Source organism: Leucoraja erinacea, chromosome 13 (genome assembly GCF_028641065.1).
Source record: "Leucoraja erinacea ecotype New England chromosome 13, Leri_hhj_1, whole genome shotgun sequence".
Taxonomy (NCBI): Eukaryota; Metazoa; Chordata; class Chondrichthyes; order Rajiformes; family Rajidae; genus Leucoraja; species Leucoraja erinaceus.
This window is the reverse complement of record NC_073389.1, coordinates 42,899,009-43,004,318: the sequence shown is the minus strand read 5'-3', so window position 1 is coordinate 43,004,318 and position 105,310 is coordinate 42,899,009. Positions and strand designations below refer to the sequence as shown.

At 41.4% G+C, this 105,310-nt stretch overlaps 2 protein-coding genes across 2 annotated transcripts; one reads left to right on the top strand and one right to left on the bottom strand.

The window, feature by feature from the left end:
- Positions 1-1,332: 1,332 nt before the first annotated feature.
- On the bottom strand, positions 1,333-68,973 carry eva1c (eva-1 homolog C (C. elegans)). The gene is made up of 8 exons (XM_055645063.1): positions 67,023-68,973; positions 25,684-25,889; positions 24,153-24,276; positions 21,031-21,180; positions 8,264-8,407; positions 5,105-5,179; positions 4,517-4,609; positions 1,333-2,170 (listed from the first exon to the last, which is right to left on the bottom strand). The coding sequence occupies exons 1-8, from the start codon at positions 67,132-67,134 to the stop codon at positions 1,746-1,748; spliced, it is 1,329 nt and encodes a 442-aa protein (XP_055501038.1). The 5' UTR covers positions 67,135-68,973; the 3' UTR covers positions 1,333-1,745.
- Positions 68,974-77,323: 8,350 nt separating this feature from the next.
- cpox (coproporphyrinogen oxidase) lies at positions 77,324-90,791 on the top strand. Its single transcript, XM_055645062.1, has 7 exons — positions 77,324-77,994; positions 80,689-80,832; positions 82,048-82,158; positions 83,081-83,222; positions 86,234-86,452; positions 89,028-89,132; positions 89,829-90,791. Exons 1-7 carry the CDS (start codon positions 77,487-77,489, stop codon positions 89,914-89,916), a joined length of 1,317 nt encoding a protein of 438 aa, XP_055501037.1. The 5' UTR covers positions 77,324-77,486; the 3' UTR covers positions 89,917-90,791.
- Positions 90,792-105,310: the final 14,519 nt, after the last annotated feature.

The following is a 105,310-nucleotide window of genomic DNA, read 5'->3' as shown; positions in this document are numbered from 1 at the left end:
TCTTCCTGGATCAACATAATGCCACTAACCATATTGATCACATGAAACCACTCCACAGGTAACCCTTTCTTCCATCAAATATTGTTGCATGATGTTGAAAATTCAATGCTTATTGATCTTCCCAAGCTAGGTCTGTGTAATGTAGGTAAACTGCTAACATGCCTTGTCAGCAGCTTCAAATAAACTAAATCAAAATACTAAAGATGTTAAAATTATAAATTAAAAGCAGAAAATACTGGAAATGGACAGCAGCTCAGAAACAAAATGGTGAGAAACACAAGAGACTGTAGATGCTATAATCAGGATGAAAAAGCAAACTGTTTGAGGAACTCAACAGGTCAGGCAGCATCTGTGGAAGCAGGAGGATGGTCGCTGTTTGAGGTCGAGACCCTGCAATAGGGCTGAGAGTGTAGAGGGAAGATAGCCAGTATATAGAGGTGAGAGGGAGAGATAAGGGGTGGCATGTGAAAGGTGGAACCTGGTGGGTAGAGAGATGATGGAGCTCAGTGGGGGGGGGAGAGCAAGAAGTGGTGTTACGACACAGCGACTGGTGGGTGACGGGCAAGAGGTCATAGAGAACAGTGGCCTGGTCTAAAAAGTCATCGATTCTTGGGTACCAGTGTGCTGCTGCAACACTACTAGCAGATGGTAAAGCAGGACTGATGGAAGGGTGAAAATAGAGTTTTGCCCTCTGTCATAGCGGATACTGATTTCAATGATAACATTCGGGGACATCTAAGTTATTAAAGTTAAAAAGGATTAAATGTGGGGAAACAATTAAAAATATATATTTTAAAAATTACAATGAATCCAAATAATTGAAACATATCTTACTTCTAACACTGTTCAAACTGGTACATGATCTGAGTGTCAATTTCCCAGTGTAATCCAGAGATGCTGCCTGCCCCGCTGAGTTACTCCAGCATTTTTTGTCTATATTAGGTTTAAACCAACATCTGCAGTTCCTTCCTTGATGTGAAATTATGGGGCAGGCTTGAAATGCCTGATGGCCTACCCCGTTCTTATTTTCTTGTGTTCATCGAGGTCCAACTTTTCAATGTCCACTGTTGGTAAAAACCTTTTTTAAAACCACTTTTAGCATCATTGCTGCAAAGAAACAGTATAGTAATGATGCAAAACATAGTAATTTAAATCACTAAGTGAAAAGTGATACCTTTCTACAGGGGTAGACTGGTGGATTAAATACTTACATTATTGTCTTCATATGTAATAGATATATTCAAAATGCTCAATAGTAATTTTTTAATGACAACAATATTTTTACCTGAAAGATCAAATTTATGGACATTGAAAAAATTCATTTTCCCTTCAACTTAATGTTCATTTTATTCAGACTTAGTGAAATGTATAAACACAAGCCGAAGGAATCTAACATGGTCACCATGGAATACATTTCAGTTTCAGAATATTTCTGATCAATGGTCTGATCCAGTGATCTGGAAATTTTTAATTTACCATAAAATAGATGAGTTCATAAAACCGTTCACAGTTCCCTGAAGCTGAGGTCTGGCCAAAAGATTTCACCCTGCTAAAAATATCAATTTTTGAATTCACAATGCATTTTAGATCAATCGGTTTCCTTCATAGAAGGAACGTAGCTAAAATGGATCTATAGAAATAAAATAAAAATAACTTTGTCATTATAATAATGGCTTTGTTGAAATAAGTCCACGAATTGCAAATAGCCAATACATTCATTCTGATGATTTTGAGCTCCGTAGATATCAGTAATACAGATTAAGGTTCCTCACAACAGGTACTTCTAAGCCTCCATTCATCCAGATTTCCTGTATTATCCTGTCTCGCCGTTCTATCCTCTCAGCTATTTCTGCTGCTTCTGCACTGCTGGATCCTGTGGTCCCATATAATTTTGTTAATCCTTCAAAAGTAAAGTCTGAGGAACTCACTTCTTCATCATCATCTTCATCGGTACTTTCATACTCATCACTGTTGCTGTTGCCTTCAACATCACTATTGTCCTGACAACAGTCCATTTTCCTGTGGTAAGTTTCCGGTGAGTCAATTTTCTTGTGGTAAATTTTACGCAGGTCTATTCTGCAGAATACTTGAATTATGATTGCACACAGTGTGAATATTAATCCAATGCAGACACTGGATACAAACAACAAACCAACTATTTCTGGGTTATCTGCAACAACACAAAAAAAAATGCTATTATTTGACACAAATTATTGATAAATGATGGAGAGGAGAGGAAGAGTACAATACTACTTGTGTAGAAAGCATGGTGGAGCACTTTAAATTAAGCAGCAAATTGCATCACTGAGCTATGGGAAGAAGGCAGAAGAATGGGGTTAGATGGGAGAGATAGATGTCAGCCATGATTGAATGGCATAGAAAACTTGATGGGCCAAATGGCCTAATTCTGCTCCTGTCACTTATAACCTTTGCAACATGGTATCTTGAATTCTTTGAACTTGTTGAGCTCCTTTCAGGTTTGCACACAGCTATTTTTCAGCAATATTGCCACAGAGGCTGTGGAGGCCAAGTCAGTGGATATTTTTAAGGCAGGGAAATAGATTCTTGATTAGGATGGGTTTCAGGAGTTATGGGAAGAAGGCAGTAGAATGGGGTTAGTAGAGAGAGATGGATCAGCCATGATTGAATGGCGGAGTAGATTTGATGTGCTGAATGTTCTAATTCTACTCCTATTCCTTATGACCTTATATATTATTGTTTGGACAATATATGCACCACCCATGTGTGTGCAATTCAATAAAACTTACATTTGCACGTTATTAGATTACTATATAGTTTATAATCTGGATAACGTGCAGGTATTCTTTCATTTTTATGCTTTCACAAGCAATATTTTGTATATGGGAAAAGTAATATTATAACACTTCCTTAAGAATATGGCATTGCATTTTTTGCTCAGCCAATATATAATATTCATACTTTTTTCTATTAAATGTTGATAATGAATGAAATATAATAAATGGTGAAGACTACTATTATTTTCAGCCAACTATTTAAAAGTGTAACAGTGAGAGTTCAAGGTATGCATGTTCCTGTTAGAGTGAAGGGCAAAGGAGTAAGAAACCCTGGATGATGAGAGAAATTGACACTCTCGGCAGGAATAAGAAGACAACATGGGTCACGTATATGTAGCTGGGATGGACAAGTTCCTTAATGAGCTTCTGTTGTTACCGCAGAAAAGACATGAAGACTAGGGAACTTGGAAAGGTTAATGGAGATATCTTGAGGTTAATCCATGTAGCAGTCAGTGGTGCTGGACATTCTAAGATATGAGCATTTAAAAGCCAAATCTACAGGGAGAGCGTATACTTTATTCCTTGGAACATAGGGAATTATATAGATGTATAAAATCATGAGGAAAATAGAGAGGGTGAGAGGGTCAATACTTTATTCAAGGTAAGTAAAGCAAGAAGTAGAGAGTATAGGTTTAAGGTGAGAAATGACAGATTCAAAAGGAACCCGAGGTAACTTTTTCAGAGAGGAACGAGCTGCCAGGAGAAATAGTTGAGGTAGATAAAAGAACTATATTTAATTGACAAAATATAGTTATTGTATCTGCCTCAACCACTTCCCTGGGCAGCTCGATCCATATACCATGGACAGGTGCACGGTTAAGAAAGGCTTAGAGCAGGGGTCGGCAACCTTGTTTCTGCATAGGGGCCGGGACGCATGTCTGTGAGCGGATGGCGGGCCACATCTATCACGTGTACACATGGATCCCGCCCCCATCCCGCCCCAGATGGCAGGCATGAAATCACGTGTTCACAGAAGGTACACAAAAATGCTGGAGAAACTCAGAGGGTGAGGCAGCTTCATGCAATCCTTGCATGTCTCACCCGCTGAGTTTCTCCAGCATTTTTGTCTACCTTCGATTTTTCCAGCATCTGCAGTTCTTTCTTAAACGTGTTCACAGAAGGTGCGCAGCCGTGCCGGCGGCTTTGCGCAGGATGGGGTACAGCCAGAGCTCGGCCGCGCACTTGGGGCGGGTGCTCGGGGGGCCAGATGATTACGGGGAAAAACAAATCAACCTGTGGGCCGGATGATTTCGGGTTACGGGCCGCATTTGGCCCAGGGGCCATAGGTTGCCGACCACTGGCTTAGAGAGATATGAACCAAACGCGGGCAAATGTGACTAGCTTAGATGGGACATCTTGGTCGGCATGGGTGAGTTGGGCTGAAGGACCTGATCTGTGCTGTATAGCTCTATGACTTTAAATATTTGATTTGTCTTTCAGAAGGATATTTGAATTTGGTATTCAAACTACCAACTTCCATGGTTATTTTATATATTTTGAGCTCTAAGCTTTTTTAAACCATCGTGTACAATTTTGCACACAATCAAATGCTAATTTTTATATAATAAAACTAAAAAATATTGGAGATGTTCATCATCTTCTGTAACTTTGCTCAATTTAAGTATTTCTTCAAAGAGCACCAACTTGGGATTACTACAGTTCTATATCAATTAAAATATACTAGAAAAATGAACACTTACTTTTAATATAAGCAAATATAAGCAGGGTGCCGATTACAATTTTTCCTTCTTTTGTTGAAAGTCTGGATTCTTGAGGGCTCAAAGACTTGTTGGCTATGGATGTACAAAGGTAAAGAAAATTAATTGTAATGAGAAAAGGAAGAGCTTGTACCTCAAAGTGATGTACATGCTATGAAATAATTTTAAAGTTTACTCAGTATTTCAACAAACTTTTTTCAAAGAGAGATCTAACTAACGGCACTGAGGTGAATTGCCCTTTGACTGATTTTTACTTCAGTGGTGTTACTTGGCTGGATGTCGGCAAACCCTCTGACAAATATCACAGAATGTTTGATGTTTATTGATACTGCAAAGGACACGTTCATTATATGGCTTCAGAAAATGAAGCTGGACTTCCAGTATTTTCCACATAGTGTGTAAAGAGTATGATGTAAAATCCTTGCCTCCGGTGACTTTTGGAATGTACCACTCAAATTCAAACATTTCCCATTGAATAGTTACATTAAAATGATTCTGTACGAATGCCAGTAAATATTCCAAGATATCATGTTATCAGTAATTGAACTTTTACAGCAGTTATAAACCCACCATTCTCATTGTAAATCCACGAAGGTGCAAGAGCAGAGAAACCAGGATCAGCTTCCTGTAGCAACAATTTGGAAACTGAAAAAGACGGAAAAAATAAATCAAATAAATTTCAAAATAGCAGTTGCATTCATTTATCTTAATGTAGTTAAAAATTCTTATTCCCATTCTCATACTGACCTTTCCGTCATGGGCCTCTTCCATTGCCAGAGTGAGGCCACATGCAAACTGGAGGAACAGGACCTCGTATTCTGCCTGGGCAGCTTACAACCAAATGGTATGAACATTGAATTCTCCAATTTATGTAACCCCTACAACTGCCCCCCCCTACACCCTTTCTCCCCCACACCCCCCTCTCTTACCCACCCCCAAGCCCTCCTGTACCCCAACTGGTCTTTTTCACACCAATTTCTCCTCTCCCCCTCCACCCACAATCCTTCCACTGGCTTCACAATTCGCAACTCTTCAATCCATTTGTTTCACACCTTTTGGCTTTAATCTTTGGTCTTTGTTCCAACCATCTGCCTATCAAAAATTCCCTTGACTGTGTCTACCTATTACCTGCCACGTTTTGTTCTGCCTCTCCTCTCTCTCAGCTTTGTGATAATGTGTGATAAATGAATATATATACACTGAAATGGGTGAAAAAAGTGAGTGATGTTTAATTAATTTTTGTTTTATTGATAATGGGTGGAGGAATGATTTTAGCGCACTAACGGGCTCTTCAGGCCACTACATCACTGCCAATAATCATGCCTTTCAATACTAATCCCACTTGCCAACATTATTTACATATTCCTATATGCTCATCCAAGTACCTATCCAGATGCCTCTAAAATATTGTTACTGTTCCTGCTTCCACCACGTCCTTTGAAAAATATATCCCTCAGTCCCTCTTTAAATTCCCTGTCTCTCTCCTCAAACCCAAGCCCTCTATTGTAAGACACCCATACATACCATGGGAACCAAACTCAGCCGATCCAATCTCTCATTTTGACAAGGCCACAAATCCAGTCAAAGTCCTTGTGAATCTTTTCTTCACCCTCTCTAGCTTAATCATGTCTGATGAAGAACTTGGAGGTGAGGCGGGACCCAAGGATATGTGTGTGCGTGTATATATAAGATAATATTATATATATAATATATTTAATCTACATATTATATACACATGTGTAATATGACATATTCATTCATTCATTCATAATATATATAAGGCATAATATATAATTATATATATATTATAATAGGGATATGCAAACGTAGTACTCTGTAAACAATATAATAAACAAAAAGTTCAGTATATATAAGGAGGGAGAAAGAAAATGGGGAATTATAGACCAGTTAGCCTTGGGGAAGCCTCTGTAGTGGGGAAGATGCTTGAGTCGATTGTTAAAGATGTTATAGCAGCGCATTTGGAAAGCAGTGACAGGGTCGGCAAGTCAGCATGGATTTATGACGGGGAAATCATGCTTGACTAATCTTTCAGAATTTTTTGAGGATGTAACAAGTAGAACGGATAAGGCAGAGCCAGTGGATGTGGTGTATCTGAACTTTCAAAAAGCCTTTGACAAGGTCCCACACAATAGATTAGTGTGCAAAATTAGAGATAGAGTACTGCTTGGTAGACTGGAAGCAAAGAGTAGGAATTAATGGGTCTTTTTCAGAATGGCAGGCAGTGACAAGTGGGGTGCATCAAGGCTCGGTGTTGGGACCCCAGTTATTTACATATATATTAACGATTTAGACGAGGGAATTAAATGTGACATCTCCAAGTTTGCGGATGACCCAAAGCTGGGTGGCAGTGTGAGCTGCGATGAGGATGCTATGAGGCTGCAGGGTGACTTGGATAGGTTGGGTGAGTGGGCAGATGCATCGCAGATGCAGTATAATGTGGATAAATGTAAGGTTATCCACTTTGGTGGCAAGAACAGGAAGGTAGATTATTATCTGAATTGTGTCAGATTAGGAAAAGGGGAGGTGCAACGAGACCTGGTGTGCATCAGTCACTGAAAGTAAGCATGCAGCTACAGCAGGCAGTGAAGAAAGCATGTTGGCCTTCATTGCGAGAGGATTTGAGTTTAGGAGCAAGGATGTCCTACTGCAGTTGTACAGGGCCCTAGTAAGACCGCACCCGGAGTACTGTGTGCAATTTTGGTATCCTAATTTGAGGAAGGACATTATTTTTATGGAGGGAGCGCAGCATAGGTTCACCAGGTTAATTCCCGTGATGGTGGGACTGACATGATGAAAGAATGGATTGACTGGGCTTGTATTCACTGGAATTTAGAAGGATGAGAGGAGATCTTATAGAAACATAAAATTCTTGAAGGATTGGACAGACTAGATGCAGGAAAAATGTTCCCAATGTTGGGGGAGTCCAGAACCAGGGGTCACAGTTTAAGAATAAGGGGTTGGCTATTTAGGACTGAGATGAGCAAACATTTTCTCATCCAAAGAGTTGTGAATCTGTGGAATTCTCTGCCACAGAAGGCAGTGGGGGCCATTTCACTGGATGTTTTCAAGAGAGAGTTAGATTTAACTCTTAGGGCTAAAGGGATATGGGGAAAAAGTAGAAAAACGGGGTACTGATTTTAGATGATCAGCCATGATCATATTGAACGGCGGTGATGGCTCAAACGGCAACATGGCCTACTCCTGTACCTATTTTCTATGTTTCTATGTTACCTGCAATGTGGCAAGCAAACTACACTCAGTACTCTAATCATAGTACTCCATGTGGCCTACCTAATATTTTGTACAACTGTAACATGACATCCCTACTCTTGTACTCAGTGCCTCAGCTCATGAAGGCAAATGTGCCATATGCCTTCTTCACCATCCCATCCATGCGCTATCATTTTAAGAGAACTATATACTCTCATCTCCTGGTGTCTCTATTCAACAATACTCCCCAGGGTGCTGCCATTCACTGCGTTTGCCCTGTCCTGATTTAACTTCCTAAACTACATCACTTTGCACTTTTCTTGAGTTAAATTTAAATCGATTTATATGCACGCAGACCTAATTACATTGAATTTTCAGTTCTGGTCATTCTTATTAGAGTCCTACCATGCCACAAAAGAAATAATGAAAGCTCTTGTGAATTCTGAATCACTTCTCCCTGAAAATAAATATTTTAATGCTGAAACTATTTATTCTTACCACATATATAGACGACACTGAGATACTTCTGCATTCCAGGTAAACAAGGGTCTCCAAAATAGTGGCTACTGACAATAATTTTGCAGTTTTGTTTACCATAACAGCTTGTTGTTACAACTTGCAAGGCAGTGTGCGACAAACATTCTGTAACACAGGAAAACAAGATATAAATTAACAAATGCATTAATCAACAACACAGAGTGGTGTAAGTTCACTCTTATTGTGCCTCCACATTTGTCACTGGAGATGGCAGTGTCAGCGGTCCTGTTAATGTAATGACCGGTGGCAACAGGTTGCTTCGGTGGGAAGGAGGGCTTGAGCGGATGCAAATCCAAACCAGTCATTTTTCTGGCTACATCTTTAGAGTGTCAAAAAACTACTTTTCATCTTTAAAATTGTCGATCAATTCACTTGATTAGTTACAGCCCGTACCAAACAAATCTGTAAGAGCAGGGATTAATTCACTTTTAAAACATTTGATTGAGATTACATGTTTTGTTGAACCTCTGCCACACAACAACCATTGCCATGGATTATAACAAACAAAAAATCTAATTTATGATAATCCTCACTCTCTCTCTCAAAATTCATAACATATAAAGTCCAAGATTTGTTCTCCTTTCGAAACAAAAATTACCTCTCCTTTTGTGAACCATGTGTTATGTGCCATCTAATATTGGAACCTTTGCATTGCACCCATCGAATAGCTCACCAAATCCCAAATGTAATTGGACCACTCCCTCGGTAGATTTTATTACACTGATAACAGTCATAGAAACATAGAAACATAGAAGATAGGTGCAGGAGTAGGCCATTCGGCCCTTCGAGCCTGCACCGCCATTCAATATGATCATGGCTGATCATCCAACTCAGTATCCTGTACCTGCCTTCTCTCCATACACCCTGATCCCTTTAGCCACAAGGGCCACATCTAACTCCCTCTTAAATATAGCCAATGAACTGGCCTCAACTACCTTCTGCGGGAGAGAATTCCAGAGATTCACCACTCTCTGTGTGAAAAAAGTTTTCCTCATCTCGGTCCTAAAAGATTTCCCCCTTATCCTTAAACTGTGACCCCTTGTTCTGGACATATTGCAGACTTCATCAAATTCAAGTGGCTTTTTTCATATTGACATCTACTGCAAAGTATAACCAGAGTAGTACCTGACATTTTAGCTCAGCATGGCAAGATGAGTACTTCAAGACTGTCTCCAAATGGTATTCAGCAGATCATAACTGTTAAAGAATTCTGGACCTGAAACACTAACTGTTTCACTTTCCATAGATGCTGCCTTACTTACTGGGTATTTCCAGCATGTTTCAAATTTCCAGCATCTGCAGTTTGTTTTTACTTTCAGTCTCACAACACTTTGGCTTCAAATCAGTCAAACAATTCCTTACAAGTAGGGTTGGATTCTACAGTAGAATAAAAGGCTTTTCCTGTCTTTGTAGAAATGTTTTAGGTTTCGGGTTATGATAACGAAAACATGTTTTCGGCAATTTAAAAAAAAAAATTATCTCCCTGCTGTATTTGTTAACAAGGCTGGGACTATCCCAACATTTAAGAAACAGTTATGCAGGTACATAGACAGGATCTCAACCCGAAACGTCACCCATTCCTTCTCTTCAGAGGTGCTGCCTGTCCCGCTGAGTTACTCCAGCATTTTGTGGCTACACGGACAGGACAAGTTTGGAGAGATACGGGCCAAACGCAGGTAGGTGAGACTAGTGTAGCTGGGACATGTTAGCCGGCGTGGGCAAGATGAGCCAAAGGGCCTGTTTCCGCTGTATCATTCTATAACTCTAGGTAGATAAAATTGCATTAACGGCTTTAGGGATTTTTACAATATAAAATCAGCACGGCATCCAATCTAAATGCTACTTTGATTATAATGCATCTGAGAATGGGAAAGAGAGCAAAGGAGAGCACGCGAAAGAACAAGAGTGAGTTGTGGTATCTCTCTTGGCATCTATATAATTACGATAGTCTCACACCTCTGAATGCTAGACTGAATATATACTCCAGATTCAATGATTCTGAAACACATGATCCAGAAACAGAAGCAAACAAATTAGAGATCTTATTTCCCATCAGGACATATCAGATTGTCCATTACTTTGTTCATTACATGCTCCCATTTCCTCATGAATTCATGAAAAATCTATCAGATTTGGCTCTGAATCAAACTCTGTTCTAAGGTTAGCACATTATCATTTTGACTTTCGTTGTGATGCTTCAGCAAAATTACATACAAAAAATGCCAAGCTGTTGCATCAACCTTAAATTCCTCTCCTGGAGTTATTACACCCACATCCTGATTATGATTTTGACCAATACTACAATTGAAATAAATCACTTTTATTCTTGAATTGTTTAGGAGAATTTGCCAACCATATTGACCTATCTGTCTGGGAAAGTAATGGAATCCTGAATGAGATGTGTGCCTGTCTAGCTGTTTACACTATCCAGTTGTGTGAATACTTAAGCTCAAAACCTGAAACAATTAGCAAATTGCTTGCCACTGATGACTGAATGAAGATTTTACGAATATGGTGAGGTTTTTTTCTGTGGCAACGTGATTGTGAGGAATATAGATCCCGTGTGGTGTGAATATTATCTGCTGGAGGAATTTAACAGTTCAAGCTGCAGCTTTGGAAGCAAAGGGATGGTTGACTTTTCGGGTCATGATGCTACATCCCTCTGACTCCACAGATACTGCGAGACACCGAGTTCCTCCAGCAGTTCCAGAATCCGCAGTCTCTTCTCCCTCCCTCTTAGTGTAGCCTTGCAAGTAGACTGCTGAGACACAATGGGATTGTGTGAAGAATCCTGGGCTGTAGGCATGGTAACACCTCACCATTAGCTGAAGCCACAACCTGCAGCTCAAAATTCAGCCAAAGTCCTGAAAAACTTCTGAGATATAAAACTTGATCAAGACAACTAGAGCAATTTAAAAGCTAAAATAATTAAAATCATAAAAAATAAAAAATATTAAATAAAATATTGCAAATACTCTCAAACAATTTAAGACTATTCAAATGAACTCAATAGATTATATCAGTCTCTACTGTGTTTATAGTATTCAACATAATTTTTAAAGTTGCAAAACAGATGTTTTATTACAATTAAAAATAAAACTGACTTAAATCAGAGAGGAATCACTTAAAACTGTCACCATATGGCAAACACGTTTCACAACTGCAAATTGCAGAAAGTATGCGAATTACAATGATTACCATTCATTCTCATTCTTGATCTGGTTGGATGCCTTAGGGTGACTTACAATGTTATTTTTGATCTGGGGAGATGTCCAACAGTGACTTACTATGATCCACCTTAAATACTTCCCTAATTGTACTTGCAGAAATACCTCATGGTTGAGTACCTGTAATCCTTTTAGTGCACTCACATCCAAGCATAGATGTGAATGTACTAGAACATATATAATATTGGCTAGGACTCAAGTTACATCAAGCGCAGCCTTATGCAGGATTTTCCTGGATGTCCAGTTGGACATGGAGTAACCTTCTATTCCAAACAACTTCACAGATACAAGTAGCATGTGATTAGGGATTCAAACATTGCTGGGAACCATCATCTTGTCAGACATATGAGCAAGCTAAGAAAAAACGATGTGACTATAAAAGCCAGTCCAGGTTCTTATTGGAGAAATATGTCTTTTAAATCAAACCTGATATCCTGGCAAAAAAAAAAGGCAATGGCCTAAAAGGTGGGTGGCACAGTGGTGCAGTGTTAGAGTTGTTGCCTTACAACGGCAGAGACCCGGGTTTGATCCTAACTAAGGGTGCTGCCTGTACGAAGTTTGCACGCTCTCCATCACCATCGTGTGGGTTTTCTCTGGGTGCTCCGGATTCCCCCCACATTCCAAAGACGTGTAGGTTAATTGGCTTCTGTAAATTGTCCCTAATATGTGGGATAGTGCTAGTGTAGGGGTGATAGCTGGATAGTGTGGACTCGATGGGTTGAAGGGCCTGTATCTACAAAATTAAAAACTAAATCATATTTCCTTTTGAAAGAGAACTCCACTACAAATCGAAATCCACCAAGATATGCAGACTTTCAATTCTCCAAAAACGCTCCAGTGGCATGGGTTGTTTATGGAGAGACATAGAACAGGAGACCTTCAACTTTGGGTGCTTCGGTAGCAGAAACGACCAACCTAATTTGGAATTAGGAATGTCTCATCTGAGATTACATGCTGATGGTATGCGAGTAGTGTATTGGTAGCCTGGGTATGACAGAGCAAAAAAGGATCCTGTCATGGGAGATGGGAAATTTAACTTCAGTTAATTAAATAATATATAAATTAATTCTTAAAATGACCTTAGTTATGATAGAAACATAGAAACATAGAAATTAGGTGCAGGAGTAGGCCATTCGGCCCTTCGAGCCTGCACCGCCATTCAATATGATCATGGCTGATCATCAACTCAGTATCCCGTACCTGCCTTCTCTCCATACCCCCTGATCCCCTTGGCCACAAGGGCCACATCTAACTCCCTCTTAAATATAGCCAATGAACTGGCCTCAACTACCCTCTGTGGCAGAGAGTTCCAGAGATTCACCACTCTCTGTGTGAAAAAAGTTCTCCTCATCTCGGTTTTAAAGGATTTCCCCCTTATCCTTAAGGGATGACCATGAACCACTCAAATTATTATAAAAGGTAATCTGGTCCACTAATATATTTTATTGAAGGAAATATGTAACTGAAGTCCCCATAATAATAAGTATGGTTCATAACCGTTCCTGTAATGGTCCAGCAACCCATTTAGCATGGGGTGTAGTGTGATCTATCTATAATTGTTCTTTGTTTTCTTCTGTCCATGTGTGGAGGGAAGGAAATGTTCAAGGAGAAATATATCAAGAACTTCAATTAAAAACCAGCAACACCAAACACCTTCAGTATGGGAACTGAAAGTCAAAGATTACTTTGTCGCAGTCAGGCGTGCAAAGATTTGTATTTAAAAAGATCCAGAAATTGTGAAAAAATATCTGAAAGAGAAAAAGCACGTAGCTAGATTGATGCTGAGATGGTCATAAAAATTATTAATAATAATGTGCTGGAAATACTCAGATGGCCAAGCATTAGTACAAGACTCCAATTATTATTTTCCATGCACTGCTTGATTGGTATATGCAGCTAGTTAATACACAAAAGGACACAAAATACTGGAGCAACTCAGAAGGTCAGGCTCTGGAGAACATGGATAGAAAATGATTGGTGGCGAGGTCCTTCAGACTTCTGAAGATGGGTCTTGGCCCAAAATGTCACCTATCCATGTTCTCCATGAATGCTGCCTGACTTTCTGAGTTCCCTGAAATGGATAGTCATAACAGTTTGAAGAAGGGTCTCGACCCAAAACGTCACCTATTCCTCTCCATAGATGCTGACTCACCCGTTGAGTTTCTCCAGCATTTTCGTCTACCTTCTGAGTTACTCCAGCACTTTGTGTCCTACTGCTTAATTAGTCCATTAATACTATGGATTTTACAATATGCATTAATCATAGACATTAACTAATTCATCAATCAGCTAAGATAATGCATGTATTGTTAGGGTGATCAACAAAACTAGCAGTGCCCTGATTTCATGCTTGACTGAACACCCTTAAGCTAATCTAATTGCACGTTTGGAGCGCGTGTATGACTGTGGATGTACTGGCAATCCCCACATTATGGTGGGCGAGGTGAGAGTCTGTGTTCCTGGAGAAGTTCGTCATCATGATTTTCCTTAGTGTGAAGCCACATCATCTGCGCATGTGTCAAGAAATCTGGATTTATTTTTTTAAAAACATTTATTTACTGTCTCATATGAATTAAGTATGGCTGAATTTTATTTTGCAAATCAATATTTTAGTATGGTCTCAAGCAGCTTTCCGAGGGCAGGACTTGCATAGTAAATGGCAAGGGCCCTTGAGGATGTTGTGGAATGGAGAGCTAGAATGGTATGCACGTAGTTCCCTGAAAGTGACAACATATATGGTAGTGAAAAAGGCATTTAACACACTTGCCTTCATGAATCATGGCATAGAATGCAAGTGGCCATACATTTAAGGTGAGAAGGGAAATATTTAAAGAGAGAAGTTTAAATAAGGGAATTGAAAGACTACCTCACAAGAGGGTGGTGTGCATGTGGAACAATTTGCCAGTGGAAGTGCAAAAGTCTGTAGAATTGCAATGCTTAAAGAACATTTCGTACATGGACAAGAATGGGTTAGAGGGATAAGAGCCAAATGCATGGAAATGAGACTAGCTCAGGTAGGCAACATGGTTGGTATGAATGAATTGGGCCGAAGGGTCTGTTTGCTTGCTGTATAGTCAATCAAAAACCCTCTCACCTGTAACCACCTATCCATTGGCTGGCTTTGTCCTGCCCCCATCTCCCCATGGGAGGAAATTGGACACCTTGGGGAAACCCACACGTTTACAGGAAGAATGTAACAATTCTAGATTCCAACATGTTCCTTACTACTAAAGTTAGGCTAACAGGTTAGTAGTTCCCAGTTTTCTTTCCTGTTTCTGAAAATACTTGTCCACCTTACTGAACAATTGCAGTTTATTTCCAAACAACATATTCAAAAAATAAATTTATGCTCTTCAATTCCTTAAAATATTTATAATGACTTCAGAAGTTCATTTTATCGCTGCTGTTGATTTAATGGATACTGGAATATTACACAACTTGCAAGTAATCTAATGATAACAAGGACAATTAAATTCTTCACGTAACCAAAGTTCTGTACTCAGTATTTTTCATAAATAAATAAATACTGGAAAATTACTGTGGACAAGATTAGATGACAAAGTTTACCTTATTCCTTATCCAGTTTTTAAACCAATAGATTGACCAATCTAAAATCCTGTAATGCATGGAAATTATGTTTAATAAATTGGCATGTTCACATTTTTAAAAACTTGTATTTAAGAGAAGCACATTTTCTAATGTGCCTATTTTAAAATAATTATGTGCAACATTTCTTAGGGTTTGAAATAGTGCCAGTGACATTTAGAGTAAACTAATGATTTCCTGTCAGTTACAAAGACATTGGTTTCATGCTTACCAGCAAGCAATTCCAAGAACTGACTTTCCAGAGAAAAATCTGTGCTATATAGGGGGGCGAGTGACAGTCAATTGTACATGGAGAGCAAAGACAGCAGGATATAGTTTCAACTTCCTTCCTTTTACAAAGAAACAGCAGGATCTTTTCAAGACGTCAGAGAAAGATTTTATAAAATGTTTTCTTTGTATTTTTGGATAGAAAAGGACAACATAAACTCAGCAACAAAGAGCTTTCTTTTAAAGAAGGTTTTAACTATTTTAAACTCAAGTAATCCCTTGGTGGTTTTTCAGTTAGTTTGGTGCACAGTCAGGAAGGGAATCACACAGGGACAGCGGTTGATTCAATTGCTGGCCAATCCTGAGTAAGCTTTGTCAATGCAAGCAGTGGTCTCACTGGTCCCGGGTTAAGAATAAATAATCAATAAGAGCTCCTTTGCATGAAATACTGTTGGCACCCATTATCTCATTTTGCAGTTCGAGGAGGAACTGTAGATGCTGGAGAATCGAAGGTAGACAGAATTGCTGGATAAACTCAGCGGGTGCGGCAGCATCTATGGAGCGAAGGAAATAGGCAACGTTTCAGGCCAAAACCTTTCTTCAGACCCATCTCATTTTGCAGTTTTGAAGATGATTAGTGCGGAGTGCTGCCCCTCAAATACTTGCCCCCTCCCTTCCTGTGCATAAAATTGATTGTGGTGGAACATTGATCTGCTACAAATGGACATTCATTATTCCCGTTGACCTTGTGCTAAGGAATTGATTTTGTGAATTTGGTGGAAGTCTTGCTAATCCACGGTGGCACAATTCAAATGATGAAAATACATCGGGCAACTAGTTTTATTATTGCAATATAATTTCAATATGCTTACCTAAGTGGTCTGTAATAGCAATGAACACTGATGAAATATTTCCCCATCTAAAGTTTGAAAGATCTCTCTTTCTATGTTCCTTTATTTATTTTTATTTATTTGATTTGATTACCCCATTTCCCTCCTCACCATTCTTGTTTAGTTTTATAATCCATAAGGAGGTCAACATTGTCAGACATGAGGGTTTGAGGTCCCCCATGGACCGAAAAATGCCTCGCAAGTTTCTTGACGACCGCCGCAGCAGAAGCAGTGGAGAGCAGATCGATCTCAAACTACTTGTTGACCCCTGTAAAACCTGTCAACAAATCCCCTATGAAACCTGTGCTGGTTGAGTCGTCGCCTGTTAAGAAACTCCCAATGGAGGCCGTGCCTGTGGCGACATCTCCTGTGAGGGGCACGGCTGAAGGCCTGCACTGTACGCATGCAGGACTGGTCAACAAGCTGGTGTCTAGATACGGGGAATATGTCTATATGCAGATCTTGGATTCTAATTAACTATAACCGATGTTACTTATATTACTTGTAGTATATCCTCCATTCCTTTACTGTAAATGATGGTTAATTTTTTACAGCGTTATATACATATTACTTCTGCATGCTTTATGTTTGCCCTTTGGGCAAAAGCCCAAGACGGGGGATGTAGATCAAACAGTGTTGCTGATTTAATCCGTGACTGGTTTTGCTGCTGATGACCTGATCCATAATACATGTCAGGTTTCCCACACCACCGCCACCTTGTGCATGCGGGCAGCCATGTTGTGTTTTAGTTTTAACTTATGATACGGAGCCTACAATACTCATCTCGATAACTCTGTATCAAAAGTACTTTGCACACACTGCTGGCAAAGTCCGGTCTGCCCCGATATTGATTTACACATACAGAAACCTACAGAGCAAAATGTTTTGAGCTGACAGGAAGAGGAAAATGTCTGCAAGGCACACCAAGCGATCACTCAACTCCAATGAATACATTTTTTTTAAATAATTCTGTATTTTGGAGATTGCCCACAACTAACAAATAACCATTATCCTTTCTGACACACCTAGTATGTGGGAATGCAACTCAATCATGGACATACCATTTGTATACATGAGTACACTGTCGTTCCATTTCTGATGTTGCAATCCTGGATGCCATATGTCAATTAAAGGCAGCTGAGTCAGCTCCATTTGCTTTTGAGAAAGTGATTGCGCAGATTCTGGGAACACAGTTAAATATCTGTGGCTTCGATAATTGTGTTTATTTTATTTGTTTTCTCTTTACACCTCTTCTGGTCATACTTGTCATTCACAAAACGTCACCGCCAGGTCCCAACACGACTTTAGTCAATTCCTTCTGACCTCCACCCAGCCGCTAAAGCTCTTTCCTGGTCTCATCACATTTTTCCTCATTCTCAGCGACTTAAAATTAGTTTTCTCTCTTTCCCAGTTCCAAAAGGGCACTGACCTGAAATATTAATGCTCCCCACAAATGTTGCCTGACTTGCTGAGGAATTCCCAGTATTTTCAATTTTGTTTAAATTGCATATAGGTTCACTATATCAGTATCCTGATGTTGTACATAAACACACACATACTGTTGACAACGTTTCTCTATTTCCTTACTTCATTAATTATTCAATTAAGCCAACTGTCCATCAAGTTTCTGTTGACACATAGAATAATTCCAATACATTTCTCACTAATTTTCACTAGGAAAATTCTCTCTACATTTCTCATTTCTATGAACTCCTCTACCTTCCATCTACCCCTTCACCCCTCTCCCTGCCATGATTCTACCACTCACCTACACGTTTGGGCAAAATTCGGAGTGGTCATTTAATCTACCAGCTATTTCTCTCATGATCTTATACACTTTTCATCATTGGAGACAGCATATGACGATGGAAAGGAACATCCAGTGCTCTAAGATATGGACTGCACCTCCTCAAGACGATGGACTGCACCTCCTCATGGCTATTTGACAGTTTGCAGCACAGGAACAGGTGGATGAAGGGTGCTGTCTTCCAAAGAGAGGGAGCACAATCATGCCCACAGGAGCCATTGCCAATTCCACAAGGCTGTGCCTCAGCGATCCTAGTAAACTGTAATAACAAGGAACTGCAGATGCTGATTTAGCAAAGAAAGACACAAAAATCCAGAGTAAATCAGCGGGTCAGGAGTATCTCTGGGGAACACAATTCACAACTCTTTATCCTTTTGCTCACTCCTGTTTTTTCATCTCCTTGGCCTTTGTCCAACAATCTGCTTATCAAAAACCACCCTCTTCCGAGTTCACATATTACCGGCTATGCTTTGTCTGTACTCTCCTCTCTTCCAGCTTTCTTTCCTGCCCTCCCCACAATCAATCTGAAGAAGGGTCCTGACCCAAAACGGACCCTAGTCAACTTTTGGATGTTAGCTTGTTAGACTGCTGTGAGAAATCTGGAAAAACCTTCTACACTGTAATCAACAGCCATGATGTCAGCAACTAAGAATGCAAGGCAGAAAGGAAAGCTACACACCCCACAGTGATTCATAGAAACATTATCAAATATAATCCAGTTCCTGCCTCTGATTGTGTGCCACTTTTCCTGTAAGGGAGTGCCATAAAATTCCCTTCTGAAATGGTTAAATAACTAGCTGCAAGATCTCAGTGCGAGGCTTGCAGCAGAGCTAAGTGTGTGTGCAAGCAATTGAATTTTAGGTATGTATCCTAGTTAATAGAGTGGGTGAATCGTGGTGGGTGGTGAATCAAGGAGTGTCAGATTCACTCTTTGAACATCTGCCAGCACTTGCTCCAAACAAAAATAGACCATCCTATAAAAGATGCAGTCTAGCATTAAGTAGTGTAGGAAGGAATATGCAGATGCTGGTGTATACCAGAGAGACACAAAATGTTGGAGTAAAGGGCCTGTCCCACCAGCATGCGATTGCATGCGTCTAGCGTGACCAAACGTGGTGGCTTGAGCCGTACGGCCTCACGGGGCCGGTCCCACTTCCAACCGCGGAACCGCCTGGAGTTGTGCGGGGCTGGTCCCGACATCATACTGACCAATCAGCTGGGCAGGAGGCGGGCGGACCGAATTTGGACGTCGCACGGCGTTGGGCGGTTACGTCATCACGCAACGGCACACCGGGTGGTGACGTCATTGCGCAACGCCACGCGCTAGGCGTACGTCGTCAAGTGTTGAGACGCTGCGTACGGCGTCGAGACGCTGCGTACGGCGTCGAGACGGTGCGTATGGCGTTGAGACGCTGCGTACGCCTGTCGAGGCTGTGCGTACGGCCTCAATGCGGCTGCAGGCCGCGCGGAATGTTTGGACAGTGTCAGTTTCTCGGAGCCCCGCGCGATGTCGGGACCAGCCCCGCACAACTCCATACAGCTCCGGCGATCGAAGTGGGACCAGCCCCGCGAGGCCGTACGACTCAAGCGACCACGTTAGGTCGCGCTCGATGCATGCAGTCACATGCTGGTGGTACAGGCCCTTAACACAGTGGGGTCGTGCTGCCCGACCTGCTGAATTACTCCAGCAATTTGTGTCTATCCTCTGGCATTAAGTAGTGTCAGCTTGACAAACTGCTGTGGGCCATTCATGATATTGATATCCTCCCAGGGCAATCAGTACAAATGGGGTGCCAGCTGTGTTGAAATTATTATAAGGCACACACAGCATAGCAATGTAATGTATACTGCAATCTGTCACTGTTAAACCATTTTCCAGCTTGATGTGCAGTCAAAAGGGCTTCAGGTACGGTATATACTTCTGACCCATAGTTTCTACTCTGTTCCTCAATTCAGCTGAAGGCAGTATATCACCCGAAGAAAATTTAGGTTTTGATGGCTATCTGTACAGATGGTTGTTTAAGATGCTGGAAAATCGAAGGTAGACAAAAATGCTGGAGAAACTCAGCGGGTGAGGCAGCATCTATGGAGAGAAGGAACTAGGCAACGTTTCGGGCCGACGAATGGCCCACAGCAGTTTGTCAAGCCAACACTCGCCAAATAAACGGCGACTGGATCCCCCTTTGACATAAAATTTGAAATAGAATCATTACTTTAACAACACAAAGTCAGCACCGGCGACAACCTGCGTCACTTAACGACAACCTACATTAACCTGTCGGCAACCTATATTAATCTGTCGACAACCTCCGCTAACCTGCCGACAACTACGACAGCACCTACGTCAGGAGAAGTCAAGCTACGCTCATTGGCGTCAAACCAACTGTCGCCGATTGTCTCCGAAAAATGTTCAACATGTTGAAAATCCAGTGGTGACCAGAAAAACGCTACGACTATTTGGGTGACTGAGGAGACCACTCACGACCATACAGGCGACACCCGGGCAACCATGTCGCGACAGACTAGTTGCCTAAAAAATAGCCTAAGTGGGACAAGCCCTTTAGTGTCTTCTTGGTATTGAGCAAGAAAATGAAAGATGATTAATGCGACCTCAGCTACTGTCACCAAATGATATCTCAATTTTGCATTTGCCTTTCTTTTAATTTTCCTGAGGAAGTTGTAAAGTAGAAACACCAATTTCGACTGGATCAATTGCCAGAATTTCTTAAAAATATCGTTCACTTTAAATAAACCAAGATCTTCCATCAATTTCTCTATGAAGGCAATCTATTCAGTTTATACTTGGGATATTAATTGAAATACATGATTAATTTTGATTTAGTTCATCGCCTTAAAATAAAATAAGAATTTCAAGACTATATACTTTAAACGCCATCCTTTAAATTGGCCAATGTTTCACAGTTTAGAACCAAGCGGTTATTTCTCTTTAATAAACATATGTTGTCAAAGCTGCATCTCCGTATAACTTACCAATTCTAGGCAGCTTGAGATTTGAAGGGCAAGCTTTATTTCCATTTGACATTCTGCCATATGTTGCTGAATAGATGTTAATCAATGCAGAATTTTTACAACGTATTTTAAGTTCTTTGCCCTCACAGGCTAGTTTGCGTTTGTACTCTTCTGCAAGAAAAGGCAATATATTAAATCACTGCTGCACTTTTGCGATGACTACAACATACACAATTTAAAACGTTAAACTCTATGCTCCATTTACACACAGATCACATCAGAAGTTTGTCACTTGTTTCATCTGTGTGTGGAACACTTGTGAATCATTCTAAATAATTTAAAAAAATTAATTATTAATGGTCATTTTTTCTACTTTTAGATTGTCATATGGGAGATATTATTTCTTTAAAATAAGTAAGGTGATTAGTCAGGCATAATCATCCTTTTTGCAGTTGTTGCTGATACTGTTTAACATATGAACAACATATAAATATTTCTTGTTTTCTCCTAACTAGGTTTTAAATTTAGAGGTTCTGAAATGTAATACTGCTTGTTTCTCATCATCAAGAGAAAACTAATAAATGTTCCATAGAATTGCATAAATATCTCAAAACTGTGATGGAAGGGAAATTCCATTTACTTTCCACCAGTTACAGCCGGAAACCAAGACAAATTACAAACAGTTCCAGTCCATAGTTTATTTTTGTCAGGTCATAAGACCACAGAAAATACTAATGTATTTAATTATTCATTAATTGCATCATTAGATCCTCAGAGACAACTGATACCCAAACAGAAAAGTTAGGTTGTTTTCTCTTACTGGTCTTAGGGAGAAATTTTATTTGAGTTGCTAAGCAATTGCAGGTGAAACAATTGCTTAGCACTTACAGGGCTAGTCGCAGAGTTTGTTTTTTTAAAACAGTTAAAGGTAATAATTAGCTTGATATTAGTGTCATTGAGCAATTACTCACCCATTTTCATGCAATGTGTTTTGATTACTTCCTTATAACGGCTAAGAATTGGCAAGTGTCAAGAGGTATAGGGTGACCAAAACTGAACACAATACTCTAAATGTGGCCTGACCAATGTCTTGTATAACTGTAACAAAACTTCCCAACTTCTATACTCAAATGTCCTACTGATGAAGGCCAATGGGCTGAAAGATGTTCTGACAATCCTATGATGTGTGACACCACTTTCAAGGAACAATTTACCTGCATTCCTAGATCGCTCTGCTCCACAGCACTCCCCAGAGCTCTACCATTTACTGTGTAGGTCCTGCCCTAGTTAGACTTCCCAAAATGCAACACCTCACACTTCTCGGTATTAAATCGGGGCACTATCTAGGGGGATTCCTATCTAGAACAGATCATAGAATACATTTCCAGTCAGAACACTGTCAGGCATGAGGCTATTAAACTGAAGTGCCAAGTTTCTACCCTTTGCTTTTTCTTGGATAGATATCCCATAAGATAATGAATCAATAAATTAACCCTATTGTTCTCAATGTGGTAAAATATATGATTAAGTTTAGTTATAGAAACAGCACAGAAAGGGGCCCTCTGCCCACCAAGTCACACTAGTTCCACATTATTATACTTTCTCATCTGCTCCTTACACACTAGGGGCAATTTACAGATGCTAAATCCACATATCTTTGGAATGAGGGAGGAAACTAGAGACCCCGGAGAAAACCCACACGGTCACAAGGAAAATACATGCAAACTCCCATGCGCCGAAATCCCGGGGGGGGGGGGGGGGGGGGGACACATGTTTTGAGAGGTGGGGGACAACCCCCCCCCCGTTTTGTAATCCGGATTTTGATTTTCAGTGAAAAAAATTCTATTAAAATCTCTACTCTCCGCGAGTCAGTGGAGGTGTCAACTGTTAAGCGCTTGTTAAATGTCTCTATTAACATCATATTAACATGATGTGTCACCAATTGTGTTTTGACCTTCAAGTATTACTGAAGGTATTCACAGAGAATTTCTTAAATCTATTTGATGTGGGTACAGTTACCATTTGATCTAATTGGATGTATTGGTGGATGGGAAAGATTTAAACAGGTATCGGATTTAAACGGGTCATGTCATTAAGGACTCTGGTCGAACGGGTTTCCTGGCTGGCTTGCAGGTAAGTCCCACATTCACGGTCACTCACGCTAATTTTTAGTATGTTTTTTCCCATCTGTCTCTCTCTCTCCCCCCTCCAAGGTTGGTTCTTCTGTTTGCCTTTATTTGCTTCAGTTTTATTTGTTGAAGTGTCATTGTAGCTTTTGAAAGATTTAAGCGGGAATCAGATGCTTTCTAAGGGCTGAATCGACCCGTTTGCTGGGTCTTTTATCGCCCAGCGTGGCTTAAAATCAAACTGCTTCGTCGAGGCGATCGAGGCTCCCGAAGTTGAAGCCCCCGCTGGCTGATTTTAAGCTATGCCGGGTAATGAAAACCCGCAAACGGGCGATTCAAACCCCACGATTCGGGGCGGAGGAAGCTGCTGCTGCTGGAGTTCAGAGTCGGTCACCAACCAGGTCAGCTCAAGATGTTACCGTCCATAGGGCCCACGGCTGAAGCCTCGCGTGTGTGTGTGCGCGCGCGTGCGGCCACCAAGAAATTATGCCCCCCAAAATGTGTCCCCCCCCCCAGGGTTTGATAGTGATTTCCACCCCTGGAAACTCCACACAGACAACACCTGAGGTCAAGATCAAACCTGGATCTCTGGTGCTGTGAAGCAACAGCTCAACCAGCTGCACCACTATGCCACATTTAAAAAAAAAACACAATTTAAAAGAACAAATTAAAATAGAAACATAGTTCCGTTAAACATTTGATGCTCATACTAAAGTGGGTGGTATTGTAGATAGCAAAAATGGTTGTCAAAAAATGCAGCAGGAGCTTGATAGGTACTAATTATTTTTTAATTTGAATTAGGGGATTGTTCAAAGGACAAAGTCAAAATAAACAGATTACCACAAATTAGCTATAAATAATACAAGCTTTTCAATTAATTACTATCACATGTTAAACAGTTTCTCTTGGATACTTTCACTTGGGTACTCACCATAATACACAGTTCACACTCTTAAACATGAATTGAAAGGTCTAATGAGAGAATGGGTGCTCATTAACTGTGAAAGTATTACTTACTGGGCTTGCATTTGTAGGAGACAAGGAGGTATTTGCTGGTGCCTGGACACGGGTCAAGTCCAAAAACCTTTCTATTGACTAGGAGTTGGCAAGATTGTTGGTCCTGGCATTCATCCAGTATTTTCTGACAACAATGAAAGCAAGAAGACATGTTTCAGGAATAAAAGGTATCATCTGCAAGTACAGACCCTTGCATTACTTTTAGATTGAACATGTGATCTAACGTGTTTTCACAATAAAAGAGCATTAAGTACTATGTTAAAATTTATAATGAACAAGAAGAAAGTCTCTAAATCATAGCATAATCAAGAAAGAGTTATGCAATATACTCGTGGTTCTATTTTGGCAACAATGATCAAGATGATTAAACATCACTTTGACTATGAGCAGCCTTTTGATAATTAGATCTAGAATTAGACTTGCTGTGCAGCTGGCAATCCACTTCATTCAGCAAGATCAGATACATAAATGACCCTGTAATCCCATCATTGGTCCATGATAATCTCATGATGCTTCAGGCCATTTAGATTCCTAAAGGTTTACATATATCATCCATTTTTTTTCTAAGTAGCTTTATTTTTAATCTCAATTTTAAAGTTATTGTGGTACAGGGCAAGGATTTAAAATACATTGGGACAGGTACATTGATAGGAAATATTTGGAGGGATAACAGCCAAACGCAGGCAGATAGGACTAAAGTAGATGGGGCATCTTGGTCTGCGTGGGCTTTGGGCCGAAGGGCCTCTTTCAGTGCTGTATGACTCTGTGGTTCGATCTTGATCTGCTAGCCTCTCTTTCTCCTCGTACTATATCTCAATTTTTCCTCCATGAATGTGAATAGTCCAAATCCAAAGAGTGTCCATATTTGTCCATATCGTTACAAAGAATCCCAATTGGTTTACACATTTACAGTTTATCCAGGTTTTCTGGACTAGTGCAAACTTTCACTTGGGTACTCACCTACAATACCATTATAGTACAACAGGTAATAGAGTCACATGGCGCTAGCACTCATTATCCACTTGAGGGCAAATCTGATTCCAAACCAGCTCCTCTAGTTGAAGAAACATTAAAACCACCAAAGGAGATTATCAATAAAAACGTTAGCTTGTCGTGAGAGTCTGGCCCTCATATGCATCTTATATGCGATCACACAAATAACACCTGGGTTCATGATTCTAACATAAATCATACATGGCACACCATCTGTGCTGGAATATTATTCTACTGAGGTTATGACCAAGGTCTTGCAGAGCCCTCCAATGTTGATTCATGATGTGCTTTTACATGGCGAGTTTCTAACCTTGAATCTTGGATTGGGTAGTTCATGGCCAAACAGTATAAACCACTGCAAAAAGCTCACTGATTCAAATGGGTATCTATTCACAATAGAAACAACTTGATTCAAAGTGTATTACCTAAAAATATAATTTTAAACATAAAATTGTGTAAATATATTTGTGCCTCTTACTGATATTTTTGTGTAACATTATAAAATCAGTAATACATATCTAATAATTTCATGTCCTACCTGTAAAGTGGTAGGTGCTGTGCAATTTAGATTTTCTTCTACAGTGTTTCCAGGATTTAAGCTTGGACACGAAAGGGAACTTGGCACCTTACGTCCATAAAATGCTGACTGTATACTTAATGTTGTATCTCGAGGACAATGTAGGTTTAGGTGACTGCCATCACAAGCTTGCTCCGTATGGCTACGTAAAACTTTAGATAAGTAATCTATAAGAGAAAAAAAAAGAACAATGTTGGAATTACTTAAAAATAACATATTTTAGTAAGAATTGGAAGTCTTAGCTTAGTGTAACACAACTGTTGCAATATCATTGGTAGACCAGATTCAGATTAGTTAATTGTCATATACACCAGGATGTAATGAAATTCCTTCTTCACGTGAAGTTCACAGAGTAAATGGCGTACAAACAGTTATGAAAGATACAATAAATACAATGACAAAAGCAGCAGAATGGTGTATCGATGGTTGTGCAATCCGATTTAGGTATTAAAAAAATTACTAAAGTCCAATAACAGAATAACCAAAGGAGGTAAACATAACAGAAATACCTCTCTAGGAAGGCTGTGTGAAAAGGGTGATTGGTTCAGGAATTTGATAGCAGTGGGGAGGAAGCTGTTCTTCAGTCTGGACTTTAGTAGGTTAGTTGAGTTTTGTTTCATTTGTTGCATGCTAACCAGTCAGCAGAAATACATAATTACAATCGAGCCATCTACAGTGTACAGACACAGGATAAAGGGAATAACAATAACTGCAAGTTGAAGTCCAGTAAAGTCTGATTAAAGATAGTCTGAGGGTCTCTGATGAGGTAGATAGTAGCTCTGGCCCACTCTCTAGTTGTTGATAGAATGGTTCAGTTGCCAAAAGTAGAAGATGGAAAAGGGAATGGTCAGGGTGGCAGGCATCCTTAACAACACTTCCAGCTTTCCGATGTAAACAACTATGAAGATGGGCTGAAAGGAATGAAGTGATGAATGGACAGTGTTCACCACTCTCTGGAGGTTCAGGAAACTAAGAGTAGAGCAGCTGGTGTTATCATCTACAGTACTTTCCCCCCATCATTTCATTGTTCTCCATCTGCTAACTTTTGCCACAAAATCAAATCTTATATTTGGTCCTGGAGCTAAGAGCTAGATATTCTTTGATTACCTTGACACCTTGGGAATCACCATAAAACAAAAAAAGTATTTAATTGGTGTCAAGGCCTTAGAATAAATAGTAACTCCTACAATGTTAATGTAGCTAAGAACGTTTGTTTCAATATAGCAGAAAGCCTGCTCACTACATGCTAACATATAATCAATGCTCTCAGTAAGAACATTAGAAACACAAACTAGAAAGACAATTCATCACCTCACTTTCTCAATCCTTCAATGGCAACTCTGCACCAAACCTATATCCCTTGATTTGCTTAATATTTAAAATGTTGTTAAATTTTGCTTTGAATAAACTCGACAACTGAAGTGCCTCGTATAGCGAATTTGGACTAAAATTTTGAAAGCCTGTTCCTTACTTTTAGACTGTGACTCCAGGTTCTTGCCCACAGCCACGGTAAATATCAACTCTGCATTTACTCTGTCAAGCCCTATAAGAACGAAGTACATTTCAATGAAATCACATCTCATTCTTCTAAATATTAGGAAGTATACACTTAATGTGCTTAATCCTTTCTCACATTACAAATTCACAATTTCAGGAATTAATTTGGTGAATCTTAGGTGAAATCTCTTCATTGGAAGTATATTCCAACTTGGTTGTGCAACCAAATCTGTACACAATTTTCCAAATGCTGTTTCATCAGAGACCTGTATAATTGGAGCAAGACCTCTCTTGTACTTGGCAAAGCAAACCAGTAATACCAAGGATTGCTGGTAATTATTGCAAAACTAATAAGCTTTGGAAAGATAAGGTGAGGCAATACTAATTAAAAGGGGTCATTTTTAAATGTACATGTACAAACATCGATCTCTGAAGAAACGTATTCAAATAATGATAGACTAAAGGGACCGGTTAAGAAACAAGTGAAATTTGGATTGTTTCCTCAGACAGTGAATTGGATAATTATCTTGATTATCTTGTATTCCCATTCCTCCACTACCCACACACTAAAGTTTCACAGTATAGTTTGGATTAACCCCCTTCACACATATGTTGTACCTTTGTATTTTAGTGTTATGGATAAGTTGCAATACCTTTATCTAATCCTTTAGAAATCAAAAATTATCCTATTATCACATAATCTTCATCTTTCCCATGAGAACATGACAGGTTATATGATTGAATAGAAAAGAACTGCATATGATGGATTATACCAAAGATAGGCACAAGTGCTGGAGTAACTCAGTGGTCAGGCAGCATTCCAAGGAGAAAGAAGGAGGGTCCTGACCCAAAATGTAATCTATCCATGTTTTAATTTGCTATCCTAAAATGCCTGTCTATCATACATTTGGAAGATGCAAGCAGCAAAAATCTAAATTCAAATGTAGTAGATAACAGATTCAGCAAATAATGATTGCTATCTTAACTGATGTAATCATTAAGTTCCAGAGGAATCCCTTTGTGAACCCCAAATGTAACTGATGATGATAGTTTTGAAATTTCTCTCCAAGATTAAAACTTGGGCATCTTACAACCCTGTGGTATGAATATTGATTTCTCTAATTTCAAATAACCCTTGCAGCCCTCTCTCTTGGTTCTTCCCCCACCCTAGTTGTCGTACTAGTTTCATTGTTGTCCCGTTGAGTTTCACTGTCTGTATAACTCATTATCACCGACCCCACAGCCAGCAATGGACCATTGTGGACTCCACCTTTCCATGATCATCGTTGCTTTTTGCATATCTTTCATTAATTTGTCCTGTGTACTTTCTATATCTCACATTTCCCTTTCTCTCAAATCTTAGTCTGAAGTAGGGTCTCGACCCCCGAAATGTCACCTATTCCTTTTCTCCAGGGATACTGCCTGACCTAGAATAGAATAGAATAGTTTCTTTATTGTCATTGTAACATGAACCATGTACAACGAAATTTAAAATGTCAGCCAGTCAGTGCAGCATTCAAACATTTCTAAAAGCTAACGATACATACAAGGTAAAATATTAAAGATAAACAACTAAATAAATATCACGGACAAAGCACGCATACACACCCAACCCTCCATCCTTCTGTCGATTCCACAGTTACCACAGTCCCTTAGTCTGTATCGCCCCTGCGTTCCTTGGCGGCTACATTTAGTGCTTTTATAGCAGTGGGGTAAAAACTGTTTTTTAGTCTATTTGTCCTTGTCCTTGTAGATCTGTACCGTCTGCCTGACGGCAACAGTTCAAACAGGGAGTGTCCGGGGTGGGAAATGTCCTTTATGATATTCTGGGATTTTTTGGTGCAGCGGGAACTGTGTAAGTCCTCCAAGGTAAGGAGAGGGCAGCCGACAATCCTCTGGGTGTTGTCAATGGCCCTCTGGAGCGCTTTCCTCTGAGCCGCTGTGCAGCTGGTGTACCACACGCATACACAGTATGTTAGTATGCTCTCAATGGAGCACCGATAAAAGGACAGCAGCAGTCTCTGAGTGATGTTATTCTTCCTGAGCACCCTCAGGAAGTGCAGTCTCTGCTGGACCTTTTTCAGCAGCGCAGTGGTGTTCACGCTCCACGTCAGGTCCTCCTCAATATGGATTCCCAGGAAGCGGAAATCCGCCACCCTCTCTACACAGTCCCCTCTGATAGTCAATGGTACCATGTCCGTTTTGTTCTTCCTGAAGTCTATTATTACTTCCTTTGTCTTTAAGGTGTTGAGGAGCAGGTTATTTTCTTCACACCACACTGTCAGCTGCTCCACCTCATCCCGGTAGGCGTACTCGTCCCCCCCGGAGATGAGTCCCACCACCGTAGTGTCATCCGCAAATTTGACAATGGTGTTGCTGTGGTGGGCGTGCTGAGTTATTAAAGCTTTTTGTGTCTATCTTCAGTTTAAACCTGCACCTGCAGTTTCTTCCTACACATTAAAACATTATATGTTGGTTATCAGATATTTACTAGCTCAATTTAGAATGTTCGCATCATGCATCAGGAATGTTTGGTATTTCATTTCAGATAACAGTCTCCTGCTTTTTTCCACTACAGCCTGCTTTCAAAAAAGAAATTCCATTGCTCTACTGTGTTTCTCTTTCATGCTTATTTATCTCCACACAAAAATAATACTGATAAAACTGTAACAATGAAAACCTAACATTTGTAGTTGCACAAAGTTAAGCTAACTACAGCTGATGATAATCATGTGTATTCCACTGGTTCAAACAAATAGTTCTGATCTGTCTGTTACACAGAGTACATATCTATTGAAGCATAAATTATATCACAATAGATCATGATCAAAGACAGTTAAGGAAAGAGAAATCCAAAAATGCACGTTGATTAAAATAAGGGGAACACATTTAAGATGGTTGATAAGAAGAACGATTGCTACTTCACCATCATCTATGAGATAAAATTAGTACCTCAGTATACTCACCATAAGAACAAAATCAAATTTCTGTTGCTAAAATGTTTTGCTGTGACTAGTAACAGCAGAAGTAACACTGAAGAAGAATGAAATGCAATATTCAGCCAATGATTTTGATGTAAACAGATCAGTAAAATCTCGACTGATCTTTCTCTCAGCAGTTGGGCTACCCCCTCTATGCCAAGGATGAGCCACTGGACAGACAGCACGTGAACAGGCAAAGACCACAAGCAACACACTAGGGAGAAAATATTGTTTGACAACATGTTTTAAATAATAGTTTTAGATTAGCATTTATTGTCCATACCAAAGTCCCCTCAAGCTGATCCTCTCATTCTTGTGAAGCTCGTCCCATAATATTGTAGGAGAGGAAAGTTCTACAAATAAAGCTACCAGCAAAGAGGTCCTTATGCAGTTGTACAGGGCCCTAGTGAGACCACACCTGGAGTATTGTGTGCAGTTTTGGTCCCCTAATTTGAGGAAGGTCATTCTTGCTATTGAGGGAGTGCATTGTAGATTTATAAGGTTAATTCCCAGGATGGCGGGACTGTCATATGCTGAGAGAATGGAGCAGCTGGGCTTGTACACTCTGAAGTTTAGAAGGATGAGAGGGAATCTTATTGAAACATATAAGATTGTTAAGGGCTTGGACACACTAGAGGCAGGAAACATGTTCCCGATGTTGGGGGAGTCCAGAACCAGGGGCCACAGTTTAAGAATAAGGAGTAAGCCATTTAGAACGGAGATGAGGAAACATTTTTTCTCAGAGAGTGGTGAGTCTGTGGAATTCTCCGCCTCAGAGGGCGGTGGGGGCAGGTTCTCTGGATGTTTTCAAGAGAAAGCTGGATAGTGCTCTTAAAAATAGCGGAGTCAGGGGATTTGGGAGAAGGCAGGAACGGGGTATTGATTGGGAATGATCAGCCATGATCACATTGAATGGCACTGCTGGCTCGAAGGGCCAAATGGCCTACTCCTGCATCTATTGTCCATTGTCAATGAAAGAATGGTGATATGTTTCTAAAGTCAGCATGGTGTGCAACTTAGTAGAGAAATTGCAGATGCTGGGATTCCCATGTAACTATTACTCATATCCTTCATGGCAGTAGAGGTCAAGGATAAGAGATGCTAACAGAGTAGCACAGGCAAATAACTGCACTATATTTTGTTGATTGTGCACAATGCAGTCATGCTGCCCTGGTGACGAAGGGATTTAATGTTTAGAGTGGCGGATAAGATGCCAATCAAGTAAGCCGCCCTGCACTGGATAGCATCAAGCTTTAATAATAATGGAGCTGCATTCATGCATGCAAGTGCAGTGTATTCTACCTCTGGCTTATGTCTTGTAGACAGTGGAAAAGGTTTACTGGATTGAGAGTTGAGTCGCTTGCTACAAGATACCAAACTTGCTCTGTAGCTGCAGTATTTATGCAACTAGCCCATTTGAGCTTCTTGTGGCGGCACCCAGTGGTTATGCCACTTGCTATGCGAACCCTTGGCAGTCGGGGGTAGGGTCACGTGACTGGGCAATGGCAGGAAGGAGTTGTCACGGGGTATAGGGGTGTGCTCTAGTATATAACGAACCCCAGGTCAACCTTCCCTCTCTCTTGCTCTTCCTCTCTCTTTGCGTGAGTGTCCTGCCACCTCAGCAGGAGCTCTGCTCGAGCCCACGAGGCAACAGCCTCGCAGCAGCAACAATGACTTTTGTGTTGGAGGACTAAACGTGCATGTATATCTAACCTATAATGCTTGAATAAAGAACTCGTTTATTCACGACATTTGGTGCCCCTACATTCTGATCAGTAGAGACTTTGGGCCTTTGGCAGTTCAGCACGGGTAATCTCATTGAATATCTAAGGCAGATGGTGAGAAACTTCCTTGTTGAAAATATTTTGATTATTTCATCAACCCATTTGAAACAATTTGTTCATGGCATGGTTTGCAGTTTGTCAGCCCACAATATTAACCATCCTGCATGCTGGTTTCTCCTCTCTCATGAGATAGCTTGTCTGAAAACTAATACAATGTGTTTTATACTTCTGCCTTTTGTTCTACTTTTGTCCTTATTTCAGGATGGCAAAAAGTCTGCTTGCTCTGTAACTCCATATTTGTGTCTCAATAGTACAACAAATTATTGCAGATTGTGCCTATGTGGGCAGATTTTTATCGGTTTCATCACAAAAATCCATCAGATATATTGAGGCAACAAAACCATTCTTTGTGCAGTTCAAAGATCTGATGATTGATGATAGACACAAGGAACAGCAGATGTTTACAAAAAAAGGACTCAAAATGCTGGACTAACAGCAGATCAGGCAGTATTTCTAGAGAGTATGCATATGTGACGTTTTCAGTCATTCATGCTGTGATTGCCCTAGGAAAAAAGGTTTTTATCAGCCGTGTATACGTGCTGATAGCTCACAAAATGTCAGCAAGTGGATGAGTTCGGAGGACCCTATTATTAAACACAACTTCAGTTACTTTCACAAGATTTACTGAGACATGGTCAAAAGCCAGGATTAGTAGTATGTTTATTTGCAAAGGGCAAAAATGTTGACACTTCTAGCTTTGCATATATCTATCTTCTCTATAATATAGCTAGTTGCATTGCAATAATAAAATTGCATTCACAGTGCAGCAAGACATTGTGGCCAAATGACTAGAATTGTGGCAAAGATTTCCTTTCATTGTCATTAATATATCATTTTGCTGACACATACACGTCAGCTAGCTATAATCACAAAGCTGGGAAAAAATGTGATTTAATACTTGAATTTTTCCAGAGTGTATGTGTTGTAAAATTGGGCTGAGAAAATCCATAAACAAATCGTATTCTTTAAGTACAATTCAATGTTCTTACATTGACATTAAGTAGGGTGCTGGTTGAATTACAGATACAGGCCTGAAGCCAAAGGTTGTGCTCTTTGAGATCTGAACATTTCTTCAAGTTCAAAAAGCTGTAGCATCTCTGACTTTGCCAATCTGAAAGGCCTAACCTAACTTTGGAAAAGGTTAACAGAAATAATATTTGTTAAGTACACCAAATATATATATATGTTTAAATGTATATATTACTGTAATACTGCCAAAATCTGAAATACTACATGACCTCAATCTGAAGATGCCAGGTTTTGAACACTGAATTGGGAGAAAACTATTTCCGGATTGAAATAAAATAAATCAAACAAAATTATACATTATAAGATTTAAGGGTCCATTTGTTGCAACCAGTCATGAACTTGTTGCTGCACATGGATTCAATATAATTTTTGAATCTGTAGAAATCTGATTCCAGTTTGCAGCATACTCAAATAAGGATAAGAAAGGACTTGGTTTTTGGCCAAGCCAACATGTCTTGTTTCAACTGTAATTTAAGAAAATATAAACACAACAGCAGGGTACATTCTCCTCAAGCACACACTCTGCCATTCAATAGTGATGTTTAAATGCTTACATCAATTTTATTTTCTTGTCCAACTTTCATTTATTCTTTGATTTCCTAAATGTCTAAAAATCTAGCAGTTTCAATATTGAATACACTTAAAGACTAAACATCCTTATCCCTCGGGAGTAGAACATTTCAACGTTCAAATATCAACCATAGAGAGAGCATGGTATTTCTATTTTTCATATTTAAAATATTCATATTCCAACTGCTGACATACTATCTCTCCAGTTGGAGACCATCCTATTTTGGCCCATTACAACTCAGTCCTCTAAACTCAAAAGAATATAGCCTTATTCTACTCCATCACTTCTCATTGGACATATCTTTCATTAAAAAAGGATTGACATATATAATACACACTACAAACTTATGCAATTAAATACTTACTGAAATGGTGTCACCATCATGGTATGGGAGTTAATCTGGTAAAGACTGTTCCATCAAATCTAGGCATGGGTATCATTCCTTACAAACTGTGCACAATATTTCAGAACCAATGAAAAGGTCATAGACAGGCAACAACTTTGGAGAGAAGAAATAGGTGACGTTTCAGGTCGAGACCCTTCTTCAGAATAAGGGTGTAAATAAGGGTCTTGACTTGAAATGTCACCCTTTCCTTCTCTCCAGAGATGCTGCCTGTCCCGCTGAGTTACTCCAGTATTTTGTGTTTATCTTTGGTGTAAACCAGCATTTACAGTTCCTTCCCACACAAAGGGCCATGGATTCTGATTATTTTTCCATTGATGCTGTTTGTTGTAGTGAGTTTTTCCAGCATTTTCTATTTTAATTTCACAGTATTCCACTAGTTAATCCTAATCCACCTTATTAGTGCCACAAGTCATCCTTACTTATTTTCTACAGACCAGATGGATCAAGAGATACGGGAAGATAGCTGGAAAACTGTATTGAATTTCAAATGGATGAGCAAGTGTGAAAGACTGAATGCCTTACTTCTGCTCCCATTTTTTTTTTTAAACTGTTCAATGTTTCTTACTTACACATTAGTAATATGGACTAATAATTCATTTGCCCTCTTTATTCTTTCATGCACCGGAGGTTGCAGGTGGTTGCCGGAGGTTGCAGGTAGTGGAAGCAGGTAGGGAGACTGACAAAAACCTCCGGGAACCGCATGGAAACCTTGGGTGGGGCGCAAAGTCTCCAGAGGTTTCCGTTCAGGTTTCCTAAGTTGGACAGGGGCTTAAGGCAGCAGCTCTATCGCTGTGCCACCATGCCGCACTTGTGTCAAATAATATTCAACTGTTTTATTCTTCCTATTCATGGGTGCATTTTTATATATCTTCATCTTATATTCTATCTACCATCTTCATGCCAATCACTTAACTAGTTTATCTCCATTGCAACTTATTTATCTTGATGCAGACCATAAAAGCTGCTTAATTATGTGGTGTAACATTCAAAAGCCTGCTGTTTAAATTATTTATACAGACCTTCGACAAAGAGCATAAGATGTGAGAAACTTCCCATAGTCTTGTGGATGTGCAGGGAACAGCACGATGGCAAACATGGCCAATAGCACCCATTCCCAATCATTAAGCTGTGTATGGTTATGTGCTTTTGTAGTTCTGGTCCAAAAAGAGGATACATTTAAATTCTTATGCATCTTTTCCGTAGTCTTTCTCAGACCACCTTGGCTGGTTTGAAGCAAACTTCTTGTTAATTACTTCAGAATGGTAAATAAATTACATTTAATTTATCATCACAATTTCCCATCACCAATAATATTGAATTCATTTGTTGTTTGGATAATATAAACAGCCTAAACTGCCATCCTCGGATACTCAAGTGGCTACATAAATGACCCTACATTTGTATTGCGTTGCTGTTTCTCCATTAAACTTACAGAATTAAAAGCTGGAAGGTCAAGAACAGGCAGCAGTCGACTAGGATCTGGGACCAAGAAAGGAGTAAGGAGTAACATTGAGAGTGCCTAGCACTTGTGGCCGAGAGTATGTTATTTGGTTAGGTTAGTTCAACAGCATCTGGCAACATGCCAACAGCCCCATCGATATCTGTTAGCAAGTAAAAGAGCAAAAGAGAGTACACATACAGTATCTGCCAAGGTGACCTTCAAGCATAGCCAATGGCTAGGAAAATAGAAGAGAGCTAAAATATCATTGTAGTGGCTGCACCACGAGTGTACACACAGCATGCCAGGGAAAGCCTGAGGCAATAGGAATAGTCAAATCCTGTTTCAAAGCATATATTTTAAGAAAAATAAAAAGATATAAAAACATATGTTGAAATGCAGTCAATTTGTTTTCAAAGTGCTGAGAATCCTAGCAATGGAACCAGATTTTATATTAAAATTTTAGAACCAAGCTGGAAAAAGCCAAATATCTGAGAGAGAAAATGTAGCCTAAGTTAAGAGCAGAACTCACTTCAACAGAAAATGAAAGGATCGACAATTATTTAAACATTTTCAAAACCACTCTCTAACAATATTCATATATGCGACTCCGAGCAGTCCCGCAAGGTGATTCAGTTACAGGACTTATTTACAGTTTGATATTATTAATGCAGATGTAAGAATTTATAACAAAAACACTGGCACTGGATGTGTGAATGCTGGGCGTCAAATAGCAGACAGGAAATCTGTAGACACAGATATTCAATATATCGTGCATTATTACACATTTCCTTTCTCATGGAGAAAAGCATAAAAGAAATTGGTGTAAAATTACAAAAAGTTTTTAATTTTCTAGTCGTAGAACTGAACAGTATAGAAACAGGCTTTTCAGCCCAGTCCATCTATACTAACTATCATGCTTATCTATACAACCTTGCTTTCCTGCCCGCATTAATTCTATATCACTCATTCAATAGGTTCCAGGTGATCTGTCAACTATATACCTGCTCATTTAAGTACCAGTCCAAATCCTCTTATTCCTGCCACTACCGCCTCATCTGGCAGCTCATTCGAGATTCTAACCAACAAACCTATCCAAGCCTCTCATAATTAAATTTTCTATGTCATCACTCATCCTCCTTTACGCCAGGACAAATGGCTCCAATTTATCCTTATCCAAAGTCCTCCAAACCAGGCAATAAAGTCAAAGCATGGAAACAGATCCTTTAGCCCAACCTGCCCATGCTGACTAAAATGATCCATTTGATCCATTAGTCCACCTGCCCGCATTTGCCCCATATCCCTCTCAATCTTTCCTATCCATATCCTTCTAAACCTTTCATATCTGTATCCTTGTGAATATTTCCTGCACTCTCTACATCTTAATCACATGATTCCTGGGGTGTGACAAGCACAACTGCACACTATGCTCCAAGTACGGTCTCAGCAACATTTTGCACAACTGTAACTGGACATCCCTACTCTTGAACTTAGTGGCTCAGCTGATGAAAGCAAGCATGTCATATGCCCTCTCCATCACTCTATCTATCCATGTGGCCACTTTTGAGAACATTTATGCTTGTACCCCAAGGCTTCCCATTCAACAATCGACAAGGATACCTTTGCACCATTTTTCTCCTGGCTCACAATCACTCTGGAAGCTACCCTGAAAATTCCCTGTTGTAATACCAGAATCCTAAATGTAAATAATCAATTTACAACATAAAATGCAGGCATAAAATCATACAATTGAAATAATGAAATACAGATGATCAGACTTTAAACTTTAATTTGCTCCCCTTTCCCCCAAATTGATAGTAGTCAGGTGGCAGATTTCTCAGTACACTGGCACCCCATACACTACCCTTCAGAGCACTGACTTGTTGTGGACTGACGGCTCTCCATCTGAACATTGACCTTCCCCACATCAGCAATTTTCAAAGATATCTATTCAGGCTGTTGGGCGGAAAGCTGCCATGAACCACTGCCCTACCTGAGCTGTAAATGAAATCCAGTGTGAATCTAGCAATTAATTGCTCGATGCAGATCAGTCAATGTGGGAGAGGCTGCATGTGAGTGGTGATGTTGAGTGGCTGGAGCGAAATTGTGTATCTGCTCAGTGCTGAGATGTATGGCTCGGGAATGCACCATGACTGGCCTTTTGTTGAAAGATCACCTGGAACCTATTGTATATTCCATGATCCTCTATCGGTTGTGATGGAAACTGCTGTCTCCCGCATCTCTTTGCTTCACTGCATATCTTTCTCCATTGCAGAGATTTCTCTGTGGTAACAAGTTCACTGATGGTCACCGAGTTTTGAGCTTTCGACCAAAGAGATTTAAAAAAGACCAGAGGAATACGAATTCTGAACAGCTAGTGCTTTGAAGATCTTACAACTGATAGTAGTTAAATGGCAATTAAAATATAAGTACCACACTAACACACTACATTTTTTTACCAAGTTTCAAGTTACTGATGATAATTCTCTACTACATGAGTCTTGACTTCTTCTTCTGACAGTCTTCTTTTTGTGATATACAATATTGTAAAGACATGTCTGGATCAGAATTGTATTTGTACTTGTTTCAATATACTGAGCCCTTGTTCTGATTAGAAAGATGGGCGTATATTTCAAATGTGGTTTTTCACAATTATGTTTTTGGCACCAACTCCTACTTATTTTTAAATTAGAATTATATTAAGGAATGCAAAGTAAACAAGATTCCATGTTATTATGGATTAAGAAATACAGCAATTATCATATGTCTCAATTGCTTTACAGTACAGCAAAGAAAGACAGACTGGATGTTACTTAAAAAAAATAATGGCTTAATGTTCAAGTGATTCAAGGCATGTCTATTATTGGGCAGCCTTGACCCAATCAAACTTTAATAGCTAGCTCACGAAGGCGTTCATTGGTTTTATTCATTATCTGCTCCCTTTTTTATTTTACCCATGACTCCATGTCCCAATCATGATAAAACCCTCATCACTCAACTTCACCACAGACTGATCTGATGTAAATATCCCAGAGACACGAACCTCACCTCTTCACTGTCCATCACCATATGGCCTGACCCTCTCCAGACTTGCAGACTTTTACTAACTACCATTCATCCAGACCTGGCTTGGAGACCTTGAGTGTTAGGAGATATTGAATAGGCGCAGCTGACACATGTAAGTTTATATCATTGCAGGAGTAAGAATTTAAATCTTTCTTCCATTTATGCAGAACCTTTAAAAGTCAAAACAGCTCACAAACACTTAGCAATATTGAATAATGCAGTAACAATTGCACTGACAGGGAGTAGTTTTTATGGTGTCAATGAACAAAAAAGTTTCAAGATTAAGAATTGTGTAAAATGAATAATGCAATCTGATGAATATAGATAAAAGCCAATGAGCTCCATGGTAATGGAATTTAACTGAGATATGAATGTGCACAAGAACTAAAAGTGCCAAAACTCACAAGTTGTCATTGAAATTAAGTTTAAAAGTTGCATTTTGTTTTTAAATCTCTAAAAGTTAACACGAATATTGAGCATGCAAATGCAAAGTAAACAAGATTCCATGTTATTATGGATTAAGAAATACAGCAATTATCATATGTCTCAATTGCTTTACAGTACAGCAAAGAAAGACAGACTGGATGTTACTTAAAAAAAATAATGGCTTAATGTTCAAGTGATTCAAGGCATGTCTATTATTGGGCAGCCTTGACCCAATCAAACTTTAATAGCTAGCTCACGAAGGCGTTCATTGGTTTTATTCATTATCTGCTCCCTTTTTTATCTTACCCATGACTCCATGTCCCAATCATGATAAAACCCTCATCACTCAACTTCACCACAGACTGATCTGATGTAAATATCCCAAAGACACGAACCTCACCTCTTCACTGTCCATCACCATATGGCCTGACCCTCTCCAGACTTGCAGACTTTTACTAACTACCATTCATCCAGACCTGGCTTGGAGACCTTGAGTGTTAGGAGATATTGAATAGGCGCAGCTGACACATGTAAGTTTATATCATTGCAGGAGTAAGAATTTAAATCTTTCTTCCATTTATGCAGAACCTTTAAAAGTCAAAACAGCTCACAAACACTTAGCAATATTGAATAATGCAGTAACAATTGCACTGACAGGGAGTAGTTTTTATGGTGTCAATGAACAAAAAAGTTTCAAGATTAAGAATTGTGTAAAATGAATAATGCAATCTGATGAATATAGATAAAAGCCAATGAGCTCCATGGTAATGGAATTTAACTGAGATATGAATGTGCACAAGAACTAAAAGTGCCAAAACTCACAAGTTGTCATTGAAATTAAGTTTAAAAGTTGCATTTTGTTTTTAAATCTCTAAAAGTTAACACGAATATTGAGCATGCATTGATATATTTACATACAGTAGCGTTTCAGTTGTGTTTCTAGTCATTGCTAAGGAAGCTGATGGAAAGGGACTTGGCATTAGTAATGCTACATATCAAAGGTACACATCCCTGATGTGCCATAAAGGTGCCATAAGTATTGAGAGTAATTATCTAGCTACACTTTCATAAATTGATTCATAGAGATATACAGCATTGATGCAGGCCCATCGGTCCAAATCGGTCATGCCAACCAAGTTGACTCTAATGTTTTACACTATTTACATTTAGCCGTGTTTGGCCCATATCCCTCTAAATCATTCCTATCCATGTATAAATGTCCTTCTCTGTCCAAATATCTTTTCAATGTTTTACTTGTAACTCTATCACCTTCTCTGGCAACTTGTTCCATCACCCTCTGTATGAAAGATTTGTCCATCAAGTCCTCTTTATATCTTTCTCCCTCACCTTATATTCCTCCACAATAACAGTGGAGCAGGACTCCAATAAAACTTTGTTGAAGCCATGAGTGCACTCCACTGTACCATTGCACACATGTCAGAAAATAGCTGCCCTCCACCCAATTCTTCCACTAACTTATATGGACTGGTGTAGCATCTCCTCCTCCAATTCCCCATGCTGTTAGTCTGAAGAAGGGTCTCGACGCGAAACATTACCTATTCGTTTTCTACAGAGATGCTGTCTGTTCCGCAGAGCTATTCCAGCTTTTTGTGTCTATCTTCAGAGATTTCTTTCCATTTTATTTGCTACTGACCATAAAATATAAATTTTATTCAAAGACCATTAATCAAATGAAATCAAAATAGTTTTCTCTGCAAGGAAAACAACTTTGTGGAAATGGGTCTATTTAGCTGCTTGATATATTTTAGTTTAGTTTAGAGATAGAGCATGGAAACAGGCCCTTCGTCCAGCGAGTCAGCACCAACCATCAATCACCTGTACACTAGTTCCATCTTACACACTAGGGATAATTTACAGAAGCCAATTAACTTACAATCCTGCACGTCTTTGGAATGAGAAAGGAAACAGGAGCCCCCAGAGAAAACCCATGTGGTCCAGGGAGAATGTATAAACTCCAAACAGACAGCACCCATTGTCAGGATCAAACCCAGGTCTCTGGTGCTGCAAGGCAGCAACTCTACCGTGCACCATTGTGCTGCCCTACATCCAGAAGTACAAAATATAGTGAGACAGCACCAGTGATACGACCAGTACCAGTGATATTACATGAATGCTCTTTAACCTGCAGTGCAGGAATTGGGTGGAGGGCAATTATTTTCTGAATTTAGCAATGAAACAGAGTGCATTCAGGGCTTTAGCAAAAATTTAGAGCGGTCTTGCTCCAGCAGTATTGCGATGGAATGTAATATCCACTCAAACCATTTCTTTTGAAGTAGACTTAATTGTCATGGCATGAACGAGAACAGACTGTGAATACAATCCTTTTGTTTCCAAATCTACAGAAGGCATGACACCAATGTTTAATCTAAGATTTGCAACAAAGAAATAGAAATATTTGGCCCTGCGCACTGAGAGCCCCTGAAGCAGTGACTGTCTAGCTAGAAAAAATATAGCTATTTAATGACATGAATGCAGTCCTTTAAAAATGTCAAATTCTATTTGTAGGGCCAATAAGAATAAACTTATAATGCCCAGTTCATATTATAAAGCCACAAAAATGCTTTTTTTTTTAGATTAAAGCGGAAAGTTTTAAATTGTTTGAAAGATTTTAATAGAATACTAGGTGAAATATTGTTTTAATTGTTCAACAAATCAATAAAAAGGTAACACCAATTCTCATTAACCAAATTGGAAAAGTTGCTATTGCTCAGATGATCACTGGAAGGCATTGTGTGCATTTCAATTATTTTGCAGCTAATCTGCCACCACGTCAAATTTTGTGATGATTTATAGAAGGAGTCAGTTGGCAGTCTGATGGGGAGATGCTGTAGAATGAGCTTTAATCATATAACCATATAATAACCATATAACAATTACAGCACGGAAACAGGCCATCTCGACCCTTCTAGTCCGTGCCGAACACAATCGAGGGACAAATTAGCGTGAAAGCAGACCACTTTAATTTTCCGCTCCTGTTGACCTCACTATCACTTAGTTCTTTTGGTACGAGTTCTGCCTTTCAAACAGTAAAACGAATTGTTAAATTGGAATGAAGTGTATCCAGCTGTGCAACGATTTATCAATTCCACCAGCACAAGCACTATGATTTGATTGGTAATTTTCTGTGGTTTAAATTTTATGATTGTATGTACATATCTCTTTTTGTTTACTTTTTCACGAATTATCGACTATCACTGGAGATCACTGTTACCCAAAAAACAATATTCTTTAAACCAAACATAACTATATAGACAGGCCAGTTAATATTTGCTGAGTTTTGAGAACATGAAAAATATCACCCATTTCATCACTTGAGGAGAAAAACACTAACTCAAACAATAAAGCAGATGCATAATCTATTCAGTAAATGACTGAACCACAAAATGGCTCGGCTTTTTAGTATGGTCCTATATTGCTGTCTGTCTTTAAAATAGTATGTAGTCATTATATCTTGGGGAAGTATGCAGAAATCCTTACTCACCAATCAGAATATTACTATTATCTCTAATAATTTTTTTTTTTTTTAATCTTCCTTTGGAATATAGAATGGAACGACATAACTGCAAGTAATTCACAAAGTAACTGCAACATTGGGAAGCTCCGTGCACCACAGAAAGCAAGGGTGAAGTTGTAAGACAAGTCATCTCAGGCATCCCCTACTATGAACATTAAACCCTGGCATTCTCTCAGCTGGACAATATTGTACATTATTAGAATCTAGAAAGGATGTGGAAAAACGTTGAAAGTTCTGCAAATAGCAACACAAGATGAAATTCAGAGTAAAATATTAAAACTCCAATGAAAATGTAATATTCAAAGACATAAAAAGAGCGCTGAGAATACTTTGCCTGTTCCCATACTGATGTAGATTGAGAACATGGTAAAATTGTGCTTTGATCCTGCATTGGGTGGTGTCCAATTAGGAATTTGGAATTGCCACAACTTGCTAGAAGTATTTGATGAAGGTTGATATTTTTTAATTAAAGAAACACCTTTGTCATATTAAATAAGTAGGTGAAATAGAAATCTCTTAAAATGTCTAAAGCCACAAGGCAAAAGTCAAACTTAGCTGGCCACTTTGGGAGATAATTTAATACAATGATCCTGACATTAAACAAGAAAATAACATCAGTTAACCTTTATGAAACAGGTGTCCTAAAATACAGTGATTCTAAACGTTATTCCCTCTAAACGTTATTCCCTTATCATGTATCTAGACACTGTAAATGGATTGATTGTAATCATATATTGTCTTTGTGGTGACTGGTTAGCGCGCAACAAAAAGCTTTTCACTGTACCTCGGTACACGCGACAATAAACTAAACTGAACTGAACTGTGCGGTTTAATTACTTTAAAATAAAATAATTAATCTTGAATACTGGAAACTTGGTTATTTGCATTACCACAACAAATGGCATAGGTTGGGCTCTCAATTGATTGCCTGTAAAAGCTCACACAAATTCAATGGAATTGAAAGTCCCAGTAGTTAAAATCCGAGTCAATTAACCTCTGTGAAATAATTGATCCCATTCAAATGTTAGTTAATTAGTAAATACTCTCGGTACATTTCAGAAGCTGCGAAAGAGAATAGCCACAGCTCGTATGACCTTTCGCGTCCTTTTGAGGGCATAAAGGAACAATTTCCCTTGGCAATCACTGTGGAAATCCACCCTGTTAAGTCCCCTTGATATGGGGGAATTCTATCCCTTATAAAAATTCAAATAGTTTGGGTAAATCGATCAGAATTTTACCATTACTATTTTCTATTTGACTGGGCAACTTGAATGTATAATAGTGAAAAAGACTGTAAAATGTTGTGGACACTGCCCAGTCCATCACCGGCTCTCACCTTCCCACCATCGAAAGGATTCAGTCAGCATCATCAGAGACCCACACCACCCTGGCCATACTCTCATTTCACCCTTGCAATTGGGAAGAAGGTACAGGAGCCTAAAACTGTAAGGTCCAGGTTCAGGAACAGCTTCTTTCATCAGGCAATTAAACACTACATCAAATAAGCTCTGAACTACAGACTATTATTGTTATTGTGTTGCACTACTACTATTGTTGTGTGTGTGTGTGTGTGTGTGTGTGTGTGTGTGTGTGTGTGTGTGTGTGTGTGTGTGTGTGTGTGTGTGTGTGTGTGTGTGTGTGTGTGTGTGTGTGTGTGTGTGTGTGTACACACATACACACACACACACACTGGACGTTTATTATATTGTTTACAGTGTATAAGTGAGGGAGATGTGGCCCTTGTGGCTAAAGGGATCAGGGGATATGGAATGAAAGCAGGTACAGGATACTGAGTTGGATGATCAGCCATGATCATATTGAATGGCGGTGCAGGCTCGAAGGGCCGAATGGCCTACTCCTGCACCTATTTTCTATGTTTCTATAATGTTTACATATTCTGTTGTGCTGTAGCAAGTAAGAAATTCATTGTTCTATCTGGGACATATGACAATAAAACACTCTTGATTCTTCTCTCCAAAACAGATATCAAGCCTTCTGTCCTTTAAGCCATGAAAGTTTTGGATTCGCAACATTTTGTAAAATCACATTCATTTCATAGTGGAGTGCTCCACAGTTTAACCATATGAACATGTGTTTGTCCTCCTTATACCCTCAACAGTAATTCAAATACGTAACTTTTTAAAAAGCCCATAGATCTACACTACTTTCATCTAGATTAAACAATTTAGTAGATTTAAAAAGTGGCCATTTTCTAGTTTTTTTTAAATATTTTATTTTATTAGAAGTACAATCATATTGCCCCAAAGTGCCTAATATATATTTTCATAATACATTTTATGTACAGCTTCTTTTTTTTTTTGTTACAATAAAGAAAGATGAGAATAAGAAAAATAAATTAGATAGTAAAGGATAGAAAGGCGTGAGATATATAGTGTGTGAAGGAAAAGAAAAAAGACGAATGAGTAAAGAAAGTTGAGGAAAAGAAAATAGAAAAAAAGAAAAGAAAATAGAAAAAAGAGAATAAGACATAATTTTTTTTAATTAAAAAATATATATATATATAAATAAAGGTAAGGAGATCATTGTTTATAATCTTGACCATTCCTCGTCCAGTCCTGAAACAGTTAGTTTTTACAATTGTGTTGCACCATATGATTCCAAAAAGACGACAAATGGAGACCAACTCGTTATGAATTGGTCTGATTTATCCATTAGGAGGAATCGCATTTCCTCAAGATGTGCCGTGTCCAACATACTTGCAATCCACATTTTAAGCATTGGTATTGATGTATTTTTCCAAAATTGAAGTATGAATTTTTTTGCTATTATTAAACCATAGTTAAAAAATAAATTTTGAGATGTCTTCAATTTAATCTCATCTTCCATTACTCCAAATATAATCATTTCAGTATTAGGTTCCATTCTTATCTTGAATAATTTTGTAAATATTTTGAAAATGGCCATTTTCCATCAGTTAAAATAACATAAACATTTTCTTCAATGAAGTTTGATCTGTTTTACATTTCTAAATGCTAAAGATTCCATACGTAATCAATTGCTTTAAACAGCCATCATCGTCCAGTGTTTCGTTTGCTGCTTTCTACCTGGCACAATAATTCACAAATAATTCCAGTGTCATTTTACAAAATTTTATAAAATGTTTACAATATCATTCAAATCAATTTAATGGTGGAAGATTTTGACTGAACAGTACAGTTTGTATGTTATTATAATTATTTACCTCTAAAATAAATAAGTTATAGGCTGATAATGGGGGGCTCTAATTGACAGCTTATGCATGGGAAAATTAGAGATTTGAGAGATTAATATTTCACACCTGAATAAAACAAAGAATTTGCAGCGAAGATGGACACAAAAAGCTGGAGCAACTCAGTGGGTCAGACAGCATCTCCGAAGAAAATAAATAGGTGACGTTTCAGGTCAAGATCCTTCTTCAGACTGAGAGTCAGGGGAAAGAAACACAAGAGATATAGATGGTGATATATAGAGATCTAGAACAAATGAATTAAAGATATGCAAAAATGTAATGATGATAAAGGAGACAGGCCATCGTTTGCTATGGCCTTGGTGAAAACAAGTAACATACAATGAGACCTCCAGAGATGCTGTCTGACCCGCTGAGTTACACCAGCTTTTTGTGTCCATCTCCAGTTTAAACCAGCATCGGCAGTTCCTTCCTAAAGATTTTGCAGCAATAGCTGGCTAGGCACAGAAAAGTATCGAGTGGAATTTTATGTATGCCATTGACATTGCGCTATATTTTCAGAATGTTGATCTGATAATGTGCAATAATGCCAAAAATCACAAGGGACCTTCTGAACATTTTGTTGACTTATCTCCCTGATCAATAAAACAAAGAGCATGGAACAAATAGAGGAGAAAGCAGGACTAGATTATATAAAATTACACTTGCGGTTTGGAGCTCTTGAATCCTGAGAGAACACACACATCTACAGTTGGCTGAAACTTACTTCAATGCACTGATATCACAGTGAATCACCTGGTTGACATTTAGGATTAGATAGTTGCAGTTGCTGACATGTTTGAGACCCAACTGTGACTGAACCACTGATTTGCAAATCCGAGCATGCATATTTTAATTAATGGAATTATTGGTATGTAAAATAAAAATAGGGTAGGTAGACGTAATTCCTTAGAGAGGTTTTTAAATGATTCATAAAATTACCCGTCATAATATTTATTCAGAAGCAAGAATTAAGAGTGTTTATAAAATTATATTGCTCAGTATGTAATATTCTGTCTATCTTTTCTGAGGAATGGTTTCAACTGCCACCCATCCTATTATTCATTACCTAGATTATAGGTGTAGCATCTGGATTCTCTCGCTGATGTCCAAGATCCATATGTCATTGTCCTTAGGTGGAGGTACAACTTGGTGAACAGCACACCCACCGCTTATTTTGGATAAGCTGCTACCAACACAAGAAACCTGATATGGTGTAAAAACCCATTTGCTATTTGGTATTTTTGTTAGGGTTTAATTTCATCATGTGCAACAAGATACAGTGGAAAACGTTGATTTGCGCACTATCCAGGCTAATCATACCATTTACAGATATATCAGCTAGTACAAAAAAGATATAGAAACAGAGTGCAGAATATAGAGTACCAGCTGCAGAGGAAGTGCAGATAAAGGAAGGGTGGTTAAACAAAGTGCAAGGGTCGCAACAAGGTAAATTGGACATTGGAAATACATCCTTAACATGTGAGAAGTTCAAGATTCTGATAACAGCAGGGAGGAAGCTGTTCGTGTATCTGATGGTACATGCTTCCAAGCTTTTATATCTCCTGCCCGACAGAAGATGGGAGAAGAGATAATGAAAGGGGTGAGAGTTATCCTTGATTACGTTGATGCTTTCTCGAGGCAGCATGAAGTCATTGAGGGTGGGAGGAAGAAATGGGGAGGCTAATTTGCATGATGGACTGGGCTGCATTTCCAGCTCTCTGCAATTTGTTGTAGTCTTGAGCAAAGCAGTTGCTATACCAAGTTGTGATGCATCCAGATAAGATGCATTCTACGTAGAAATTGTTAAGAGTCGGTGAAAGCATGCTGAATTTCCTTCGACTTTTGCGGAGGTGGATGGGTAGCTGTGATTTCTTGGCTGTTGCATCAATGGGGTGGGACCAGGAGAAAGTGTTGGTGATATTTACATCTAGGTTCTTGAAGCTCTTGGCCACCTTCATTTCAGCACCATTGATACAGACTGGAGTGTGTGTTCCACCCTGCTTCATGAAGTCGATGCCAAGCTCCTTCGAAATTTGCTGAAAATGTGGGAGAGGTTGGTTTTATTTTATGCAGTTAAGTTCTCCATCTCGTACCTGCACACCGTCTCATCATTGTTTGAGGTACAGCTGACTATGGTGGATTAATATACAACATCAATGAAGTTGCATAATGAGTATAATAAGAAGCTGAGCATGCAGCTTTGCAGGACATTGGTTTTGAGCATTATCATGGAGGATGTTCTATCAACTATCTTTATTAATTGTAGACTATGGGTCAAGAAATCAAGGATCCTGCACAGAGATGAGAACTGAGGTCCTTGGTCCAGGAGTTTGGAGATGAGTATGGTTGGAATTAGGGTATTGAAGGCAAAGCTATGGTTAATAAATAGGAGTCTGACATGGGTGGTGTTATTATCCAAATGTTCCAGGGATGAGGGCTCCATTGTTTTGTAATTCTGAATAGAGCCAGGGAGGTGGCATCTACCATGGACCTGTTGCCACAGTAGGCACATTGCAATGGATCAAGGCTGTCTCCGAAGCTGGAATTGACGTGATCCATGACCAATCCTCAAAGCAATTTCTGATGATGGATACCAGGGCCACTATATGGTAGTTAAGGTTTTTTTACCTTGCTTTCTTTAGGCACTGGGATGGTAATGAGGTTCTTTAAGCAGGCGGGCACCTCATATTGGACTAGGGAGAGGTTAAAATGTCTAAGAATACACTTGCCAGCTAGTCTGTGCAAGTTCTGACATCCGGGCCAGTCACTTTCTCTCCAAGAACCATTGCCATTTCCATTAGTTGCCAGTGCAGACAGTGTAATGGAAATTACTTTCCTAATGCATTACTACATTAGTGACACACTTGGCCGCAAGGCATGTGCTCCTCTTAATTTCCTGGAGCAAATTATTCATAGATCTACTTTTAATTTAGTTTAGAGACACAACATAGAAATAGGCCCTTCAGCCCACCAAGTCCACACTGACCACTTTCACACTATTTCTATGATATCCCACTTTCAGGTCCACTCACTACCCACTGGAAGCAAATTACAGAAGCCAATTAACCTACAAACCAACACATCTTTGGGATGTGGGAGGAAACTGGTGCACTGGAGGAAACCCACAGGGAGAACATGCAAACTACACAGAGACAGCATCCAAGTTCAGGATCAAACCTGCATCTCTGGTGCTGTGAGGTAGCAACTCCACCAGCTGTGCCACTGTGCAACAATTATTTAAATGTTTATTTGCAAGTTGTCAACAAATGGAATGAAGATTGAATTATACCTTCATATCCCTGGTTTATTTATCTTTGCCCTATATTGCCACCTTATACAAATGGTCTCATTTTCCATGGAAAATTAAATTATTATATTATAAAAATACATCTTGAACTATTTGATTTTTACATGCAACACAAGGCCACCATCAGATTTCAAACACCAGTTTAGATTTTTCATCCACCAAGACACTTTACAAATGTTTGATCTTTACAGAACATCTAAAATTAGCACCAGAAAACAAAACTTAGAAAAGACACATGATTGTAATCTATATGATTTGATGTTCAATTAAATAAGAGGTATCAGGCATTAACCTAATGTTTCACCCATAAAGCTGCTTTCCTTTTGAAAATATCACTAATTTCTCCTGCTATAAATCATCCCTAGCCTTAAGGCTACAAAACCTTTAAGATACCACTCAGAGAAAGGAGTGTGAAAGCCACCTTGAAGCAATTCATTCTTGCATTTCATTCTTTGATCTCAACCTCACCTTTAGTGCTCTCTCTTTTTATGATATTACCGTGACATAAATAAGATACAGGTGAGAAAATTGAGGATTTAGTCATGTTGTATTGATATTGTTGAGTGCAAATCAAAAAGTCTTTAAGGCTGAATCAAAATCATTCGATTGTGATTCACACTGTGATAGATCTGATCCAAATTGTGACAAAAATGTAATCAAGATGATGAATTAAAAACCTTTCAAACACAAAAATGTAAAACATTTCAAACACATGTATCCCTACTGTTTCCCTCTGCTGATGGCAATAATGTTTTATGCTGGGGTACCTGACAACTGAGTTCCAACTCTTTGTCTCTGTTGAAATTATTATAGGTAAGCCTTTATAGCCAAATGTGAGCAGCATGTTTAAATATAGGTTGTTATGAATCAAGAGGAAAATTTGACTCTTCTCTGAGTGATATTGATTTCATTCCTTACTATTTGTTGACTTGACTCACCGCTATTAGGAGTTTCTGGAACAGTGGTGGACTCTGTATTGATATCAGTATACATACTGTATATTCAGTGTCCACAAGTGTCCATCACTTCAATGGTTAGAGTCATACGCCCGCAAGAGGACATAGATGTGGCTGTTGGGAGTCCCAGCACCAATACACTGCAGACCTCAGGGCAGTATCCTAGGCCCAACCATCTTCAGCTGCTTATCAATTATCTATCTTCCATCACGCATTGGGGGTGTTTGCTAATGATTGCAAGAAGTTCATTTCAATTCACACGTCAGCAAACAAGCCTATCCATACCTACAGAATGAAAGACCAAGCTAACATTCAGTCTGAAGGAGGGTCTCGACCCGAAACGTCAACCATTCCTTCTCTCCAGAGATGTTGCCTGTCCCGCTGAGTTACTCCAGCTTTTTGTGTCTATCTTTGGTTTAAACCAGCATCTGCAGTTCCTTCTTACACAACATTCAGGCATGGACTGATATATGACAAACAACATACTGTATATTCCAAGCAATGATCACTGTTCCTGTTCTGATCAATCAAGTTTGATTTTTGTTCTAGATTCCATCCACAGCAGTTCGTCTTGTGTCAAGGCAATGACCATCTCCATCATGGAGTCAGAGATGTGGAGTTGCAAACGGATCCTTTGGCCCAACTTGTCCTTGCCTACCAAGGTATCTTCTGAATGAGTTTCATTTGGCCCACATCTCTCTAAACCTTTCCTATCCATACTCCCGTAACAATGTATTTATAGAGATGAGAGAGGGATTTTTATTAATGAGACCTTGGTAAAAAAATTTACATCAAGAAAGTCCAGTTGCCTATTCTTGACTTTCATTTTTCTTGTCTTTTCCCCACCGTCAACATGGGTGGGGTCATCATTGACCGGAAACTTAAGTGGACCATGTGCACAAATACTGTGGCATAAATAGCTAGGTATCTTACAATGAGTGACTCATTTCCTGACAGTCTAAAGGCCCTGTTCCACTTACGTGTCCTTGGCACGCAAATTACATGACCTCGTCGTCACGTTGAGGCGCACGGACATCGTGTGGCCACTCGGGGCCGGTCCCACTGAAAAGCGCGGAGGGGTATGCAGTTGTGCGCAATATCGTGCTGCGCTCCGAAATTTTGTAGCGAACAAAATCTTTGCGCGCCACCGGCCTGTCGCGTAACTGAAGGCCAAAGTAGGACAGGCCCAAGACCCTGGCACGACGCAACATTCACCTCCAACAGCAGCAGAAGCAGGCAGCAGCAGAAGCAGGCAAACGATCGTTGAACTCAGCCTGGGGCCCACGGCCGTTGCGGTCCGGATCCGCCCCCCTACTCCCAGAGCGGGGCCAAGAAAATTGAAGATAGACACAAAATACAGGAGTAACTCAGTAGGACCGGCAGCATCTCTGGATCAGACCCTTCTTTCAGGTTAAGACCCTTCTTTCAGACTGAAGAAGAGTCTCGACCCGAAACATCATCCATTCCTTCCCTTCAGAGATGCTGCCGGTCCCGCTGAGTTACTCCTGCATTTTGTGTCCAAATGATGTCACGCGCTCCAGACGGCTGTGTGGACGCATGAAGTCGCGCGTGACCTTTGCAGGACCGTCACGCCTCAACGTGACCACGAGGTCGTGTAATTAGTGCGCCAAGGACACGCAAGTGGGACAGGGGCTTAAGGCATTTCCAATATCTACAAAGCACAAATCAAGAGTATGGATTACTTGGCCCTTGCTTGGATCAGTGTCGTCAGTCAGCTTTCAAGTAGCATGAAAGCAGCCCATTTAATTGGACTCCACCCTAAAGCTTCACACTCATGCAGAGTGATTGTGATCATAATCATACTTTATTAGCCAAGTATGTTTTGCAAAATATGAGGAATTTGATTTGCCATTCAGTCATTGATACGTAACTAAAGCTCTGATCATGTTATCTTCTGGTTGCGCGGTCATTCTATTTGCGCAAAAATGTTACGCCAAAGCGCTACGATTTTTCGCCAGCTTACTCACCGTTCTCCTGTGCTGCGATTGCACCAAGTTTCGTTCCGATCGGTGGTTTAATGTAAACTTTAGCGAGGTTTAAAGATCTTAAAAACCGCACGTACACAGAGCGATCGATCTCCTCTCCTGCCGTTCAGCTGGCTGCTGCCCCCCCGTGATATCCCCCACAACCCCCGTATTTTCTCCCCCCCCCCTGCCCATACCCCCCCCCCCTGCCCACACTGTCCCCCCCCCACCCACACACACCCCCATCGCCCACCCCCACCCCCATCGCCCACACCCCCCCCCCGCCCACACCCCCCCAACTCGATGGTGAAATCTGCAGGCCGCGGCTGGAGAGTTTATCCCAGGCTCCGATGGTAAGTCCATGGCCCCGCGTGGGGCTCAAAGTCAGTCTCGAGCAAGGCAAACGCGCTAACTCCATGTTGTTGGGCCCCAGACCGACCGAAGATATGACCTGGAAAACAATCACATCTCCGGCAATGCACTACATTTATTCACCTTGGCTTTTCCAACTACACCTCCAAACCCCCGGTTGGATCTACCAACAAGGAAGACAATATGTTCACATATATGGGAAGTCACGATCTGCAGATTATCCTCCAATTACACACCATGCTAACTGGGAAAAATATTACAGGTACAGGTCTATCATCATCACTAAGGCAAAATCCTAGCATTCCCTAAACAGCAGCATATGTGGGAGTACCTTGACTACAAGTACTGCAGCGGTTTAAAAAGGCATCTCACAACCACTTTCTCAAGACCAATAAGGGATAGGGAATAAATGCTGGCCTTGCCAGAGCAGTGATGCACAGATCCTGAAAATGAATACAGGAAAGAAAATCTCCTGTTGCCTTGTGTTTTGTTTTACAAGGTAATGTTACTTGTCACTTCTTGACATAAGCAGCAAACAGCCTTTCATATGAGCAATGACTGTCGGTATATCTGGAACAGTGACTTGTAGCACTTGCGGTCAGTCACACAATGCTCTCATTTCTCCGTGATTAAAGCTCTGAAAGCCATGCTTTCACTGTAGGTTATTATTACATTTACTGCTAACACAGGACAGAATTTCATTCTTCGCTACCATCTTCAAGATAGTCACAATCTTCTTACACACCATACCAAGCATAATACTTTATGAACCAAAAACCTTCAACTGCATCCTTTCATGTTTTAGACCACGCATGAACTGGATAGCAATCTGTAGCAGGGATTTTCTTTCCAGTATCTCTTCCTCATCATTTGACCATGACAGACTTTTCTAACCATGACCAGATTTATTTTATTCGGCAAATATCCTTGACTGCATGGATGAGTTTTTTTTTTAATCACTTCATGGTCAACTCATTTTTTTTGTACTAAATGTATAGGTTTTGATTTCAGCTTGTACTTTTCAAGTTAATTAGTGAAAGTTATGATTTAACTATGGCTCAAAGTGCTGAAATTTCTAAATGCTAAAATGTATTATAACTATTAAAAATATTGCGATTTTAGCATAGGTGCAAATTTAAATCAATTTTATATAGGCAGGTCTCCGTGTACTCAATTTAATTTGAGTAATGGATTGTGCCGTATAATACACATCAAGAGGGATTGGAGAATGAGGGAGATGACTCATTTTCTTCCAACCAGCCCTATTGAATGTACTAAGATGATAGGTACCCAAATGTTCTCGTGCATAACTAATGTGAACACTAGATGGTCACTGCGATGGTAGATCCCGCGGCCGATTTTAAGCCTCGCCGGGCGATGAAAGGCCCTGGGAACGGGCCAATTCAAGCCCCACGATTCGGGGTGGAAGAAGCTGCTGTTGTTGCTGGAGCTCCCGAAAGCCAGTCACCAACCAGGGACTTGCGAGCTCCCGATGTTACCGTCCACAGGGCCCGCGGCCGAAGCCCCCGAAGCCCCGAGTGGGTTGCCGCAAAGCCACCACAGCCTCCGCAGTCAGCCAGCTCCGTGATGGTAAGTCCACAGGCTCTGCGACAGGGGTCCTCAAGGTCGATTTCAGTTGGAGGCCACCAGCTCCTCGATATTAGGCCTCAGCGCTATATATCAATTTTAATTTTCGCCATTTTCACTCTCTCAAGTCTTCCCCAGGCCCCAGGATTGTTATAGTAGTGTGTGTGTGTGTGTGTGTGTGTGTGTGTGTGTGTGTGTGTGTGTGTGTGTGTGTGTGTGTGTGTGTGTGTGTGTGTGATGAAAGGAGGGTGGGATATTGTGTCCGCCCCCATGTTTCAAAAGCGATTTCCGCCCATGGGTTTTAATCTCTGGCATTTTTCAACCATGTGCCTATCAATTACCTCCCCCCACCTTGACTGTGTCTACCTATCATGTGCCTTGCTTTGACCTCGCTCTTCTCTCGCCCAGCTTTCTTTTCCCTCCTCCCTACAATCAGTCTACAGAAGGGTCGCAACCCAAAAAGTCATCTATCCACGTTCTCCAGAGATGCTGACTGACATGCTGAGTTACTCCAGCACTTTGTGTCCTTTTTTGTCAACCAGTATCTGTATTTCCATGTTCCTCCAATCTTCATAACCTTTTGTCTCTTTCTACTGCTGATACTCGTTACCTCATTTAGTCTTCCCATTTTTCCTCACAAGATCAATACATATCTAAACATTTCCTTCCCTTCAGCAACATTTCTACAATATCTATTGTGCTGGAGTACCATGGCATTTACTCTTTTTAGCAAGTCTTGGGGAAACATCCAGGCTAAAAGCTGGTGGAGGGTTGGTAAAGATGTGATACAGTTGAACAAAGTCACTTTATCAATCACAAAAGTCCTTTTAAAATTAAAATTGCTGCTCCGAGGGGTTATTATTGAACTGCTTTCCATCATACTTCTGTGCAGTTTAATTGATAATTTAATTATTTGCTGCCTCTAATTAATCTCAATGATCACTCAATAGTTCCATTCCAACTGCATATTTCGTTACCAAAATGATGTTCTCAGCTTGTTGCAGGATAAATCATTGTTACAGCTTGGTCACCAGAGACACTAATGCCCAAGACGTCTAAAAAAAAGCATCCTTGCCAATTTGCTACATATTTTGGCTTATATTGTGGAAAATTGGCAAAATAACGTGAAACCACAAGATACAAATCTTTCTATAAACAATACCACTATAATAAAACCACAGAAACGATATATCCTCATGGATTTAATGTGTCTTTCATTTCGCCAAAATCAGTTATGGCGGTCACCAGACTGAAAACACAGAAACCAGGACCAGGTTTAATGATCTGAGTATCATCTCTACATTAGGTCCATATTCAAATATTTAGGGAAGCATCAATCTGTATGGACATCTTTTTAATTGGATATGAATTAATTTCCTGAGCAATTTGATTTTTATATTACTAGCATTTTGTTCTTTTTTTATTTGAAATTAGGTGCATTGACCTATTTTCTTTGCTTATCTCTCCCAATCGTTCATCATTATTGCTGAGACAAATAATAGACCTAAATCACACAATTTCTAAATTCTGCCCTAATAACTCTTTGGCAATTCATTTCATTCCAGAGAAATCAGAACAAACCATGGCCAGAAGAAAAAGACCAAGTCAAAGTGAGATGGTTTCTTTACAAACCATTGTGTGAGAGGATAATAATAATAATAATAATACATTTTATTTGAGGGCGCCTTTCAAAAGTCTCAAGGACACCTTACAGAAATTAACAAAAGTAAAAAAACATATAATCGGAATAAAATAAATAATAAAGACATCACCAATACACAAATTAAAGACACAATTCGATCCAAAGACAAAAAAAATCAAAAACACAATGTGAAGAAAGAGCAGCGGCAGCCAAACCGCGCCAGCGTACACTCTCCCTTCCGACAGCCATCTTGGTATGGTATGGTACAGAATGCAGTAGAACACAAATTGCTGGAGTCAGGCAGTATCCCTGGAGATAGGTGACGCAGGCCCTATTGAAGCTTTTCAAAAAGGGGGGTGGCATGACAGGATTACAAAAATGTTATGTAAAGTAATGTGTGCACAGCGCACATCATGAGTACGAAGCATGAAGTCACACACGGCCGGGGATCCAGGGCCCGCTTAAGGGCCCTGGAAGCTCTGGGGTCTTAGATGCTCTCTGGTGCATTCTGAACCTTATTTTGGAGCATTTTTGCACCAGATTTATGACCAATATTTCAGAAATAATTTTGATTGAGTGAAGAGTAAATGAGTGGGTGGAATGGGATGATTGGGGTCATTGTTGTATCCATTTTTTTAAATCAAGAATTGAAGTTGTCCTTGTTTTAATAATCAAGTTGTACTGTTGTGGGTGTGTGTGTTCTGGTAGAGATCTATCCCGTCGTCTCCAAAATCATCTTACCTGAAAAATTAATGCTTTATTTCTCGAGTTATTAATCAAAATGTTCAAAAATCTGAAAGAACTTAGAGAAAAAACACCTTGCTTTCGCTGATGACATGATGACGTCACAATGGATCTGCTTCGCACGACCTGCGCTATGTTCCACGTGCTGCGAGTGACGTCAAACCCTGCGACAACTCCCCCCCTTCCCGTACTCGGGCCCTGGAGCCTGCAGCCGGGAGCCGCCAGTCGGGAGCGATGGAGTATTGCATTCGGGAACCAGCCCTTCCGTGATGACCCCTCCCCCAGGGCTCTGGATTGTAGCCGCTGAACACGCAGTCCTTTGGTTGACGTGCGCCCCGCTGCCCACACCCTGGTCCCTCCCCCCCCCCTCCCCTACCCCAAGTCGTTCACGAACAAAAGTTTCCAGCACTTCCCTGCCTCCCTCAGCAGTGGGCTTTAAAAAAAAATCCAATTGCACTTCCCACCCATGTTGCAATAGAAATTTGCCCTCCCCCTCCTGTGAGGTGAAAAGTTCAGTGTTCCTGTGTCGTAACTTTGTATCGAAGTGTGTTGGAAGCTGGCAGTAATGATGTTAATTAAAATTGTGAATCAGAATATGTCTGCTTCTCCCAACGCAATATTCCACCACTCAGCCGTTCCTCCAACGCAACTTAACCCGTTCCCCAAGGTTAAGATTCCAGCACTCCCCTGCCTCCCTCAGCAGTGGACTTAAAATAAATTCCAATTGCATTTCTCCTGCCTGCCGCAGAAGTTCCAACTGCAATACCAATTGGCCCTTCCCCTCCTGTTGAAAAATCCCATTGAGGTGAAAAGTTCAGAGTGTTTCTGTCTTGCAACATTGTATCTAAGTGTGTTGGAGGCTGGGAGGAAGGATTTTAACAGTAAAAATCTTGTTAAAAGTTGGCATTTTTAAAACTTTAATCACGAATAACATGTGAAATATAGGATGAAATCTTCAGTGAAGCTGGTCACTGCTAGCCGAGCTATTGTGATGTCATCAGTTGAAGCTGGACATTTTAACTTCAAAGTCTTTTGATTTAAAAAATAATTTAATCAGTAATAAGTCAAGAATAAGTTGAGAAATAAAGCATAAAATGTACAGTGATCTCTGCCTAGAGGGGGAAAATGTGAATCAGAATATGTAAAAATGTGATCGTTACCGCGTAGTGTTTTTGCGAAGATGTGAAGACAACCACATATACACACACATACATACACACACACACATACAAGATGAGTCTTTTAATAAGTACTATACCAAGTGAAGACCCGTTGGGCCTGCTACCCCAACGCACCTGTTCCCTACCCATAGTCCCAACGGGAGGCGTGGTCCTCCAACTCAAACCGTTCCCCAACGTAAGATCCTGGCCTATATAGATAGATATAGGTAGATTTTGTTTTTCTAATTTAGTTCAATCCTTGCTTTAAAAAAAAGTTTCTACCACTGACAGCTGAATTCAAATAAAACATTCCAGTAAATTAATTGTTCATTAAGGTTGCCCTCCCGTCATTGTAACAATGTAGAGGAAGAACTAAAGGCTATTTTCTCTACTTGATGATTTGCAATTTAGTTACTGGTGCAAGTTCAAAGAAAATTGTTCTCAATGTACATTAGTAGATACAAATTCAGCTTTGAAAACATTTTAGCTATGCTACAGAATATTTTTGACAGAATACTTCAAAAGTAATGTTTAACATTACAACACTTCAGCATCAGAATAACATTATTTATTACTTGAAAAAGTTGCCATTTAGTGTCAATCTTTTTGTCCAGTAATATGTCAATTCGAAATAGAACAGGTGCAAAAACAGATAGGTAGCGAGATAAGATTAACCAGCTGTGAATGTTAAGTAACATGGATCAAAATGGCAGGAATATTGAGACATTGCAGATATGTATTTTATATTTGGCTGAACCTGTGAACCTGTGTGCCTGAGGCCTCTAACAATATGCTCCTGCAAGGGATGAGAGATCACATGAACTGCTGCAGCATCACAAGGACATACAGTACAGCTCTGCTGGAAAATCATGTTTTCGGAAAAGCATGGTCTTATGAATAATGGTCTTTCCTGACACGCCTCTCTCAATCGGCGCCACACATGTGTCCCAATTTTCCTGTTCCGAGGGAACTACAACTTCCATGATCCCTGCAGCCAAGCAAAAGCACTGGAGCCCATAATATCTTAGTAGCTATGACTAATGATAATGGAAATTTATTTGACAGATCAGTGAAAGTCCAAAGCTCTGAAAATGTTAGTTAATTATTGGAGATTTCAAGGCATGTAAACATATTTCCTTCTAATAATAGGAAACTAAACAATGTTTGCAGCAAGCACGATGGTGGCAAAATACTGTGTCTAACAGTCCTGGCGGAAGGCATGAGTGCCCTCAATTAAAATCAAGATTTTACTTTGCCAAGATATCAGAAAAGCAGCTTAACCCTTGAAACAACTAACCGCTCCTCACTAACAAATATAAATTGGATTTGTGGATTGACAGGAAGAGAGAGTAAGCATTTCATAAGTTTAACACGTTGTGTATGCAATTTTATTAGAACAAATTTTACAAAAGTAGCATAACGGTAGAAGAAGTTAAAATCCCAGATAAGGTACAGCACATTTTGTTCTTTGGCTATGCAGTACAAAAATAATAGTTAATCATCAGCTGAATTAGAACAATAGCAAAGGTCTATAAATAATTTGAATGCAGTGGACTTTCACTGACCTCAACTAACAGTGTTATAAATGTATTTTACGTAACCATAAGTCACTGGAGTGCTGATGACGAACACTAATGAAACCTTTCAAGAACTTGATCTAATATAGAAGGAGCTAAGTTCAATACCATAAATATAAATAAACTTATTGCCCTTTAAGATTATGTAATTTTGTGTAGGGGGGGGGGATGCTTAGATAATTGAATAAAAAGCTGGGCCGAGTATAACAATATGTATAACAGAAATATATGTGTCATTAATAGAGCCAGGATGTTTAGGCACTAGAAATCTCTGAAATAGGAAGGCAAATAGGCATAATAAAATTACAAAAAAAGCACGAGAAAGGCATGTATTGACAAAAAAAAGGCATAAAAAGATGTTTCCATTGCCAAAATATGGTTAAAAATGAAAATATAAAGGTATACTACATGTTGCCAAAGTTCCCTGGTTGCACATAATTACTAGCATATTTTTCAAATGATCTGGTCTTAAACTGTGCCATCTGTCAGACAGAATATGCTTCAGCAGGGCTCAAAATTAGCGGTTGCCTGGGTGCCACTGACCACCCAAAGTGCCACCGGCCAACCTAAACGGCGAGTCATTTTGCCCCGCTTGGCACGCAGATACTGGTTTAGATTAGATTAGATTTGATTATTGTCATTTCCCTGCAGTCATACATATAATAAAAAATGACAAAAACACACAATCAACACAAATTTAACATCCACCACAGTGAGTTCACCAAACACCTCCTCACTGTGGTGGAAGGCAAAATCTTAAAGTCTCTGTCTCTTCCCTCTATGCCGAGGCGATCCAGGCTCCAGATGTTGTGACCTCACCGGGTGATGGTAAATCCCGCGGATCAACCGTGCTCCGCGAACAGGCCGGTTCAAACTCCGCAGGTGGTCGCTGCCACCGCCACGGTTCCGGGGCCGAGTCGGGTCTCCGTTGCCGCCGACGCCGCCGCCGCCATAGCCCTGAGGCCGAGTCGGGTCTCCGCTGCCGCTACCACAGCTTCGGGGCCGAGTCGGGTCTTCGCTGCCGCTGCTGCTGCCGCCGCCGCCACAGCTTCGATGTCGAGTCGGGTCTCCGCTGCTGCTGCCGCCGCCACAACTCCGGGGCCGAGTCGGGTCTCCGCTGCCGCTGCCGCTGCCGCCACAACTCCGGGGCCGAGGTTATACCGAAGATAGTCACAAAAAACTGGAGTAACTCAGCGGGTCAGGCAGCATCTCTGGAGAAAGGAACGTGACGTTTTGTGTCGGCGACGGCTGAAATGCGTGGGAAAGATGCTAAGTGTGGCATGACGGAGGGTCGGAGCGAATGACGGGCCCCAAACAGCAGCGACAGCGACTCCTCCCGCACCCCGCCCGGCCTGATTGCGGCCACTGCCTGCAACTCCGCCAACGGCGCTTTCATAGAAACATAGAAAATAGGTGCAGGAGTAGGCCATTCGGCCCTTCAAGCCTGCACCGGTTTGTCTCTCAAAACAAAAGTGGGAGAGTCTAGAACTAGAGGTCATAGCCTCGGAATTAAAGGGCATTCATTTAGGAAGGAGAAGAGGAAAATTGTATTTAGTCAGAGGGTGGCTAATCTGTGGAATTTCCTGCCACAAAAGGCGGTAGAGGCCAAGTTTGTGGATATTTTTAAGGCCGATATCTATCTGATTAGTACAGGTGTCAGAGGTTATGGGGGAAAACAGCAGGAGAATGGGGTTAGGAGGGAGAGATAGATCAGCCATGATTGAATGACGTACACTAGGTGGGCCAAATGGCCTAATTCTACTCCTATTTCTTATCATCTTGTGACCTTATAACTGCACGTGTAACTGTTGCTGCTGCCACTGAATCTGAAAGGCTGATGGATGAGGAAAGAACCATAGCTGCCACATGCCTCCATTGCCTTACAGCAACAACTGACAGCTGCTTCATAATCCGAGCTTCCACTTTACATGAAGGTGATTGTTGTTCCAACGTGACGTACTGTTTGCCCCATTACATGCAACTTGAGGGAAAATTTGCAGAACCCTGGGATGTCATTGGAATTGCACAGAATCATGGAAGATGCCAGGAGACCCATTGCAAACATTGGAATTATTAGTAATGTCTCTCTCTCACACACACTCTCTCTCTCACACACTATCTCTCCTTGAAACACCATGAATTCCCTGTTCAGCAAATAAATGCAACGATCCTACATTCCTAATCCATCCTTTCCACTAAACCTGCTACTTTTAGACATACTCTTCCTCTCTTAGTTTCTCTGCATTTCCCAGTCGCTAACACATACTGTATTATGCATTTGATTATCTAGCCAAAACACTTCAGATCAAATTGCAGGACCAACTGTTATATTTCATAGAGTCATAGAATCACAGTATGGAAGCAGGCCATCATACAAACCAACCTCCCTTGCACTGACTCCATTTATACTTCATGCTGCCACGGCAAAGCCAGCAGCATAATCAAGGACGAGTCACACCCTGACCATTTCCTCTTCTCTCTCCCATCGGGCAAAAGGGATAGAAGTGTGAAAACGCACTTCTCCAGATTCAGGGACAGTTTCATCCTAGCTGTTATCAGGCAACTGAACCATCTTACCACAACTCGAGAGCAGTCCTGAACTACTATCTACCTCATTTGTGACCCTCGGACTTTCTTTGATCGGACTTTACTGTTTGTATCTTGCACTAAACGTTATTCCCTCATCATGTATCTGTGCACTGTGAATAGTTCCATTGTAATCATGTATTGTCTTTCCGCTGACTGGTTAGCACACTACAAAAGCTTTAACTGGTACATGTGACCATAAATTAAACTGAACGCATCCAAATGCTCATCTAGTTACTTCTTAATTGTTGTCTGTGACACTGCTTCTGATAAACCTACATTAAAAAAATCTAGGTTTATCTTGATGATACTTGCAACTATATTTATCACATTTTTACATTTTCTATGCTGCTCTTAATAGGGTGGCTCAATTGCACAGCTGATAGAGTTAGTGCCTCACAGCACCAGAGATCCAGGTTCGATCCTGACCTCAGGTACTGTCATTGTAGAGTTCACATGTTCTCCATGTGACCAAGTGGGTTTCCTCCTAATGTTCTGGTTTCCCCCCCACATCTCAAAGACCTGCAAGTTAATTAGTCTCTGTAAATTGCCCCTATTGTGGGGTGGAACATTGCAACCTTCACGTGGTCCACCCTGTTTCAACGAATGCAATCAACCCGGCGTGCACAATCAAATAGAACAGGTTGTCCTGCAACTTTACGCTGTGCACGCTATAAGCAGTAAGAAGAAGCCCCTATTGTGTAGGAACTGGATGGGAAAGTGGATCAATGTAGAACTAGTGTGAATGGGTGATTAAGGGTCAGCGTGGACTTGGTGGGCCGAAGGGCCTGTTTTCGTGATGTATCTCTAAATTAAACTAAACTAAACGCACTTATTAAATTTTTTTACATTTTCTGTGCTCTGACTTACAGCAAAGTTGATTTCTCAGGACACTGGCTTCATTTTTTTGCCTTGACATCTTGGGAGGGGACAGAATTTTCTTTGTTGGAATGTACATGTTCTGAACTCGGTTTCATCCTTTAACACCTCCCACTGCTCTGACGCAAGTCTAAATTAGCTGCTTGCTATCCATTTTTTGCCAAATAATTTCTGTGTCTCAGAAGATTGGCTTCATTCCAACCAGAACTTTTACTGCTGGTTTATTTTTAGTTCTTTTCCATTACAAAGAAATTATATTCACCGCTGCCGTTGTTGTGTTATTGTTGCCACCAGTACCAACCTCACAGTTTTATTTCATGAATCCATGTTCAGGACTGTCCCTTCTCTTGTTCGTTGGCAATGTATAGATTTTTTTCAAATGTTCTCTTGAATGCAATTTCTGCAAACTCATACTTTTATACTGCTTTTGTTAGAATAGTTGCAGTTTAGACTTACTGACCTTTCTTTTTTTGTCTCGGGAACAAAATTAGCCTGCTTATTTGTTTTTCTACCTTTTCTTAAACAGTCGATGGTTAGACCTGATGGTTTTTCCTAATTCCTTGCATCTTTCTTGGACATCACAACAAGATTTCTTTCTTCAACCAATATAAAACATCAGCAACCCTCCCACCGCATTCTTTTTTAATCCATCTGCATTTTGATAAAAATCCAAGTATTAAGTTGCTAATCCTTCTCTTCATTCGTTATGTTAAATAATAGCTATAATATCATGAACTTTCATCATGTATAACTGTATAAATTAGATAGCTATGAGATAGATATGCAGCAATAATTTTTACTCAATCAATTAACAGCAAATTGTTAGCCCAGAATTGAATTTTTACTTCACTCAGAAAATGTACACTCGGGCAAATTTATATTATAAAACTCTCTTGACTCTTGAATTTGTACATGGCCCATCTTAAAGTGAAAGATATTAAGTTTAAACATTTACAAATTTATTACTTCAGTCCTTACAAGTGACACTAAAGGTATGAGTGTTAGTGATACATTGATTTAGACAGGCCTCCAATGACACGCCGTTTTTTTTGCTATTACCAGCACAGTTAGAATTTTTGACAACTTTCAACACAACTCTCGGAATTTGGTTACAAATTCCTCAGTTTATCTGATGTTTTTAACTCTGTTACGAGTAATTACTGATGGAAGTTATAGAACAGGCACAAGGATTGCATGATGCAGCATGTTGGAATAGCAGTATAGATTAAAACAGAGTGCAAACTATATGTTCAGCTTTGTTCCACGATGCAGCGTACTCTGTCTAGGCCATGTCTTCAGCTAGGAGTGGAGGCCAAAGACTTCCTGGCAGCAAAAAGCAATTGACTAAAGGGCATCCTCACATACCTTTCAGCTTCCGTAATTCTACTTTCCTACGGTGAGCTGATGTGAGATTTGGACCAGGTGAATGCCCTTGTAATAAGTTGCACTCTTCCTTGAGACTGCTGCTATGTATTTGGACATGCACATTGGATCAGGTCTGCCGGGCTGCAAAATTGTAACACTGGGAGAGATTGGAATCTTGAGGAGGACTTTACAACCACATAATCAAAAGCAATAATAATTTGAGTTATCTACTTCAAACATAAATGCATTTTCGATAAACCCTCAGCCTCTTCAGAGATACTACTGCGATTCACTCCAAAACTTAACATAAATATCCATGCCATGTTCCTCTTGACCCTACGAAAATATATTCATCAACTGTAGGTAACTCAATTTTATCTGCCGATCCTTAATTGTTAATCTGCTTATTGAAGTCAAACTACATCTTGGCTTGTCAAATTTGCTGCTATGTTTATATTCTGTCTGAAGAGGAGGCTATGTATGAGTCAGTGTCGTAGAGTTGTTATTATTATTATTATTATATGACAGTTGATCCTCAACCCACGTGTAAATTGAATTTTTTTTAAATATTAAATATCGTACAGGACTGAAGCTGGTCCTTTGGTCCGTCATGTACATGCTAAACGTTTTGGCCAATTACACTGAATCACATTTCCCTGCATTAGGACTGTGTCCTTTTAGGCCATGTCTATAACAAGTGCCTTTCTAAATGTGGCGTAACTGTAGTGATTGTAGACGATTCCATCACCTGCTCTGGCAGCGAGTTCTGGATGTCAACAACACTCTGGTAAAACTATTTCCTTCAAATCCCTTTTAAAGATCCTTCCTTTATACTCTTTTTTTTATATGCCCATACCATGGAAATAGAATGTTGTCCATCTACCATTTATGTCTCACATAATATTATCTGCTTCTATCAGGTGTTGTTCAATGGCCGCAGCTCTGTGAAATATTCAAAGCATGAAAATATTGCATACTACTTCATTTTAGTGGACACTGCAATTGTACCAATCACCGTCAACACAATGTGCACATTCCACCTCACCATGTTAGTTTTTTGTAATATTTAACAGCAAGTATAAACATTTGAGAAGCAGAAAGCCACCAAAGAATTTTAACAATGGGCCGCAGTATACTGCACCAAATATGATTTTCAAGTAGGACAGGAAATCAACTTCTCGTATGGCATTAAACTCCCCGTGTTCAGTGAAGTTACATTCTTCAGTTATCTTATACTGATGTTCAAACTAAAGTGCTTTACATTAATGTGGAAGTAACCCAGTCACAAAACAGGTGCCTTAACAACTGTCTTATAGTGGGAAAGAAGAAAGCTAATTGGCCAACTATCCACTTGTTACATGTGGCAGATAGGAAAACTCAGAGGGAATTAAAACAAAAGCTTAAACAGATATTTTTTAAAAATTCAATTTACACGTGGGTTGAGGATCAACTGTCATATAATAATAATAATAATAAATTTTATTTATGGGCGTCTTTCAAGAGTCTCAAGGACACCTTACAAAAATTTAGCAGGTAGAGGAAAAACATGTAAGGGGAATGAAATAAATAGTAGAGACATGACTAGTACACAAAATAAAGACAGAATTCAATACAAAACACAATACGAGGCAATTAATGCACAGATGAAAAGGGAGGGGGACGTGGGGCTAAGGATAGGCAGAGGTGAAGAGATGGGTCTTGAGGCGGGACTGGAAGATGGTGAGGGACACGGAATTGCGGATCAGTTGGGGGAGGGAGTTCCAGAGCCTGGGAGCTGCCCTGGAGAAGGCTCTGTCCCCAAAACTGCGGAGGTTGGACTTGTGGATGGAGAGGAGACCGGCTGATGTGGATCTGAGGGACCGTGAGGGTTGGTAGGGGGAGAGGGGGTCAGTGAGATATGGGGGGGGGGGGCAGATGGTGGAGGGCTTTGTAGGTGAGGATCAGGATTTTGTAGTTGATCTGGTGGGAGATGGGAAGTTGTTTGAGGACTGGAGTGATGTGATGCCAGGATTTGGTGTGGGTGATGAGTCGGGCGGCTACGTTCTGGACCAGTTGTAGTCGGTTGATGTAGGTGGAGCTGATGCCAAGGAGAAGTGAGTTGCAGTAGTCCAGTCGGGAGGAGATGAAGGCATGGATGAGTCTTTCAGCAGCGGGAGGTGTGAGAGAGGGTCTGAGTATGGCGATATTGCGGAGATGAAAGAAGGAGGTTTTAATGACATGGCGGATGTGAGGCTCAAGGGCGAGGGTGGAATCAAAGATCACACCAAGGTTGCGGGCCTGGGGAGATGGGGAGACAGTGGTGCCGTCGATGGTGAGAGTGGGGTTATTGATTTTGCTGAGTGTGGCTTTGGAGCCTATGAGGATGAATTATGTCTTATCGCTGTTGAGTTTGAGGAAATTATGTTGTATCCAGGTTTTTATAGCTGACAAACAGGAGTTGATATAGGAGGGGGGGGGGGGGGGGGGGGGGGGGATTTGGTGCCGAGGTAGATCTGGGTGTCATCAGCGTAACAGTGGAAGTCCAGGTTGAAGTGGCGGAGTATCTGACCAAGGGGGAGGATGTAGATGATGAAGAGGAGGGGGCCGAGTACGGAGCCTTGGGGAACGCCTTGAGTGACTGTGGCTGTAGCAGAGGTGTGGTTGTGGAGAGAGATGAAGTGGGATCTGTTGGAAAGCATCATCCACATTACCCTGGCACGCTTCATTTTACAGCATACAAAGGTTTACAATGTTGACATTACCCCCTAAGTGCAAGTAACCCCCAAAAATGGTTTAAGATTGTCTACATGGAGAAGCAGGAGCGGGGTTAACGCGGGAAACCAAAATTACTGCATCATTTAAATAAAGATCTTTGACAAGTAGCAATCAAATAGAAAGTTACTTCCCATTCTCGTAATTGTACAGAAAATGTGTCAAATACGATGCATGGATACAGAACGTTGTGTTTGCATATCACATTCCTCTGGGATAGTAACAAACCATAAGGTTGATATTAAAAGGCACCGAGATGAAATAAGAATTACAACAAATACTGAATTGCTGCGGTAATTTTGATTTGCTTCGAGATATTGTCAATCACACATCAGTTTCTGTGCAAACTTGTTAAATTCACTCCTACCTGAAAAGATGGCCGAGGCGTTCATCTCTTTGGTCCGGATGAGGATAAGAAGATAGACCAGGATGGCAAGCGCTGTTATCTGTCTCCCTGGACTTCCATCGAACAGGGTCATCGTGCAAGTGCGATGAGAAGTTCACATCGTTTCAAATCGGTCTTTGCACGCCCATTTCTAAGTGACGTTGGTCTCAGGGGTCCAGCAACGACTCAAAGGTCCAGCAACGTCTCAGAAGTCCAGCACACGTCCGGGGAGTGCTACGCCAGGAAAGGAGAGGATGCTATCCACGGTCAACTCCCTTCCAGGAGATCCAGGGTCCACAACCAATGTCTCTTTTAGGCACTGGCACAAAATCGACAACACGCCCGCCTGATGAACGTGTGCGATAATGCAATCCAACCCAGCCCGAGGAAGAATCGCCTCACTCGCCCCTTGAGCGTGCAGATAGAACACAATCCTGGGAGCACGCGATAGGATCTACCCCAGGGAGCGCGTGGGAAAGGATGGCAACTACTACTGGGAGCACGCAGGATGGGATGGAACCCTATCCCAGCGCGCACGCGAGATGGGATAGAACACTACCCCGGGGAGCACGCTGGGTGGAATAGGACACTACCCAGGCGAGCACCCGCCCCGGGAATGGATGGAACACTGCCCCGGGGAGCACGCGGGAAGGAATAGAACACTATTCCGGGGAGCACGCGGGAAGGAGTGGAACGCTATACCGGGAAGCACGCGGGATGGAACCCCGCCCTTAACTCACGGGATGGAATAGAACACCACCCTTGGGCGCACGCGGGAAGGAGTAGAACGCTAGCCCGAAGGCACAAGGACAGCAGGATCTTATTACCTGACTGGTACACATACAATTTCCCGAGAGCAAGCGAGTCCAAATCACATTGCGAGTCAGAGCTACCGATTTTCGTGGGTTTTTTTCTTGTTAAAGGTCCAGTTCTGCCTGAAAGTTTTTACTGCAATTACAATCTCTTCATCATAACGTCCAAGTGTTGTTTTATGCTGCGTTATATCCTACGTGGCTTCTCGCCCCACCTGCTGCAAAGTTCTTTGACAAAGCATATCCAAAAAATACAAACTTGAATTGTTTCCATCCCGCATCTTTCCGCTTTTGACTTCAATAGCTGTTGATCGCAGTTTACTTGCGTGTGCCTTTTGGGGGTGTGGTTCTTAATTTCCTTCAAAATTATTTGGTCCCCAGTTTGAGAAGAGTTGGGAGGAAATTGTGACTTTTAGATGTTCAACGCCCAGACATTGCTTTTCGTTTCTTGCTGCATGTGGAGCGGTAACACTTAGTCTGACTTAATTGGTCTACATTATCCACAACCCTATTCTTTTTATTGCAATTTGCCAAGGACGAGTACTTTAAAACGTGTCACGCTCGATTTTGTTTAAAAAATAATCACGGTGTTGCGCAATTCAGACATTCCCTGCCGCGAACTAAATGCTGCTCAAAAAACGATTTGATTATTTCGATTTTGTCGCTTTGGTGCAGTCTGGATTTAGAAAAATGTTAGTGTTGCTTTAATTCCCAATTTGAGGAATATTTGCCTCTGGCACTGGTTTTTTTCCATCACTTGCCGCCCCCGTAATTTTTGCAGAATTCCCGTTCTCCAGGGACGGTGAATGGATGTCGTGTTACTCCTTGTCAGTTTCACAGGCAGATGGAAATAAATATTCCCGCCCACTGCTTCCAACTCTTGTACAACTCCAACACTGCTGCCAGTCCCTGTAACGCCACCACTGCCCTTCGTCTTTGCCTCCTCCAGAGGTGTTCGCTAATCCTGATAGCTCACGGTTGTTATTTTTTCTTCCAACTCTAACCAAGAAACGTTAAATCATTGCGAAATAGAGAGAGCAAACACTTTCCTATTTCAGATGTTTCGCCTTCATGTCACAATCTCGTTACCGCTTCCACCAAAGTGTTTGATGACTTTAGAATCTTCGGATTAAAAAAAACCACCTTATTGCGACTGTTTTGGTGGATGGGTTGACACCACCAGAGCGTCAGCAGCTGTGGGTGGAACCGATTGTAATCCTATTTCTTCCACCAACCTTGAATTAATGGAGGCTGAAGCAATTCCAGTCTCTGGCGAACCAGTAATCTAAGTACTCGCATTCAGAAGCGTAAAATTATGTACGTAGCGAGAAAGGGAGAATGCATTTAAACATATACTGTTGTTGCAGCTCACGGTACAAGGAAATAGGACTGGGAGATACTTGAAAATGAGAGCCCAAGAAAGGTGAGAATCCGCCCTGAAATAATTCAGTGTCCGCAAGCAAACTTACGCACCTGTGACGCCTATTGTTGTTTTGCCAAGAAACCTAAGCATTCTTGTCCCAGTCGCGGTTTTTTAAGTGCACAGTGCCCGTCTCCTGAAACCCTGGGCACTTGATGTTGCTTTTTTTTTAGTTTCCAGATAAATGTGTCAAAACAGGGGTTTTCCATGGTAGCCCTAATTTGCACCACAAACACTTAAAATCTTAAATTTGTGCTAAATGGAGAGACAGCAATTCGTGGTTGGCCAGGTGCTGAATGGTATAAAGTCATTTCAGATATATATGTTTTTACTGCATTACTAATGTTAGGTAAAAATTCATAGGACTGCAACGCACGCCCACTTGTGGTACAACACGACATTGCAGCTTCGTCTTCCTCTTTTTTTTGTGTGGAAGGGAACTGCAGATGCTGGTTTAAACTGAATGTAGACACAAAAAGCTGGAGTAACTTAGCGGGTCAGGCGGCATCTTTGGAGAAATGGAATAGGTGACGTTTCGGGCCACGTATTCCTTTTCCCCAGAGATGCTGCCTGACCCGTTGAGTTAATCCAGTTTTTTGTGTCTTGTTCCTCTTTTTTGTATATATCAACGGTCATGTATCAATCTCGAAAAAAGATTAATGCGTGATGTTCAAAAATCGTAACTCCTTAAGTTTCAATTGAATTTATCTCAACAGGCGGCACAGTCAGCAGAGCTGCTGCCTCATCAGCTCCAAAAACCTGGATTCAATCCTGACCTAGGGTGCTGCCTGTGTGGTTCTCTCTGTGACCATGCGGATTTCCTCCAGGTGCTCCGATTTCCTCCCACATTCCAAAGACTCATCAGCTTCAAGGTTAATTGGCCTCAGCAAATTGCCCCTTCTGTGTAGGCAGTGGATGAGAAAGTGGAAATACATAGTGTAAATGGGTGATCGATGGTCGGCGTGGGCCTGGTGGGCCAAAAGACCTGTTTCCTTGCTGCATCTGGAAACTCAAGCTAAATATTAGATCAACAAATTTGAGGTAGTATAATTATAAAGACATATTGGGGAAAATAAATATAGCAATACATTTGTCTTTTCTTGCAAAGCCACATTGGGGGAAAGGAATATATCTCCTCAATCATCATTGTATATATCAAATATAGATCAATCCAGAAGCTGATTTAAAAGATTTGAGGTAGTTATGGAAAACAATAAAGTTGGTCCTCAAGTTAAGGTGTTCAATTGGGAGAAAGACAGATTTCAATATTGTAAGAGAGGACCTTGCAAAAATAGATTGGGAGCAGATACTTGCAGGCAAAATGACAACTGACAAATTGGAGACTTATAAAAGAGAATTAGTAAGAGTTCAGGGCCAGCATGTTCCAGTTAAGGTGAAAGACAAATTTGCGAGATTATGGGACCTTGAATGACAAAGGATCTTGAAGATTAGATTGGAAAAAAATAGGAAGAATGTGGAAGGTCTTAACAATTGAAATCAAGGATGTTTTTTAAAGTGTACAGTGTATAGAAGAGCACTTACAAACAAAAATAGGAGGCAAAGTGGCTGTGGAATATCTTTGATTGAAGGGAATCCCAAGGTGAGAGGAAGGAGATTTTAAAGGCATTTGATAACAACATTTTTTTTCACAGAGTTATTGATATCTGGCATTTGGTACCAGAGGAGATGGTGATATCAGACACAATTACTATGTTTAATAGATATTTAGACAGACACTTGAAGAGGCAAAGTATAGGACATATACCTTATGTGGACAAAAAGGAATAGTGCAGATAGACAAAGAGGTAGACATGGATGTGGTAGGTCGACGACCCGTTTCTATTCGACACAACCCAGTGAGTTTATAACTCTTTGTCAACTGCTTGATTGTATTATGATTTTTAAATTCCCTATTATTGTTGCTGTTTGAATTAGACTTCAACATTTTCCCAGTAATAGTTGTTAGGCTCAGTGGTCTATTGCTGCTGGTTTAGTTCCTCCCTCTCTTAAATAGGGGAGCCATGGCTGTGGGCTTTCCAATGTTGAAGGTTCTCAGAATCTAGGGAGTGCATCTTTTCAGCATTTTCTTCAGGGACTCTTTAGATCTCTCAAGATCCTTACAGCCAGGGTGTCATAGTCCTCCAACACAGTCTTGGGTTACATTAATCGTGTGAGACCTCAACATTTACTCCAGATCCCATGAAGTTTCAAGGCATCAGACCGAGTGCGAGCAGAATTAATATCACCTCTTCATCCATAGCAGCAGGAGAGACTAAATTGCATGATTCAATGCTGCGTGTCGTCGGCCAAATGCAGCACAAAGCGAGGACCCATATCATATCAACTCTATAGGCCTTCTGATAAAATACCTTCACCTGGAACATTAACTCTGTTTCTCCTTCCACAGACTTGCTGAGGGTTTCTAGTATTCTATGTTTCTATTTCGTATATTCCAACGAATGGAGTTTTATTTTATTTTCAGTGACTTTCTGGGCCAAGCACGTTCTGGCTGCAAGAATAAGACCACAAATCCCAGAAAGCACTTCGGTCGATCAGTTGCTTGTGGCTGCTTCCCAGGGTATGACTACAACTCCCAGAGAGCACTTCAGTAGACCAGTTGTGTAGGAAAGAACTGCAGATAGACACAAAAAGCTGGGGCGACTCAGCGGGACAATCAGCTGCTTGTGGCTGCTTCCTGGGTTGGAATACAAATCCCAGCAAGCAACTGTGATATCTTCTGCTCAGACACAGAACACGAGTTGACTCACTGGTGACCGGAAATCGACTGCACAGTATGCTGTGGTTTATTTAATCATTTACAATCCTCCGACCAAAGGGGGCGCTATTACAACTCCTCCCATCTTAATGAGAAAGTTATCACCTTGTTTACATTTTTGAATATAATATTGTTGACATTTTTGAATATAATAAAACGGTATGAATTTATTACAATCTTGTCTGATAGTTTACTTGTATATAACTTGAATAAAATGAGGGCATCATGCATATATGTTGCATATACAATGATATGTGCATTTCACAAAATAAACTTCACAAATTAAACTTAACCATTGGGTTTCTCCTTCTTTCTGGATATCTTCCCTGACCAAAAGTTTCTGACTGTTGAGAACCACATGGACTCATTTTTTGATCGAGTCAAGTCTTCCTTTTGTCCTACATTCATAGATTTCAGTCCATCAGTCAATATTGTTTGACTGTCAACCACACTTGAACCTCCATTTTCAGGCTGGTTCAAACTCTCACTATCTTGGAAACCTTCTTGTACCATTTCTGGTACATCCGTCGGTACCTGTACTTGAGTGGTAACCAAATTATCTGACTCTTCTAATTGATCTGATTACAAACCTGTCTGTGCTTGCATTGGCATGACATGGTCAATGTGTACTTTTCTCACCTTTCCACTTCCAAACATCTTGACCAAGTATGTCCGTGGTCCGCACTTTCCCACTACTCTTCCAGGTAATCACTTTACCCAATTCTGATGATGGTATTTCACCTTTACCTTCTGATTCAACTCAACACTCCTTCCCTTTACTTCTGTCATGATATGCTTTTTGTTTCTCCTGTTTCTCTTCTTCTGTTTGAGCCAAGTTTGGTTTCAACAGTGAAAACCTTGTTCTTGGTTTTCTCTTCAAGAACAGTTCAGTTGGCGTTTGACCCGTAGTGGTGTGAGGTGTGTTTCGATATGTAATCAGAAAGTTAGCTAGTTTGTGAGACAGAGACAAGTCTTTTCTTTGGATTTGGATCCAGCAGTTGTTTGACTAATGTGCGCTTCACAATTTGCACTGTGCGTTCTGCTGCTCCATTTGAAGCGGGATGGTATGGAGCGACTCTAGTGTGTTTTACACCATTCCCTTTCATGAATTGTGCAAGTTCTTGTGAACAGAATTGAGGTCCGTTATCAGACCCAATTTCCTCTGCAAATCCATAGGACGCAAACAATCCTCGCAAAATGTCTATCATTTTGCTGGATGTCATTTTGTCCATCAGCAACAACTCAACCCACTTGAAGTGACTATTAATCACAATGAACAATTGTTGTCCATCTATCTCTGCAAAGTCAACGTGTAATCTTTGCCGCAATCTAGCCGGCCATTTCCATGGCTGTAGCAGTACTGTTGGTGGATTCTTTCCAACTGCTTGACATAGAAAATAGGTGCAGGAGTAGGCCATTCAGCCCTTCAAGCCTGCACCGCCATTCAATATGATCATGGCTGATCATCCAACTCAGTATCCCACACCTGCCTTCTCTCCATACCCCCTGATACCTTTAGCCACAAGGGCCACATCTAACTCCCTCTTAAATATAGCCAATGAACTGCCCTCAACTACCTCTGTGGCAGAGAATTCCAGAGATTCACCACTCTCTGTGTGAAAAGTGACATGTGCTACACTCTTTCACCATTTGTACTGTGTCCTTATCTAGACCAGGCCACCATAGATAGTTTCTAGCTAGACTCTTTGTTAAACACATTCCTAAATGCTGATCATGAAGATCTCCTAGCAATTTTACTCCATATCTTTCAGGGATTACAACTCTCGCTCCCCACATGACACACCCTTGGTCTACTGAGAGTTAATTCCTACGTACAAAGAATGGTTTCAGTTCCGCTTCTGAATCCGGCAATTTGCATAGCCATCCATTTGTAACATACTCCTGCACTCTTGACAAAAGTCTGTCAGTGCGAGTAGCCTTCCAAATGTCCCCTGATGTGATGGTTAACTCATCTACATGAGGCAAATAAAACACGTCCTCTCTGTTTGGGGTAACCTCCAATTCCAAAGGTAATCTAGACATGGCATCAGCATTGCTGTGCTGTGCTCTGCTGCCTTACCATACTGAATATCATACTGGTATGCACACAATATCAATGCCCACCTTTGCATTCTGGCTGCTGCCAGAGTTGGTATGTGTGCTTTTGGATTTAGGATCACTGTCGATGGCTACCATTCAGTATTTGTGAAACCTCCTAAAGCCAAAAATCAATGCAAGAGTCTCTCGCTCTATTTACGCATAATTTCTCTCACTGGCACTGACTGAGTGTTCTAGACACAAATGCTATTGGCCTCTCCTCTCCATTTTCTAGCACATGAGAGATCAAAGCACCAACACCGTATGGTGAAGCATCACATGTGAACTTCATTGGCTTATTGACATCGTAATGAACCAGTATTGTACTCTCTGCCAACTGAGCTTTACATGCCTCGAAGGCTTGGTCACATTCACGTGCCAACTTCCGTGGTACATTTTTTCTCAAGAGCTCGTTCAAGGGATGTAAACAGGTGGACAAATTTGGCACGAACTTCCCATAATAATGCACTAATTCTTAAAATGATCGGATCTCAAAGGTGTTTCTGGGAGTGGGCGCGATCTTGATCACATCAACTTTACCCTTGGTGAGGTGTAGACCATCCTTGTCTATCTTATGACCCAAGTACTCTACCGAGTTCTGAAAGAACTCACACTTTTGTGCCTTCACTCTTAAACTGTGTGTTTCAAGGCGTTTGAGTACTACTGCCAACCTTTCATCATGTGTCTGCCTCTCGTGGGGGGGGGAGAGTGCAGTGGAGAGATAAGTTTATTTGGCCTTCCATCACAGCGATGTGATGGATGTTTATGTAAATTATGTTGTGTCTTGGGTCTATGTGTTTGTAATGTATGGCTGCAGAAACGGCATTTCGTTTGGACCTCAAGGGATCCAAATGACAATTAAATGTATCTTGATCTTGATCTTGATCTTGCCTGTCCAGGGCTGAGATGAGGATGCCATCCAAGTAACACACCACCCCTTCAATTCCCTCTAGAATTTGTGTCATCACCCCTTGAAAAATCCCTGGGGCTGATGATATGCCAAATGGGAGCCTATTGAACTGAAACAATCCCTAATGCGTGTTGATAGTCAGCTTGGATTTAGATTCGTCATCTACACCTAACTGCAAGTGGGCATTTGTCAAGTCCATTTTTGTGAGGACTTGGCCGCCTGTGAGGGTGCTAAATCTTCTGCCGTTGGTAGGGTATCTGGTATGCTACCTTCCAGTACCTGGTTTACGGTTACCTTATAATCCCCACAAAGTCTAACAGTACCATCAGGTTTAGGTACAACTACAATGGGTGTTGCCCATTCACTACTTTCTACCTTACTGATAAAGTTCTCAGCTACAAGTCTTTTCAGTTCTTTCTCAACCTTGTCCTTAAGTACATACGGCCCTGGTCGCTGAACACCTTCCGATGTTGCTCGATTACGTCCTCCGGACACTTGAATTCTTCGCGAACGAGGCATATCTCGTCCCAGATGAGCTTTAAATCTGCAACCAATTCCTACCTAGCAAACCAGGCTTATCGTCCTTAACAACCACGAGAGGCAACTCTGCCTGTTGCTCCTTATACCTAACTGGTACCTGTACGCATCCTAACACTGGAATCTTCTCTCCAGAGTAACCACGTAGCTCGATTCGCTTTGCTTCCAAAGGAATTTGACTCAGCTTTTCCCGATACACAAATTCTGGAATCACGCTCACAGATGCTCCTGTGCCAACTTCCATGCTAACATGAACTCAATTCAACTGGACTTGCACAGACACATTCTTTGTCTTCTGGTTCACTAGCAAATTCTCTACCGTATCATAAACATTGGGACCCATTTCAATGAGGAAAATTGCTCTTTTCCTAGCTTGTTGCTTCATTCATACGTCTTGATTCCGCATCAGAAGCTTCTACTTCAGTAATGTTATTTGCCACAAAAAGCATCTCTAAACGTTCAATGTACGCACTGAACTTTTCCCGGCTTTGCTGGAACTCACCCAATCGTTCGATGTACCCGCTGGGCACCGCAATTTTGGATTTCTACCAGTCTCACAGAATTCAAACTTTGTGACCAGATTTTTAGCATTCCGTGACACCGAAAGTTATACCACAGTGCACCAAAGATCCTATAGCAAGCAAGATAGATCACTCGACGAAAAGGACGTAGTACGGTCATGGGCAGATTCATGGGTAATTTTAGGGCCCATTTCTGTAACCAGCTTCCGTCTCCGCACCAAAGATCCCATAGGATACTAGTACGGAGACGGAAGCCGGTTACAGAAACATCCTCGTAAAAATCAAAGTTATTTGGGAAAAATCTTCTCCTCATTTTCAGAATTATAGAAACATAGAAATTTGGTGCAGGAGTAGGCCATTTGGCCCTTCGAGCCTGCACCGCCATTTAATATGATCATGGCTGATCATCCAACTCAGTATCCCGTACCTGCCTTCTCTCCATACCCCCTGATCCCCTTAGCCACAAGGGCCACATCTAACTCCCTCTTAAATATAGCCAATGAACTGGCCTCAACTACCCTCTGTGGCAGAGAGTTCCAGAGAACCACTCTGGTGTGAAAAAAGTTTCACACAGATTATAATTTATTATCACAAACTGTTCCCCCGCAACGTTGATTACACTGCGAGTCTGGTCAGGTTACGGAAAAAGGCCCACGTTCCGCTTGCATTTAGGAGTGGTCTACCTTGCTTGCTATAGGATATTTGCAGTGCACTGCATCTTTGGTGCACTGTGGTTTATTCAATCATTTAGAATCCTCCAACCAAACTTCGGTCGGACGATCAATCGCTGCGACCAAAGGTACTAGAGGAATCACTCCTCCGAAATCCAATGGACTGACGTGTAGTACGTAACGGAACGTCACGGCCGCCATTTGTTTATGCAAACGCGACTTCCGGTATGCACTCCGCTCTATCATCTTTGGTGTAATCAGTGTTGTAGGGAACAGTGTTTGATATAACTCATCTATCACATCACATATTTTAGTTAATTTTATTGTAAATGTTTCCCACCCGTTCCCCCATTTCCCTCCCATCTTTAGGATCCTCTAGGAACTTTGGCTGCGACTGTTTGCCTATTTGACAACAAATCCCAGAATGTGCTTCGGCCAACTAACTACAGCGGCTGTTCCTCGGGTCGGGTCGGTGTCGTCCCGCCCCCCCTCCCCCTCCCCCTCCCCCGTCCCCCCCGCCCCTTCCTCCTCTGTGTTTCCCCCTCCTCCTCGAAGATCTTGCAGCTTGAGATATTTGTTGCTCCCGGGGCTGCAGGGTCGCGCGCGCACATTGTCCAGGTTGACAGTTGACAGTTGACATCCCCGATTGGAACGTGGACCCGGCGCTGGGCGGTGTCTCGCGCTCTGCTCTGCTCTGCAGCCATGTCGCGGCTCCTGGCTCTGACCGCGCTGCGCCGCTCCGTGCTGGGCACCAGCAACCCGGCCACTGCTCAGGCTCTCTCCGCCGCCAGAGCCCCGCAGCCCGGCGTCGCTCTCTCCATCCCCACCCCACGCAGCACCGCCGTTTCCCGTTGCTTCTCGGGCAAGACAGCGCGGGCCGGCGGTTTTCACAAGGGGCTCCTGGTGGGCGCCGCTGCACTGGTTGGAGTGACGGTAGCCGGCTTTGGCTTCAGACGTAACCAAGCTCTGATGGTTTCCAAGAGCCCGTCTGACCGAGAGCAGCAGCACGCGTTGGATGAAATATTACAGAAATGCAATCACTTCATGTCGGATCCGGTGACCGATATCAACAAACTGCTGGAAAATAAGGATGACATGAGGACTAAGATGGAATTGCTGATCATGGAAATCCAGGCTGATGTTTGCAAAGCCTTGGCTGAGGTCGAAGACAGTCAGGTATTCAAAGTAGACCGATGGCAACGCGAAGAAGGTATTTCCCAATACACGTCTACGTGCTGATATCCATGCATGTCGAGTACAGTTGAGGAAGTTGTTAGGGACACCAGTGTCAATGATGCTATCAGAGTATTGTGGATGAAGCATACAAACTTTGTCCTGGGGTTGACGAACCCTCACAGTGTTTTATCAAGAACCGATATTTTGAATAGTTTGGTTAATTTCAAGTCAAGAGTGTTTTATTGTCATATGTCCCAAATAGGACAATGAGATTATTGCAGCTCAACAGAATATGTAAACATAGTACAGAACGAGACAAAAAAAAAAGTTAAATGTGTTTCGTCCCGAAACGTTGCCTATTTCCTTCGCTCCATAGATGTGGCTGCACCCGCTGAGTTTCTCCAGCATTTTTGTGTACCTGCACACATACTCAATTCGACTTGGACTGTGGAAGAGGCAATCATCAGGTTACTTTATACAAAAGTATAGTCGGGTTACTGAACTACTCTTGAATTATTATTTTGCCGACTTTTGTTGGATGGTGCCACTAGTATAGGAACAGGAATATTTTACAGCGGCTATATTCAACCTTGATCTCTGGCATTTCGCGTGCAGTTTTGGTCTCCTTATCTGATGTGCATGTTGTGGGGAGAGTGCGACAAATATTTACTGGACATTCTTATGGGGTGGCGAGATTGAGTTATGTAGTCTGATTGTCACAGAAGTTTGTGAGAAAGTTCAGAGATCTCACAAAAACTATAAGATTTCAATGGTACTTGCCAGGTGTAGGGAGGATGTTTATGATGGATGGGGAACAGTAAGGTTCACATTGTCAGGATATGGGATATGTCATTTGGAATCCACAACAGGAGAAATTTGTTCAATTAATAGATGGTGGGCCCTGTGGAATTCTCCAATATATCTTCCTTCTTGAACCTTCATCCCTCTCCCATCCAAGTCGCACCAGGTTCCCGTTTTCACCTAGTAAACAGCTAACAACGGCCTGTTTCCTTTATCACCATGACTTTTTTGCATATCTCTCATTCATTTGTTCTATATCTCTTTATATCACTGTCTACATCTCGTTTCGCTCTTCCCTGACTAGTCTGAAGAAGGGTCTCAACCCGAAACGTCACCCATTCCTTCTCTCTAGAAATGCTGCCTATCCTGCTGAGTTACTCCAGCATTTTGTGTCTATCCCCCTTCTTGAATATATTTATGCTCGAATTAAAGTTGGTGAATGATCAAACATGATCATACTGATTTATGGGGCAGGATCAAATGTTCAAGTTCTGTTCCTATGCTTTATTGTTTAATGTAACTGGGGATTAACATTGGAATAAAAGAGTGGCGCAGGGCAGTCACGGTGGCGCAGCGGTAGAGTTGCAGTGCCAGAGACCCGGGTTCGATCCCGACTACGAGTGCTGTCTGTATGGAGTTTGTACGTTCTCCCCATAACCTGCGCCGGTTTTCTCTGAGATAAGCAGTTTCTTCCCATACTCCAAAGACGTACAGGTTTGTAAGTTAATTGGTTTGGTAAAAGTAAAAATTGTCCCTAGTGGGTGTAGGATAGTGTTAATGTGCGGGGATCATTGGTCGGCACGGACCCGGTGTGCCGAAGGGCCTGTTTCCGCTCTGTATATTTAAACTAGTACCAGAACAAGGTACGACTATTTGCATGACTACACACGACCATACAGGCTTCGCCCCGCGACATGTGGCCGGGCTGTCACCTGTATGGTCGTGAGTAGTCTCCTCAGTCGCCCAAAGAATCGTAGCGTCTTTCTGGCCGCCACAGGATTTTCAACATGTTGAAAATTTTCGCTGACCTGCAACGACCTATGACAGACACTGGCAATCGCCGAAAAAGTTGCGTAAGTGGGATAGGCCCATAAGGATGTTCATGTAACCGTCTCCTCACATTAGCTGTTTAATTGTTCATCATCATTCGTGAGTCCATGTAGCAGGACAGTAGAACTTCGTGGGTGAATTTATTAACTCCATCTGTTACAGCCAAGTTTTGTTGTTTAGTAACTCATTGCTGACAATAAATCTTCGAGCTGAGCAGCATTAATTTCCTTTTCTCTACCCTCTGGTTTAACCAGTCTGAAGAAGGGTTTCGGCCCGAAACGTTGCCTATTTCCTTCGCTCCATAGATGCTGCTGCACCCGCTGAGTTTCTCCAGCTTTTCTGTGTAACCTCTGGTTTAACCTGACTTGCTGAGTATTTCCAGCACTTTGCTGCCTCAATAAACATAATTTTGGTGCTATACGACAGAATGAAGGAACCCTATAACCATTTGTCCTGTCTGAATTTCACATTTTTAAGCTATGGGAAATTTGATATTGCACCTTGCAATATAGCATATCCTTTCAATATTGCACTTCTTACAATATGATGTATCCTTTCTAAGAATATAGTGCTCAAAACTCTCCACTATGTTCTAGACGTGGCCTGGTTTGGTGCTTGATATCATTGAAGCAAAATGTCCTCTCTATATTATAGTTCCCTCGTAATAAAGGCGAAGATCAGTTCTTAATCTCAATTATGGTGAAGCACAATTGTAGAAAGCGTTACCTGTACGTTGCTATCCACAACTTAAAGCAAACAAAAATGTGAATCTAATGATTAAGTGAATGCCCAATGCAAGTATTTTATGTAACATGACTATGGCGATAGAATTAATTTTCTTTCGAAGTATTACTTTGGGGCTTGTTTATAATTGCAGGTGGTGGTGGTATTAGCTGCGTGCTTCAAGATGGGAAAGTCTTCGAGAAAGCTGGTGTCAATGTTTCTGTGGTATTTGGAAATCTTTCCGAAGATGCTGCAAAACAGATGAGGAGCAGAGGAAAAACATTGAAGTCAAAAGATGGTAAAGGAGCAATCCTGGGATATGAAATTGTGATTGTACCTCAAAAGCTATTTGGGTAGCACAACAGTTTATTTGCTGCCTCTGCCTTTACTACTTCCATTCCTAATTCTCCAAATATACTCCTAGGTTCCTGACAGATGCCTTTTTGGATTTGGGACCCTTCAGACTGATGGCATAGGAAGTGGGAGGGTGAGGGTGTTGGAGAGGGGAGGAGGAAGGGGGGTGGGGGGCAAAAGCTGGAAAAGGGAGGTAGGGTTGGGGCTGTGCCTGATGTGATAGATGGATACTGGTGAGGAGAGGGAGCAGGTGGCAGATGAGTCGAGTAAGTGAGAATAGCTGGAGATAAAAATAAGACAAAAGCGTGTCGGATAAAGGAAGAAGAGGACTGAAATATAAAACCAGGGGAGGGATATGTGTGGAAAGGGACACTTTCTCTGCACATTAATGCAGTTTCATTTCCTGCAACCAATTCTGATGATTCTGACCTGAAACAAAAATGTCACATTTTTGACAGAAGCTGCCTGATTTATTCTGTTTGTGCATTTTGCTGTTGTCAAAAGTAGTTTTATGACACTTTTCAATTTTAGCAATGAGCTTATCAGATGATCACATTCACTTGTATTATCTGTAGAATACAACAACATGAATTTTGATTTGTAGCATCGACCTGCATGTGATCCCTTTTTACCAGATTTTGATTTTAGTTTAGATTAGAGATACAACCCTTCAGCCCACTGTGTCCACGCTGACCATCAACCACCCTTTCACGCCAGTTTTATGTTATCTCACTTTCTCATCAACACCCCTATTACACTAGGGGCAATTTACAGAGGTCAATTCACCTAGAAACCTACATATTTTGGGATGCACCTGGAGAACGTGCAAACTCTATACGTGCAGCATCCAATGTCAGGATCTGGCCCTCTGAGGCAGCAGGTCTACCAGCTGCACCACTGCTGTCCAAGGCCTATTTACAGTTATCCACTTTCAAACAATTTTAGTTGCCATTTGCGGTCACGGTGATGTCCTGTGTCTGAGTAGTGCACCTCTTGTTTGTTGAAGCTGGTTTGATTTGAGGAGGATCTGTAATAAAGGGAATTCTTTATGCTTAGAAGCTCTGGGTTTGGTTCAGGATATAAATGTGTAAAAGTAAACGTTTAATAAACCATGAATATAGCTTAGTCACCTTTTGTCATGTATTGCTTTGGTTTGCAGGGAAGTTGCCATTTTGTGCCATGGGAGTGAGTTCTGTGATCCATGCCAAGAATCCTCACATTCCAACCATTCATTTCAACTATCGATATTTTGAAATTGAAGAAGGAGATGGTAACTACTTTAAAATGTTCTATGTGTTTAATGGTAGATAGCTAATTTATTGCATTTGGAAAGGAAGGGCTGATTAGGAGTAGTCAGCATGGTCTGTGCATAAGTAATTGTATCTCACCAATATGATTGAGGTTTCTTAAGGGGCAATGTTAGAAGGCAATTAGACGGGTACGTGGATAGGTAGGATTTGGCGGGATACGGGCCAGGTGCAAGCAAATGGAACTAGCTTGGTTAAGCACCTTGGTTGGCATGGAGAAGTTGAGCTGAAGATCCTTCTTCTGTTCTGTATAGTTCTATTAATCAATGTGTGCAGTGATATTGTGTCTGATAATATTTCACCTTGGGTTACTTTTAGAAGGTGTAAGTATTTTTGTTACTGAAAGTTAAAAATACTAAAGACTGAATGTTGCATTGTTTAATAGAATTTTGTTGCACGAGTGTCAAAATAATTGATTGCTTTTCACTGGCCATCTGCTGTGAAATTGACAGACAATGTTCTTAAGAGTCAATGGTATCTGATTATCGGGGGGGGAGGTTACATGGAAACAACTTTTTTCCTGAAACTTGATTTCTGTTTGACAATTCCTAAAGTTGTTTTTGAGTAATTTTCTAGACATTGGTTAAAATTGCCATGGTAGAAATTGCTCCCTAATTTATTAATCACGTTATATCTAATTTATGTTATCAAGACACACATTATAGCAGAGAAAGACTGTTGATGCCACATTAACCTGGTGTTTGTGATCAATCTTTAATATTCGCTTGTTACGGCATGTAGAGACTCTTCAGTTTTCACTCGTGGGGTATGAAGTGCTATTTAAAAAAACAATTACTCTTATTCTATAAATTGAATGTTCCTGTAAGTGCAAAGTAAATGTTGCTGTTAGGCTACCCATTAAGTTTGCTAATTTTTGTCTGCAAGGTCAAAAGACATGGTGGTTTGGTGGTGGGACAGATCTGACGCCTACGTACCTAAATAAAGATGATGCAGTTCATTTTCACAAAACTCTCAAGGAGGCCTGTGATAAACATGATCGAAGTTATTATCCAGCTTTTAAAAAATGGTGAGTAAAATGGATAATTTGACATATTTACTGCAAAATTGCCACAAATGCTTGAGCAAAGTTGTTGTACGCTTGTTTTAATGATTACCCAACCGGAGCTTCAGCTGCATGCAATACTGGGTGGGCAATACTTGCTTGTTTGGGAGAATCCTCATTGTATGTTAATATTTGCCTGCATTGAATAAAAGCAAACAGGAGGTGGAGGGAAATGGAATTCACAGATAACAGAAGGGGAAAAACTAATGCTGATGCAAAGCAAGAATTTCATTGTCCTATCAGGGACACATGACAATAAACTCACTTGAACACTAACCACCACACACACACACTAACTATCTTCCTGCCCCCCCCCCACACACACACACACACACACACACACACACACACACACACACACACACACACACACACACACACACACACACACACACACACACACACACACACACACACACACACACACATCACGCCCATTGATATCATATTAATATTATGAATTCACTCCTTTTACCCCATACCCACCCTATCCACTGATGCATAGCCTCCAACTCGCAGGTGCATCTAGAGAGGGGGGGGGGGGGGGGGGTTAAAAGAGAGGGGGCAGGAACAGAGAGAGGGGCAGAGACAGAGAGGGAAAGAGAGGAGGGGAATGGAGGAGGAGAAGCAGGGAGGGTAGGAGAGAGAGAGGATGGAGAAAGCGGAGGGGGGAGAGAGGAGAGGAGGGGGGCTGGCAGCTCGTGGGGGGGGGTGGCAGCTCGTGGGGGGGGCAGCTCGTTGGGGGAGGAGTCAGCAGCTTGCGGGGGGGGCGTCACTCGGGGGGGCACATGCAGTACGCAGAGCCATTGTGGCGTCATCAGCCAAAGCCGCTGGGTTTCTATTTTCAAAGACATTTCAGATATGTGAACATTTTCATAAATGACTCGAGAAATAAAGCGTTAATTTTTCAGACAAAACAATTTTGGACTCCACGGGATAAAACTCTACAGGAATATGTAAAAAATTTCCCGTATGCGCGTTGTTTTTCCGAGTAGATGTGATCTCACTCACACACACAAACAACACTGGGAACATGCTGCCAGAGGTCAGATACAATAGCGGCGTTTACGAGGCTTGTACATTTGTATATAGATAAGTAGGGAATAAGGGACATGGTTCAGGTGCAGGCAAGTGAAATTAGTTTAGCTTGGCATCATGTTCGGCACAGACATTGTGGACTGAATGGCCTGTTCCTGTGCAGTGCTTTTCTGCACTAGACTGCCATAATTCACAAATTATTACAACAAAGCATCGTTCTTCACACCATTTGGGACCTTTTGAGAGGTGCAAAAAGTTCTGTAACTAGTTGTCAGGTTATCTTAAATGTTAATGAGATGGTTGTAGATTAGTTAGGATGTCTCACTGTTAGCATTTAATATACAGTAAAATAGACAAGCTCTAATTTATTTTCTAGTACATTTTCCACGTAAATAGAACCTTCTGTTCTATGTGTTGCGATACCGAGTTTCGCTGTGATATAATGCAGCGAGTGGAGAAATGGGACAATATGGTTTGGATCAACTTAAATTCACTGCTTAACAGCACATTTGCACATTGAAAGTTTGCTCTCTTTGCCTGAATATGCCTGATGTTTAAAGCTACGTGTGCAGACCACTGGGGAGATTTAGAGTAACCTTCATGTCGCAAGTACTGCGACCTATTCACATTGATAAGAGTCATAACAGATAAATGACCAAACATATTTGTAAGATTACGCATGAATTTTGTTCTTGAAGGCAGATCACAGTGACTTTGGACGAGGATGCCATAATCAGGGGCAAACAAAAGGTCATGAATGTCAGTGCTTATCACTTACTTAGCAGTTAGTAGTGGGTGGGTCACTGTTTAAAGTTGATGCTTCACTCAAGATTAATTGTACAAAGCTCGCTGTATGCTCCGCTGTGCATCCAATTGTTTGCTTCAAAGACTGAATTTGATGTTCAACCGCATGGAAGATGTTAGCAGTTTCATAATGTCTTTGACCTACCATTTTCTAGCATCCTTGCTAGCCAATGTATGGATTGGTAGTAATAATACCCGGGTGATGGTATAAGTTTTTGCTTAAACATTTAATGTCTGAGAGTCTGACCATGAGAATGCATCCTTTAGACTTTAGAGAACTTAGAGATACAGTGCAGAAACAGGCTGTTCAGCCCGCTGAGTCCACGCCAACCGGCGATCATCCTGTACACCAGCACTATCTCACACACTAGGGACAATTTTACCGAAGCCAATAATCCTACAAACCTGCTTGTCTTTGGGATGTGGGAAGAAACCGGAGAAAACCCGCGTGGTAATTTTCAAGGTATAAGAAGTAGAGTGTTTGAAATACCTGTCTGGTTAACCAGAGTGGTAATACTTGGCATCCAAGCACCTATACAAGATAGTGCTGCTGGAGGCTTTCATTATATTTTTACAGTTTGAGGTTTTTGTTTTTTACAAAAGTGATCGCCACTGAGTTGTACTGCAAGGAATCTTTCTCTCCCTGCACTACTCTACTATTAATCACTCTAGCAGCTGCAATGGTCACACTGTCCATGTAATTTGGCATTGGGGACTAATTATCAATTGGTCTTAATTCTTATAATGAATGTAGCATCCCAGCATGGAGTAATTTTATAGACTTAGAACTCCACAGAGAGATCCAAAAGGATGGTTTATGCTTAATCATTCATTGCCGTAGGTAATAATTTCAAACTCTTGCCACATGGAAGTTATTTATGGTTTTTCTTTGCACTTGTAATAAAAGTGAATGCATCCTTCTCAAGTTTATAATCTTTGCCAGCTCTAACCTTCAAATTAATGTTCCTCCAATTCTGGCCCTAAAGTACAAATTACATTCGTAATCATGTCAATGTGTACATTAGTATGTGCACCACCATAGTCAAAACATGGTTATTAAACAAGTGGGAGAAGAAGGAATTGGGAATGTTTATTAATATGTAACTGCCACCTTCCCACTTTTCCACATGAAGGTGCGACAATTATTTTGTCATTAAGCATCGTGGAGAGCGGAGAGGAGTGGGCGGTATATTCTTTGATGACTTGGATACACCCTCCGCGGAAGAGCTCTTCAAATTTGTGCGCAGCTGTGCCCAGGCAGTGGTTCCATGCTATGTTCCCATTGTGAAGAAGCACGTCCATGACTCTTTTACACCAGAGCAAAAAGCATGGCAGCAGCTCCGAAGAGGCAGGTAGGTTGAGTGAAATCCTTGATGGAAAGTATCTTGTCGAACCTGATTATTTGATAAAACATCAAACAGTCTTGAGTGTCACAACTACAGAGAACTACCAAACTAAATAGCGCATCAGCAATAAAGGTTATTGGAAATGAGTTGTCTTCAGAACAATCTTCAATTCTTTGCCAGCAGTTGCTGTCATCTTTTTGCAAGGAACTTTTTCTCAGTAATAAGCTGATTCATGCCAATGGTCCAATATAATGACTCATTGAAGGGTTTTTAGTTAGGGGAAACATTTGCTTTTATTTTAACCACTAGAAGTTCAGAAGGCACATTTGTTAAATAGATGCAGATAAATCGCCATCCACAGTTCCATTGAATATAGTAGTAATCTGATATGTCAGCTCACGGAACATTCCCATCAGTCCCATTATTCTTAATTGGTGTAAACTATTCTGCATCACATGCCCATCATCTTTCTGTGATTTCAATTGTAGGAATTACATTGTTCAGTCCTGGTACATTGGCAAAGTAACACACTCTGGGTTTCTTCAGCCTTGATCCAACTGCCATTACCTTGTGCTGAGGGACAATTTACGGCAGAAAAGTAACCTACCGACATGTTTTTGTAATGTAGGAAGAAATCAGAAGATTGGGAGGCAATCCATGCAAACTAGGGCAATGACAAAATACAGCAAAAAAACTAAATTTAATGTTTGCCCACCTTGATGCGTGCTGCATCTGCCTGCTAACTCTCATTGATTTGATATAGGAACACCCAAGTCATTTGGAACATCAACTTTTCCCATTCTCTCACTACTTAGAAAATGCTAACATATTTTTACTTCTCTGTTTTGTGTACCTGAGTGAGTGATGCAGACTGTCTGACCATGATCTAATCTGTCGGTATTGCAGGTGTCACCTTATTTGACTATTAGTGTCTTCTCCACCAGAAGTGCAAAGCCCTCAGGATGAAGCATGAGGCACACTATTTGCAGTGTAGCTGAACTCAGTAAACTTGTCGCCTCCTTGACTGAAAATGTTGAAATGCTATTTCCCTGGCTGTGGACTCATTAACCAGAAATCACGGTGTCTGGTATTAGAAAAGTGAGAGACAATTTTAGGACTGAGATGAGGAGAAATTACTTCTTCACTTGATGGATGGGAAACCTTTTACAGTTCTCCAAGCTGGAGAATTTCAAAAGCTCATTCAATGAATTTGTTCAAAACAGCAATTAATAACATTTCTGGATTTGAAGAGAATTGAGGGATAATGGGAAAGTGCAGGGCTATCGTGCTAAGATAAGAGATCAGCTATGGCTGTGATGAATGGCAGAACAGGCTTGAAGGTCCAGATGGCCTACTCTACTCTTCTATATCTTGTGTTATGCGTAGGTTTTGTATCTGACCTGAAGCAGATTGGAAGCCTGCAGAAATATTTTTCCATTTCCAAGAAAATAATTTCAGTTTGTCCGAGCTTTCCATTTCTAGGTATTGATAATATCTGCTATCTCCCACAACTCAGGGAGTTGTCAAAGCATCGCTGGCCCTTCAAATAAACAGCAGCAGCCACCTACTTAAACCATAGAGGGAATTTGAAATGCATCAAATGTTAAAAGAAAAACAAGTTTCATTACATTTCTTATATGTAGTTAATACAAGAGTTCGCTCTTTTTTCAAGCAAAGTTTAGTTTATTTCTTCATGGGCTAGTATAAAACCAAATGAGTTGGACACTGAGATGACTAGGTCTAATTTGCACAAGTTATTATTACTAACCACCTTCACTGCCAGTATGCAAAATATTTGAACATTTTAAATTTGTTACGGTAAATTTAAAGGATTGCATGAGGTTGAAGGTGAAGATAGCTTTAGATGTGCACAAAAAGGTTCTAGATAGCTTTCCAGTGCTGATTCATTTGAGCCCTGCCTCATGGAGGACAAGGATGAGGAGGAAGAGTACGGATGCCAAGCAAAGGAAATTCTGTGGGAAAAATGATATAGTAACTAGCCCATTGTTTGATTCCAGAAAACTTTTGTAACATAGTTCCCTGAGTGGAACTATGCAAAATAGATCCAGTAGGTGGCATTGTATGTTTGGTCTTCATTTGGAGAGAACAATAATTTTGAACCAATGTCTTTAATGAAGAAAGAATAGTTGTATCCTCTTCCCACAGCCCTGAAGGCGCTTCGGAATGATAAAAATTGTTGCAAAATTATATGATATTCAAATGTTTTTTTAACTCTGGCATTTTTCTAGACTTTAGTCCATTACCTTGCAATCAAATTTAATGCAGAAAACTAACATAATCTTTGTAGAAACAATGAACCAATGCTGGTTTACAACAAAGGGCACAATTTGTTGGAATAACTCAGCGGGTCAGGCAACATCTCTGGAGAACATGGATAGGTGGCATTTCGGGTCAGAAACCCGAGGAAGTGTTACCTATCCATGTCTTCCTGAGATGCTGCCGCTGAGTTACTCGAGCACTTTGTGACACGATCTTAGTGTTCGGCTGTATTCTAATATTGCCAGAGTGTGCCTTGTTTTCCTAACTATTGTCATTTAAAAAAATCTCTTATCTCTTTTAGATATGTAGAGTTCAACCTAATTTATGACAGAGGAACAAAGTTTGGTCTTGCAACTCCAGGATCCAGGATAGAAAGCATCCTGATGTCTCTTCCCCTGACAGCTAGGTAAGGGCTCATTACAAATATTGACAGTCTCATCAGCTTTGCCCATTAACCATCTCGCATTAAACGCTGACATACTCTCATCATTTAGAAACACTGAGTTCATGGTGATGGATTGTGTATAGTTGCATTGGTGCTTGCTAATTAAAATGACACTTTAAAATTCTTGAAGCTTAATTATTTTGAATTGCACAAAACCTCTACCAACTGCATTAGTTTTACCCTGCTGTAGATTTCATACTCATTTTATCATGTTTACTTTTAATGCTTATAATCTGAGAATTCCCAAAATGTATATCATTAAATAGTTGAAATTTGTGCAAAAATTAACAAATCACTACCTTTTTTGGTAATACTTCTCATTTGTTCTTTATCTTTTCATTTACCCGTGCTCCCCAACTATGGTGAAGATACTAAAATAATTTATGTGACATTGAATTTATCCCATCCAAATTGGATTCCTGCAGTTATAATTTCCTTCATTTCACTGATAATTTTGAAATCTCACATTAACAGTGATTTTTCTCACAAGATAAAGTAGTGTTTTAGCAGATATGGGGTGTCAAAGCCGCTGGTACATGGATAGACACAAAGCTATGCCGATTTCATTAAAGGTCACCTGGTTATTTTGAAAAGTGGAGACAGACATCAAGTCTGCAGTTCATTCATATTCTATACTTGTTTTTTTTTGTCCTGCAGATGGGAATATATGCATAATCCTGCCAAAGGCACCAGGGAGGCGGAAATACTTGAGGTATTAAAAACCCCCAAAGACTGGGCCCGTTAATGTGAATCAACAAGACTGAATGTGAGCACTGAAGTCCAAACTTGTCCATCTTTTACTGCACTGTTTTGTAAAACCTAAACGCGTGTAACATAATTTTTAACACAATGGCTATTACCATTTTCCATCCTAAGAAAACGTGCTGCAATTTCTTGTGGAAAAATTGAATCCTTTTTAAACACTGTTCACGTACACTTTGTATATGTTGTCTTTTTAAATTCTAAACTCTCCATCTCAGCACTGAGGTGAATGGAAATAGAGGGAAAAAATTGTTTCAGTAGATACTGATGTCAAAATGTCAATGTCTTTGGGACACGAGCCATATCTCTAAGCAAAGTGTATATTTTGCCTTAATTTAAAATGTGCAGTCTTTTCAGATTTGCTGCATGTATTGTAAGTCTTGTGCATTTTTTTATATTAGTAGTTGAGTTTAGTATAATGGGAATAAATGAAAAAATTAATGCAATGGAAAAATGCATTTATCAAAGGATGTCTTGATATATTTATAATATTTTTCCAAAGTTGAACCTGTTTATACTTACAAACATTTAGAAAAATCAAAGTGCAACAATGATTGTTTCCAATATAGAGTAAAGATTCAGCTTCTTATACTTTGATTAATGAAAGGAGAAATTGTCATCATGGGGGGTGGGCTGGATACAATGAATAATTTGAAATAAGATTGTTTACAAATTTTTTTTTTCCCCCATGTGCCTATTTTTTAAATTTCAATGACTTTTCAGAACACTTTATTTCTTTCTGGTGTTGGGATTTTTAAGTAGTATATGCATTAAAATATTAATTGTTTCAATAAAAAGATAATATATGATAATTTGATATTTGTGCATTACTCACAAAATGTAATAAACAGTCACTATGATTTTCTACAGACTGTCTTTCATGATTTCATGGGCCTTGTAAAATAAATCTTTTAATCAGTTTCAAGACTTAAACTGTTGGCCACTGCATGTGCTCTAGGTCACTTGCTTTCTTATGGTTTGTCGTTATTTTTTTCTGCTGCTGATTATAGGTAATGAACATTTTATTCAGATTTTCCAAGGTATTTAATTTGAAGAAATCTGGTTTGTCATTTTTCATTATATAAGTAGATGGCTCCAACTTGGGTGAAAATTTATAAATCAGAATTAATGTCTTTATTTATTACAAATAATATTAAATGCAAATGTATTTTGCATTTTGGTTAATTCTATTCATGGATAACTTGAATTTAAAGAAAGGTTTGTTTTTATTTGTTCAAGCTGTAAATGTTAATAATGCTTGCATTTATTATCCATTCCTACTTGTCCAAGGTCTATGTTAAAAGTCAACCACGTGGATGTGTCTGGAGAAAGAGACAAAATGCTGGAGTAACCCAGCGGGTCAGGCAGCATCTCTGCAGAAAGGAAAAGATGATGTGTGGATCCAGACCCTTCACCAGATCTGAGTCTGATGAAAGCTCTTGACTCGAAACATCACCTATTCCTTTTCTCCAGAGATGCTGCCCGACCTGCTGAGTTACTCCAGCATTTTGTCTTTCTTCGGTGTAAACCAGCATCTGCAGTCCTTTCTTACACCCAATGTGTCTGGAGTTGAGGTAAGGATATATTGTCCTTGCTAGTCCCATCAAGTCCCCTAGAGTTCCTAACAAGTGGAGATATCTTCCCTCTATCCATCCCCCCCCCCCCCCCCCCCCCCCCCCCCCCCCCCGCCCCGCCCCGACCCGACCCGACCTGTCGGTTTTCATTATATCTTTGGGATTAACAATCAAGTTGAAAATATGGTGAATAAAATCTTACTTTGCCTTATCTCTCCCAGCACAAGCCTTCTTGAGTCCATGTATCGTGCAGGGAACTGCTAAGTAGATTTATCTGTGTGAGCACAAGGCTGTTCTTTATGTAAACAAAAATATTCTCAGAGACTTAAGAGTGTTACCCTGAAATTCACAGCAGGCTTCCCATCATGAGAGTAGAAATAAAGAACTGCAGATGCTGGTTAATACACAAAAGGACACAGAATGCTGGAGTAACCAGGCAGTTCTGGAGAACATGGATAGGTGACATATCAAGCTGTCTTGTGGTCCTTACCTAAAACATCACGTCTCCATATTGTCTAGAGATGATGCCTGACCTGCCTGGTTATCCAGCACATTGTGTCCTTTCCAGCCCTGAGAAATGTCTTCAGGTTGTCCAGCTGGATACCTGTTTCCTTTTGGAAACAAACAACTGAGAGGATTAAAATGAGACCCAACGTTTAAAATTTGCCAGGTTTGCAGCTTACTCCATGATTTATTATCACATGAACTGAAGTACAGTGAGAAGCTTTTTTGTTATGTGCTATCCAGTCAGCAGAAAGGCTATACAGGGTACATGGTACATGGTTACAATCAAGCAGTCCACAGTTCAGGTAACGGGAATAATGTTCAGTGCAAGATAAAGTCCAGTAAAGCCCGATTAAAGATAGTCCGAGGGTCCCCAATGAGGTATGTGGTAGGTCAGGACCGCTGTCTAATTGGTTATGGGATGGTTCAGTTGCCCGATAACAGCTTGGAAGAAACTGTCCCTGAATCTGGAGGTATGAATTTTCAGACGTCTGTACCTCTTGTCTGGTTGTTGCATTGATCTCAACAACTGCCTGCTCTCCCCAACCTAAACTCAGAAATAAAATAAGCCCAAATGAATTGTTCACAGACTGCTACCCTTTGCTATTATTTTTTAAGATGTGGTATTGAGAAGAGATGTTTAGCAGACATTTGTGTAGCATATTTTACTCATTATGCAACTGCAAATGTATTTATTGGATTATTCTCTGGATATTTACTTTGAGCACAAATTACTGGCAGAAAGTGAGCATTGCACTTTATATAAAAACAAAGTACAATCACTATCAAAAAGTTGATTGCATTTCTAAATTTGACGTGATGAATTTTTGATACGGAAACTCGAATAAGCAAACGTGATGTTTTCTTGGTGCCTGTTACTTTTTTTTTTCCTGAGGTTATATTTAAAAGTTGCAATGTGTAACTGAGGAGCAATACTAATTCTAGTATGAATACCATGAGCAATCCTTTTAATCAGTGATTGTCAAGGCGTAAAATAAATAATAATCCATTAGAAATGGGGAACGTCCATTGCCTATCACCAGTTAAAAGTGAGTGCAATTGTAATGTCTTGAACTCGGTGCCTTCTATATTTTGTAGTATGATACATCATTCACACTGGTGGGGGACAGGAAGGTTAGGTAGTTTTACAGACGCTTGTGGTTTTATCACAAAGAGCATTGACCAATTTGCATTCCCATCAAAACAAATACTTTTTTGCAGAAATAAAGTGCAATGCTGCTGCAAGCAAGATTTTCATTGTATCTACTGCACCATCTTTGTGCATAAACTCAACTTGAGAAAGGTGACAACAAATGATGATTGACGATTTCCACTGTGTACATCAAATTAAAATGAATTTCTCCCACATGCTAGAGCATGCCAATCAATTCCATTCTACAGGAATTTAATTATTGGAGGGGGTGTATATATGTTAGCTCCACCTGGCCTCATTGATGGAGGTGTAAGATTCTGTACCAATGTCTAAAATAACAGAGGAGTTTTACCTGCATTACACTGGAAATGTTAATGTTAAGTCAATGCCATTAAATCAGATTATCTGCTCATTGGTATATTACATAGAAAATAGGCCATTCAATATGATCATGGCTGATCATCCAAAATCAGTACCCTGTTCCTGCTTTACTCCCCATATCTCTTGATTCCACTAGCCCTAAAAGCTCTATCTTGAATACATCCAGTGAATTGGCCTCCGCTCTTTCTGTGGCAGAGAATTCCACAGATTCACAACTCTCTGGGTGAAAACGGTTTTCCTCATCTCAGTCCTAAATGGCCTACTCCTTATTCTTAAACTGTGATTCCTGGTTCTGGACTCTCCCAACATCAGGAACATTTTTCCTGCATCTAGCCTGTCCAATCCATTAAGAATTTTATGTTTCTATAAGATATCCTCTCATCCTTCTAAATTCCAGTGAATAAAAGCCGAGTCAATCCATTCTTTCATCTATTACGTATTACAGAATATCCCTCTTTCCATGCTGCTTTTAATTAGTTAAGGACATTTAGAGGTTATGAAAACAGTTGCATTAATGCACACCTCTTTATTTTGAGATCTTTACTACCCTACCTTTCAAATTTGTCTTTTGGATTTGCTCTGATGATAGTGTAGGTGATAAAATTTATTTGAACAAGCAAGGAGACACCAGAGAATTTATAACAAATTTTTGAGTATTATTAAGAAGTATAACGGTACCATCAGGCTTTACAGTATTGCGACAATTAAGTGCATGCAAATAGTTATTCATATGCAATGATCTAGAAAACATTAAAAGTACAAGTTTAGTTCACAGATTAAAGTACTGGAAATGGTGCAGAAAGTAAGCCTTAAGGCTATGGAGAGAGGAGAGGCCCATATGGGGAGAAACTATTTGAAGTATTTTTAAAATGATGCCAAGACTAGAGGAAACACTGAAGCGATTTACCAACATCAAGAGTCGTGAATGTTTAATTGTCTTGTGTAGACAATGGAACAATGAAACACAAGATTAAAAAATACAATAAATCGGCATGCAGCGGTAAAGTTGCTGCCTTACAGCGCCAGAGACCTGGGTTAGTTCCTGACTACGGGTGATGTCTGTACGGAATTTGTACGTTTTCCCTGGGACCTGCGTGGGTTTTCTCCGGCTGCTCCGTTTTTTTCCCACACTTCAAAGACGTACTGGTTTGTAGGCTTATTGGCTGTAAATTGTCCCTAGTGTGTGTAGGATTGTGTTAGTGTGTGGGGATCGCTGGTCGGCATGGACACGGCAGGCTGAAGGGCCTGAAGAGTCTGGGGATATGGGGAGAAGGCAGGAACGGGGTACTGATTGGGGATGATCAGCCATGATCTCATTGAATGGCGGTGCTGGCTCGAAGGGCCAAATGGCCTACTCCTGCACCTAATGTCTATTGTCTAACTCAGAAGATGTGTCTCGACCCGAAACATCATCCATTCCTTCTCTCCAGAGTTGCTACATAACTTTCCCCTTCTATTTTTCCCTTTGCGTTAAAAATTACACAGTAAAAATTACAGTGTCCTTGTACACCAGTCACTGAAAGTTGGCGTGCAGATACAGCAGTCAGTGAAGAAAGCTAATGGAATGTTGGCCTTCATAACAAGAAGATGTCAGTATAGGAGTAAAGAGGTTGTTCTGCAGTTGTATGGGGCTCTGGTAAGACCACATCTGGAGTATTGTGTACAGTTTTGGTCTCCTAATTTGAGGAAGAACGTCCTTGTGATTGAGGCAGTGCAGCGTAGGTTCACGAGATTAATCCCTGGGATGGCAGGACTGTCATATGAGGAAAGATTGAAAAGACTGGGCTGGTATTCACTGGAGTTTAGAAGGATGAGGGGGCATCTTATAGAAACATATACAATTATAAAAGGACTGGACAAGCTAGATGCAGGAAAAATGGTCCCAATGTTGGGCGAGTCCAGAACCAGGGGCCACAGTCTTAGAATAAAGGGGAGGCCATTTAGTACTGAGATGAGAAAAACCTTTTTCACCCAGACAGTTGTGAATTTGTGAAATTCCCTGCCACAGAGGGCAATGGAGGCCAAATCACTGGATGGATTTAAGAGAGAGTTAGATAGAGCTCTAGGGGCTAGTGGAATCAAGTGATATGGGGAGAAGGCAGGCACGGGTTAGTGATTTGGGACAATCAGCAATGAATGGCGGTGCTGGCTCAAAGGACTAGTCACGGCCTCATTATTGTCGCCGTGAATTAGCGTCGGCTAGAATGAAGCCACCATGGAGAATAGCGAGAATTCTCGAGCCGTGGGTGGGTCGCCAGGAAGTCCTAGTGGGTTGTCAGGAGGTCGAAGGTTCTCGGAGATTCTCGTAGGTTGTAGCCAGTGCTAACCGGTGAATTCCATTGGCTCATTGGGGAAAAAAAACGGTAAAGCAGTAGTTATCAGAACCGAGGATAACTGACCGGTAACGTTAAATGTTCGCCGAGATTCACAGCCGTGTATCTCTGGCTTCTTAAAAGTTGTTTCCACTCCTTCTTCCCCCCCCCCCCCTTCTTTTAGACTTACCGTACACTGTGCTTTAGCCGTCATTTTACAGCGCCAACCTTCCGGTTTATCGCGGTGTGTGTCTGTATCACCTTGGCTTTGCTCTGTGGGAATTTTTTAGACAGCGCAAGCGGGGGGGGGGGGGGGGGGGGGGGGGGGGGGAAGCGCTGCCCAAACAAATCACACGGGCTGGTGAAGGAAACAATGTGTTTGTGTGTTCCACTCTGTAGGGGCTTTGCGTTTCCCTTTATTTCACTTCGTGGTCCAACTGCCCGAGTTATTCTCTCCCTTGTCGGAGGGTCAAACGGCCACCACTCCACTCGAGCGGTTTCCAAGAGAGAGAATACAACAAAAGGGATTCCCCTAGGTTCTAGAGCCGTCCAGCAGAGCAGAAAAAGAGAGGGAGTTCTGGCTTGACTCCTGTTTTTATACCTGAGCTTCCTTTGAAACCCCCCAGGTGGTCCTCTGGATGAAAAGGGTTCTTTTGATGATTCCCAATTTCGATCTGGCATGAACAATAGGCTTCCGATGATAAGGGGTTTGCTGATGTCATGATCCCTCAGCCTGATCGTTATCCCATCGCCTGGATGGGCTCCTATTGTCTCGATGGATGGGTCATCCAAGATGGTGATTGAGCTTGGGCTGGCCTGTTTACCACCGTCTGCTGAGGCTTGGTTCCTTCCTTTGTGTATCCAAGATAATCTCGTTATCTCCGTCTCAGCCTTTCCTGTCCACATCATTTGCATATTTGTGTGATGCCCAAGTCCACAGGCCAGACAGGTTTGTGGATTGGGGTTTTTTCGTTGCAGCCAGCAAATCTGTCTTTTTAAAATATCCATGTCCTTATCCGAGTTCTTCCATAATTTTGGAGGATTTGCCCCAATAGCTTACAACTCTGACAGTCGCCGTTCCAGTTCCTGATTTTTCAGGCGACTGCCGGTGACTTGAAAATTGCCTAAGTGGGACAGGCCCATAACTGTACCTATAGTCAATAGTCAATAGTCTATTTATTTGTCATTTGGACCCCTGGAGGTCCAAATGAAATGCCGTTTCTGCAGCCATACATTACACACAAATAGACCCCAGACACAACACAATTACATTTTACATAAACATCCCATCACATAGCTGTGATGGAAGGCCAAAAAAACTTCTCTCTCCACTGCACTCTTCCCCCCCCCCCCCCGGATGTCAGAGTCAAAGTCAAAGCCCCCGGCTGGCGATGGCGATTGTCCCGCGGCCATTGAAGCCACGCCGGGTGGTGCGAGGTCGCACACCGGGTCTTGGTGTTGGAGCCCCCGGTGTGCGCTCGCAGAGTCCCGCGGCCGTTCCAGCCGCGCGGGGCAGTGATGTCAGGCCCCGCTCCAGGAGCTCTTCAACCCCGCAACTCGGGCGGGAGAAGTCACCGTTGCAGGAGCCCCGAAAAGCGGTCTCTCTCCAGGGATCCGCGGGCTCCCGGTGCCGCCGTCCGCAGACCCGCAGCAGCAGCCTCCCAATCTCCGGAGGTCGGGCAGCGGCAGCAGCAGCAGCAGCGCTCCTCCACCGCTCCACCCGCTCCGGTCTCGGCCAGCTCCGCGACGGTGGGGTGAGTCGGCACCAGAGTCCCCGGCTTCTTCCTGTTGGAGGCCGCTCCTCGTTGGGGCCTCAACGACAACCGAGACCCGACGAGAAAAGGTCGGGTCTCCAGTGCAGGGAGAGATTCAAAAGTTTCTCCCACCCCACCCCCCCGCCCCCCACACACACACACACACACCCCAACATAAAATAACAAAAACTACATTAAAACACAGACAAAAAATAATAAAAACGCGGACAGGCTGCAGAGGCCGCTGCTGACCAGAGTCGCGCCGCCTACAGGCGACCTATCACCTGCACATAAAACATTGGGTGGTGCTTGTTCGAGACCAATGTCATCACTTTACTTTGGGCCTTCAGGCCCACCAACTCCATGACGACCAGCAATTACCCTGTGCACTAGCATTATTCTACACATTAAGCACAATTTACAATTTGCAGAAGCCAATTAACCTACAAACCTGTACGCCTTTGGACTGTGGATGGAAACCGGAGCATCTAGAGAAAACTCACGCAGTTACAGGGAGAAGGTCCAACCTCCATACAGACAGAACCATTGGTCAGGATTGAACCTGTGTCTGTGGCGCTGTAAGGCAGCAACTCTACCACTGCGCCACTATGCCGCACAGTGCATCAGAAGTATATTTTGATGAGTGTTTGAACATATGCACAAACAGTGCATGCAGAGTAGGAGCATGGAGATCAATATCAGCCATTCCTCCCACAAAGCTTTCAGTAAGCCATCTGGGAAAATCAGTAAATGTGCACGAGTCAAAGTATTTCCCCGTAGGGGAGAAGCAAATCAATCAGCACACAGGTCTCTGGAAACCAGTTATGCAGCAAAGAACTAGGGAACAGGTTGCAAACTCAGCTTCCGACGAAGGAAAATAAGACAAATAGGACACAACACTGCAGGAGAGGAATACAAAGCACAAAAAATGAAGAAAGGAATTGAAAAAGATTTGAAGATGTAAAGAAAGGCAAATGTTTTATTGATTGATAGAATTGATTGATAGAATTTATTGCCACACAACCAGGGTCGGTGGAATTTTGGGTTGTCAGCAGCGGTCCAATAATAAAGAACACACAACCACAATAAAAATATAACACAAACATCCACCACAGCATTCACCACTGTGGTGGAAGGCGCAGAACTTGGCCAGACCTCCTCCATTTTCCCCCGTGGTCGGGACCTCCACCCTCCCGCAGCCGTTGCTGTGGGCGTCCAGATGGTAAGGGACAAAGTCAAAGGCAAGGTAAGCCCAGGATCGGCTCTTCCCCACCGGAGACCGCGGCTTCAGGCTGGTGTAGGCCGGCGGTCGAAGATTTAAGGTTCCCGCCGTGCCGCAGCCAGAAGCACCGCAGACCGCAGGGCCGGTGGTCGAAGCTCCCCTCCAGGGGTGATGGTAAGTCCATGCCGGACCCACGGTAGAAGTTGGCCGCGGGCCGGCAGTGATGGCTTCTTCTTCCCCCGGGTCCCCCACGAGGGATCCCGGGCTGTGGACGCCGCGCCAGCTGGAACTGTGCAGACCGCGGCTTCGGGCTGCCGGCTGCCCCGGGCCAGCGAAACGGAGCGCTCCCCTCCAGCGAGCCCCAGCGAGGGCTCACCCGCTCCACGCCGAGAGTGCACGCTGCGCCCGCCGCTGAAGCCCCGGGCGCGTCTCCGGGAACGGCTGCGCCGATCCTTGATGTTAGGCCACGGGGGAGGCGACCTGGAAAAAGTCACCTCTCCGTGGAGGAGGCGGCCGAAACGGTTTCCCCCACACCACCCCCCACACAAAACACACCGAGAAACACCAAAAACATACTTTAAAACATACTAAAAAAAAAAAAAAAAGTTGAAAAAACTAACGCACTACTGACAGGCTGCTGCCATTGCAGCGCCCCCTACCCACCATTATGCCATTATAGCAGTCGCAGATTAGTTAAAATTAGCTTAGGGTGGCACAGTGGCGCAGCAGTAGAGTTGCTGCCTTACTGTGTCAGAGATCCAGGTTCAATCCTGACTACGGGTGCTGATTGTACGGTGTTTGTACATTCTCCCTGTGACCACGCGGATTTCACAGGGCCCTCCGGTTTCCACTCACACTCCAAAGACAAACAGGTTTGTAGGTTCTTTAAGAAGGAACTGCAGATGCTGGAAAATCGAAGGTACACAAACAAGCTGGATAAACTCAGTGGGTGCAGCAGCATCTATGGAGCGAAGGAAATAGGCAACGTTTTGGGTCAAAACCCTTCTTCAGACTGATGGGAGGTGGGCGGGCGGGGAGAAGAAAGGAAAAAGGAGGAGGTGCCCGAAGGCTAGGGAGATGTGAGGAGACAGCAGGAGGGCTGAGGAAGGGAGGAGACAGCAAGGACTAACAAAATTGGGAGAATTCAATGTTCATGTCCCAGGATGCAGACTCCCCAAGCGGAATATGAGGTGCTGTTCCTCCAATTTCCGGTGTTGCTCGCTCTGGCCATGGAGGAGACCCAGGTCAGAGAGGTCGGATACGGAGTGGGAGGGGGAGTTGAAGTGCTGAGCCACCGGGAGGTAAGGTTGGTTAATGCGGACCGAGCGGAGGTGTTGATTGGCTTCTTGTAAATTGTAAATTGTCCTTAGCATGTAGGATAGTACCAGTGTACGTACGGGGTGATTGCTGTTCGGCCTGAAGGGCCTACTTCCAGGCTGTATCTCTAAAATGTGATTAGGGACCTAGCAGAGTGACTATCTTTAACATTCTTTGTCTGTAAGTTATCAAAACAAGTTTCTGAAAATTATTACGATTGAAGCTGGTTAACAGCTGAGGCAGAAAAAAGGCTGGGGGTTCTTCCCTTAATGACAAACCAAAAAGCCATGACTATTCCATTTAAATTGTTGCTCTGCAGCCCAGTATATAATCCGTGGCTAGCTCCAGCCTATTATTTCACTATTCTGAGCAACGTCTTATGTGTCCTGTTTGCTGACAGAATTAGCAATTTCGAAATTATTGACCTCAGCTGGCAACAAAGCGAAGTCTGCTGGCCTAGGTTCAGTTGAAGTTTATTAACCTCAGTATAGCCTCTGTTTTTCGGTGGGTCGTATGCAAGAGAGCAAACTGTTAAGTGACTCAGGAAACACTTTAACCTGAAGAATGCATTGTTCGCAAGGTCCACTAATGACTAATTAGGATAATCATTTAATGTAAATCAAACTACTTTAATGCTTATTTGCACATCAGGAAAACATTTATAGTTGTACAGGGTAGTGCAAACACAAAACATCCCTCACAAAACTTGGAAAAGAATGCGAGAGCTCAATGTTTAAATGAAGTGTTAATGACAATAGACAATAGGTGCAGGAATAGGCCATTCTGCCCTTCGAGCCACCCACCGCCATTCAATGTGATCATGGCTGAATCAGTAGCCCATTCCTGCCTTCTCCCCATATCCATTGACTCTGCTATCTTTAAGAGCACTATCCAACTCTCTCTTGAAAGCATCCAGAGAATTGGCCTCCACTGCCTTCTGAGGCAGAGAATTCCACAGATTCACAATTCTCTGGGTGAAAACATTTTTCCTCATCTCCGTTCTAAATGGCTTACCCCTTATTCTTAGTTTAAGAATGTTGCCCCTGGTTCTGGACTCTCCCAACATCAGGAACATGTTTCCTGCCTCTAGCGTGTCCAATCCCTTAATGATCTTATATGTTTCAATAAGATCCACTCTCATCCTTCTAAATTCCAGAGTATACAAGCCCAGCCGCTCCATTCTATCAACATATGACGGTCCCACCATTCCGGAAATAACCTTGTGAGCCTACACTGCACCCCCTCAATAGCAATAATGCCTTCCTCAAATTTGGAGACCAAAACTGCACACAATACTCCAAGTGTGGTCTCACTAGGGCCCTGTACAACTGCAGAAGGAACTCTTTGCTCCAATATGCAACTCATCTTGTTATGAAGACCAACATGCCATTAGCTTTCTTCACTGCCTGCTGTACTTGCATGCTTACTTTCAGTGACTGATGAACAAGGACCCCACAGATCTTGTTGGACTTCCCCTTTTCCCAACTTGGCACCATTCAGATAATAATCTACCTTCTTGTTTTTGCCACCAAAGTGGATAACCTCACATGTATCTACATTAGACTGCATCTGCCATGCATCTGCCCACTCACCCAACCTGTCCAAGTCACCCTTCATTCTTATAGCATCCTCCTCACAGTTCATACTGCCACCCAGCATTATGTCATCTGCAAATTTGCTAATGTTACATTTAATCCCTTCAGCTAAATCATTAATGTATATTGTAAATAGCTGCGGACCCAGCACCGAGCATTGCGGTACCCCACTAATCACCGCCTGCCATTCTGAAAGAGACCCGATAATCCCTACTCTTTGTTTCCTGTCTGCCAACCACTTCTTTATCCATGTCAGCACTCTACCCCCAATACCATGAGCTCTAATTTTGCCCACTAATCTCCTATGTGGGACCTTATCAAATGCTTTCTGAAAGTCCAGGTACACTACATCCACTGGTTCTCTCTTGTCCATTTTCCTAATTACATCCTCAAAAAATTCCAGAAGATTAGTCAAGCATGATTTCCCTTTCGTAAATCCATGCTGACTTGGACCGATCCTGTTACCGCTATCCAAATGTGCCGCTATTTCATCTTTTATAATTGACTCCAGCATCTTCCCCCCACCGATATAAGGCTAACTGGTCTATAATTCCCCGTTTTCTCTCTCCCGTCTTTCTTAAAAAGTGGGATAACATTAGCTACCCTCCAATCCACAGGAACTGATCCTGAATCTATAGAACATTGGTAAATGGTCACCAATGCATCCACAATATCTAGAGCCACTTCCTTAAGTACCCTGGTTTGAAACCATCAAGCCCTGGGTATTTATCAGCCTTCAGTCCCATCAGTCTACCCAACACCATTTCCTGCCTAATGTGAATTTCCTTCAGTTCCTTCCTCAGTGACCCTTGGTCCTCTGGCCACTACCACACCTGGGAGTTTATTTGTGTTTTCCTTAATGTCTTCCCTGTTTAACTTGTCTGGCATTTCCTTGTTCCCCATAATAAGTTCACCTGTTTCTGGCTTCATGGGGTCCAACTTTGGTCTTAACTATTTTTTTCCCGCTTCACATACCTAAGGAAGGTTTTACTATCCTTCTTTATATTCTTGGCTAGCTTACTTCATATTTCATCTTTTCACCAGTATTGTAGTGCGTGGGTCTCAAAATGAGGCAAGTAGTCTGAAGTTTGAGAAGCACTTTACTTTAATTCCTCCCGGTTCAGGGGAAGACGAAACCAGGAAAAGATGGCACCCAAACCCTGCCTTTTATACCCTCCGGCTAAGGACCGCCTCCGGACTGCGCCACTCCTGTGCCGAGGGGTTCGGCAGTATAATGGCACGACCCTTAGGAGCCGCCACAGAACCCCCCCCCAGAACCAGAGGCACAAAACGCACCGGCGGGCGCACGACCCGGCCGGCCCGCGTGCGGAAGTCAGCAGATCCCGGGGCTTGCGGGGGCGTAGGTGGAGGGACAGGTCGAGGGACCGGCGGGAGGACAGGTGGAGGGAGTCGTGAGGGGGGGCGCCCTCGGGGCCGAGGTTGAGCAACCAGCACCGGCTGGTCAATGTCCAGGTGCGCCGGCTTTAAACGGTCAATCGACATGGCCTCCGGCCGGCCCCCCATGTCTAGGACAAAAGTCGACTGCCCGTGTTCCAGCACCCGGAACGGGCCCTCGTACGGCCTCTGGAGTGGCGTCCGGTGGGCATCACGGCGAAGGGAGATGTATGGGCAGTCCGTGAGGGCCATTGGCACGTGTGGGCGAAATGTCCCATGGCGGGACGTCGGGACGGGTGCGAGCCTGCCAACTCGCTCGCGAAGGCGTTGAAGGGTGGAGGAGGGCGTTTCCTGCTGCTCCGGCGCCGACGGCACGAACTCCCCGGGCACTGTGAGTGTCGACCCGTACACCAGCTCCGCTGACGATGAGGCCAAGTCCTCTTTGGGAGCGGTCCGGATGCCCAGCATGACCCACGGCAACTCGTCCATCCAGTCCGGGCCGGTGAGTCGTGCCTTCAATGCCGCCTTCAGCTGCCGGTGGAACCTCTCCACCAGACCGTTAGCCTGCGGGTGGTAAGCCGTGGTGTGGTGCATCTGCACCCCCAGCAAGCGAGCCATGGCTGACCACATCACGTCGGGGTCACCAATGTAGTGCGTGGGTCTCAAAATGAGGCAAGTAGTCTGAAGTTTGAGAAGCACTTTACTTTAATTCCTCCCGGTTCAGGGGAAGACGAAACCAGGAAAAGATGGCACCCAAACCCTGCCTTTTATACCCTCCGGCTAAGTACCGCCTCCGGACTGCGCCACTCCTGTGCCGAGGGGTTCGGCAGTATAATGGCACGACCCTTAGGAGCCGCCACAGTAATGCCTTTTTAGTTATCATCTGTTGCTCTTTAAAAGTTTCCCAATCCTCTGGCTTCCCACTCTTTTCTATGTTTTACTTCTCTTTTTATACTGTCCTTAACTTCCCTTGTCAGCCACGGTTGCCCCTTACTCCCCTTAGAACCTTTCTTCCTCTTTGGAATGAACTGATCCTGCATCTTCTGTATTATTCCCAGCCATTGTTCTAGGATATCAGAAGATAATTGAAAATGCACTATTACTAATCATTCACAAAGCGTTGCAAGCGTTGAGTTCTATTACTGGATCCTCCATGGAATTTTAAAATGAAATCACCACCTTGAGATTCAGTAAGGCTCCAGTAAGACTTTTGGTACTGACTTCAAACACAGGAGACTGACAGTGGAAAGAATTATCAAAGACTAATCCTTGCCTTTGGAAAACATGGTTGTTAAAAGTTGGCCTTCTGAGCCTTCAAAGGGCAGTAAATCTTTATGTACGACTTAGCTGAATCCAGAAAGTTATTGCTGAACTATTTCATGTTATACCATGAAACGAATAGTCTAGTTCAAGCCTGGTGTCAGGGAGAAGGATATCATCAAAAGAAACAATTCTGGAATCACGTAAGAGACAGATTAAGTGGGCTAGATCGCCAAAATACTTCCTTCATAAGACTATTTAACCCGACTAAATAAATATTTCTAGAGTTTAGATTCTCAGTTCAAATATTCTGTTTTTTTCTTTTTAATGTTTTCAGTATTTTCACCTTGACAGCTTTTCTGCAAAATGATTGCATTTTGTGATTTGCACTTTACAAAGAGAAAATATTAGCTTGAAGTAACAGTCAGTTATCCAATAATTTAAGTTGTTACATTTTTTTCTATTTTCATAAACATTTTAGAAATATTTAATCAAAACAGTAAATGATTTGATCAAAGCTTTTCTTAACTTAACAGAAGAACATAAAGTCCTTTTGTACTTCTGATCAGCACACAACATGAAGAATTGTATTAAGAGAGAGTGCAGCACGACAGCGCAGTTGGTAGATCTGCTGTCTCACAGCACCAGAGATCCGGGTTCAATCCTGACCTTGAGTGCTGTTGCAGTTGGAGTTTGAACGTTCTCCCTGTGACTGCGTGGGTTTCCCCTGGGTGCTCTGGTTTCCTCCCACATCCCAAAGATGTGTGGGTTTGCAGCTTAATTGGCTTCTGCAAATTGCCCCTAATAGACCAAAGACCTTGTGTCAATGCTGTATCTTTCAATCAATCAGTTCAATCAATCAAATAGTGAAATAGAGTGCAGTGGAGATTCAGGTTCTTGCCTGGAATGG

Excerpts from the sequence above, each read along its gene's own strand:
- eva1c (XM_055645063.1), bottom strand. The coding sequence starts at position 67,134 with ATGACCCTGTTCGATGGAAGTCCAGGGAGACAGATAACAGCGCTTGCC. Across the intron at positions 8,408-21,030 it reads TCTCAAGCTGCCTAGAATTG|AATGTTTGTCGCACACTGCC; the intron begins GTAAGTTATACG and ends CCTGTGTTACAG. Across the intron at positions 2,171-4,516 it reads TATATTTGCTTATATTAAAA|ATAACCCAGAAATAGTTGGT; the intron begins GTAAGTGTTCAT and ends GTGTTGTTGCAG.
- cpox (XM_055645062.1), top strand. The coding sequence starts at position 77,487 with ATGTCGCGGCTCCTGGCTCTGACCGCGCTGCGCCGCTCCGTGCTGGGC. Across the intron at positions 80,833-82,047 it reads AACATTGAAGTCAAAAGATG|GGAAGTTGCCATTTTGTGCC; the intron begins GTAAAGGAGCAA and ends TTTGGTTTGCAG. Across the intron at positions 82,159-83,080 it reads TGAAATTGAAGAAGGAGATG|GTCAAAAGACATGGTGGTTT; the intron begins GTAACTACTTTA and ends TTTGTCTGCAAG.